Source organism: Ictidomys tridecemlineatus, unplaced genomic scaffold (genome assembly GCF_052094955.1).
Source record: "Ictidomys tridecemlineatus isolate mIctTri1 unplaced genomic scaffold, mIctTri1.hap1 Scaffold_93, whole genome shotgun sequence".
Lineage (NCBI taxonomy): Eukaryota > Metazoa > Chordata > Mammalia > Rodentia > Sciuridae > Ictidomys > Ictidomys tridecemlineatus.
This window is the reverse complement of record NW_027526152.1, coordinates 142,066-286,244: the sequence shown is the minus strand read 5'-3', so window position 1 is coordinate 286,244 and position 144,179 is coordinate 142,066. Positions and strand designations below refer to the sequence as shown.

The window sequence follows — 144,179 nt, the reverse complement described above, 5'->3', positions numbered from 1 at the left end:
CAATATTTAGAGATGAGCTGTACTAGAAGCTGGAGTGGAGGTGGATCCAGGGTGGGGCTGCAAAATTTCTCCCAAGTTTTTCTGCACTTGTGTATTTCCCTCATTTTACAAGGGCATGGGCCAAGGTTTGCAACTGTGTCTTCTGCATCTCGGTGGCATGATTCTGCACTTCAGTGGCTTGAGGGTGTTTCCCTTAAGATTCCATATTTCTCTCTCTTTATCCTAAATCCCTAATACACATTGTTGATTAGGTTTCAACATATAAATTTGAGGACAACTCAAATATTCAGGCTATAATAATTCTTCTGCTGAATTGTCTCACCAAATAGATGAAGAAACTTGAATAAGGCACATAGCCCTTGTATTTGTCACTTGAATATTATCAGAGTAAAAACCAAAGGCCTAGGTATCTCTATAGTCAGGCCAACCATTCCCTACTCTGTCCCCTGCTCACTTAGTCCCTACCCCAGTGCTTACTCGCTGGTCTTCAGCATATTGCAGAATTCTCTAGCCTAAGAGCCTTTGCACTGCCATCCTTTCAGACTGGACTGTTATTCCCTGAGGAATCTACTTGTGTCATTCTCACATCTAGTTCTCAGGTGACACACCCTTCCATGCCTCCCCCTTTTGAATCCTTTATTCATTTATTCTTTATTTAATTTTTAAAATTGTCATATAATATATATATATATATATATATATATATATATATATATTTCCCCCTTTAACCATTTTGTTTGTAAAGGTATCTATTTAAAATTGTAATACCTCCACCTGCTGGAACAGTCCTGAACCTTCTCAACCTGAGTTTTTCCCCTCCCCTCATTCTGTGACCTATTTAAACACACTGTGCCAGATTTTGATTGCTACTGTAATAAATTACATATATATATTCTTTCATTGTTCTGAAGATGTAAACACCAAACTCTCACAGGGTTATAATCAATAATCATTTCTTTGTAAGGCTGTATTCCTTCAGAAAACTCTAAGAAAGAATATATTTCCTGGCCTTTTCCTGATTCTATTCTTTAAGTCTATTGATGTGATGAATTCCAAAATCCTAAATGGAACACTGGACATCTTTTTTGTTTTAAGTTTAGTTTTAATTTACACTTCTCTAATTGCTAGAGATGTTGTCATATAGTTTTTGACCATTTGGATTTCTTCTTCTGTGAAGTGCCTGTTCATTTCCTTTGCCCATTTATAGATTTTGTTTTTTAAGTTTTTTGAGTTCTTTGTATATCCTGGAATATGATCCTCTGAGGTACAAGTTGCAAATATTTTCTCCCATTCTATAAACTCTCTCTTCATGTTCTTAATTGTTGCCTTTGCTGAGAAAAGGCTTTTTAGTTTAATGCCATCCCATTTATTGATTCTTGATTTTATTTCTTGTGCTTTAGGAGTCTTCTTGAAGAATTTGGTTCCTAAGCTGACATGATGAGAGATGGGCCTATATTTTTTTCTACTAGGCACAGAGTCTCTGCTCTACTATCAAGGTCCTTGATCCACTTTGAGTTGCGTTTTGTGCAAAGTGAGAGATAGGGGGTCAATTTCATTCTGCTATGTATGGATTTCTAGTTTTCCCAGCACCATTTGTTGAAGAGGCTGTCTTTTCTCTAATTTATGTTCATGATGCCTCTATCTTGTATGAGATAACTGTATATATGTGGGTTTGTCTCTTCTATTTGTTTGTCTCTTCTATTCTGTTCTATATATTCCCTTCATACTGGACTGTTCTTCATAAATGTTTTTATGCCAATACCATGCTGTTTTCATTACTACAGCTTTGTAGTACAATACAAGGTCTGGTATTGTGATGCCTCCTGCTTCACTTTTCTCACTAAGGATTGCTTTGGCTATTCTGGGCCTCTTATTTTTCCAACTGAACTTCATGACTGCTTCTTCTATATCTATGAAGAATGTCATTGGAATTTTAATAGGACTTGCATTAAATCTGTATAGGACTTTTGGTAGCATGGCTGTTTTGATAATATTAATTCTGCCTATCCAAGAACATGGAAGATTTTTTTTTCCATTTTCTAAGGTCGTCTTCAGTTTCTTTCTTTAGTATTCTATGGTTTTCATTGTGGAGGACTTTTACTTCTTTGTTAGATTGATTCCCAAGTTTTTGTTTGTTCTTTTTTTTAGGTTATTGTGAATGGAATAGTTTTCCTAAATTCTCTTTCAGCTGATTCATCATTGGTGTGTAGGAATGCAATTGATTTATGGGTGTTAATGTTAAACCCTCTTACTTTGCTGATTTCATTTATGACTTTTAGATGCTTTTTGGTGGAGTTTTGGGTCTTCTAAATGGAGAATCATGTCTTGGCAAATAGGAATAGTTTGAGCTCTTCTTTTCCTATTTATGTTCCTTTAATTTCTTTCTTTTGTCTAATTGCTTTGGCTAGGGTTTTAAGAACTATGTTAAATAGGAGTAAGAAAAAGAGGGCATCCCTGTATTGTTTCAGTTTTTAGAGTGAATGCTTTCATTTTTTCCCCATTTAGAATGATGTTGGCTTGGGTTTAGCATGGATAGTTTTTACAATGGTAAGCTATGTTCCGATTATCCCTATTTTTATCCTGTTTTGAGCACAAATGGATGCTGATTTTTGTCAAATGCTTTTTCTGCATGTACTCACAGAATCATATGATTCTAGTCTTTAGGTCTATTGAATTACATTTATTGATTTCCATCTGTTGAAAAAAACCTTGCAGCACTAGAATTAACCACATTTGATCATGATGCAGTATCTTTTTAATATGTTTTGATATGCTACTTGCAATTATTTTATTAAGAATTTTTGCATCTATGTTCATCAGGTATATTGATCTGAAATTTTCTTCCCTTGAAGTGTCTTTGTCTGGTTTTGGTATCAAGATGATATTAGATTCATAGAATGAGTTTGGAAGGTCCCTCTTCTTTCTTACTTCATGAAATAATTTGGTGTAAGTTCTTCTTTGAAGTTCTGGTATATTTTGGCTGAGAGCCTATCTGGTCCTAGGCTTTTCTTTGTTGATAGCATTTTGATGGTGTCTTCAATATCATTGTTTGAAATTGGTACATTCAAATTTTTTATGCCCTCCTGATTCAATTTAGTAGATCATATGTATCTAGAGATTTAAGACAGAAACTTTTGACAAACTGGTAAACTGTTTTCTTAAAGAAACTTCCTCCAATACCAGAGATCTTGAATAGCCTCCAGATCAATCATCCAGAAATATCTCTCCACATAATTGAAGAACTTGGCTTCCATTTTGGGAAGAGAAGGACCCTTTTGTACTTTCTTTCATTTCTGTTTTTTTGCTTTGGCAGAAGTGGGTCTTTGGTTTTTCAGGAGTTTTTCCCTGTGTTCTGGAGGATTCTTGACCTCTTGATCTAGGTGTCAGTGGTTTTTCATCTTCCCTGTTCTTATGTGATTGTTGTGCATTTTTAGCTGGAGAGTCACAAAGAGGTTTCCTCACTAGTGCTTTTATTTAGTTTCTTCATCAACAAAATCATCATCTTTAGTAGCAACAAGTTTTACTACTTTCTGTTGAACCTTACTACTGCTTCTAGGGTCCAACTGCTTTTCACATTCACTAAAGAGCTTGACATCCTTCTATGCTTCTGACCTGGGATCTTCCTCCACAGTGTGCATAGACCAGGGACCACACTTCATATCAAGACCATACATGGTATAATTTTCAAGTCCCCAAGGGAAGTTATTTACTGCACAGACATTTTTCAAAACTGCCACCATTGCCTTACTGGGACTGCCTTCATAATCCATTGCCTTTGTTTCAGCAAGGTGCAGTTCATTCTTTGCACCACCCATCAAAAGACCATTCTTAAAAATTACTTGTGTTCATTTTCATCATTATCCACCTGAAAGTGATCATCTTTGTCAGCCTCTATTTCTCAACCAAAAAGGTAATTCTGGGGCTCTAGGGCTCGTGTCTGTATTGACTGAATCTCTCATTGTGGGGTATTGAATGCAAATGGATATCAGTCTTTAAGAAGACAGGTTTGAAAGGTTAGAGGTAATGGGACAGAGGAGAGTGAGGTTGGGAAAAAATACAGACATGGGAAGAAAGCAGATAGCAAAAGAGGCAGGGAAAAGAGAAGAAGCAGTATGTAGAAGGAAGAAACTCATATAACCTCCAGCAAGCTCTGCTTCCCCTACAGAGACTGGGTATTCACAGTGAATTTTGTTTTTTAACATCTGCATTTCTAATTTTTAGAATTCTATTAATAAGTAATTCTGTTTTGCATTACCTGCTAAACATGCCTTAAACAACCTTTTTCTTCATTGAGTTTCAATAGACTGGTCTTTAGTCCTCCAATGGTAGGTTTGGGGCATGCCCACACCCTAGAGGCTAATTTTGCGCATTTCTCTGAGACTTATTCTCAATAGAAAGTCTCCAGTATATTCCAGTAGCTATCTTCTTTTGCTACTTATGCTGCTAGTAGAATCTTGGAAGACTGTGAGTCATAAGTGTTAGCAAGAACTGGTTAGGGGTTGGGTTTGTAGCTCAATGGTAGAGCACCTGCCTTGCATGTGTGAGGTACTGGGTTTGATCCTCAGCACTACATAAATAAATAAAATAAAGGTTTCGTGTCCATCTAAACTAAAAATAAAATAAAAAATAAAAAAGAACTGGTTGGGAACAGAGAGAAGAGATTGGGGCTCCATGCTGGGCACAGATAAGTGGATACCTCTTCTAAAGAATGGGGAAAGGGTGTGGTTTGGCTAGAGAGGTTCCCTGGAATCTGATGATCAGCTCATAGGGCACCAGCCTAGGACACCAGACTAGGTTCTGTGCTCCTGTGTGGCAGCTCCCTTCTGCTGCCATGTTCCTGTATCTACTCCATGATGATCTGCCTGAACACCAAGACCATGATGAATTGACCTGTGATCCCTGATGCCTCCTTTTTCTCTCTATTGGAAATACTGACTGTTCAGCTAGGTTTTAAGTTTCAGGAGGACAGATACCATCTTGTATTTTTTGTAACCAAAAGTTAGTAGAGGTCACTGAAAGTGCTTTCAGATTTTCTCCTGGTAACACTGTGCCTGTGAGGGGTCCCTGATAGAACAAGAGCATCCTACAATCTCAGTTAAATGTGACACCAAAATAAGGATCTAGAAGATTAAGGGGGTCTAGGATAAAGAGTCCTCTATCTGCCAGCCTGGCCCTTCAGAGGGAGTCTGAGAGTCACAAAAGGATGGGAACTAATGGCCCTCTTCTCCCTGTCCTGAACCTCACATCCATATTTCTCTCACAGTTACCCACTCTCTTTGCCTCAACTTCACTGTCAAATCTCAGTCCAGACCTGGGGAGTGCTGGTGTGAAGTGCAGGGCTCAGTGGATAAGACTGCTTTCCTTCAGTATGACTGTGAGAGCAATAAGATCAAACCTTTGGGTCACCTGGGAAGGGAGGTGAATGCCACCAAAACATGGACACAATTGACCGAAATGCTGAGAGAACTGAGGCAAGATCTCAGGATGATCCTGCTTGACATGGACTTGGAAAAAAAATAAGACCATGGGTAAGTATGGAATGGGGTGAAGAGATAAAACAGGAGAGAGGAAGGGATGGAGTGTACATGTGGAGGAGGCTTTGGATGTATTTGTGTAAAAGAGATTAACATTGGCCCAGCCTTAGAGGGATGTGGGGCTTAATGGGCAAGAAAGGGCAAATCTGGAAGAAAAGAATAAAGGCCTCTAAATGTGCAGAGAAATGCTCAACTTATTGGGAGGTGATGAATCTATCAAGAGTGAAAGATGATAGTTTTGTTGTGTATTGCAGGTCATCTCACCCTGCAGGCCAAGATGTCTTGTCAGTTTGAAGGAAAAAATCACATTGGTTCATTCTGGAATTTCAGCATTGATGGACAGCCATCTCTCTACTTAAATGTGATGCACATGGAGTGGACAGTGATTAATCCTAGAGCCAGAGGGATCAAGGAGAAGTTGGAGAATGAGAAAGAACTGACAGAACGTTTAAGGAAGGTCTCCATGGGAGATTGCAATCAGTGGCTCGGGGAATTCTCAGAGCACTTGGAGGAAATGCCAGGTAGAGAGCTGAGTTACTATGAAACTCAGCAGGATGGGAAAGATGTGGGAATTCTCTTTAAAGGTCTGATGACTTCCCTGTGGGGTGTGAGCATGTGCATATAATGGAAAATTTGATGGGCTGAATGACTGACTTCTTCATCGGCTTCTTGACTGGACAATCAGTGATAGCCATGTGGATTTGTCACTAGCCTCCTTTATCATCTCACCTCCCAAGGTCTCTTCTTTACAGAAGCCCCCATTGTCCATTAATCAATGATGCAGTCATTAATGGTCGGCCAACTAGTTCCCAGGTATATATATATATATATATATATATATATATATATATATTCTGTAAACTTCCAGGCCTTCTCTTGTTACAACAAATTGGATGGACTTTTGCTGTCCCCTCCAGTTGTAATGTGAGCTGTATAAGGACATAGCACAACCTCTGTTCATCTCTGTACCCCCAGGACCTGGTAGAATAATTGTCCCATGATGAGTCAGTATATATGAGTTGAATGCACTGTATGGGGAAAACAGGTGCTAAACAATGGATATTTTTAATTTTGACAGGGATTTTGCTCTTTTGTTTGTTTTAGCACCAACATCAACAGTCCCAGTTACCAGTGGGTCTCCACGTACCTCATCTGTTTCAGTGACCAGCTTAGGGATCATCATTGTCTTAATTTTAGTCGTCAGTCATCATCATCTTCATGCCCATCAAGTTGTATAGGAAATCAACAGACACCATGAAAGGTGAGGAATAGTCTGTCCTCTGGCCTTTGGGTGGTGCTGTCTCAGTCTGGTAGGGCCTTAGGACAGGTGTCCCACCAGTTTCACCCAAGCCCCTGGCCACTGATATCTCTCCACAGAAGTAATGCCCTTCCTTAGCCTTGAGCACTGCCCATTCCACAGTAGTGCTGGAATGACTGCTGCTGAGTAGAGGAGGCCACTGTAGGTAGCACAGCAGTGCAGTGAGAGGAGGGACACATAGGAGTCTCCTCCTGAGTGGGGCAGTGCCTCAGATCTGGAGAATCTGGTGGGTGTTGGCTCCAGATCTTTGGTTGAGGAGTTATTTGCTCTCTGGGAAAATATAACACAGGTTAATAGTTTTCCTTAATGTGTAGAAGCTGTTCCATCATCTACTATGTCTTCTGTGGACCATGGGAAGGAAACATCATCAGACCACCCTTGGTGGCAAGAAGTGTCCTTAGATGACTGTCTCTACTCTGCCACTCTTTCCAACAAACTTTCCTCCATTTGAGTGGAATTGGAAAGCCTGTAGACATTTTCCTTATTTATAGAGGAAGATGATTTAAAAGGATATTTATCTTGGTTTAATGAGGTTTATCTATGTATTCACACTTATTTTTGTATATAATTAAGTTACTGATGGACAGAAACCACAAGTCAACTCTGCTAACTCACTAGATATTATGACACAAATGATTAAGGCCATAGAGTGAAGTGACATGTGGATATATTAACATCTTGTTGTGACACCTGGCACAAAAGCTCTTAGCAACCTTCATTGCAACCCAGAGGAACAAGGCATGTTCTGTCCAAGAAAGATTGGATCTGAAGCCCTGGAGGTGGGCAGGAGGCTCTTTCAGATATTCTTTCCTTAAGGGCTCTGCCGCAGCCTTGGGGATAAGGGCTGCTCCCCAGACACATCATCTATGAATCTTTAGAGCTGTTTCCCTCTCAATAGATAATCACTGTTAGAATTAATAATTCCTCATACTAAACATTGCCTCTATAAATTACTTTAGTTTTAGTTTCACAATTGGACCTAGAGTGACACCACTGCTCTCCAAATCATTATTCTGTATTATTTTGGCATGGCCAGTGAGTAACTCACCACACAAATGCCCCTTCCCAATGCATACTTCTCAGTCTTCTCTAAAACTACCAGTGAAGTTCCCAGTGACTGAATACGCTGAAGCAGAAGGATCACAAGTTCAAAACCAACCTCAGCAACTTTTTTTTTTAAATGGCATCTTTTTTTTCTTATAATATTTTTGTTTTGTTTTAGTTATTTATTTTTAGTATTTTTATTTGCTCTTTTTAATTATACATGATAGTAGAACGTATTTTGACATATCATACATACATGGAGTATAACTTCCCATTGTTGCGGTTTTTACATGATGTGGAGTTACACTGTTCATGTATTTATATATGAACATAGGAAAGTTATGTCTGATTCATACTGTTTTTCCTTCTCCCACCCCCCTCTGTTTCCCCATTTACCTGTGTCTAATCCCGAGAACCTCCCCTTATTGTGAGTCAGCCTGCAGCCTCAGTAGCTTAGTGAGGCTAAGCAAGTTCGAAAGACTGTATCAAAAATAAATAAATTTCAAAGCACTGGCAGTATAGCTCCGTGGTACTGTGCCTTTGGATTCAGTTTCCAATATCAAAAATTTCTATTTCTTAATAAAAAGTAAAATTGTATAAGTAAATATTACCTAATATTTTCAAAAGATTAGTCTACCATTCATGTCAGTATGAAACACATGAGATCATCTGAACAGGTAAATGTTGTTGCCCCTGTACACCCAACATAGGAAGCCTATTTAAGAGCTGGAGGAGCACACTTGTTTCCTCTTGGAGTTCTCACAATTTGTCTTGAAAACTGGTTCAAGAATCTTTTACAAAAAATTATATTTTCCAAGTCTCATAACAAGAAGACTTAGGTAGTCCTTCTAGAACTCTCCTCTAAACCAGCACTTCTCAACTACAGATGATTTTGTCCATCAGTGGAACATTTGGCACTTTCTGGAGGCAAATTAGGCTATTACAACTGGGTAGAGGGTGCGAACTATCTGGCCCAAATGGCAGTAATTATCAGGCTAAGAAATCTCTCAGAATTTGGACTGGCCTGTGCCCATTGCCCATAACACATTACCACACGTCGCTCACATCCTCCTTGGGTGAGGAAGTGGGTACCCATCAGAGGGATGGACTGCTGTGAAATAAAAGCAAAAGGCAAGAATTATATATTTTCAAAGCAATGTCATGACCTGTTTAGCTGACCAGAGGGGTCTGACTTCTAACAAAGAAAAAGCCCATGCTTGCTTATTTATAGTGGTACAGAACAAAGGGGATAGATAGAGATTTCCTTGGGGCAGGAAGGTGGACAGGATGAGAGTGGAGACAAACAGGTTGTTTATCCTTGGCAGGTTATGCCTATTTCCAGTGGCTGTGTTTGAACAAGAGCTTAGAGCCAGGTCAGGATCCCAGCATGATCTGGGATATCTCCAACTAGAGAATTCTACCCAGGAGTCCTGGAAGACTGACTTCCCTGCCTTAATGGCTCCAACATTGTACAGTTTGCATACAGTTCACACATGGCTCCTAACACATAACACAGTTCCAACAGTGGCCAATCTTATTGTCTGCACATTCATCAAAGCCCAGGAATGGAACTTATTTGCACAGGAAATTAGAATTTACTAGAATACTGAGGACTGTCATTATCCTGGCTCTCCCCAGGGGCACTCCTATTATCAGGTCTATTCTCTTCCTCTAAGTCCAAGATTCACTCCTTTTGGCTGAACTCTAGAATTATTGTTCAAACTGAAGTAAGGCAGAAAATCATTCAGTGCTTGAAGCTGACAAACATGAATGTCAATACAAAAGGAGCACCCAGTTTGAAGCAAGAGATGGTGATCAGAAAAAAATGGAAAGAACCAGACACTAAAGGGATGGTTTATAACTCATTATTGTAATTTCTGACTGCAAAATTGATTCATACTGATCACAGATTGTTTTAGTCAGCTTTTTCACTGCTATGACTAAAAGACCCAACCAGCACAACTGTAGAGGAGGAAAAGTTTATTTAAGGGCTCACAATTTCCAAGGTCTTATTTCACAGAAGGCCAGCTCCATTCCTCGAAGCTCATGGCACAAGAGTGTGACACAGGGAAGCAGCTCTCATGTTATCAGAAGCAGAGAGAAATATTTGCCAGAAACAAATATATACCCCATAGCCACACCCCACTGTCCTTCAGTAATCACTCAGTAATCCCATCAGGTATTAATTCGCTGGCTGGATTAAGGCTATAACCCAATCATTTCTCCTCCAAACCCTCTTGCATTGTCTTACACATGAGCTTTGGGGGGATACCACATCTAGACCATAACACAGACCATTTGAAAATTAGTAATATATAGCCAGGTGCAATGGCACCTGTAATCCCAGCAGCTCAAGAGTCAAGGCAGGAGGATTGCAAATTCAAAGCCAGCCTCAGCAATTTAGTGAGGCCCTAAGCAATTCAGTGAAACTCTGTGTCTAAAGGGCTGGGTATGTGGCTCAGTAGTTGAGTGCCCCTGGGTTCAATCCCCAGTACCCCAAACAAACAAACTTACATGTATGTTAACTACTCAAAGATAATTAGTATGGGTAGCATCAGGAAGATCGACAAATAGGAGTGCTTCAGCTTCATCCTGCCCCATTCATACAAATTCACCCAGCAAATTTCCAAAGACAAGAACATTACCCTGGGAGTGAGCCTAGACAACGTTTCTCAAGAAATGCAGGATTCAAAGGGTAAGTGAAACAGCTTTTCCCATGCTGTCCGTCCCCCAGCTGGAATGAAACCACACACATCCCCCTACACATAAGAGCTTTTACAGTGGAAAATGTGAGGTGGAGGTGGACATTCAGCTTCACTGATATTTTGGGGCTCTTCACAAGAGGCAGGCCCCTCTCTTGCCACCCCCCCAAAAAAAAATTGGGAGAACTTGCAGAACTGGATCAACTGTAGCAACTGTAAGCAAAAAAAAAAAGAGCCCACAGCAAAAGATGTGCATATCTTGGTGGTTGGCCTATGCTTTGGCCCAGGGAACACTATAAAATTCTAATATTTACCGGGCAGCTGTAGCAATCCTGGGCATACAGCGGCACTAGTGGTTCAACAGCTGCAGCAGAGAGACCAATCCAGATAGTCTGATGGGACTTTCTGAATTGGATGCCTCTTGGAAAAACTCACAGGACAAAGTTAACTAGGAAAACTGAAATAAATATACATACCTCAAGCATCATATTGTACATAAAAATACATACAATGTTATCCATTTTTTAAAAATTATAAAAATTAAAGGCTCAGCCAACTAAAAATAAAAAAGAAAGCTGGGTGTGATGATGCATGCGTGTAATCCCAGCAGCTCTGGAGTTGAGGCAGGAGGATTGTAAGTTCAAAGCCAGCCTCAGCAATTTAACAAGGTCCTAAGTAAACAACTTAGTGAGACTCTGTCTCTAAATAAAATATTAAAAGGGCTTGGGATGTGACTTAGTGGTTAAGCGACCCCTGGGTTCAATCCCTGCTACACACACACACACACACACACACACACACACACACACACATATATATATATATATATATATATATATATCACATCCTCACATTTCATGAGCAAACAATTAAAATATAACTTATAGTATGCATAAAGTGTCTCCCCCATGCAAGCCTGTATCCTCTGGTATTAGCCACACACTCAAGATAAAGTTTGATTAGATTTTTGTAATCCTCCCAGGAAGTCTTAGCACATGAGAATGTATCACCCCTCCCCCCGGAAGTTGATGAATAATGTCACTTTTCTGTTAAAAATCGTTGTACCAGTTAGCACTCCTAGCATAGTAACAGTTCCACTTCCCTTTCCAAAGCTGGGCCTTAACAATTACAAGTTTTTACAAAAAATTGCCCCGATGAAATGATGCAGTTTTAAGTTGGATCAATTTGCACAGCAATTTATTCTAAGAAATTGTATAGAGGTTCATACACATATGGTTATTCCAAAGTTTTGTTTTTTGTTTGGTTAAAATAACTAACAGGAGACTTTCTTTATCTTCATCAACAGACAGCTAGTTACATATAAATTGTCAGTCATTCCATTCATTGCCTTACAGAGTTAAAAAGAAAAGTACCTGTACAACGCGATGGTCTGGGACTATCTTGAATATGTATTATTTTAAGATATAAACTGAGAACAACTGAATGTATATGGGCTCATATTTGCTTTGAAAATAAGCATTAACCCAGCTCTCCTTTTCATAGTGAGAACATTGTTCCTATAACCTATTCCGAGTTTGCCTGTCTGATTGCAGAAAAATAAATGTACTAGTCGTCTACTGCTCTGATTCTGCAGTGCCCAACAGTCAATCAATCTTATTGTCAGATCAGAACAAAAACACAGTCCCAGCCCGGAAGCTTGAAGGAGTCTCTGCTTTGGTGGCAAACAGCTGGGAGTGTGCTGGACCTGACTAAGCAGGGCCGACTTCTCCGCCCCAGCTCGCCTGATCCAGCTTCCAGGCTCGAAATGAGCACTTTCTCCTCGTCCACCTCCCCCCAGTACAGCAGAGGTTACCCGACAAGACGTCACCACTACACACAAAACTCCTGTGCTTTTTTAAACACACGTTTAAAATGAAGGGGAAAAAAAGCAGCAAAACTCGATTGGAAAAAAGTTGCAAAACATGTTTTTGATAAAACCATTTTCTATGGAAAGAAAAGGGGGGAGACTTGAAACTCGGGTGTAGAAACCTAGGGAAAGCGGCCTCTGTCCGCTAAGTAAAAAGTCTGAAATTTATCACCAAACCTCTGCAGCAAAGGCAGGAGAAGCCTCGGGAAGCTCCGCTCCGCGACCTGCCCCGCCCTCAGCAGGTCTCCCAGACCTGCGACCGGCCCCGCACCCTGCTCCCGCCCCTGTCCGGCGCACCAAGGGTCTACGTGCCAGTCCCGCCTCACCTCACCCCGCCCTGTCAAGCTCCCCGTCCCGCGCGCGATCCTCGCGCCTCACCTCCGCCCGCCCTTGTCCCGGGCGCGGTCCCCGTGCCTCACCTTGCCCCGCCCCTGTCCCGTGCGCGGTCCTCGGGCCTCACCTCGGCCTGCCCCTCTCCCTCGCACAGAAGGATTACGCGCCCCGTTCCGCGCGTGGCCCGCACACCTCGGCACCCTCTTGCGCTCTGTCTAGTCCAGATATGGATGTGGGTACCCTCACCTGGCTCTTTTCTGTCAGCACCGGTGAGTTCCCACATTACAATTTAAGGGGTGTGGCAGAGGATCACTGGGACAGGGTTCCAGTCCAGACACCAGATCAGATCACGGGGACTGAGCCTGGGTCCCTCCCCAGGCCCCTCCACCGCCCCCGCGGGGTCAGTCCCACCTGGTGCAAGTGTCTGGCTCTTCTCCTGAGGCCCTCGAGAGGAGTGAGAAAGAAAAGAAATAGTAAGGGCAGGAGGTGGGAGAGACAATAGGGAAGGAGACCACAGGCTGGCAGTCTCTGGTGACATCTCGCAGCCAGGAATCGGAGCCAGAGCCACAACCCCCAGGACCAGGTGTGGTCGTGCACAGGGGCGTGATCCCCCCAGGGTCAGGACAACAGACACTCCCAGACCCAGCTCTGCTCTACAGACTTTCACCCACTGCAAACCCTCAGCATCCCAAGGCTGTTGACTCTTGAACTTCCCACCACACTTTGCCTGGGGATCTCAGCACATGCGCCCACAGAGCCTCACCAGCCAACAGCCACAATCACTTTTCTGTGATTCAGTGAGCCACCACCCAGCTCACCTCCCTTCACTCCTTTTCTCATCTAGCCACGCCCCATCCAGGGCCTCCCTAGTTCCCTTCCTCCTAGGGACCCTAACCTCCACCAGGACCACCTGGCACCATATGCCTCTGCCTGAGGACATACCCTGCAAACATCCCCCACCTCACCCAAGATCCTAAAGCAAGAGCAGGGGCCCCATTTCTCTAATGACCCTGGTGATGTTATACAGCTGGGGGTCTTCCTAAAAACTGAGGCAGCTGGAAGACCCCCATCTTCAAACCCTGATTCTTTTGATCAACTCAGAAAGGTTTCAGACATTGCTCAAAGTAGGAAAAGGGACATTCTCAAGGGAGAGAGTGGGTCCTCTCAGAGGGGAGAGACAAGGAGCACTCTCCTGTGCTCCAGTTCTTTCTTTGGGGGGTGGGGGCAGGAAAGTTTCCAGAGAGTCCCACCAGGCCCACCTCTTGGCTCTTGACTGACAGCAGGGTGACATCAGAATTTCAAGTCTGCTTTGCCATGACAACTCTGTCACCTTGGCCCATGCTGACTGGTTCTATCTGGATTCTTAATCATTTTTACAGGTTTTATGGTTAGCAGGAATTATCTTTATCTTCCAGAATCTGGTCTGTGAAGGGACACATAACTTGGGTTATTCTTGTCAATGTTACTTCCTGCCTGAATTTCCTTGTAGATAATAGTTTGCTGAAGAATAAGACATATTCTTTCCACTTTGGTTAGTCAGGGCTGCAGGTAAATTGGTTTTTGGCAAAGAAAGCATGTGGGGGTGAAGAAAGCATGTGGGAATCAGCACAGTGGGACATTTCATAGAATTATTCTCTAAACGTGTGTTCCCACCCTCCTCATCTGTCTGTCCCCTAACAGCAATGGTACATCTATACATTTCTGTAGTAGCATCTATAGACTTCTGACCTTGGATCCTAGCCTCATCTAACTCTTGAGGATCCAGCATCATATAAGGGTATAAAGTAGGCACAAGTTGTTTACTTTCTCCATAAAGGCAGATAGTAAGGGGTGGCAGGCCTCTGCAGGCCACACTATAACTGTCTCTATATGAAGTACTCATGAGAGCAACTGAAGACTACATGCCAATGAATGGGGCACTGGCATTTTTTTCTATGCCCTAGTTTTCTCACCCTAGATTAGGGTATCTCCTGTGTCTCCAGTGTTGGTGCCCATCCTTATGCTGTCTTTCCCAAGTGATTCTGCAGATGCATATTTTATGCTCCTGTGGCTTCAGATGGTCTGGTGTTTAGGAGGGGTTCCTGTAGATTGAGGCCTACTGTACCCCCACCCACACTCACACCCTTTGCTGCCCAGTGGATTCTTCGGTTCATGTGGATTATAGGGTACACTTTCTAAAGCCACAGGTGTGAGCTCAAGGTGAAGTGATACACTTAGTAGAGGACAAATGTGTGTTCTCCAGGATGGGATACTATTTTAAACATATTGGTCTGGGGAAAGTAGTGTCAGAAGATTGTACTTGACCCTCTCTACTAGGGTATCCCTGACTCCACAGGTGACTCACTAAGTCCATGGATGATTCATTTCAGTTACAAATTCAGAGAATTTGAAATAACCATTGAATGGATCTGTGGCCCCAGACATCTAGGAGAAGAACCTGTGACAGGTCCATTCCTGGCCCCATGTGAACCTTGTCAGAACCAGGGGGCCATCATGATGCTTCTTGAGACAGGGTCTCCCTATGTTGCTTAGGTAGATGAACTTCTAGTCCTCCTGACTCAGGCTTTTGGTACCTGGAATTACAGACACATGCTACCATAACAGGATCAACTTTTAAAAATTTTTGTTATATACATTTTTAATGGTTGATTTTTTTGCCCATTTCATTAAACTCTTATTACAATATGATCATTTCTGTGTTTTTGTTTCTGATATGAGTGAGACATGATCTTTTTGTTACCTGCTCCCCATTCTTGGTATCTATTCCATTGTTGTGTAAGTGATCAATATTTATTAATATTACTTATTAATATTGAGTTGATTTAACAGTTTAGTAACAATGATCATGCAGAAGTATAGAAAAGATGTTCTTATATTAAAAAATAAACAGTATTTCTTAGTGAGATAAGAAATATTAGGATTCTAGTCAACTAGATCAAGAAGGTCATGGAGAGAGTGAATGTCCATTTTAGATTTTCCCTTGCCATTTTGTATAAATTTATTTAGGCTGTAATTCTCTCATTAGCCTGTAAAGGAAGTAGCATTCTCATTTTAGAACTGGGAAGATTAAAGTATTTATGTAAATGTTGAAGTTATTGTTGTAATTGTAGGGCTAGGCTTTGATCTAAACCTTCTACTTTGATCTCCTGCTGCTTCCCCTTTGCTTGTCAGACTTAAGTTCCCACAGTCCTTTCTGTGCCTTGAATAAGACAAACTGTTTCCTACTTGGAATCTTTGTTGTTGCTCCAGCCTGTTCTCTAATACCTGGGAAGCCCTTATGCTAGAGCCACTTGTGGATGATTCCTCTCATCTCAGGTCTTGGCTCAAATGTCTTCTTACAGTATAGTTTTGAAAGGCACCCTGTCTACCTTAGCTACTCCACCAAGTTCTCTCTGCTTTTACACAGCATCCTGTTTGTATCCTTCATACCACTAATCACATCTTACATTATCTTGTTTATTTGTTGGCATATTTATTGTCTACTTTTCCTTAGTAAGGACTAAGGTCCAGATATGAGTTCTTGATAACTGTGTGTATCTTTAGCACCTAAAACAGTGATTGGAACATTGTGAGTACTCGGTATGCATTATTGAGATGAAGAAAGAGATAAAGGATGAGGAAGAGCTAAAGGGAGAGAGAATAAGAGTGAGTAATGAGAATCTAGATACAAGTTTCCAACTTTTTTCTCACTGGATGATTGACTCCTATTGGAATAAGTTATGTAATTACAACCTGTTCTTTTTTAATTTCCTTATTTAGGAATCCAATATGCCATACTCCTTTTAACTCAAATCTGCAAGACTCCAAAATTAAAGTCTGAGTAATTAGAGTAAAAACCATGGGTTGCACAATTAATAATGCTAAATATTCACCTTGAAATAATTGCAGGTAGTCACTAGGAACCCATAAATTGGGGAATGAAACAATAAATTTCATAAAATACTTTTCCAGATACAGATAGAATTGTAGAACATCTGTCTGTAGGCTTACATGCCAGAAAGTAATCAACCAGGACACAAGAGGTGATAGCATTATGTTGTTTGATGACTTCCCTGAAGAGAAAGTCTGCTGTGTGTGTGTGTGTATGTGTATGTGTGTGTACACACGTGTAAAAAAAAATATATATATATATATATGCATGTATATATGTATTTACACATATACAATAAATTTCATCATAAAAGGAATATTAGAATTATAACCTTGCTTCTACAAACCTTACCAGTGTGATAAGTATTGAGGAAAATCTACTGAGGATAAAGAATAAGATGTGATTATCTATTTCTCTTTAATTAGTCATCTTCAGTATCAATCTTTTAATTAAAATACTTCAGGAGAAGAGGTATTCTCTTTCACTGGTACCTCATATCACCTAGGACCTTGTACATTGGAGAACTATTTTATGGTTCATTTTCTATGAGGGCTCTGAGACTTTCCTTGGATATCTTACAGTACTCTGAAAATACTGGTACCTGCAGTCCACAATGGACATTTTTATTTTGCTATGACATTCAGTAGTCAATTGCAGAGTCTTGAAATGATAGTGAAGCTCGGAATTTAAAATACATATATTAATGTGTGGTTAATACACTATAAAATATGATTAAAAGTATCAATTTAAGATATAACATATAAGACTAACTAATATATAAGTCTAAGATTATGATATAAGTCTAATGTTGGTCTATGTATTTTTTTTTTTTTTTTTTTTTTTTTTTTTTTTTTAAGAGAGAGTGAGAGGAGAGAGGGAGAGAGAGAGAGAGAATTTTTAATATTTATTTTTTTTTAGTTCTCGGCGGACACAACATCTTTGTTGGTATGTGGTGCTGAGGATCGAACCCGGGCCGCACGCATGCGAGGCGAGCGCGCTACCGCTTGAGCCACATCCCCAGCCCCCTATGTATTTTTTTTAGTCCTAAAGAATATTCTCACATATAATAAAGAATTTCCATTTGATGTTCAGCCTGTCCCATTAAGGTAAATAAATAAGCATCCATATTTTATCTTCTGATTTTATTATCTATTTTATGCCTGTTTTTCAAATATTTCTGTATTTTTTCCCTATCAAATTTGGTATTGGTGATATGGCTGATACCATTGGTAGCAATGAGATGATTGACATTGACATTTATATCAACATTAACCTAATAATCAGCATCTTATCTGGGAAGTTAGTGGCTATGAGGGTTAGCTGGTGTATTAAGTGGAGTAGCTCACTAATTTTTCTGTCCTTTTTTATATAGGAGAATTTCAGCCCCTGGTGAGGAAGAGCATTTGGAATTTGAAGAAGATGAAGAAGAAGGTGGTGCTGGAGCAGGGTCTCCTGATTCTTTTCCTGCTAGAGTGCCTGGTGGGTACAAAAAATGTACATTATATAATTCAAGGTCAGGTGTTTGGAACTTACTTTTGTACTTGTTAGTGGCGGGTAAAACATCTCCAGGTTTGCCAATCTTAAGCAAATTATCATGGCCATTCTGATAGCGGTAGCTAATGATTTATTGTGAAAGTATCTTACTATTTGTGTCAGGGATCCTCAAAACATCCCGTGTTTAGTGATTGGCTAGGAAGACCCACAGGACTCAGCATATAGCTGTACTCACAGTTGTATTCTGAGTCATTACAACAAGAAAACACAAGAACAAAATCAGCAAAGGGTAAAAGCACACAGGCAAATTCCAGAGGAAACCAAACTTCTAAGAGTCCTCTCCCAGCAGAGTCAAATATGTACTTGATTCTCTCAACATTATTTCACACCTGTAAAATGAAAAATATTGTCTATTGGGGAAGCACTGTAGAGATTCAGTGCACAAGACACTTATTGGGGTTAGCATGAACCAAAACTACAGACTCCAGGAAGAAAGCAAGTGTTCAGCACAAAGCATATTGTTTGCATGGACGGTTTAGGCACAGTGATCTTCTTAACAGGGCATGATGGGAATCCTGATGAAATCCAGGTTCCCAGATGCTAGCCATGGACCAACATTGTAAGTAGGCTTTCTAGAGTAACTGTTTGCTATGTTAATTCTTTTCTTTATATATCTAGCTGTTCTTTAAATAATCATATATGATTGTGAAACCTGGACCTGGAGGAACAGATACTATACAGTTGCCCTTAACAGGGAAATAAAGAATACATAGCAAGTTCTTTTTATTTGTGGAAGATCTTGACAAGGTTGTAAAATACCCTAGTCAAGCACCCTGAGTGAATTTTTTGCCTCTTCCACTTCTATAATTTCTTCTGTTCTTATACAGTGCACAGTTTTTACTTCTGATGAACTAGTTCATTTTTTGGAAGTGTGGAAATAACACTGTACTATTGTGATGCATTTTTTATGCTTTATGGTATAATTAAATATAATATACATATCATCCAGAAAACTTCATAATTAAAGTCATATTCCAGTAATTTAAATACTCTTTGGTAGAAGACGTTTGAAATATAAACAGTATAGGCTTAGACAAACAAGATACCTGCGCTTTTGAGTCTAACATCTGCCAATCAGTAGTTAAGTGACTGTACTTTTTTCTTTATAAAAGGAGATGTTGACAATGCCTAATTCATAGGGTTACAATGAAAATTAAGGCACCACATACAAAGCATTTGGCATGATACTTTTCATTTGCTGGGGTAGTGGTGGCTACTGTATTTTCATTATCACTTCTAAATGGTGCTAACAGTCCTACACCAAAGGGTTATTGGAAAAATTACAGTCACTATAAAATGTTATTGTTAGTGTTTCTTTGATACAAGGTAATTATTTCCAATCTGTTTGTCCTTATGAAGAAAGAGCTATATTTTACTTGTCATATTTGTAGGAAATTTCAAGATTGCTGAGATGATGAGGTAAATAAATTTGCTAAAATTTTTCTGTATTTTTTATTTCCTTTTCAAACCACATGCTGTACTTGAAATAGATTCCAGTTCTATAAATTTCTGGTTTGATTATTTGTTCACTAGCTATACTTCTGTAGCAAACAAGATCCTTGAAGCAGATGATGTAAGTCATGAAATGGACAGATTAAGGTCTTTATGGGTTTCAGGTTGCTGAGTTGAAAAGAAACTCTGTAAATTAAGTCTATTTACTATGAAAGATTAAGCCCAAAGTAATTAGATTTTTGTATTCTGATATAGCATTTTGGTATTTTATTTCAGAGATACAGAAAGCTCACTAAACCTTTCTATTCCCTGAATTATTTTCCTCAAAGTAAGAAAGAGTACATATAGTTCAATTGGCTATATTTGATTTTCGATCATATTTTCCAGGGCCTGTGTCATTATAAAATTAAAAATGTCATTGAAGGACAATTTGACCTTTAACTTAATTGTAGAATGGGGAAAATTGTTATACTGTGGACATCCAAGATTTCATTCATGATAAGGCTGTTGTGTCTATATTATCATGGCAGGGTGCTCCTAAGAATTATAACATTTTTATTATCTTTATTTTATGTAATTTATATAATTGTAAGTTTGTTGTATTTTTTTTTTTTTTTTTTTTTTTGGTACTGAGGATTTAACACAGGGGTACTTTACCAGTGAGCCACATCCTCAGCCCTTTTTATTTTTCATTTTGAGACAGGATTTCACTTAGTTGCTGAGGGCCTCACTGAGTTGCTGAGATTAGTCTTAAACTTGGGATCCTCCTGCCTCAGCCTCCCAAGTCACCTGGATTACAGGCTTGTACCACAGCATCTAGCTTATTATGATCTTTTGAAAAAATATTTATTAAGGTGTCCCTTACATATATAAAAGGCATCTTTTTTTAGTGTGCAGCTTTATGAGTTTTGACAAACACACATGCTAAACACTACTACTGTTAAGCTAATGAGATGAAGTATAATATATGACTATGGTATGACCAAGAGTAGTTTATTCCCATTTAAAATTAAAAATGAATTTTTATCCAACCTTTCTTGAAAAGAATAAAAAATTGTTAAACCTTTCTTTGACATTAATATCATTTTCAAAGCCTTCAATTCTCATAAGACAAACAGTAACTTTTGTGTACTGCTTTAAACACTAACTGGCTTCAGTACAAATAGTAGTTTAATTTTCTTAAGGTAATCTCAGTAGATTTCATTTAAATAGAGGATATAAATTTATAACCTATTATTTATTACCTGAAAACTTATTTATCATGTTGAATATTAAAGCTTCTAAATGATAAACCAAAGTAATACAAATAAAAAAATAGCTGATCAGGATTATATGCTTATAATCCTAGCTACTTAAGAAATTGAGGCAGGAGGATTGCAAGTTTGAGGCCAGTGGGGGCAACTTAGAGAGACTTTGTCTCAAAATAGAAAGAACTAGGGATGTAGCTCAGTGGTAGGGTGCTTGCCTCACCTGTGTGAAGCCCTACATTTGTTTCCTAGTACCACATGCACAAATAGCCATGACACAATTTTAGACAAAATTAAAAAAAAAAAAAACATTTCTGAGTGACCTAAACATAAGCCTAGCAATCTCAACATTATTCTAGATTTGTATTGGTTATTCATCTTTTATATAGTCTTAGATATGTACAAAAACTGTTTTTTGAAACTCAAAATGAAGAGTGAATCTTACTTCTTTAATATCAAGCCTGTACTTGTTTCTTTCCTGCATAAATATTCAATTCTGAGTTGAACTTGAGAGTTAAGCAAATATGGATTTCATTTTCAGCTAAAGTGCAGTGTTTTTCTTACTCATGCATATAGGAAGTTGAAAACTGCAACAAAATATTCATTGCTGTTCCATGAATATTAGGGCATCCTTATTTCACAGAATTTCAGAATATATTTAGGGTTAAGCAGTAAATACCACCAAAGTGTGCAGTTAAACTCTGGCTCTCCGTGCACTTCCTTTCTCTCAAAGTCTCAAATTCTCAGACTGAGCCGAACAGTCAGAGCCAGAGTCCCTCATCCAGTCATGTACTTATATTGAAAGAAAAGGAAAATACCATTCAATGTTATCTGGAAGTTCTCCTGGCTATTTTTCAATAGTTTTAAGGCTTGTTAATATTCTATTACTCTCAAGCAGTTTTGGAAACATTTTAAGATTTCTTTTTTATAATTTGTCTTGTTTGTTTGTAGTACTGGGGATTGAAGTCTGGGGTGCTCTACCACATAGCTACATCCCCAGCTCTTTGACTTATTTTTTTTATTTTGAAACAGGGTTTTGCTAAGTTGCCCAGGCTGGCCTCTCCTGCCTTAACTTGCCAAGTTCCTGGGATTACAGGCATGCACCACTAAGTCTGGCTAAGTTTTTTTTTAATCCATGAATCTTGTCACTTGAAGTCAAAAGGTTTTCTCCAGAGCTTTGCAGAAATTGGTTTATAGGAAATGTCTATTGAGTATGCTCTTCATCAAGGCTCTAAGCAACATCTGGCCTGCTTTGTCTTGAAAGTCCTCTGGCCACTCAAATTTTTAACCCAACACCTGTAGTAACTCTTCCTTGCATGCTAAATGGCATCTGTGTATGAAGCATATACCCACTGATTCATCTTAGGTTTTGTGAGAGTATTTATTATTTTTTTCCAGATATGATGGTTACACTTAAGAATTCAGCCATTATCCAAATCACATATTTCTGAACACAGAAAAATACATATTTCTAGTACCAGTCAATAAAGAAAATAAAAACAAAAATATATTCATATAACTTATATACAAACAACTTTAATCAGGTATAATTTTTCACAGACCTAGAAATATTATTATTTGAATGCTAATGACCCCTAAGATTTTTATCAAACTTTTAATATAATTTCAAAGTGAACAAACTTCTTATGATTTTACTCTTTATCTTGAAAGGTTGGACCAGTTTCTCAACTACTAATCAGTTACCAACCAAAAGAAATTGTGCATGTGTTTTCATATTTTCACACAATTTGTATGTGTGTACAAATTGCAGATGTGCAGTACAAATTGCAAAATTTTTCTCTTGCTAGATTTTTAAGACCCATTTCATGTTTTGTGCCATTTACAAAATGTTATGACCAAATAATGATTTGATAATACCATTATTTTAAATTATGTTAAAATTATCCCAAAATAATAGAAAATATTATTTTATATATATCATTTTTATTGGATTTTAAAATTACAAAGAAATGTGCACTTAAAAAATGTGTGTGACAGACTTTGAATTGGTAGTATCAAACATCTGAATTTAATTACAAGTATGATAAATCTAAAACAAAGAAGACATAAATATATAATCACACACATATGATAATGCTTAGTTTACATTTTAGATATCAGGTTTATCTCTGTCCTAAAAGTATGGACAACAAATTTTGTACTCCTTGTTCATGACATTTAATTTACCAAGCACCAAGGCAAAATGAAGACTGACTCACCTCTTATTGAAGTAAATGCCTGTGACAAACATTTGTACAATATCATGTAAAAAGCAAATTCAAATCAGTGTTTTAAAAAATATAATCTTTGGTAATTTTCCTCTTTTAATGTTCTGACCTAGACAATGATGTACTATTTTGGAACAAAGACTGTCATGCCATTTCCAATTTTGGACTAGAAATTGTCCTTATAGTATGATATGAGATATAAACAATAGAAATTTTTAAAAAGCAAAAATAAAAAAGTTGAAAGAAAAGAATGACTTCCTCTTCTGCATGTGAGGACAGGGTCTTAAGGATCCCATTGACCTTCATATCCATGTCACTCCAGACTCATCCTCAGGCTGGTGGTCCTTTCATTGTCTGATTCTCCATGATCTCTATGGCCATCCTACTTGATACTTAGACCTTCATTTTTCTCAGCATCCTCTTGGAACAAAGAAGTTATGGGCAGGGGGTGGGAGGCTTCAGATGTTCTCCCATTGTTTTTCTGTACCTGTTGCAGGTAGAGTGGTGCTTCATTGCTTGGTCTGTGTCAGTGCTGTGGGGTGCCCAGCAGAGGCAGAGGCCTTACTTGCACAATTCCCTTTCCTCTCCACAGTGGCAGTGGCTGTAACATTCTTGGCTAGGTCAGACGCTTTTACACAGTTTTTAAAACATTCTTGAGGGAACTTGTCTATGTTTAACAAACAGCCATTTGGGGGATCCATAGCTACCTTCACAAATTGTTTTCCACAGATGAAGCACAATGAAATAGAACAACTTGAGTTTTTACCCAAGTACCACCTGTTAATAAACAGTTTCCATCAACAAGATGGACTTTTTGGTATCCCCTATTACAGTAGTGTGGTAAAATGGTTCCAAACCTTCTAATTCATTGTCATTACTTTATCAGAGTTGTCTTTAGGTTTAGGCTTAGAATCTTCCTCTCGCAGAAAATCACACTGAATTGAGTAATTCCTTCCAACTTTTTTTGACACCAGTGAGAGCATGCTTGCTCTGGTTGGTGCATAAGAGGTGGTTGGGGGCAGATAAGTCATAAAAAGACATGCTTTCTGTGTTCAGTACAACTTGGGGCTCACCAGCTACCAATGGCTTCCTTTGTCTTGCAGTAAAAACTGAAAGTGGAATTAACCAAATGAACACAGTCCTGCTGCTCACTGCTATATGAGTGTTAAAGACCTATCATATTGCTATCTGGGCTGCTCAGTCTCTGTCCATTCCTGTGAATGTGCATTGCCCAGTGTACAAAGTTCAAATGTTACTCTTTTTTAATCACTCCCTTACTTGGAGTTCTTAGTGACAGCTCAATAACATCCATGGGATGTTATTGAAAACTTGGTTTGGACAGCTGTAGCCATTTAGAGTTTTCCATATTTAAAAGTATGAGGCATAAATAGTGGCCTCACAAAAATGTCTATATTCTAATCCTGGGAACCTGTGACTGTTATGTTTACATGGCAAAAGGAACTTTGCAGAAGCTTGAGATGGGGAGGTTCTCCTGCAGTTCCTTTTAAGGCTTTAGGGACAATTAAAATAAAGATGTTAAAATGAGACATGATGGTTAAAAGCATGGACTCTGTAGCCAAACTTCTGTGTGATTATGGATAATTTGTTTTTCTATGCCTCACTTTTCACCTCTGAAAAATAGAACTAAACTATTGTTGTGAGGATTAGATGAGAGGATTAGGATAGTATGTGGCACATCACAAATACTCACAAGTGTTAGCTATTTCTTATTTACATAGCAATTCCATGTGGAAGAACATTTCTTCTGATCTTTGCTCTAGATCTGAGAGCAGATGATCTAGCTGGAATAGCACAGTTTACACTGGATTGTGTGTAGTGATTTCTTTCTTATCCTTGTTAGTCTTCGAATTTTATGAATGTAGTTGACTTGTTCTCATATTACACTATGTAATTGGATATGTTAATTCTTCACTTAGAAATCTTCCTTTTAATGCATTGGCTCAATTTACAACTATCATGGTTTTATCTTTGATGCAAAAACATGCATATAGATGGTATGGTATTATTTTAGCATTTGATCTTCTTTTATGTTTATTATTTCTTCACTCATTGATATAGATTCTCTAGCCATTTGTTTACTAGAGCATGATAACCTCTAGAACTGGAAATTCAGTCATTCATTCAATAAAATATTTCTTCAACAAAGATCTGTTTATTCCTTGTGCATACTACAAAAGGAACAGTTCCCACACCTTTCAGGATGCTTATTGTGTAGTCAGCAAGACAGAGCCAAAAGCACATGATTATGATTAGAGATGTGCACCAATGTCATAGGTTGGCAAAAAAGAAGGGCCGAGGGAGTTCAATAAATCTAGCTAGATTTAGGACTCACTGAGTATGTAGGAGTTGACCATGCAGAGAGAGAGAGCACATCATAGACCATTCTGAAACACCTTAAATAGGCACCTTTCTATGTAATCTATGATCTTAATTACACTCAGCTTCCTTCATCATGGAACACAATGTTTGACATTCTACCTTGAATTAAACAAGAAATTCAGACTTGAAATCACTGCCTCCATATTAAATTATTCGAAGCATAATGATTACATTAAACCTTACTGTGTAGTCTCAGGCAAAAAGATTGTTGGTAAGGAATGTAGCATCAGCCCTACCATTTCAACTGAAAGACCTAGATGATGACAGGTTATAAAATTGACTCACCCCAAAGTAACAACACATTTAATATCAACTTGGAAAAAAATAATCTTAACATCAAAAAGACTTTGAAAGTTGTAAAGCAATCATCTTTTGAATGTCAAAAAAGGTAGTAAAGAGGTAATACATAAAAGAAGTAACATTCTTGGGGGTTTTGGGGGGTGGGGTGGGGTGGGTTCTTTTTTTGTCTTTTTTAGAACTGGGGTTTGAATCCAGTATTTTGCAAATGCAAGGCAGACACTTTGCCACTGAGCTACATCCCAACCCAACATTCTTAATATATAAAGAAAAATTTTAATTGTAATAACCAAAGCAGAATACATGAGAGGAACAGACAATATGAGCGAGCGCACGAGCGTACACACACACACACACACACACACACACACACACACATACATTTAAAAAACATCCGTTAAACATAAAAAGATACTCAACTTTATTTTTAATAAAAAACAAAAATTAAAGCTAATGTTGGTGAGTCTTAGGGGAAATAGGTACTTATTAATCACTGGTGGGAACAGAAAAATGGTGAGGTTCCTTTGGAGGGGAATTGAGCATTCTCTAACAACATATAAGTACATAATTTTTCCTTAGCAATCCCATTCCTGAGAATTTACTCTGAAGATGCACCCCCAAAATACAGGAAAAAGAGGAGGAAACATTTGCATATACACAAGATTCTCTGTTTAGGTGTTTTTTATAATGATAAAAAGTTAGAAATAAAGTAACTGCCATATGAAGATTGACTGAATAAACATAGGATGCTGTAGAAAATAATTCAGAAAATCTCCATGAACTAATGAGTGATTTTTCAAATTATTGTTAGCAGAATTTATCAAGGTAGTTCACATTAGCAGATTAAGGGGAAAGATTTTATAAAGTTGTCAACAATGCAGAAAAAGTTTTCAGTTAAGTTTGAAATACAGCCTTGATTTTAAACAATTCTTGTCAAAGAACAGAAAAACATCCTTAACCTGATAAAACATGGCTACATGACATTTACAGCCCCAAATCGTTTAATGATGAATTTGAACAAAACCAGAGTGTCTATTACTTCTTTTCATCAGCATTGTTTTGGAAGCTCTAGCTACTGCACTAGGACAAGAAAATGAAATATAAAAGGGGGGATGTTCTTTATTTGCACATTTATGAATATATAGAGAATATATGCAAAAAACCTATTCATAACTCATTAATAAGATAATGTGGTTCCTGGATAGAAAATCTGTACAGACAAATCAATTTTATCTCAAACAAGTAATAGTTGCTTAGAAAATGAACTATTATAATATTTATAGTAGTATTAAATAATATCAAGGACCTTATTATAAATTCAACAAAAGAAATATAATAATACTATGTAGAAAATAAACATTTATTGAAAGAAATAAAAGAATATCAAAAGGAAAAGGAAACTGGAGCAATCTTGAAATTAGGGAAAAAGATAGAAGAGTGACTTAATAATTGTTATGGTTGGTGAGATGTTGAATTGTACATTCTCTTTTACTTTTTTCATTTCTCTCAATTGAATTGTTTATGAGAATGCATTTTATAAAAACAGTGAAGTCATTATTCTTTTTTTCATTTGTTCATAATAGTTATTCTTGACATTAGATTCATTTGGACTAATTATAAATGCATGGGATATAATTTGCTCCAATTCAGTCCCTTCACCCTCCCCATCCTCCCTCCCACTGTTCCCTTTCATCTACTTTACTGATCTATTTATTTACATTTTTTAAAATTAGTATGTTATAGATATTCAAAATGATGAGTTTTATTATAGTATATTCGCATATGTGCATTGAAAAGTTAATTTGGTTTCATTCCACAGTTTTTCCCTACCCACTCCCCATTCCCTTCTTTTAATTTTATTGATTTTATTTTTTTAAATACACGACAATGGAGTGTATTACAATTCTTATTACACATATAGAGCACATTTTTTTTTATCTTTGTATAAAGTATGTTCATGCCAATTCACGTTATACATATACTCGTTTTTTTTGCATTACAATTCTTATTACACATATATACCACAATTTTTCATATCTCTGTATATAAAGTAGGTTGACATCCAATATGTGTCTTCAGACATGTACTTTGGATAATGATGTCCATCACATTCATTCCACATTCATTAGGAGGCTAATCCCCTGCCTCCTCCCTTTCCCTCACTCCCCTCTTCCCTATCTAAAATCCATCTATTCATCCCATGTTCCTCCTCCCTACCCTATTATGAGTCAGCCTCCTTATATCAGAGAAAACATTTGGCATTTGTTTTTTGGGGATTGACTAACTTCACTTAGCATTATCTTCTCCAATGCCATCCATTTACCTGCAAATGCCATAATTTTATTCTCTTTAAAAAACGTTCATAGTGTATATATGCCACATTTTTAAAAATCCATTCATCCACTGAAGGGCATGTAGGTTGGCTCCACAGTTTAGCTATTGTGAATTGTGCTGCTATAAACATTGATGTGGCTGTGTCCCTGTAGTATGTTGTTTTTAAGTCCTTTGGGTATAGTCCAAGGAGAGGAATAGCTTGGTCAAATGGTGGTTCCATTCCCAGATTTCCAAGGAATCTCCATACTGCTTTCCAGATTGGCTGCACCAGTTTGCAGTCCCACCAGCAATGTATGAGTGTACCTTTTTCCCCACATCCTCTCCAATACTTATTGTTGTTTGTCTTCATAATAGCTGCCATTCTGACTGGAGTTGTATCTTAGTTTTGATTTGCATTTCTCTGATTGCTAGAGATGTTGAAATTTTTTTCATATATTTGTTGATTGATTGTATATTCTCTTCTGAGAAGTGTTTGTTCAAGTCCTTGGCCCATTTTTTGATTGGGTTACTTGTTTTTTCAGTGCTTAGCTTTTTGAGTTCTTTATATACCCTAGAGATTAGTGCTCTATCTGATGTGTGAGGGGTAAAAATTTTCTCCAAGATGTAGGCTCTCTGTTCACCTCACGGATTGTTTTCTTTTGCTGAGAAAAAAAACTTTTTAGTTTGAATCCATCCCATTTATTGATTCCTGGTTTTAATTCTTGTGCCATAGGAGTCTTATTAAGGAAGTTGGGGCCTAACCCACATGATGAAGATTAGGGCCTACTTTTTTCTTCTGTTAGACGAAGAGTCTCTGGCTTAATTCCTAGGTCCTTGATCCATTTTGAGTTAAGTTTTGTGCATGGTGAGATTTATGAGTTTAATTCCATTTTGTTGCATATGGATTTCCAGTTTTCCCAGCACCATTTGTTGAAAATGCTATCTTTTCTCCAGTGCATGTTTTTGGCACCTTTGTCTAAAATAAGATGATTGTAATTTTGTGGGTTAGTCTCTGTGTCCTCTATTCTGTACCATTGGTCTACCAGTCTGTTTTAGTGCCAAAACCAAGCTGTTTTTGTTACTATTGCTCTGTAGTATAGTTTAAGGTCTCATATAGCGATACTCCCTGCTTCACTCTTCCTGCTAAGGATTTCTTTAGCTATTCTTGGTCTCTTATTTTTCCAGATGAATTTCATGATTGCCTTTTCTATTTCTATGAGGAATGCCATTGAGATTTTGATTGGAATTGCATTAAATCTATATAGTGCTTTTGGTAGTATGGTCATTTTGATAATATTAATTCTGCCTATCCAAGAGCAAGGTAGATCTTTCCAGAAATAGTAAATGAATTCAGCAAAGGAGCAGGATATAAATCAACACCCATAAATCAAAGGCATTTCTGTATATCAGTGACAAAGCCTCTGAGAAGGAAATGAGGAAAACTACTCCATTCACAATAACCTCAAAAAAATGATACTTGAGAATCAATTAAAGAAGTCAAAGATCTATACAATAAAAACTACAGAACCCTAAAGAGAGAAATCAAAGAAGATCTTAAAAGATGGAAAGATCTACACATTTCCTTCTTAAAAGGAGAAAGGGAGGAGGAGGGAGGGAGAGGGGGAAGTTGGGCAGGGTCAGATCAGAATATGATAACCCAAAGGGTGGGGTTTGGCCTGCTGAGAACTTCTAACTGAAGGAGATTGGAATCTCAAAAGCAAGCTCAGCAGCAAAGCCTTTGCTCTCCTCCTGCCCTCCTGTCCGTTCACCCTTCTCTCCCAAAGCCAGTCATAAAACCTAGAAAGTGCTCTCTCTCTCTCTCTCTCTCTCTCTCTCTCTCTCTCTCTCTCTCTCCCTCTCTCTCTCTCCCTCTCTCTTTCCTTCCTTCCCTGCTATTCCCTTCCTGTCCCCCTACCCTCCCTTCCCCCCTCTCTTAAAAACCCTCATTCCAGACAGGACCTGCCTTAGGTCCAGAAGGAAATAAGGCTATACAGAGAGGCCAAGAAGAATCTGACCAGACAGGGCTTGCTGGGACCCTGGCAGCCTTTTACCATTAGTTCACACCCCCTTTTCCAGTCATTTCTACATGGCCATCCATTCTTCATGGAACATAAACATAAAAACAGGAGTTTTCCCTGGATCTCTAGGTCTTTATTTCTGAAGGCTTTTAGGTCAAATAAAATTCTATTAAATAATTGTAATGATTTTTAAAATGTAAAGATATATACTAGTTCATAAATTAGAAGAAGCAGTTTATAAAGATAGACTCTTTCTGAAACTCATCTGAATTTTTATTGCAGCTATAGAATTAAGATACTGTATTAGTGGTAAGAGGATAAACAGTCCGGTAAGACAGAATAGAAAACTCAGAAAGTGATTGCCACATGATTTATGATTGAGGTGGGACTGCAGATCAGTGGTGGAAAATGTCAGTCTTTTTAATGAGTAGTGCTGAGACAATTGAGTATTTATGTGAAATTGAATGAAATTAAAGCCCCTACTATACACCGTAGTCAATAATTCTGTGTGACATATGGAATTAAGTGTGAATGGCAAAACAATAAAATGCTTTCAAGATAATACCTTTATGATTTTGGAGTGGGGTAAGTTGTCTTAAATATGACATAAAAAGCACTGATAGTAAAGGAAGATATTAAGAAATTTGATATTACTAGCAGTAAGTATTTATCATAATCAGAAGACACCATGGCAGAGAAAAGTCATTCTTAACATTCAAAACTAATACTTGGTGTTAGAAGTTAGCAATGGTTGCTATCTTTTGGAAGAGTGAATTGGATATGGTGGGGGGAAGGACACTCCCAGGAGGCTGATCATATCTTTCCTAGATCTGATACTAGTTATACAGGTGTATTCACTTTGTGGAAGTTCAGCAAACTGTACTAACAATTTGTACATTTTAAAATGTATATGCTCTACTTCAACAAAAAGTCTTTATAAAGGAAAAGTACTAAGAAGCTATTTGTAAAACATTTGTCCAGCAAAATAATAGAGACCTCCTACAGCTCAATAAGATAGATATCTCAATAAAAAATTGAGCAAAATAATTGAACACACTTCAGAAAAGAGGAAATCATATATTTGATTTATTCTAAAAGGTGCTCAACCTTATTAATCTTCAGAGGAATGCAAATTAAAATGATTGATCTCTTTATACCAAAATTGGCTAACATGAAGAATCTGAGAAAACAGTACCTAGTAAGGATGTGGAGCAATGGGAACACTACTGCACTTGGGCTAGGAATAAAAATTGGCACAACCACCTTGGGAAATGGATTGTCATTACATAGTAGGTATGGAGGTAACATGCCAGGTGACTTAGTGATTCCTCTGTTTCAGAAATGGGTGCTTATGGGAACCAGAAGATGTTTAGAAGAGTTTTTATTATAGCCTTGTTAACTATATCCAAACACTTGAAGTAATTCAAATGTCTATCAACACAAGAATGTGTACATAAACTGTAGCATATTTATACAGCCATGTACTACATAATAGAATGAACTTTTCTGCAGAAAAATTCATATATGATATACATACATGTGAATATGTATGTATATAAATATAAATGTATACATATTCACATTTTTTCATAAAATTTCAGAGGTGTTTCTTAACTCTCTGAAGTTCATCCCAGATGTCCAGGTACAAGCCCCTCTTCTAAAAGTACCCTCATTTGTCAATCAAAGAAGATGCATAAAAGGTATTATGTATATATTTAATGATATCAGCCTGAGCCCATTTAGGTTTGTTAATGCAACAGTGGAATGCAGCCTCCAGGCCTTCCCATTATTTCATTTGTCTGTATTGTCTTCATATTTGTTTAAATTAGAAAGTAATACATTTTTAACAGCACTGTTGAGGTATAATTTGCATTTCATAACATTTCCCTTCTGTAAGTATAAAATTCATCGATTTTTGACACCTCTATAGAGTTTTGCATCTGTCATCACTATACAAGTTCAGAACATTCCCATCACCTCCCAGAATTTTCTCAAGCCACATTTGCCATCAATCAAATGTGTATTTTCAAATGTAGTGTGTTTATTGCTTCATGTATTTCAAATAACTCATCATTAAAAATAGCATAACACATTGTTGAATAGAAACTTGAAAAACATCAACCAAAATCTTTTGTTAAGTGTATTTTGAGGTTCTGTATACATACTTGATTAAAATCAGCTTATTTGCATCTGTTCTCTATTGCTAGTTTCAAAAAAGGGAACATACTGAACAGTTGATTTCTTCCTTCATATGTCCTTGGTGGGTGAATGTTGTCATGTTGTTCTGGGTGGGTTTTTAGTTTTAAAAATTTTAGTTGGTTTTGGGGAAAATGTTCAGTTATACAAATGGCCATTTTATATGGCAGTCTGTATAGTACTAATTTCTGAGAGAATAACTCATACAAAATAGAATGAAGAATAGAAGTTAGACTATATAGTTAAATTAAAACATAAATATCAAATTGTAAATTATTTTCTTTATTAGGAGTAACTAAAGAGAAGAATGTATTGATCAACTCTGATATTAAATGTCTCAGACTTTAGAACAGTATAACAAGTATTTTAAAAGCTTTTCTTGTCTTTGTTCTACCACTTCATATTAAGATGCTGAGTATAATATAGAATTACATATGGAATATAAATATTATGTGAGCATATTATACAATTATGTATAATTGGGCTTCCTCAAGTAATCTTTTTAACATACTTTTATTATACATACTATATACTATTATTATAGAAATGATTATTTCTGCTTAAAGGTGATTTATGGTTGGGAAATGCAGATATATTATGTGTAAAATTAAATATTTTTCTAAAAAAGTATAACATCAGATGTTCATGAATTTTGGAAATAAAAATACATAATGCCTAGCTAGTTCCTAAGAGGTAGGCTATATCTTCTGTTTGTCAAAGTATTTACTCTGAATTGTTGGTGGAGCTAACTTTTACTGAGGTTTCTCTGTTGCCAGGTACTTTATTACCAAGGTTGCCATCAGAACCGGGAATGACATTACTCACTATCAGGATTGAGAAAATTGGTCTGAAAGACACTGGACAGTGCATCGATCCCTATATTACAGTTAGTATAAAGGGTAAATAACTGGCAAATTGCATTATGTTTTTTTCTCATATGGGACAAAGTTTTTGACAGGGGATGGTCTTGTATATGTGACAACTTACTTTAATGCATTCTATAATGAAGCAAAATCCTAGAAGAGATCATAACAGAACATAGTTCGAAAGGCTTACAAAAAATATTTCCTACTTATACACTCACTTTTGCTTTTGAGTTTGTATAGATTTTTGCTCTTCAGATTCCATCTAATGTGCAGACTAAACATACACATTGTCCTTAACAGCAGCTACAGTCTTCAGGATGTAGATTAACAATAGCACCCCTCACCTTCTCCTATCCAGTCTATATTCATTTCTCTCCACAAAGCCCCATGTCCTATTTTCCCATCTCTCCTGCTTCAGCCCCTTCTTCTTCCTGTGCTACTGAGGTATCTACTTAGGTGAATCCTACAGAGGCAGATGAAAATCAGGGGACAGGGAAGTAGGGTGCATCCATAACATCCATGCCCTGAAAGCAATCCCATGGGATGATGATGTGATTAAGGAATAAATTATACCATTTTACAGAAATAACTATAGTTAGTACAAACGGCTTATTTTAATCTGTAGTTTTGCACCAAAGGAACAGATCGGTGCTGAAATTAAATGGAGGAACTATTATCAATTGCAGAAATAAAGTCAGATCCATGGGTTCATTAGTGCTAATTAAAAGAAAAATATGACCACAAAGAAAAACATTTATTTAAAGAACATAATCCACAGCACTAATACTGGTACACTTTTAAATTCTGAGGTTACCAGTTATCAAATATATAGTGTACCGGAAAATATTTACATTGTTTGATAGGCCATTTATAAAACTGCATACTCATTGAGAAAGTATACTTAAAACACAAAAATATTTAATGATTTTGTAAATGTTAAATTACCTTTGCATATGTTATACTGAAATATTTTTATGTAAATATTTTTTTAATTATTAAATGTACTAAATTGTTTTTTGAGCTTTTTGAGACACATAAATGAATAACACATAAACACTGAGGAGTCCATGTTGAATTTGACTAAACTGAGATTTTTAAACCCGAAAATTAAAACTATATATAACGTGCCATCTGGTTGTTGTAAATTCAGGGTATGTTGTAAACAGTATAACCAGAATTTAGATAATATATATGAAAAATTATTCATTAACCAAAGGGTTTTTGTTGGCTGTTCTCATCCATTTTTGGTTCTTAACAGGGAAATTATGATAAGGTTAGGTTTAAAGGCTTTTCTAAATAAGTCATATACTTGATCAAAGTTAGAAATTGGTGGCAGAGCTCCATTGTGGCAAATTATATACTCCAGATTTTTTTTTTTGGCATAGAAATATATAGTGGGCTATTCCCTAAGAAAAAAAACATGTTTGTTCTTTTTACCACTTCACTATGAAGATCAAGTTTTGTCCACTTGGCCATGTAAAGGCTTCCTACCACTTCACTATGAAGATCAAGTTTTGTCCACTTGGCCATGTAAAGGCTTCCTTGTCCCCTTCATGAGGTCTCCTATCCAGTCTATATTCATTTCTCTCCACATACCCCATGAACTTCAACAACTCTCACATACTTGCTCACACCAAATAGGAATCTCTTAGCCTGAGAATCTCCTCTCAGCTCTTCCCATGCCTCTTTAGGAACTGTAACCTTTGCAGTTTCTATATTTTCCGTCTGTATATGTGAATGCTCATAAGCAGAAACTTAATTGTTTCTCCAGATCTGAATGACATAGATTTAACTCCTGTGCAAGATACTCCTGTGGCTTCAAGAAAAGAAGATACATATGTTCATTTTAATGTGGACATTGAGCTCCAGAAGCATATTGAAAAATTAACCAAAGGTTTGTAATTATCAGTTACTGACTTCTTAAGGACACAGTACTTATCTGGGTTTGTGTTCATAGTATACTTAACACAAGATCTTATGTCACATAGTTATGAATATTGACTTAAAGTCAAATCAAAAATTTTTTTAAAATATGCGAATTAGCAGTTGCATTATCTAGTTGTGTAATAATGTGGTTAAATATTATTTGATAGGGAAGTTTTTCTCATAATACAGAGTTAAGGAAGCAGGTTCCCTAATAATTACCTTAAGTCCTTTTAGGAACCTAATGATTACTTTCTAACAGTTAAAGAATTATTTTTTTTCTTTCAATAAGATGCATTGGGTAAAAAGATACTATAACTGGCAGTTAGTTTGTAAGAATATGGAAAGGACAATCTGGGCGTGGTTTCAGGAGGGAGAGAAATGATATAAGGTAGAATTTTTTTTTTAAAGGAACTCTTAAATTTCTATTCTATCTAATACAGGTGCTTATTGAAACCATTTCTATAGGTACTGCTGATACTTAAGTAACTTCTGTTTTTCTTGTGGTATTTAATATTTTATATTCTTTGGTAGTTTATGATTCTACCTGTGTACATAACTTACATTCTTGCTATACATTTTTGTTGTACTTTGTAGAATTAAATGATATGGAGAAATGTCACTCAGACATGCTAGTACCAGAGCTTGGAGTGACAGCCACAGTGAGTTATCAACAGTTGTGTCATCAGACTGTTTGACACATGTTACTTTGTAAAATCATAGGCTTCTGGTGACACATAAGAAATGTGTGGTCTCTGGCTTATGTTGTTTGTTTTAATTCCTTAGGTGCAGCTATCTTCTTTGAATTCAAACACTACAAGCCTAAAAAAGGTTTACCAGCATCAAGTGTTTTGCTTTCATGGAGATGGATGAGATTAAACCTGGGCCAATTTTAGTAGAACTGTAAGTGATATACATATAGGATTCATACTGTTCTAATGGTTACTAGTTCATGTTTATTCTTAGTCCCTCTTATCAAGAATGTAACATTGGAGTAGATCAATCATCAAAGTATTTTAAACAATGATCTTTCTATTGTGGTTACAGATACAAGAAACCCACTGACTTTAAAAGAAAGAAATTGCAGTTATTGACCAAGAAACCACTTTATCTTCATCTACATCAAACTTTGCACAAGGAATGATTCTGACATGAGTAATGTGGAATTTCTGTGAATTTTACCACTCAGTAGAAACCATCATAGCTCTGTGTAGCATATTCATCCTTCAGGAGGCAGGAAGTGAACCGTATCTATAGGCCAGTGAGTCCATTGCAAAGCTGTACCACAGAACTAAAGTCCAGCACCTCATTGTTATGACTCCTTTGGATACAGATTTATTGTAGATTTTGAAACTTGTTTTTACTTTTCTATTAATTGTGCAATTAATAGTCTGTTTCCTAATTTACCACTGTTCCTACCCTGCTTCCTGGAACAATATTGCTGTGGTAGGTATGCTCATCTTCAAACTTAATACAGCAATAAGAATGTGCTAGAGTTTACACATTTGCTCACTTTTGCTCCAATATGGTCTTTTGATTTGAATTAACTTCAAACCTTTGAATTGAAGTGGGTAGGATAGTACCAGATTGCTTTGAAAGGAAATTGGATCAGTTATGGTCTGTCTTTTAGGCTGTTCCTTAGAGCTGGCCTAAATTCACCCTCATCTGATAGTTCTACTTAGAAATAGTGTGCCTTGATCAGATCAATATCTTATATGGGAGTGTTCCCCAGATTGTAGCTGTGATTTTTTTCCAGATGACCAGATTGTTTTTCTAAAAATTAAGCATATTTTTAGTCATGTTGATTAGTTGTTCTATATTACATTGCTATTGTTTCTATGGTTAACATTAAATGATTCTAGGGTTAACATTAAAACCATCTCTCTCAGAATAATTACAAATTTTTGAGTGGGTTTACATCGTCTAAATCATGTCATCTAAAAATAATTGAGTCAGATGCTAATGAGATACTGCAGGAACAACTGCTGTTTTTCTGACAACTGATTGTGAAACCTTAAAACCTGCATACCTTGTCTTTATAAAGTGATGAGTATGCAAAATCTGGAAAGATATTCTATTTTTTTAATATAGGTAGATACGACTGCCATTTATTTCCTATTTAGATATATTGACATTCATATGAAAATATGCAGGTTATTAGCCTATTATAATTTCACCATTTACATTACTTTTAACTTGATGAGACATAAATAAAACTGTCATAGTACACAAGGTGGATATTTGATACACAGAAAATAAAGATTTGTGAGGAGCTTTTTTGTGGGTTACATGTAGAACCCATGTATTTTAATATTCACTATTTTAAATGAACAATGCATGAAGGGAATGCAATACTTGGCCTATTTTTAAACTAGTGTAAACCCTAATCATACCATCAATTTGCTTTTTAAAACGAATAACAGTTATTTTAGCCCTTGCACTTCAAGAGATCTAGTCTTTAATTTTTCAGTTGTCTGTTAGGTCAGTTTTGTTTACTAGATGAATGTTAATAAAACTATATGAGCCTGAAAGAATTCTCAACCAAATTTAGTCTTTTCTTTCATCTGGATTGGGTTAATTTCACAAGTGCAAAAATAGTTCAGTATACAGTAGTTCTAGGAAATGAAGAATTTGCCTTAATAAAATGTTCACTCAACCGAAACTCTGAGTAGTCAAAATTTCCAGACTGTAAACTTCTCAAGAGAAGGGCCTCATCTTCTCCATGTCATGTAAACTTTCCAAGGTGCTTGGCAGCACTCTACTCTGTACCCTGTGGAGTGCTCAGTACCTTTTTGTTTGATGTTACTGATGTTTGATGTTGCTCCCTTAAAATCTACTATTAAAATGTAGCAAAACTGATACATTGTTCTTTCTGTTTTCTCATACTATAAAATATGTATATCAAAGTGATAATTTAAAAAAAAAACAAACTTTTTTTGGTTGTAGATGGACACAGTACCTTTATATTTATATGTTGTGCTGAGGATCAAACCCAGTGCCTCACATGCAACCCCAGCCCCTCAAAGTGATAATTTATATGAAGAAACATTTAGCATCCTTCACATAAGAATGCTTTTTTTTAACCTTGATTTATTTATGTGGTGCTGAGGATTAAACCCAAGGCCTTGCCTGTGCTAGGCAAGTACTCTACCACTGAGCCACAACCCCAGCTGCCACCAAAGAATGGGGTTATATGGAAAAAAAAAGAGGATGCTTTATATGAATGTCTTTCATCAGCATTAAACAAACTTAAATTGAACATTGTCGTCAGCTTAGCTTTAATTCAGACCTGATTGACCAACCCCCCCCCCAAAAAGGTGATTTTATCTTGAAGCAGTTAACACAAAGCAATCTGTATCTCACAAATTAGTTGTTTAAATTTACTTTCTAGTGTGGGAGGGGATGAGTCACTGGACAATAATTACAACTATAGCAGTAATACTTTCAGGTTGAAACACTACTGCTTCACAAATGAAATGATTTTAGTAACTAAACTGAAACACAATTTGCTGGAGAGGACTTCTAAAACTTTTGAGATACAAAAGTATAATTGAATCAGGGGACAGTATTCTCTACACAACCTGTATATTGGCAGATACCTTGGGCTTTGCTACAGAAGTAGTACAATCAGATGGATGTAAGGAGAGGCAACTATGGATGGGTTCAGAACTGCTCAGATAAACTACGTAGAATGCATTATAACTTACTAATAGAATAAATACAAAAAAGGCTTTAGAGGGAAAACTACTGTTGCTTTGAATAAAATAATAAATCTGCCTTTCCTTGAAAATCTATCTTCCTAGCTGACATCACCTTTATTTAAATGCTATTTTAAAATTAGAAGTTTTAGTAACTTCAGCATTGCCTTGTGTCCTGTAGAGGTTGAAAGATACATTCAAAATTGGTGTTTGTGACTTAAATTTTATTTTACATGGTTAAAAATGGCATCAGCTATTATATGGTTTTCCTCTTACACACACAGCTGCTGCTTCTAATATTAAATGGAGGTTATGTAGATTGAATTCTTCCTAAAGGACTCAAATTCTTTTTATTCTGAGTTATCTTCAATAGTTTAGAGATTTTGTTTCACACTGAAGCTTTTGCCCCTATTTTGAGAATACTTAGGGGACATAAAAAGAACAATGATATGTTATGTTCTAGGTTTCAACAATCCTATTACTTTCTAGAATTTAAAAGAATGGAAGAATATGGTCTAGCAGTAAAAAAAAGTACTAGGCTTTTATAATTTTATTTAAATCTTAAACCTCTTAAAATGTACTGTTAAAATTGCCATAATTAATATTACAGTTCTGGAGAGCTAGTTCTTAGAAACATTGTTTTAAAGACAGTAGTTACAGATTCAGGATTTGCTTTAATTGATTTTTAAATAAAATATATTTGAGTATCTATCAAAAAAAGAATTTAATTCAGCCCATATTTGCTGATTATAGACATTATAAGTTTATGAGTTTCATTCATTCTTAGAGGATTATACTTTTCTAATTTTTTTATCATATTCCTTGAAAATCAGTGGCAAGGTATGGGAAAGAGAAGAGTGTGTTGTGTACATTTTTAATAAGAAATTTCCTTATTTTATAGACACAGCATACCACCTTATATTTTACTGTTATAATGCAATAATGGCAAAAGCAGTAGAACTTCAGGTCAAACAACTCTTGCTACTAATGTAAACTCATTCTCAGAAAACCATTCTCACATAGACAGTGGTTAGAAAAAAGTACATGAATGTGCTACAAAAATAGAGCCACAAGACTTCTCACAAGTAAAAGAAATCCTCTGTAGAAGTCCACAGTTGACCAAGGTCCAGCATCCTTAACAGTGAGCAACAGGGAATATGCTGCCAAGTCACCATCTTCAGTTCTGAGAGTGAGTTTACATGCTTCCCCAATGGCACAAAGTCTCATGACGATCCAATGAATCAACAGACACTTGGGAAATATTAAAAAACAATTTTTTATGAACTATTACAACAAAGAACTTCAGCAAGAAGGAAAATGAAGTTTATGATCTTTGAGTAAACATTTTTAGCGTAACAGTCTCTGCGACCAGATATTGAAAGAGAAAAAAATCAAGCTTATAAAACACCATTTCTCTGTTATCAACTGGAATACACTAAAAATAGGATAATGGAAATACATGTTCTTAAAGCATTTCCACAAGAAATGTCCATAATTATGACATTCTAAATCATTTAGCAATTGTATATGCTACATTAACTAAAACAAAGATATTCCTTATTGCACATTTTAAAATTGGAAGAATACTCTAGCTTAAGTGGGGATATTTAGGGGGAAAATATTTTGGCTCAAAATGTATACTGCACCAAGGCAGCTTTATTCTAAAAACATAAACCTTTTAAAATAAACTTTTATATTTTGAAGCCAATAATCCTTTAACTCGATGAATAGTTCATAGTCCATTTTCTGACTAAGTGTCAGAGGTTAATTTTACAGGCCCTGTTTTAAGGCCTGTGAACATCCCTCACTACTCTGAGAATCAGGTGTAGGTGGAGCTTCATCTTTAAAGCCTGAAGGCATTAAGTCTTTTGCAGCAGGTGGTGGCCCATAGTCTTGGGGACCATGAGTTGGAGGTGGTAATGGGGCACCAGAAATGAAGTACTCTCTTGGGCCAAATGAGCCTAAAGGTCTAAATGGTGCTGGTGCAGGTCCTGGAAAAAAATCACGAGGGTCAAAAGGCAAATCCCGTTTTCCAGGTGAAACACCTGGTGCATATTCTCTGAAGCCTATTGGTGAACGAATACCAGGACCTGGAAAATAAAAAGGAAGTTATGTAAATACCCAGATATTTCTGAACTAGGGTGATTTCAAGTATGTTAATATTATAGTCTTTAATTTCTCTCAAGCCTAGAACATCAACTGGTGAACATCCTGACTTGCCAGATGAGGCAAACTGAAATGGAACAAGTTTAGGTTATAGACTTTGGCCAACCAGCCATGAAGCAACATATTAAGGATTTAAATATGGCTCTACCTAGCTCCAGGCTTGTCGTTTTTTTTCCCTACTATATAATTGCAGAATTATTTCTATCTCACAAGAGCTCCATTTATATTTGGAAGTACTATATTACCATGAAAAGATGATAGATTATGAAATAAGAACTTTACTACATCAAAGAAATTTTGATAAAAGGAAATCCCACTATTTATTACTCTATCCATTAAAAATTCATGAAGTATTTCAGCATGGACTTTACACATGCCATCAGAATCAAGGTGCAGGCCCTCCAGGAAAAGGCCTTCCACAGCCACCTAATTAAATCAGCAACATTTATTAGGTCACTGTTAAATCCTCCTCTTTAACACTTCCCTCTGACTTTTCTCAAGGTAAGGAGGGTTTGACTTTTCCTTTTCTATATTCTATAACCTACTGCTTATGCTTCCATTATGGGTGATTACAAACTTTATGTTGTAGGATTTTCATATCTGTGACAAAATTTTAAGTTATGGCATGCGTCTCATCCACCTTTCCATCTATTGCAGTGCATATCAACAGATTTTCAACAAACATCTGCAGAAGTAATATTTCTGGCTTTTCTGTATATAGCCCCTTATCCTTGTCTATGAGAGATAGCTATTGCCCAACTCAGTATAAGATTATGTAGTGTCCCATATGTCCCAGAAAACTGGAGGAAAAGTTAAAATGTACTCAGCTTTATCCTTTCATTGTTAAGACCTGAGATAGCAACCAACTGTTTTAGCAAGCAATAGAAGTGGAAGATGAATGTGATTTATAAGTCAATCACTACTATTCAGATCATCATACCAAATGGTGGAGGAATTGGCCGAGGCCCAAAAGGCCCACCGAGCTGAAGTGGCGGTCCATACCGAATGGGAGGTGGTGGAGGCCGTCCCATTGGGAGTCCCATGGGGGGGCCCATGAAGGGTACCCCTGAGAAAGGAGGGGGCCCTTTCATAGCCATATGAACCTGCAATTTAAGATTTGAAAGAAGTTAAAAGTTTTAAAATTCCTATGTATTAAGACAAAGTACCAACACCGATAAAAGCTAAAACCCAAAACAGGCACCTGTCCAGAGAACACCATCAGTGCAACAAAACTCTACCCACCCCTCCTGTGTATTCCCACTGACAGCTTACAGAAGTTGGAAGGATGCCACAAGAGGGACCAGTTTGTTACTGATTATATCTGCACAGGAAAGGGAAAGGCAAGAGGACTGGCAGAGGTTGTTAACAGAGGTGATTTCTGACCAGTATGTCATGCTGTATTCACTACAATCTATTTCAAAGGGACTCCCCCCTCCCCATCACAATAGCCCATTACTTCCATATTAAGAATGAACAGAATAAAATGAAAAATCCATTCTCTACCCATGTAATAATAGCTACTATTCAGAGTATCTTCGGTAAGTCTTTCATATATTATTCAACCTCTGAGATCTTTAAGTAGACTGTCTTGTTTTAAATAAGAGGGAACAAAAGCAAATGGAATATCATAATTTGTTGAAGGCCACACTGCATATTAAAGAAACTCAATCCCAGGTTTGGCTCCAAGCCATGTTTTCCCACCTCTACTCCTCTCTAACAATGGGTCTTTGCTCTCTTTTAAATCTTCTACTACAAAGGGGTTTGGGGTCTTATCTAAGCTGCCCTTAGATTTCCCCAGAGATGTATATTCCTAGAATATATATACACTGGAACTTGAGAAGTATTTTCCATCACAGTGCTATATACACAAATTAGGAAGAAAAGGCTTTAATATTTACTTTCATTTACTGTACACCATTTGAGATATTGATTTATCATTTCCTATGAGTAGTGGGTTTGAAACTAAACAATTAAAAATTTATTTTATTATAGAGCTGCAGAAGACCTACCAGATATAATAGCAACACAGTTACAAGAGAATACACTTATGTGAACAAATGAGACCATTGCTTGGGACTGGCTCAAGAGGTCATTTCAGATTATCATTGTTTCACTGAAACAGTATTTCACTTTCAGAAAATCTGATACCAATCTAATTCAAATCACTCAAAATAGGGTTTGCACAAATGGAGGAATTCTTAAATAACATTCTTCCAAACAAAAATAAAAATGATGAATTATATAATTTATAATGAATTTACTTTGCCTTAGAAGATTCAACACAAAACACCATATAAAGTTAGAGTGATAACTTTTTACATTCTGTAGTTCATTATAGTTGTACACACTTAAGCAACATTCCCAAGTTAAGGAGAAAAGTAAGCTCAATATTGCATGCAGTTTAAAGCAAACAAGATCAGTGTCATGCTCTGAATATCCTTCCCAGAAATGCACAGAATAAAACCCAATTCAGTTCTCAACCTCTAAGTACTTACTCCAACTGGATGCTCAGTCAAAGAAGTAATGGTGGAGACTGAGGGGGTCTCAGGTTCTTGGGGAACAGTTTGCTTTTTAAAAAACAAATGGGATAGTACAAATAGAACACAAAGAAGGATAAAGCAAAGAGAAAGTACTGTAGGAAAGCTACATGTTCCTGCATGACCACATGATTCACAGTAACTACAGAACTTACCTTGCCCTCATTCGTCACCTTAGCTGGAGAAGAACTTCTGGAGCTGCTGTTCATGTGAGCTGGACCACATCCTGGGTCTGTTAGAGATCAAAGAATGGATTCAGACTTATTCTAACATGAAAAGAATAAAAATCCTCCATCCACAGTTACAGATTCTTTGAAATTACTTGGTCCTTTACCAGAGGCAATGGGTTTCCCAGATGCCTCAGAAGACCAGTACGAGGTAAAGGTCCATCCATTGACCCTTGGGAAAGAAAGATCAGAGCCCTTGTATGTATTTTTCAGAAGAAATAAACCACTGGTGGACAGGTCAGGGTTCAACAATAACTGGAAAGCAACATTAAAAATGGGTTGCCCAGGGGTTGGGGTCATAGCTCAGTTGTAGAGTGTTTGCCTAGCATGTGTGAGGCACTGGGTTTGATTCTCAGCACACATTTAAAAAATAAATAAAGATATCATGTCCATCTACAATTAAAAATATTTTTTTAAAAAAATGGGTTGCCCAATACGTAAATCACAATTTATGAAGAGACTTAAGTAAAATAAAGAACTGCCTTGGGTTGATAGAACAGCAGATTAATAAGTACTGGTCCTAAACTTTAAGCTATAGACTTGAAGTATGTGTAGGCTGTTTTTTCTTTAGTCTGTATAACCTGACTTCCAATCTTACCAAGACTACAGTCCTATTTAGAATTGGAAATAAGACTCAGTATTTCATGTTGGAAATATGTATGCTACATAAAGTTTAAGGCTACTTTTATAATATTTTTGAAAGGAACACCATAGAGATTTAATTTAAAGATAAAGGTTTACACTTCACAGTGTAAAATTTAAAAGAAAAAAACAATACAGGGACCTCCAGGAAAAAAAAAATGTTTTCTATTCTAGAACAGATTTTACAGAAAACATTCACTAAGATAAAGTAAGAAATTATCTTCTATGTATTGTACAGGCCCAAATTCTATGTTTTTATTAGAATATTCAAAAGGGAAAAAAAAACCAAAACCTTGAAGCAGTTTACTATAAAGCAACATGTGAATGCTCACCAAATCCGTTTCTGGGCATATCTTTTCGATTAAGAGTAGCAGAAGGAGGTCTTCCAGCTGGCTCTGCTGTCAGTGGAGGGGAACATTCTCCACCACTCACGGGGGATGGACCAAAAGAGCCATTATGGTTCAGTGGACCTAAAGACAACAATGCCGTGTTACTACTTTAAGGTAGCCTTCTCCCTGACACCAACCCTCACCTCCTGCTTTAGCAAATCATTCAGATTATTTCATAACCATTACACACAGAAATAAAAAGTAATTTACATACATTCTGCACCAAGAAATAAAATAGCTCCTTTTACAAAGTGTCCCCTACCTCTCAGAGGAGGATTTTGTAAATTTGGTCTTCCCGGCATAGGTTTTACAATCATGGGTTCATCTTGCTGCATTGCCATCTTTTGGGTCATTTCCAATAGTCTTGAATATTGAGAAAGAATGGGCTGAATTATGAAACAGCAATCTATTCCTTCATAGATAATATCTAGCATAACCTTAAAACACTATAAAACATATAGTAAGATACCAAAATCACATACTTCTGTCTCAAATTAGCAGCTTCCCTTTTCTCTTCAGCTATAGCTCTTTCTGCAGAACGAGCTTTGAGCTATTAAAGAGAAAATATTCAAATTCAGTTGTGGTAGGCTATGCACAAAATAAAAAAAAGGGGGAAAAATCTTACCCAATTATCATGAGCTTTCTTCTCCTGCACAGCAATCTGAAAAAGACAACACATTAAAAAAATATGTTTTTAGGGACTCATTATAATAGCCTATAATTGTCTGTATTAGATACAAAGAATTCTGCAACTACAGGACAGTATTAATTACTACCTGGTTTTTAAATGAGCGCTCGGTTTTCTGTAGTTCTTCTTCCAGTTCTTCAATTCTCCGCCTAAGAATTAGAACAATTGAATAACATTTGAAACATTCTGACCATTTTCCCTTTATTCCATCAGCTATACTTTTAAAGACTTTATCATACATAAGAAAAACATTTCTATAGTTATATGAATCCAGTGTGATCAAAACTAATACTACAGACCAGGTGCAATGCCACATGCCAGTAATCCCAATGATTGGGAAGCTGAGGCAGGAGGATCACAAGTTCGAGGTCAGTCTCAGCAATTAAGTGGGAACCTATGCAACTGAGACCCTGTCTCAAGGGAAAAAAAAGGTCTAAGGATGTAGCTTAGTAGTAAAGCACCAAAAATAAATAAATAAATAAAATAAAAACCTAATACTAATAACTTCTTTATCATTTAATTGCTAAAGATTCTGAATGATAAATTATAATTTCTGTAACTGTTCATCAGTGTGTTCTCAAGTAATTCTGCTAGAAATATCTTCCTCCTTAAAACATTTTTTATTTTTTCAAATTATATCCATAGAAGATTTCCAAGGTCTATCAAATGCCACACTTTTGTGGGTCTTGATACATCACACAGCAAACTGATTTCTTAAAGAATTACTACAACAATCAAAACCCCCAGAACTGTTTGCATTGACCAAGTTCCCTATGGTCTTTCCCATTGGGTGTAAGTAAATTTTTTGTTAACATTTTTCATTTGTAAAGTTGAAATTTATTTTTTCTCCTGTGTGAATTGAATGTATTCATATAATCTCGTTATTTATACTTCCATGCTATTTTCTTCTATCTACATAATGTAAAAAAAGATTAAAAAAGAAAGCTAACACTAGATCATTAGACATTGACACCCTCTTTTAGAAACTGAACTCACTTGTAATTTTTAACTTCCTGTACAGCGGAAACCACCGTTTCATCTGCAGCTGACAGCCGCTGCTCTTTTTCTAGTCTCTCATATTCTTCGTGGCTTAGTTTCCTAAAATAAAGCCAGTTATCAAATCAAAAGTTTCTCTTTGTAAATATCATTTCCCACAATTCTATAAAATGCTTAGGCACATAAAATAGAAATTCAAACCTGCAATTTCGTAAATCAAACTCTGGCAAATCACTTACATTTTCTAACTTCTCCTCTTAATTCTCTACTTACCAGTAAATAAAATAAATGTGAAAACAACATGTGCCCCAAGGGCAAGTATCCTGTGTGTAAGATAATAAAAACTCAATTTACTTTACTTCAATGTGGAAGATCAGGACTGATCAACCTAACATAATTAAACATATTAGGATAAAGCAGGGGATAATTTTTTTCTCGTTTCTGCCATGGGTAGGACACTAAGTATATCTTTTGTCATGGAGGAACTCTTTTCTCAATCCAAGACTGGTACCATAATAAAGATATAGTCAGTCAAAGAAAAAATCTTCTAGAATATGTCTTTTTAGCTATGCAATTAACGACAGAACATTTTTCACACTTTAGATATCTATTTCAAAAGAATTGCAATTAAGCAAAAAGACAAATCTGAGTTTTGATAATGTCTGAAAAGAAGCCAAACTGACCCACGATCAGAGTATTACCTACTGACAAGTTTTAACTCTGATCATGAAACTCAAGATGTTCATCTACTGAGACAAAGGTAGCCACATTTAATGATTTAAAAAATACTATTTTCTGCTATCCTTGTATTACTTTAGCCATAGTTCCAATTCAAAAGATAATTAAATTGAAACTTAATTTTCCATAAATCAGAAGAACTATAGTAAAAAAGGATTATTGATACCAAATAGAAAAAGGGGATTATATATTCTTATTTAGCTTCTCATTTAATTCTTCAGCAAGTATTTTATGAGTGGCTATAATATACTAGTTACCTTGTAAGATGCTAAAGAATAAAAGAGCTCACTGTTTCAGGTATAAATGACGCCTAAAGGAATATAATAATTTTCCCCACTGGCTTAAGAAGGAATATGGAGAAAACTGAATCTTGAAGGACAGAGAGAATTTTGTTTCCAATTATCAAAGAGTTAGTCTGAGAGCACTAAGAACAATCAAAACATCTTTATAAGAATATAAAATTGTGTTTGAAAGGATCCAAGCTAAAAAGGCAGTGAAGATATATGTATGTGGCCAAGATCCATTAGAAAAAAGAATCTCAGAATTACAAGTAAGGCTGGCACTTTAAGGTACTTTTCTCCTAGGTTTACCCACATATTGAAGATAACACAAAGATATAATGAGTCTGAACTAAGCTTTCATCAAATTCCTGGGCTTAGAGGAAAAAACAAGTGTTTGGGGCTACAAATAAAGGGACCCTTAATAAAAGCCCTAGCCTTTGAGTTTAGATTAGAAAGTACTGCACACTTAAGTGATGAACAGGCAAAAAATCCAAAAGGAACAATACTGAAACATTGAAAAGACAAGTCATTTTTGAATTATCTTAATTGCTAAGTTTAAAGTGACAGACAATCTTACTCAAGTAACCTCAACACTTTTCTATCAAAAGATAACTTCATCTTAGTCCTCAAATTTCATCTATAATTATCACAACAATGTTAGCCAATCAAAACTGATCAGGCACTCCATAAGACAAAATTCTGTGAGAAAAAAATCCCACAGAAAAGGAAACCACCTAATGGGGTTATCCGCACATGTTTTAAAATCACTGTGCTTTATATACTCAAAAAAGTAAAGTCAAGATTATGAATTTCAGGTTTGGGAATATAGTTTAGTTGTTAGAGTGCTGCCTTGCATGCACAAGGCTCTGAGTTCAAACCCCAGCACCACAAAAGAGGAAAAAAAAAGATTATGAATTTTGTCAAAGGATTAGAAACTATAAAACCAAGAAATAGTTGAGTGTGGTGACCTACCTACAATCGAAGATACTCAGGAGGCAGAGGCAGAATGATGAGATTAAAGATAGCTTGGAAAGCAGTAAGACACTAGTCCCTTATGAGAAAGAGCAAGGAGTCTGGGGAGGTAGCTCAATAGTAGAGCACATGGCTCAAGGTCCTGGGTTTGAGCTGTAGTACTGAAATAGGACTGGGGTTGTGGCTCAGTGGTGAAGCACATGCCCCACATGTGTGGGGCACTGGGATCAGTCCTCAACACCACATAAAATAAATAAAATATTGTGTCGGGCTGGGGATGTGGCTCAAGCAATAGTGCGCTCGCCTGGCATGTATGCAGCCCGGGTTCAATCCTCAGGACCACATACAAACAAAGATGTTGTGTCCGCTAAAAACTAAAAAATAAATATTAAAATTCTCTCTTTCTCTCTCTCTTAAAAAAATTCTATAAAAAATAAAATAAAATATTATGTCCATCTACAACTAAAATAATATTTTAAACCCTGAACTTTTTAAAATCCTAAACTCAATGAATGATTTTAGCAGCAGATTTGGGAAGTAAAATAAATCCTAGCACTTTTAAGACAGGTCAGAAGAAAATATCCAGAAGAAGTAAATCCAGAATGTAGGAGGCAGGGGAAATCAAATTCTAATATGCATTATTATAATCGAGAGAATGAGGTAAAATCAACATTTAAAAAAAGACTCAAGAAATATTTAATGGTCCCAAACAACATAACTGCAAGAGGAAAAAGTGGGTGGGGTGGGGAAAACTACACCTAGGCACTTCCCAATAAAACTGTTAAAAAACCAGAGAAATGACTACAGGAACTAGGGGAGGGATAAGACCAAACAACAATGATAATGGACTCCTTAAAGAAAAAATTTAGAACAGATGGTAATTAATTGGATATTTTTAAATTGGTAAAACTAAGTAACAGTCAAAATTCAGTAGCCAAAAGAGAGATCCTTTAAAAATGGAAACTGGTTTTAACTCTAATCATGAAGTTCATGTCAACCTAATACAGATTATAAAGGTAGCAATATTTAGTGGATAAAATACTATTCTGTTTATCCTTGTACTACTTTGATACACTAATCAAATCTATCATTAAAGGACAATGTTCAAATAGAATGAAAATAATTTCAAATATGAAACCAACAGTGTAGAATGCAGAACTACAGAAACTTTAAATATGTGTATAAATTGAATGAATGTCTTACGAAGTTCACAGTATATGAAGTACTAACATACAATGCCACAACAGTTATCTGATTCGGGAGCTACTTAAAGCCCATAAAAAAAAATAATAAACCTATTAATCTATGTCAGGTTTTTATTAAATCCAGAATATATACCATGGCCTTTAAATTATGAGAAGATGAATAAAATTATAATTATATAATTACAATTATATAATTATAATTCCATTATAATTTATGATTACATCAAGCTTATACAGGGGATGAGGAAAATAATTAAAAATATTTAAACTATTAAAAAGATACAAGGAAGAAAAAAAGAACAGGTCATCAAATAGAAAGCAAATTCTTCATAAACCACAGGCACATATTGACATGGACAGACATATTTTAGAAAGTCCACTCAAGCAGCTATAGAGAAAATTACTAAGAATTTGAAATAAATTATATAAAAATATAAATAATGGAGAATGAAGACAGATGACCTAGGTTAGAAACAGAAAAGATGACACAGGCATGAACTAACATAGTACCTGGGGATGAGTAAAAAGAGTACAAACCACAGATGATGACTGAATGAATTTTGGAGGAGTTGAGAAAAATATTGCTATAATTTAACTGCATTACAAAGAAAATTAATTGCCATTTAGGTCATTCATATTACTAGTAGGGACAGAGAAAACAAGTGTTCTCAAATAAAAAGTGATAAAATGAGAAATGTTTCTTTGAAACAGGCCAGGCATTTAGAACTGGCCTGAACAAAAATTTGAGATTCTAAAAAGGTCGCTTGGAGATCACAGAATTTTAGAAAAGTTAATGGAAAGGTTTTAATATTTAATGCATTAATTAGGCAACAGAAGTCAAAATACCTAAAAATAGTTAGGTCTATAAGAAGGTCTGTCTTTGCTTTAACAAGATATATATATATATATGCCGAAGAGTAAAATCAGGTGCAAACAAACAAAATCTGACACAAAAAACCTATTTTTAGAGAATTCAAGTATTTTTGTGGATTAAAAACTTCAAATGAACTTTCAAAAAATAACTAGCTCCACACTGAGAAGATTAATATATAAATATATACTACAAACAAGTACTTCTGTAATCATAACTCCTAAGGTCCTTGCCACAGTTCAATTTTTAGTGTGAACATCTGAGATATTCAAGTCCAAAACTTGTACCATCAATAAGTAAATATTATTCCTTTTTGAAGTTTTTATTCTACTAAAACATGTCATTCCAAATCACTCAGTATTTTTAAAGGTCCAGAGTTAGAGATAAAAGTTCAAAACATTAGAATTACATAACTGATCACAATGAAAGGTAATTAAAATAAATAGTGGGATCATAGAAAGGGCCTAGATCTTTTGAGAGGTATTTCCACATCAGTGACTGTTAATACCAGTTTACCACTTCCTGCCTTCATATGAATTTGACAATTGATTACGATGTCCTCACAGCCTTAGTTTATGGTTCCAACTACCTCAGGACTCTTAAGACTGATGATGGAAAGAAAAATGCAACTTATAGGAAACAAAACACAAAGGAGAAAAGACAAATCTCTACTTATTACAACTAGAAAAAATTGTAAATAATCTTAAGAAAAGATAAAATTATCTGTTAGTTCACACAGTGATAACAATAACAAACAATGAAAATCTTACTTTTGGAGTGCCATCTCATTTTGCTGGTAGAGTTCATTTAAAATCTCCACTTTCTGCCTAAGAGTTTTGCATTCCTCTTCCAGTTCAGCTTTAGAAGACCGTAGTGAATTGCAGTCACTTTCTAATTTCTTTATTTGGTCTGTAAAGGATAAAACAGCTTATCTCTATATGTGTACAAGGACTTAAGAACTTGTTTGAGGGAGTAGTGCCAAGAAAAGTAAGAAGCATGAAAGCAAGAAGCCATTCTTTATCTTTCCAATAAAATTTTAAGTCTTTTCAACATGGCAATTTCTTCTCAAGAAGAACCCACCTTCTAGATTACATATTGTGGACATCAAGGTGCTTTGCTTAAGTTGTAAAAGTTTTAGATCCTCTTCAACTACTGATATTGTAGTTTGTGTCTAAAAATTGCAGAAAAGAGAGGTATTCTTAAAAGTGAGGCACAGGAAGAATTCACAGGCACTATGGGACTCTTACAAAGAACTATACCCGAGAGACATCCATCATCTGCTTAATTTGATCTTTGATCTTCTCGTTCCGATCACCTAAAAAACAAAAGACTTTTAGCTTTTCCTTTCCTTACTTTTAACTCTATATTCTCCTAACTTCCCCAAACTAAAAAATGATTGTGTTCAAACACCGGAAGAAAAAAAAATCAATTAAATAATTAAACTGATTAGACTAATGACTTTTAAGAGAATTGCAAGCTTAGATTTAAAAAAAAAAAAAGAAAGAGGTGAATTTCAGACTGGGGTTGTGGCTCAGTGGTAGAGTGCTCACCTAGCATGTGTGAGGCACTGAGTTTGATCCTCAGCATAAAAATAAATAAAAGTACTGTGTCTGTTTTTTAAAAAAAAAAGGTGAATTTCTAGTTTGCACAACTAAAATGTTATCTATGTTATTCTTGTAAGATAAAAGCTTTTCTTCTCTCTCAGATCTATCTTCACCTGGGCAAGTAAGTGTCTTGTTTAGAAAGATTCAATCCTCTATTTTCTCCCTGAATCTACTACCAGGTGTGGTTTGAAATACTTGCTATGTAAGCAATATCCAACTTGGGAGAAAACATCTGGAAATATTTTCCTCATCAGTAAACACTGTTACACTCCCTCTCTAGCTTTCTGATAGTCTCTAGCCTCTGTTCTCACAGCCTTAGTTTATGGTTCCAACTACCTCCGGACTCTTAAGACTGACTGTGGACTTAAAACCACAGAGCCATAGAGATTATGAGTATCAAAATCAAGTATCATCTGCATAAGTTAAGAAATAAATTTCTCTTACTGTACAATGTTCAATACTTAGAGGTTTAGGATGTGACTATTGTAGCTGCAGTGTACTTACTAGTTTTCAATGGAATAGAAAAAGTCAAGTGTTCTTCACATGCCTATTGCTACATTATACCCCAGCAACCCACCTCTGCCAATGCAACAGACATATCTATAGATCCAGTGATATGTGTCTACAACCCTGAAGCTTAAGAAGAAATTCAGCCAGCTGAAAAGTGGCATCTGTATACTTAATTAAAGACAGGAAAGCAAAAAAGGATTCAACCTCCCTGAGACTGATCTTACCTGCTAACTCTCCATTGGTTAATTCATCTGACTCATCTCGACTTTGATCCTCAGATTCAGATTCACATTGTAACCGATTCAACTGTGTGATGTAATTAGTTAGAGCCTAGAAAAGAAGCAAAAGGTTGGAAGACTCTCAATTTTAATTCAAAGATTTCAGGAGAATTCATGAGATGAAACATGTATTTGGAGTATAAACTTACATTAATAGTATCATCTTTAAGACTAAGCGTTACTTGTAAATCTTTCTGTGACTTCTCAAATGATTTCATTTGTTCACTGAGCTCAGCGTGTGATGTACTCCAGTCTTTCACTTCCTGCTGCAACTGAAAAGTCAAAACAAATGAATTCCTATGGGTTAGGGAGGGGTTTCTGCACTGGATACATCAGGACTACAAGACTTAGACAAAGAAATACAGAGCCATACTCCTCGGTGGCCTCCCTCAATCGAGGAGGTTGAGACCTTGGTTAAGGAAGAGGGCAGAGTGGCCTCAACTCTCACAGCTGCAGTAAGAACATCAGAGCTATCAGGAAGTTGACCCTGTTTATTGCATTCCCCAGAAAATTGCTGCCAATTCAAATAATTTACCTCCAGCAGGAATGGCTGGGCACATATGACTGTCTCCTAAATTTAGATTCCTTGTCATGTAATCTTCCCTTGGCCGGTGAATCAGTAACTACTCAAAAGAGGATCATAAAATACTTAATTTTCTGGTTTAAAAAGTTTCTTTGAGGCTATGCAAGTTAATAACTGATTGACATTTGATAAGAAAAGCAATAATCCAAAAATCCAAAACAGATAAAGACCATATATATGCACTCAATTTGGGGAGCATTGTTTAAACTTTGCATATCTAGAAAAGGTCCTACATGAATATTCCTTACCTCAGAAACAGATCCAAAAAAGATACAAGATAATGATATTCACTTCTCTAGTTTACATTATGTATGACATCAAATTTTATTTACCTGCTCTTTCTTCTTCTTAAGCATGGTATTTTCTTTCTGAAGCTGACAGCATTCCAACTTCACCTTCTCTTCACGAAGCTTAGCTTCATTAAGGACAATGTGAAGCTAATGCAAAACACTACAGTTAGTGAATTAATTCCAAAGAAAAAACAAAGTTATACTTTCCCAAACCACACATCATACAGTTCTCATTTTTTGCACATTTTAGCACACCTCAAATTTTTGGTCTGCAACAAAACTAAGATATAGTATTAATATCCGTTAGCAAGAGTTGGCAGCTTTACCTCTGAAAGTTCAGAAGTATTCACTGAAATGACATCTTTAAGCTTCTCTATAGTTTTCTTATTTTCCATTATCTGCCAGGTGAAAACAGAACACAAAATATGCATTAGGATTTCAGTAGAAATACTGATATATATATGTGTGTGTGTGTACACACACATATATATACTAAAAAGATAAACACAACAAAATTTTTGTCAAGCCATCCCATTACATTTCAGGTAAATGCAGGGGATCCAGCTTTGGACTAAGCAAAAAATCAAGAACTGAAAGAGATGAGGGAAAATGAAGTCATAAATATTTCATGGCATCCACAACCTTACTGTTTATGAGATAACCAGAAAAAAAAGGTCAAAGTATAGAAAATCATAATGCAATAAGTAAATAAAATGTTTTAAAGCATAGAAAATTAACTAATTAATTACTGTTTCAAGTAAACCAGTTCAAATTAGTAATTTTTTTCTAGTGATAGAGAAAAAAATTTCCCAAGATCATTTTTAAAATTTTCTTATCTGAAGTAAAAAATGATAAAATTTAAGGAAGAATAGACTAATCTCACATACAGAAGAAATCCAAAAAATTTATAAATATACCCGCTCCTTAAGGAAGTGGATATAACTCTGCAATCTTTGTTTGCAATGCCTGGGATTGAATCCTGGGCCTCATGTATGCTAGGCAAGTGCTCTACCATGAGCTGCATCCTGAGCTTGTAACTCTTCATACTTTAACTGTGGGCTGTGCATGGTAACTTCCAAAGAATACAATATGAAAAGGATTGGAAAGAATTTTTACAGTGGAGAAATCTGATAAATACTACCTCAGCTAGGTGATCAAGCTTACTTGGGGGTAGGATATTTTAGAACACACTCTCTACTATCTTTTGCAACTTTTATGTAATTATAGAAACTTATAAAAATTGAAAATGAAACATGAATTGAAAATGAAATAAATTTTTTTAAGTACAGAAAATTGATTAATTCATTACTCTTTCAAGTAAAAAGTAAACAAATACTGTTCAACTGGACAATAGTTTTTTAGTTGTTCTGCATGTTTCCAAGGGCAGAGCAAAGCAATATGAAAATTATCCAAGGTTGAGAATAAAAATATTTCCTAGGCCCATAAAAATAATTTGTTGTATCAGTACTTAAAAGTTCCACAAAATGGGCAGAAGTGGGTTCAACTTCCTTGGCTCCTAATCTTACTTTAGTTAACAGCTAGACTAAGTTTAACTTAACCAATTTTACAAAATATTCCAAAAGCCAAATTGCAGTAACACTTAGCAGCAAAACTCTTACCAAGTCCTGATTCTTAGCTTTCTGTTCTTTCTCAGATTCTAACATAACATGAAGACTTTTAGCTCTCTCATCCAGAAGTTCATTAGCTTTTTCAAGAAGCTTCATTTTATCCTGGAAAAAATAGGTGTCAAGATTACTCACTCATTACATTTACTTTTGAGTTTAGAATGTAATTCCCCCCCAAAAAAGGGATTTTTACCTTGTAATTAGTTGTTTCATCAGAAAGAATCATTTTTTGTTTCATGGTTTCTTGAACCTGTTTCTTTGATTCCTTCACCTATGCAAATAAAGCATTCAGAATTAAGATACACAAATTATAGTGCTACTATACAAGTTACTTCCAGAAAAGTGACCCTTTCCAGAAGAAAGCAGTACTTAATACATGACTGCTTAGAATTTGGATGATTTGTAGGAAATAATGAAAAAAATTTTAAAATACGATTTTTAAATTAAAACAGGTAGAAATGATTCAAGCTAGAACCAAGGGAGAAAGAAACAAAAAAATAATTATACCTTCTGTTCATAATTTGACAATTTCTGCATTAGTTCTTCATTTTCTTTTATGAAATTGTTCACCTTTTTGGAAATTTGCTGTTCATTGACTAAAAGGGGGAAATATACAAGATTATTACAATCACTAAATGAAATTCAATTATTCAATCTACTAAAAGCAAAGACATGTTATATGGTACTATGAGGAAATACTTCTTAGCATAGCTATTATGCTTTTAAAAAGAAATCTATGCTTATTAGCAATAAGAGTATAAAAATTATTAAAATTTAAGAAAAATATAAGAACAATGATATTTTGCTGGGCGCAATGGTACACACCTGTAATCCCAGTGGCTCAGGAGGCTGAGCTAGAAGGATCCCAAGTTCAAAGCCAGCCTCAGCAAGAGCGAGACACTAAGCAACTAAGTGAGACTTGGTCTCTAAATATAGGAGGTTGGGGATGTGGCTCAGTAGCGTGCCCCAAAGTTCAATCCCAGGTACCCCTCCCATCCAAAATGATATTTCAATTTAAGCTTATTTCACAGATGGGAAATACAGTAAAGTGTTGTAGCTTGATATTCCTCCCTTCTCAAAACACTTTCTTTTCAGAAAATGGAATCATTTAATTCTTTGCAAAGAAAAACAGAAATGAAAACATACTGATTCACATTACCATTCTTTAAATTATCTACTCAATTACATTATGCATGATTAAATCATTAGCATAGAAATACTCTTCAAATGTAATACATCTGCATTATATCAATATTCAAAGTCAATCTGCCCCAAATTAAAACTTATCATCTCCCTATCCACAATTTGTTCCTCCTCTTTATCTCCTATCTCAGAGTTGGAACCATCATCATCTACTCTATTATCCATGCTAGCAACCTAGGAACAGTAAAATTTTCAGGAGGTAAAAAAGATAATAGACATTAAAAGTCACTGTATCTACTTCTAACATACATAAAACACACATCAAACACCAATACAAAGGGTTATTACAAGTTTAAGAGACCTAAAAATTTACCTTGATATACTCTATCTTTTACCTAGAAGAGAGAAAAAAGATTAAATTTGATATCAAACATCTGCTCAATAGAAACAGCATTCCTAAAACAACAATCAGAATCATAACCAAGTGAGAATTTAATAACATTCTGGTTCAGGATAATAATTTATAGGATTAAAAATAAGTAAAGGTTAACAAGCCTTTTAAATTTAATTGGTAGTGATATTTCATAAATAGCCTCTGACATAAAAACACTAAGATATGCACCTTATTTCACAGTAAATATGTGTGTGTGTATGTGTGTGTGTGTGTGTGTGTGTGTGTGTGTGTACTCAAAATCATTTACTTGACAATTCTAAATAACCAGGATAAAGTCTAGAAACAATGACTATTCAAAAGGAATCTGAGGAAACAATATTAAAGGCATAATCTTTGTACTAAGATATGCCACTTTCACTCACCAGAAAACATCTTAGAACTCCAATTTAAATTTGGCTATTGGCTGAATTTAGAAACTAAGAGGCTACATCATCTTATTTCTGCAAACCACTAAATGTATAGCAAGAATTCTGAAAGGGAAGACTGCTAGAAGAAAATGCACAAGCAACAAGAGAAATGACAATTAACATATTCTGGAAAGGACAAAAACAATCATTTCCAAAAGACAGCAATAAACTACCTGATAATAAAACGTAAGCAGAATTTTTTTTAAAACATCACTAAATTTCTTTATAACTTAGCATATTACTTGTCCTTTCAAATGTTATAAATGGTGATGGGATACTCAGATGTGTCCATGGATCATCCATGGGATCTTCGTAATAGGAAATTGCATTCAGAAAACTCCAACACAGAAAGAAATGAACATTTCTTTAATGTCATAGCCTTGCTAACCTTTTACTCAAAATGACAACAGAGGAAAATGGGAAGTAGCATAAAAGCAGTCATCTAAGGTAAGGACTAAAGTTCCAAAGTCAAATGCTGAAACTGAGGAGCAACAAGCTAGGAACCAGATCCCACATAACCTAGTGAAAAGGGAAACAGGTACCAGGGTTTTTGAAATGAAAGAAACAAGAGAGAGAAATATAAAATGTTGTCGTGTTTTTCCCTTCTCTTTATCCTTCTATTTCCTTTTTCCTTTTAGCTGAGAAAAAGTTCAATGAGATTAGAAAATTCCTCACAGGAATCCAGGCAAACGATTCTTCTATTTAAGAAGGGAATACTTTCTAGGAGATTTTACACTCAATTGTACAAGGAGAGGAAACTTATCTTAACAATGATATGTCTGATATAATTAAGAAATCAGAAAAAGAACAATCAGATTTGAAAAGATTTGTATCCAATGCTTTTGACCTCTTTAACTGTTAGGCTTTTCATATGCAAAGTCCATTTACCTAAAATAATTTTCTTCCAATTATGTTAAATAACTATGAAACAGAATGACCTACAGTACAAACATAAGTATGTATAAGCATATATATATATATATATATATATATATATATATATATACACACACACACACACACACACACACACTTATACATATATGTACACATATACACAGAGATAGACTAATTCTGCTCAGGAAAAAAAAAGACTTAATGAACAAAACATTTAATGGATTTTTGGACAACACATAATCTATACTTCCAAATAAAAAGGTATTTTCTGAACATATGATCAAATCATAAAATCTGGGAAAAATTTATATAAAAGACTGGAAAAATTATCTCATCTCCTTTTTCTCATTTTACTGTATTTCTTTGCAGCATTTCCCCCTGTTTATATGTGTTTATATTAACATACAGTTCATCAACATTTAAATCTTAGTTTCTGCTTTTTTTCCCCACTTCACATTTAATTGTGAGCATTTTCTGTACCTCAAAGCTTTGAAATAAATACATCTGCCTACTATTCCATTAATTGAACATACAATAACCCCTAAATGAATTATGTTGTGCTAAGTCTTCAATCTAATACACTGTTCCATTGAAAAACATTACCAAAATCTTCAAAGCATAGTTATTTCTTTAAGATAGATTACTAGACATATATGCTACATAAAAGGATATTTATCTAACCTATCCCATCTTTTATCCCACTTTTAAGACTTCTGATACATATGAAACTACTGGTCAGGATGGCTGTAAGAATTACCAGTTCTACCAACTGCACCCACACTAAATTATTTTATAAGGTTAGTTTGACTTAAACCACTAATTTGTGTTTTAGCAACTGAAAAAGAAAAAAAGGGGGGGGCAGTGACTATATAAAATAATCCTTGTGCTTATGTGCTGAGGTATAAGTAAGTTAATTTACTCACAACAAGAACAGTTCTCCAAAAGAAAATGACAAAGGATACAATCCCAAAGAAAACAGTGAAAACTACAGGCTTCCATGGTAGTCCATAAAAATCAGGCCCAGGTTGAGTATCATCAGGCAATGTAGTAAACAGCTGAAACAGACAAATTAGAAGAAATGGGAAACCTTAAATTTATAACAAAACAGTCACAAAGAATCATGGCAATTCTAAACCAACCTCCTCATCAGAAATCAACCTCCTCAATATTTTCCAATAGCTTCTTCAAGAGAGAGGATACTGGCAGTCTCACATTTTTTGTTGGCTTGCAGTGTTTTCAAGTATAATGAATCTAAATACTTTTTTAAAAAATATTTATTTATGTATCTTTAGTTTTAGGGTGGACACATTGTTTTGTTTTTATATGGTGCAGAGGATCCAACCCAGTGCCTCATGTATGCTAGGCAAGCGCTCTACCACTGAACCACAACCCCAGCCCGAATCTAAACACTTTAAATTGAGCATACATTTCCAGTTTGTAACAGGCCCTATATCATCACATTGTCTAACACCTGGCTAGAATCCCTCTGGATCATTCTTTTCTCTTAGATAACCTGGTTTTTATAATTTAAAAAATTCATTTAAGACAAAAACTTAAATATATGAAAGAACTAATTAATTTTATGGCAACAAATAAAAACAATGATGATATAAGATTTTAAATCTTACTTCCATTCCACTCTTATATAAACAGATAAGTGACATGTAATTTCAGACAACTCTTGAAAACTGGCTTAAACTTCTCTGAATTTAACATCCTTCTATAAAATTCAAAGCCTAATTTTAAATGGTTGCTCAAAGGCAGTGCAGTAAACACCTGCCTACTCTTCCCTGTTTTCACCGCCCTCTACACGTAATAGGAGATAACTGTCATTTGGGCCCAATTCCCCAGCAGTCTCCGTAGGGAAAACACCTGTAGTAACCTTAGCTGTTTGGATTGTTGGCTGCATTTCGGAACATACCATGAGGTTGTCACCTCTATTCCGTCAAAAAAAAAAAAGTGCAAGTGGGGAAAGCACAAGTACACTCTCACCGGCCTCGCTTAACAATACACTCAAGTCCTGCCTGCCTTGGGCCCGACACACTCCATTTCTCCGTTGCCACGACAGTCAGTGCACCCACTCCGCCAGAACTCAGCCACCCGCCTGCCAGAGCTGGGGTCCCTCCCTGGGAATGGGACCGTCACCTCCAGTAGCTTGGCAATGAGGGCTGCGTAGAGCACCGACAGGGGTCCCAGGAGCTCCGGGTCCCCCGGGAAAGCAGTGACAGAAGGCACAGTGGCAGGTACTGAGTCCATGGTGTAGGGACAGCTGAGCGGAAGCAACGCTTCCATGCAGAACAGCACAGGACCCTCTTTCACCGTTTCCTACTTCGGTAGGACCCAGCGCAGGGGGCGGGTACTGGGAGTGAACTTTGCCTTCCTCCACCGCAGGCGCTTTCCGCCCAACGCAAGTAAAACGCGTCATCAGAGGAAGCCCCTGGGCCCACAGCAGTGAGAGGACAGAGGATGCAGAGGGGCGGGCAGGGAGCGGAAAGAACCAACTGCGGAGCCCAGCGGGGGACAGCGCAAGGAGAGCCCAGCAGAAGAGTCCAAATGAAAGGACTCCAGAAGGAAAGAGGCTCACCTGTCCCCGGAACTGGGAGAGGACCAGCGATTTAGAAGGCCCTGGAGGAAGCCAGGGAACTAGCAAAAGGGGATTATAGGCAGAGACTAGGAAAAAGGAGAAAGTCAGGCCTCCCAGCTCCTCCCAGAGCAAAACCCTTTTGTCAACGTGTTGAGACACCAGGTACCTACCTGCCCCAAAAGTGCAGACAGAAGAGGAGAAGCTTCTCCTGCTCCCTTATAAAGGACTACTGCTTGGACTGGGCTTTCCTTCCCTGCTCAATCCAGTCCTGTTACTTTCTCCAATTGTGGATGACACTCTTTTTAAAAAGCCTTACCCTAAGGAATCATGTCATTATCACCCCACTCCGGTGGCTTCATTTCTGGATGCCACATTTTAAGGTTGCATGACTTGTGGAAAAGAACAGAATCATGAATAGCCCCCGAAAAGCACGTGCTAAAAATTGAAGAAACTGGGGACGTTTAACTTGGGGAGGGAATGAACATATGTGGATCTTTAAAAATCTGTCATCAAGTTGATTATAGTCAATTCAAAAGAACAAGAATAAGCAGGAAAGCACTGAAAAAGAAGAGCAATGAAGGGTACAGGGAGGGCAGACTATATAATTAATTCATGTACCCTCGTCCAAGCCCAAGAATACATAGAGATTGTGGGACAGAATAGAGAATCCAGAAACAGAACCAACTGGACACTTGGGGTACAATAAAAGTTAGTTTGGGGAAAATAGACTTTCTAATAAGTAGCGTTACCACATGGAAAATTATAAAATTGGATTTTTCTCTACTTATTCAAAAGATAAACTACAAATGGATAAGAAACATGAATGTAAAAATAGAAAATAAACAAGTACTAGAAAATATTGGGTGAAATTTTCTATGTATTATGAGTGGGCAAAACCTGCCTCATTGAAAAAATCTTTCCTGGCTGTATCTAAACCTGCTACACACACACACACACACACACACACACACACACACACACACACACACACAGTTTGACAATGACAACCTGAGAAAAAATATTTGCAACCTATTATTGTCCAAAGAATCATGTTCCTGAAATATAAAGAACATTATAAATAAAATGGCCAGCAAACCTATACAAAAATGGGCTGAAGAAATAAACAGATCTCAGGAAAAGAAATGCAAATAGCTATAACATATGGAAACATGCTCTGCTTAGCTCATAATGAACAAAATACAAATTAAACCACACCAAGATACCATTTCTCACTTGCATTGGCAAGATCCAAACGTTTGACCACATACTCAGTAGGTGAGAGAATGTGGGGGAATACAAATTCTCAGATAAGTATACAAAATGATACAACCCTTATGAATGAGATTTGGCAACATCTCCCAAAACTGCTTATATATTTACCTATTAACTCAACAATCGCACTTTTTTTTTTTTAACTTTTTCAGTGCTGGGGAAGGGTATCTAGGGCAAGTGCTCTACTGCTGAGCTATAGTCCCCCAGCCCTAACTTCTAAAGATACTGGGAATACAACAACAAATGTTTAAAACTTGTATTTACAAAACTATGTTATTCAAGCATTAATTATAATAATACAAGATGGTCACAAAAGGCTGAAACAACCGTCATCAATGAAAGTTGTTGAATAAACCAAAGAAGAAAGAAAATAATTTTAAATACTGCTAAGAGCTGGTTTCCAGAATATATATTTTTAAAATGAAGTAGAGAAAAATATTTGTAGAATACTAATTGTATCTTAGAAAGTGAAAAAAGATGAGTATATTATTTCTTATAGCTTTGAGGTAAAATTGACATGCAATAAATTACATGTATTTAAAGTGTGCAATTTGATAAATTTTAACATGAAATTATGAAATCACCATTATAATCAAGATAATATACACATCCTTTACTTCCAAAAATATTCTCATTCTCTAGGTAATTCTGCCCTTTGTCACCCTTCCTTCTTGCCCCCCACTTTCCCATTCCTCCAGCAAAATGTCTATCTTAATAGATTGCTTTGTATTCCTCAAGTTTTATGTGTATGGGATAATGTATTTTCTATGGCTTCTCTTATTCAGCATAATTTGAGATTCATCTACATCAGTTTATCTATCATCTATTTTTATTGCTGAGTAGCATTTCATTATATGTACATACCACAATTTGTCTATCATCTATTGATAGACATTTGGATTTTTTTCCAGTTTGGGGCTTTTACAAATATAAAATTCCTCCTATTGCTATATAACTTATCTTTTCTTTGGAAAAGAATGGTTGGATATGACTGGTATATGTTTACCTTTTTAAGAAGGTGATTCTACCACTTTATATCCCCACCAGCTGTGTACCCATCCAGTTCCTCCATCTCCAACGACTCAGCACAATTGTCTTTAATATTAGATATTTAATAAGTGTGTAGTGGTAACTCTTATGCTTTAAAATTGCATTTCCCTGATAATTATGTCAAGCATTTTTAATGTCTTTATTTACTATCTGTTTATCTTCTTTGATGAAGTGTTATTTTACAGGACTATATTTATTCTAATGAGTTCTAAGAGTTCTTCATATATTCTTGATGCAAGTCTTGATAAATGCTTTACAGTAATTTCCTCCCAGCCTGTGTTTTGTCTATTTCATTCACTTCAAAGTGTATTTTGAATTACAGAGGTTTTAGTTTGATGAATCCCACATTGTCAAATCCTTTTTAATGCTTTTGTTGTCAAATTTAAGAAATCTTTGCCAAACCTAAGTTCAACAAAAATTTTTCTCTTATTTTTTTCCTAGAGGTTTTGTAGTTTTGAGTTTAATATTTAAGTCTGTGAGTTAATTCAGGTGTCTAATGCAAGGCATGGATCAATATTTTGCATATAAATATGCAGTAATTTCAGTACCATTTGCTGAAAAAACTTTCCATTCTCTACTTGTCTTTCCATCTTTGTCAATGACTGTTGCCATATATATTGTGTATCTATCTCTGAATTCTTGGCTCTGTTCCAATGTTTTGTCTGCAATCCTGATTACTGTAGCTTTAGAATATTTTTTTTCTTTTTTTCCTATTCGTATGGTACTAGGGATTGAACACAGGACCTTGCATATGCTAGGAAAGTCCTCTACCACTGAGCTACATCCCCAGCCCTAGATTAAGTCTTGAAGCCACGTATTCTAGGTCTGTTGCAATCAGCTTGTCATTTTCTACAAAACTCTGCAGGAATTTTGATTGGAATAATGTTGACTCTGGTGATTAAACTGGGATGAATGGACACCTTAGTCTTCTGACTCATAAATTAGGTATATCTCTTCATTTAGGTTCTCTTTAATTTCTATCAGCAATATTTTATAGTTTTTAATATATACATTTTAGTTTTTGCCACGTTTATGTTTAAATACTTCATATTTTTATTCTATTGTACATGGAAATCTTTAAAATTTCAATTTCTAATTATTCATTGTTAATATATAGAAAATATAATTGCTTTTAGATGTAAATTTTATCTGTCAACCTTACAATAGCTTTTTTCTAGCTCATACCAGATTGTATCTATATATATTCATGTTATCTGAAAATAAAGAGAATTTTATTTCTTCCTTTCCAATCTGAGTGCATTTTATTTCTTTTTCTTGCCTTAGTATACTAGCTATTTCCTTACTGCACCCCAGTACAATGCTAAATAGATGTAATGAGAGTGGACATCTCTGTTTGGTTTCTGATCTTGGGGAAAAGTATTCAATTATCAACCATTTAGTATGAGGTTAGCTGCATTTTTTCAGAGGATATTTTAAGCTCCCTTCTATTCCTAGTTTGTTGTTTGTTTTTCTACATCAATAATCAATGCTGAGGGGCTGGGGTTGATACTCAGTGGTAGAGCACTTGCCTAGCATGTGTGAGGCAATGGGTTCGATTCTCAGCACCGCATATAAATAAGTGAGTAAAATAAAAGTCAATCAACATCTAAAAAATTATTTTAAATAATAATCAGGGCTGATTTTTTTTTTTACATGTCGATGGGATTTATTGTCACCTACTTGTACATGCACACAAAATAACAATATAATTTGGCCAATATTACTCCCCAACATTTCCCCCCCTCTGCTATATTTTTTAAATGCTTGTTTTGTATCTCTTGAGCTAAACACAAAGATTGTGCTTTTAGGTACATCAATGTGGTAAATTTCATTGATTTTCAAATGTTAAATAAATTTTGGTTTCTTGACATAAATCCCCATCATCAGTCTAGTTTTTGTCTATGATGTATTTTCCTTTTACATATTGTTGTATTTGACTTAAATTTTTGTTTAGAATTTCTGTACAGATTCATTGGAGATCTCTTGAGAGGTATGTGATTTTCTTTTCTTGTTATATCTTTGTCTTGGTTTGGTGTAGTGATAACACTGGCTTCATAGGAAAAATATTTCCTTGCTTTAATATTCTACAAGGGTTTAGTATTACTAATACTATTAGGAATTAGTATCATTTCTTCCTTACAGGAATTGGATCACCAATAAAGCTATCTGGGTCTTATATTTTTTTCTTTGTAGAAAGGTTTTTACCTATACCTTCAATTTCTTTAATAGTCAACAAGGTTTATGAAGTTGTCTGTTTTTCTTGAGTGAACTTTTGCAATTTGTGGCTTAAATAGCATTTTTTCATTTCATCTAAATTGTCAAGTTAATTAACATAAACTGTTCATAATATCCCCATTATCAGTCTAGTATCTGTGAAATCTGTAGTTATATCCCTTCTCTGATTGCGGATATTGGTAATCTGTGTCTCCTTTTTTATTTCCCTCACTAGATGTTGATCAATTTTATTCATCTTAAAGAACTAGCTTTGGGTTTCATTGATTTTCTCTTATTTTCCTTTTTTAAAATTTTACTGACATATAGTCTTTATTATATCTTTTTTTCTTGCTTACTTGGAGATTAACTTATTTTTCCTTTTCTAGTTTCTCATAGTAGGAACTAAAGTCAATGACTGGAGACTTCTTTTTTAATAAAGCTATCTTGGGCCTGGTAGTGCTATAAATTTTCCAATAACGCTTTAGTGACATTGCACAAATGGATATGTTGTTTTCAGTTTTATTGAACTCAAAATATGAATTTCTTCTCTGATTTATTTGACTCAAAAATTATTTAGCAGTGGGGGCTAAGGTTGTAGCTCAGTGGTAAAGTGCTTGCCTCACATGTGTGAGGCACTGGGTTCGATCCCCAGCACCTCATAAAAATAAATGTACTGTGTTGTTCATTTATACATACATATATATATATATATTTAGCAGTCTGGCACTAAAGTTTTCAAATATTTGAGAAATTTCCAGATTTTTCCATTATTGATTTCTCATTTTATTGTGTTCAGAGAACAAGCTTTGCCTGACTTTGAATACTTTTATATTTACTGATAATTTTTTTAAGATCCAGAATACAGTTTATCTTGGTAAATGTTCCATGTGCACTAAGCTCCTTGGGAGTTTTCTATAAACGTCAATTAATTTCAAATGGATGGATTGATTATGTCATTCACACTTTCTACAATCTTACTTTTATTTTTCATTTTCTGCCAATTGCTGAGGAGAGGATATTGAAATCTCTAAATGTAATCTATAGGATTCATCATTTTCCTCATAATTCTATCAATTTTGATACTTCATGTATTTTGAAGGTCTAATATTAAAAGTACAAGTATTTAAGTTTATTATATAATCTTGACTGATTCCTTTATCATTAGGAAATAACTTTCTTGAGTCCCGATGATATATTTTGCCCCACAACCTCTTTTGGTTTAATGTAGCTACTCCAGATTTCCTTTCACTAGTGTTTAACATGAGATACCTTTTTCAATCATTCTAATTTTGACTTCTTTGTGTCTATTTACAGTGTTACTCCCTTAGACATCTATTTGGGTCTTGTTTCTTTAGGCAATATGACAATCTCTGTTTTTAACTGATGTATTTAGATACTTTCCACTTAATAGGATTACTGCTGTGCATAGGTGTAAGCTTAATATAATCTTCTATTTGTTCCTTCTGTTCTTTGTTCTTTTTCTTTTCTTTCTTTCTTCTTTTGCAGAAATACCACTATCGGTATTTTTAGTGATTCCTCTATTGGCTTATTAAGCTATAACTCTGTTTTCTAATCTTAGTGCTTCAGGGTTTAGAATGTACATCTTTAATTTGTCACAATCTACCTTCAGATGATACTGTATTACTTCACATATTCAATAAGAACGTTACAATAATTACTACCCTTCTGAGATTTATACTGTTGTCATGTATTTTACTTTACATGTTTTCTAAATCCCATACTACACTGATATTTGTCTTTAAACAGTCAATGACTTTTTAAAATGTTCAAATAAGAAAAATTATTTTAAATATTTATGCACACAGTCACCATTTTCAGTGTTCTTTACTCCTTTATTCCATTATTTCCATCTGCTGTCTTGATGCAAGTGTAGGGTGAATTCTTTCAGCTTGTATGTCAGTACAAGTCTTCATTTTAGAAAGATATTTCACTGGGCATGATATTATCGGCCAACATTATTACTCTTCAAATATATTAAAGGTATCACTCCACTATATTCTCTTATGCCTAATTTCTGACAAGAAATCTGATGTCATCCTTAGTTCTTCTCTACATAAATGTTTTCTCTAACTGCTAAGATTGCCCTTTATCACTGGTTTTGAGCAATTTATTTATGATATAATATACCTTGATATAGCTTTATTCATGCTTTTTGTACTCTAGTTCCTTTTAATATCTTGGATCTGCAGATGTACAGTTTTCACAAATTTTTGAAAATTTTTGGCCATCATTTCTTAAAATATTTTTCTGAATACCTCTCAATGCTCAACTTGAAACTGTCCCACAGCTCACTGATGCTCTGGTTCACTTTTCTTTAACAGAAGAAATTTTCCCTGTGTTTCATTTGGGGTACTTCTCCTGTTATGTCCTCAGGTTCACTAACAATTTCATCACAATGCTTATTCTGACATTAATCCCATCCACTGTGTTTATCATATATTTTCAACTCTAGAAGTCTGATTTTCTTAAAATATATCTTCTATATCTCTTTTTACCTTTTTAACACACGAAATATAGTAGTAATAACTTTTTAAAAAATGCCATTACCTCATTCTAACATCTCCGGCAGTTCTCGGTTGGCTTTGATTGGATGATTCTTCTCCTCATCATTGTGGATTGTATTTTTCTTGCTTCTTTGCATGCCTGGTAAGCTTTGATTCGATGCCATACATTACGAATTACTATTCTTAATATTTTGTATACAATTAAATTACTGGAAACAATTTGATTCTCTTGGGTCTGAATATTTGCTAGGTATGACATAAATTATAATAGTCCGTCCGAGGTAACGCCCTTCTGATTATTCTACCCAACTTCCTTAGATAGTTTTTTCCAGGTGCTATTCTGGTCCCTGTGTTAGGACCTGTTCCTTCTAATCACTTAAGATTGTTTCTCTGACTTGCTAAGCAGTTTCATCACACTTATGTGCAGATCAATACCCTGCTGAACACTCAGAGAGCCTTTCACTAATTTCCAGAATTGTCTCTCAATGTAGCAACCTTCTTTTGGTACTCCACCCTGTGAATTCTAGTCACTTCGGTTTTCCTGGAATCTCAGCACCATCTCTCAATTCATGGTATCCTCTGGTTCTGCCTGACTTCCCCTTCTTTGTCATGGCTTGGGAATCTCTTAACATAGTAAAAGCTGGGACAACTAAAGAGCTCACAGCATTTGTTCCTTATGTTTCCAGAATCATTCTTTGTTGCTTGATCTTCAATGTTGCTGGATCTTCAAATTTTATCTGTTTGTGGGTTTGTTTTTTTCATATTTATTTTAGTTGTTTCAGTTGGGAAGGTGAAGCCAGTACCTATATAAAGCTATCATAGCTAGATGTAAAAATCATTTGCTTTTCTTTTTCTTTTTATGGTGCTGGGGATTGAACACATGGCCTCATGTATGGTAGGCAAGTGCTCTACCACTGAGCTACATATCCCTTTTCTCATTTGCTTATTTTTTTAATAGCAGAATACATAATGAAATAAATTTTAAAAGTTAACTATAAAAGAGAGTAACATCAGGGTAGACAGAACTGGGACAAAAGCTAGAATTCTTTCAAAATCAGGCAGGAGAATCACAAGTTCAAAGCTAGCCTCAGCAACTTAGCAAGTCCCTACGCAATTTAGTGAGAACTATCTCTAAATAAAAAATAAAGAGGCTAGGTATGTGGCTCAGTGGATAGGAGCCCTGGGTTCAATCACCAGTACTAGAAAACAGAAACAACTTATTTTTACAAATTAACTTTGGCTCTTCTAAGTATTTAAATAATTGTAAAATAAATAAAAAAAATCTTTAAAAAGTAATACCTAAATATTGAAAGCAAAAATGAAACAACCTGTGACATCAAGTTGGTGACAAACCACAGAAATGAATTAGTTCAAACATACCTTAGTGGGATATAGCTTAAAGACAAGAGAATTACATTTCAGGAATACATTCCTGAAAATATTTTAAATAACATAAATATAGTCTTGTGTTGCTTAATGATGGGAATAAATTCTGAGAAACACATCTTAGGCAATTTCAGCATGTAAACATCATTGAGCATACTTATACAAACCTAGAAAATATAGCCATTTCCACACGTAGGTATTCATATATGGTATATCATTGCTTTGGGGATAAAAACCTATAAGATATTATTATACTGAATTCTGTAGACAATTGTAACGTTGTAAATGTTTATATATCTAAACATATCAAAACACAAAAAAGATATTAAAAATACTAGGTGACAAGAATTTTTTAGCTCCATTATTATGCACTAATGACCAAAACGTCATTAAGTGGCACAAGACTGTAAACAATTATACTGATGTCATTGAAAACTGGAACTCCAACATCAGAGAAAGAAAACACAAATCTAAGATAGATGAAGTGAAGTAAAATCTCTCCTGAATTTTCATGGGAATTATCTAAATGACATGATGAAAAATTCCCACATATTTCTGAGCTTTGTTCACTAAAAAGGCCTACAAATGACAGTCAATTTGAGCAATAAGCAATCCTAGTACTTGGAATGTAGCCTCTAAATATCATTTCCTATTGAAAGGAACCAAAGTTCTTTTAGAGAAATAGTTCCTTCAAGGTCTGGACAGGGAATGTTTAAGATGAACTTGGAATATCTCATAGTTCAAAAGCAAGGGAAATAGGTAACAATGACCACTAGGTGGTGGCAAAGGGTCCCAGGAGCCAAGATAAAGAGGCTTCTACAAGGCAAAAGGGGGAGAAATTGAGCATCAGGTAAGAACAATTACTATTCCTAACTGGATTAAACACACCAAATATTTTTAAATGCATGACATCATATTGACTCTTAAATAAAAGTTAAAAAGATTTCAAAAGCCCCTTTGGGTATCATTTGATAATGCTAGAATACCACCTTACTATTCTGAAAAGTAATGAAGAAAAGGAATCAAATGTTTATCTCCTGCCTTAACTATACAAACCAAATATCTGTGTAAAGAATAATTAATCATAGCCAGGTGCCGTGGCACACACTTGTAATCCCAGTAGTTCGGGAGGCTGAGGAGGGAAGATAGCAAGTTCAAAGTCAGCCTCAGCAAAAGCGAATTGCTAAGCAACTCAGTGAGACCCTGTATATAAATAAAATACAAAATAAGGCTGGGGATATGGCTCACTAGCCAAGTGCCCCTGAGTTTAATCCCCAGTACAAAAAAAAAAAAAAGAAAGAAAGAATAATCAATCATAAATTTTTATTTGTATAGGCATCCCAGCCTTTAAATGAAGAAAAAAAAATCCCAGCAACTCAGACCATTGCTATTTTGCAACCTGTAATATATTAGCAAATCTCACCAAGGTCACTGTTGACTAGTAGTCAACATCAAAGGAGAGGACATGCAGATGTCAATGCAATATTTTATTAAGTTTTCATAAGAAACAGAATTGAACCTAAACCTGACTACCAATTTCCAAGAAATATAAAGCAACAGAGAAAGGCTGAGGTTGTTAGCTCAGCACTTGCCTAGAATGCATGGAGCCCGAGGCTCAATCCCCAACACCACCAAACAAACAAACAAACAAAAGGCAATAGAGAAAACAGGTTAAATTGTTGTACCAGGGGGATGTCATTTATTCACCAAAACTACAATATATCCTAGAAGTCCCACAAACATATTTTTTTTCAATTATCGCAAAAAGTTACAACAAAAGGATAAATCAATAGAGAGTAACTTATATGAGACTTGTTCTCCCACTGAAAGCAACCAGAAAGTTGGAATATATATATATATATATATATAAAATTTTTTTTTTGGTACCAGGGATTAAACTCAGAAGCACTTGATCACTGAGCCACATCCCCAGTCTCAGCCCCATTTTGTATTTTATTTAGAGACAGGGTCTCACTGAGTTACTTAGCACCTCACTTTTGGCTTTGAACTCATGATCCTCCTGTCTCAGCCTCCAGAGCCACTAGGATTAAGGCATGTGCCACCATGCCCAGTCAAAATATATTTTTAAAGAGCTATTTTTCAGATAGAAAGCCACAAGGGACATGCAACTGTCACCCCTAAGAGCAGGAGAACAAATAGATGAGCATTCTACCTGGAGGCACCCTCTAGACCTCAGTTTGGGAAGGGGAACCCAAATAGGGCATAACAGTCTCACTGAGGAGAGAGAGACCAGAGTTCCAGGAGATTAAGCAGCCAAAAATATGTAGAGAAAACTACCAGAAAGATGGGAGCCACAAAGAAAGAGAGTTCCAGAAATCTGCATGGAGGTGGTCTTCAGTTTGGGGCTACATTCTAAGCAGTACCTGCGAGGGCCAAGAACAACTATAAGCTAACCAATCCCACAGTTGGCACTGAGCTGGGAGAAGTCTGGATTCCAGCTAGCCAGAGAGAGAGAGTTGACATATAAAAACAGTATGGTCAACAAGCTCATGAAGAAGTATTTGATCCAGGCATCATGGCACATGTCTGTAATCCCAGCAACTCAGAAGGTTGAGGCAGGAGGATCCCAAGTTTGAGGCTGGCAACTTATCAAGGGCCTAAGCAAGTTAGTGAGACCCTATCTCAAAAGAAAAAAAAAAAGTTCACTCAATATCATTAATTATCAGGAAATAAACTCACAAAGACATACCCACTAGAATGGCCCAAGTGCTAGTGAAGATGAAGTCAAGTGGAAGTCTCCTAAATTGCTGGTGGAAGTATAAAATGATTGTGGTCATTTTTTAGCATGGCTTGACAGTATCACATAAGATAAAAACATACATTAAACGTAGGAGGCAATTGCACTCCTAGATATGAGTCCATTTATAGTGGCATATATATGAAACAGTACTGTAGGAAAAATGAATCTATAGTTTAAAAAAAAAAGTTATCAGTGGTTGCCTGGAACAGGTGGTGAAGGAACTCACTGGGAAGGATCCCAAGGAAACCCCTTTTCTAGTGAAAAAAACTGTTCTATATCTTGATTATGATAGTTTTTACATGGGTATCTACATTTGTTAAAACTCAGAGTGTGCTTGCTTTGGCAGCACATATACTAAAATTGGAACAATACAGAAAAAATTAGCATGGTCCCTGAGCAAGTATGACACCCACATTTGTGAAGCATTCCATAGTTTTGTGGAACCAACCCTTCAACAGATGAATGGATAAAGAAACTGTGGTACATATATGAAATGGAATATTACTTATAGCCTTAAAAGATAAAAAAATTATGGCATCTGCGGGTGAATGGGAATATCAGGTTAAGGGAAGTAAGCCAATCCCAAAAACCAAAAGCTGTATGTTCTCTCTGAAAGTGGATGCTGACCCATAATGGGGGTAAGGTGGGTGGTAAGAGGCATGGAAAGAATGGAGGAACTTTGACTGGGCAAAGGGGAGGTAGGACAGGTGAGGGGGCATAGGGATAGAAAAGATGGTGGAATGAGATGAACCTTATTACCCGAGGTACATGTAGGAACACAAATGTGTTGTGTACAACTAGGAAAAGTTTTGTTCCATTTATATACAATGAATCGAAATGCATTCTGCTATCATGTATAACCAATTAGAACAAATTTAAAAAAAACTCACTGATATTGGCTATCAAGGAATTACTGTTAAGTTGGGTGATGGCCCGTGGGTTCATTATACTATTCTCTGTGCTTTTCTTTAAAGCTTTTCTAATTAAATTTATTTTTTAACTAGTACATAGAAACAAACATAATTATTGAAGTAGGTAACATGACATTTTGATGCATGATTACACTATGTAACGTTTAAATCAGTTAAATATATCTACCTCCTCAAACATCATTTCTCTATGGTAAAACTTTCACAACCTTTTCTTCTAGTATTCTAAAATGTACAGTATGTTATGGTTACCTATAGTCCCCTACTATTCTCTCTGCTCTTATTTGAAAGTTTCCATGATAAAAATACTAAAAATAATTTTTAAATTAAGATATAACTTCAAATATTTAAAGGATTTCTATGTAGAAAAGAATTCAGTTTTATAGAGGAAATCATGTGGAGGAAAATTTGGAGTCAATACAAGGATGAACTAGACAACAGAAGAACATATAGCCTTGTAAGAGAGTGACTCATGCTAGGAAATACTGGTGTACAGGCCTCATAACTACTCGTCAAGGCCACAGTAAAGAAAATAACAGCAATGAGTGAGAAACTAGACTAACAGCCTTCCAAGGTTTCTTCTAACACTAAGATTCTACTAAGATTCCATTGATCAATGAACCTGATTGGTGCACATCTCCCAAACACATCAGAGCCTATTACTCTCCAGTCCTATCAGATATCATACTACTTGTTTAAGATTTTACATTGATTTGTTCATAATTTTTGCATATATTTGTTAAGTCCTTTTCTTAAGGCTTTCAAAAATCACAATCATGCCTTACACCTGTTAGACTCTTTTAGTCCTCACACAATGTCCTGTACATACTGGGCCATCAAAATGCCTTTTTGAAATCTCCTTTCAAATCAGTCTTTTAACATTGTGCCTCTTCTTTGCCACTCACGTCTATGTCTTACCTATCACCGTACAATCACTGACACACCTGCACCACATTCGTGTCCCCCGACCTAGACCTAGAGGAGGGCTCTGTGCATACCTAAAAATATGAATAAAGAAATCCTTTCCATATCGTGAGGCTGTTAACTTTCCAAGTGATGCTGATTCATTCTGATAATAATCAAATTATGACTGTGGAAGACTGCTTTAATCACTGGAAATATCATTATTCTAACTGCCTGGCTTGTACATACCCCTTACCCAGGTGGCTGCCACCATCATGAACAAACATGGAGCCAACTGAAAAATGATTTGTTTCTCCCCACCACATCTTTTCCACCCTGGTGGTCTTTCCTCCCCAGGTATTCATTGATTTATACCACCTTCTGACTGCCTACATGAGAATTAGGGGGTGCGTAGGGGTAAAACCCTTCAAAATGCCAGACACCTCACCAGACATTTTACCTTGTCAAATCATTTAATTCTTATGATTGGAGTAAGCATTATCGACATTTTTCAGATGAGGAAAACTTTTTTCAAAAGTTTAGTTATTTGCCCAAACTTCTAAATGATAACCTTGGGATTTGAAACCACATCTACCTGGCTTCAAAATCTATACATTTTACAAGGAAAACAACAACATCATCTTTCTTACACAAGCCTTGAAATAACACAATCTACAGGAAACAACTTCAGTTGAGGAGGATTACTGTCACAAAGGCCCTAGGACCTCCAACCTCTAAAAGCTTTCTCATTCCTATAATTAAATTCTAAAAGTCCAATATCAACAAATACCAATAGGGGGGAGGTAAGTCCTAAAATGCTTAGATAAGCTTCTAGACAGATTAAATGTCTTGTTTGGATCATGATTTTCTTTAGAAAGATCAGCCTTAAGTGACTCTTTCTAAGAAACAGATCTAACCTAATTCCTTTTCATTCTTAAAACTTTCTAAGGATCCCCACTATTAATGGTCTAATGCTACTTTGGCTCATGACTTCAGTTAAGATTTGCTGGCCTCTCCAACAGGCCCATCCCCCTCCAACTTCACACTTTACAACACCAACTATTCACATTCTCCTGCCCTCCCCAAATATCCTTTCTTCATGTTTCCATTTCTCTGAACACATTTCTTCTGACTGCCAGCTTCCCCCACCACCCCAGCCTGTCTAATCAACAACAAACCACATGTCAGACTCCTGTTTGCCCTTTGCCTGTGCTTCAAACACATCTCAACCACTTTCTGACCTTATTGATCACCCTTCCAACCATAATAAATGCATTTATGGACAATAATGTTCTACCATCGAATAAATACCTCTCTTTCTGCCATTATCTTACTGTGTTTCAAGTGAATGCTGTTATCTCCCTGCCAGAATGAAAGGTTCTGAGGGGAAGAACCAAGTTTTTATAGGTGTGCAAATGTCCAGCCTTGGTAGACAGCAAATCTTCCTCATGTGCTAAACCAAGTAGCCATTAAAGCCACACCCCTATGGCTTTTGTTTCAGAAGCTATCTACTCAAAGGATCAGGAGTAATTTTCATAAAGACATTTTAAGTTCTTCACTTCATGACCAGAAGCCACTTAAAAACTAATAAATAATCAACATTCTAATTGAAGAAACTATGTCAAACTTACCATCTTAGACAAATAAAGCAAGAATGAATGTAACAAGAAAAGTATGGTGGTGGCATCTTCTGGCTCTTCCACCTTTATCTCTAGTTGGTTTTCTGTATCAGCAGCATCAACAGGAGTACCTTCTGTTATAAGTAGCTCTAAAATTGAAAGGGGAAATGGCTATTTTATTTTATGCTATAGAATAAGAATTGTCTCTCTTCAGTTTCAATATTCATCGAGTGTTTCACTAAATATATGAGTCACAGTGCCTGGAATATTTGGCTCTCCTAAAGACAATTAACACAGAGAAGAAAACTTCAAAATCCTAATTAGAGCTATTAGATCCTTCAATTATAAAATGAACAATCTCCAGTCTACTCTCCACTACTTCCATGGCCATACAACTGCTACCAGAACAATATTTACTCAAGGGAAAATTTAAAACCAGAGATATATAGACCAGGGTCACATTCAACAAACATGGATTTAGTGCTGGTGAAACCTTGTGTTTAAAATTTTAGGAAAGCTGAAAGAGAGGGAGTCTTGGTTTGCAGATTTGCAGGTGGAATGAGCCAAGGCTTAACACAGTATCTGGCACCTGGCAGAGATACTCAACAATTATTTATTGAATGGACAGATGACAGCTATTTAAAAAGAACACAGTAATATCAAGAGAGACTAAAGGGAATTGGATACAGACCTGCATTGAGGCTCTGTGAATGAGGTAGAATTCCAGTAAGAACTGAGAGCTTGTAGGGGTGGAATTTCAGTATGAGTTACAGCCTGGGGTACGTTTGATTAAACAGCAGGAGTCCAACATGCAGTTATTAAGAAGTTGGATCAGTTGCTTCTAAGGTCTTTCTCAACCCTGAGATTCCCATTCACTACTATTTTTTTAAGCTTTTGCCTAATTTTTTTTAGTTTAGTTTTTGATGGACCTTTATTTTATTTATTTGTATGCAGTGCTGAGAATCAAACCCAGTGCCTCACATGTTAGACAAGCGCTCTACCACTGAGCTACAACCGCAGGCCCTCCATTCACTATTGGTCTATGAATTTGACTGCTGGTGAAGTCTGCACCATTGGCTCAGCATCTCAGCAACCTGAGCGGGCTGGCTGAGGCGCCGGCAGAGCCAGAGGGGACTCACGCAGGGTCCTGAGGCTCTGTCACTCCTGCGCCCCACCCGTCATCCTACGACCCCCTAGCCCAGCCCTCGGGGCAGGGGACCGGGGGATCGGAGCCCCATGCAGCCCCAAAGAACCACCACGGAGACCCTGGGCTGCCCGCCCGCCTGCGCACTCACTGCTGCATTCGTCGTCTGCACAGAGTTTGTGCTTCCACAAGGGCCAGCCGGTGGTCGGGTCCAGTTGGCCCGGCACTCGCCAGGTCAGCCACAGCACGAACAGCAAGAAGAGCAGCACTGGCGCTGCAGCCATGTTGTGGTCACCTTGGGGAGTCGGTGACGGGGTGGAGTAGGCTGTGGCGGGCGTCAGGGGGCGGAGGCGGGGCTCAGGGGGGCGGGTGGGGTGGGTAGCAAAGCACAGAGGGGTGGCGCCCGGGAAGGCTTAAGCCTTTCCCGGGTGACACCTCAGCAGGGATATCTGGGGGTCAATCCACAGACTCTACTGGAGAACACACGGAGCTGGAGCTCCGTCCTTCTCTAGTCAAGACCTTCTCATGGACTGAAGACCTTCTCCTCTAGTCGCTGCCTTGGCAACTAGGACTCTCCTTCTCGTCCAATCACCTGCCTTTGCTTCTGTGCCCTCACAAGCGACCCTCCACATGATTCTAGTCATCACCCACCCATCCCCCCCCACTCCGCCAACGGGTCCTTTCTGGCTTTCCTTAATGTCTCATTTCTGGTCCACCCTAAACTAGCCCACTCCACTTCACCATCACTCCCATCCCCCATTCCTGGTCTGGTACCTCCTTTTCTGAACTACCAAATCCCACCCATGACTTGTCACAGCTAGTCTATGGTTCCAGGCTCCCTCCCCTTCAATCTCCTTGAGGTTCCTTGAAGCCTCACCCCAAGATCCCTCTGATTAGGAAAGGGGAAGGTGAATGGAACTGTGAGTGAGAGTGTAAACTGGAGACAGTGGCCTGCTTTTTTTTTAAGGCGGGGACAGGTGGGGGCAGAGAGATGGACATTAGTCTTCAGGCTAAGATCTTGAGATTCTTATCTTTATCCGTAAGGGAAGAAATTATTTAATTCAAAAGCATATTTTTAATTCTCATTTTGTGCTACCAAAGCCCTAGCATGGTGTGGGAGTGGATGAAAATCAAAAGACAAGATATCTGGTCCTGGTCGGAAAAAGTCCACAACTTAGTGGGAACCAACTGACAAAACCGATTGTCAGAGAAGAAAGCTAGTAGCTAACATTTCTTGAAAGCTTTATGTCCAGTTGTTATTCTGAAGGAAATTTTATTTTATTTTTTCTGACCTCTAAGAGGGATCTTACATTTTTCTACTTCCCTTTCCAAGACTATTTCCTCTTTTGCACTGTGTAATCTTGAATTTAAATCTGAATTAGTTGCATTGATTTTCCCTTGTGTTAATAGTCAAATTATGATACAATTTGAATTATTGAAATGCATATAGAGGGGTTTCTTTTCTTATTTTTAATGAAAACTCACGTTTTTTAAAATTAGCACCTAGGGGACTATAGGTGGAGACTTAATATGTAGAGTCATCAGCATGATAATTGTGATTAAATAAACACAAATCAGTTCATGACAGATGATTTCACTTACTATTATAATCAGCTTTCTCCTCTATAAAACAGCACAATTAGTCCTAAATTGACATTCACTAATTGTATATTAGAGTTTCAAGGAAAACAATGAAGAGTTGGTGACTAGCATAATGATTGAGATGTGTTTTGACATCAGTAATTATTATTATTTTTAAGATGGGGGTCTTGCTATGTTGCCTAACCTGATCTCTAACACCTGGACTCAAGCAATCCTCCTGGCTTGGCCTTCTGAGTAGTTAGGACTACAAGTCACCAAACCAGCCCAGTAATTATTGTTTAGTAGATCTCTTTTTGGACACTAAAATCACTACTAATATGATTGTATATGTTTGAAATTGGTTTTAGAAGCAACATACAGATTTGATGCAATTCCCATCAAAATACCCATGAATTGGTGTGAATATACTTAGTATACAATGAGAGATATGAAAAATTGTGCTCTATATATGTAATATGAATTGTAAAGCATTCTGTTGTCATATATAAATTTAAAATAATAATAATAATAATAATAATTGTCATTTTTCCAGAACTAGAACAAACAGTCCTGAAATCCATTTGGAAGAATAAAATATTCAGAATAGCCAAAACAATTCTAAGTCAATAAAGCAAGCTGGAGGCATCATCACAATACCTGACTTCAAATTGTACTACAAAGCTATGGAAATAACCACTGCATGGCTCTGTCATAAAACCAGATACATAGACCAATGGGAAAGAAGAGAAGACACAGAAAAAGATCCAACACAGTTAACACTCATCTGATTCTTGACAAAGATGCCAAAAACATATTGGGAGAAAAGACAGGCTTTAAACAAGTGGTGCCAGGAAAATTGGTTATCCATATGTAGACAAATAAGATTAGACCCTGTACAAACTTGAAAGAGATCAAAAGCCCAGGAATTAGACCAGAAACTATGCAAATCCTTGGAAGAAAATATACATTTGAGACTCCAGCATATAGGTACAGGCAATGACTTTCTTATTAGAACTCCTAAAGCTCAGAAAATAATGACAAAAGTTAATAAACAGAATGGCATCAAATTAAAAAGCTTCTGCACAGCAAAGGAAACAATTAGTAACATGAAGAAAGAACCTAAGGAATTGGAGAAAATATATTTGCTAACTACTCTTTTTTTTAAGAGAGTGAGAGAGAATTTTTTAATATTTATTTTTTAGTTTTTGGCGGACACAACATCTTTGTTTGTATGTGATGCTGAGGATCGAACCTGGACTGCATGCATGCCAGGCGAGCGTGCTACCGCTTGAGCCACATCCCCAGCCCTGCTAACTACTCTTTGACACAGGATTAATATCCAAACTATATAAGAAACTTTTAAAAACTTAACACCAAAACCTCAAATAACCTAGCTTAATTGGGCAAATGAATTAAACAGATACTTCTCAAAAGAAGAAATAAAAATGGACAACAAATCTATAAAAATGTTCAACATCATTAGCAATTAGGGAAATGCAAATCAAAACTACAGTGAGCTTTCATCTCACTTTAGTCAGAATAGCAGCCATCAAGAATATGAACGATATGGGACTGGGGTTGTGGCTCAACAGCACATTGCTTGTCTAGCACGTGCAAGGCCCTGGGTTCGATCCTCAGCACCACATTAAAAATAAATAAATAAAAATAAAGGTATTGTGTCCAACTACTTAAAAAAAAGAATATGCACAATAATAAATGCTAGAGAGAATGTGGAGAAGAAGGGACACTTTTTTTCTCTGTTGATAGGATTATAAATGAATATAACCACTATTGAAATCAGTATGGAGGTTCCTCAAAAGACTAGGCAGGAAACCACCATATAACCCAGCTATACAACTACTCAATGTTTATCCTAATGAATTAAAGTCATAATACTAGAGTAGTACATGCATACCCATGTTTATAGCAGCACAATTCACAGTTGCCAAACTATGGAACCAAACTAGGTGCTTATCAAGGATGAATAAATAAAGAAAATGTGGCATATACACACAATGGAGCTTTATTCAGCCATAAAGGTGAATTATGTCATTTGCTGGAAAATGGATGAAACTTGAGAACATTCTGTTACACAAAATAAGCGAAACTCATAAGATCAAGGGAGCCTATGTTTTCTCTCGGATGTGGAAGCAAGAGAGGAAAAAGGAAAAAAAAAAGTGAAAATCAAATGGAGATCAGTAGAGTGTAGGAAAGAGACCAGGAGAGGGAGGAGTGAAGGGAAAATACTGGGGAATGATATTGGCCAAACTGTAGTGTTATATTGTGCATGTGGAAATATGTAACGACAAATACTGCCATGATTTACGACTATAATGTATCAACAAAAAAATGGAAAAAATAAAAGAAAGCAAACATAAGAACAAAATTGCTTTCATGTATATATGTATGTATGTATGTATACAGCCTAGCCAAACATCTATTGTGAGCATAACATTAATACTCTGGAACAGTGTTGAGCAAATCATAGCTGTAAGCCTGACACTGTTTTTTTTTTTTTTTTTTTTTTTTTTTCTTTTTTTTTTATTGGTTGTTCAAAACATTACAAAGCTATTGACATATCATGTTTCATACATTAGATTCAAGTTGGTTATGAACTCCCATTTTTACCCCAAATACAGATTGCAGAATCACATCGGTTAGACATCCACCTGACACTGTTTTTTTAAATTGTTCCCTTTATTCCTTTTTTCTCTTTCTTTCTTTCTTTCTTTCTTTCATTCATTCCTCTCTCTCTCTCCCTTCCGTCCTTCCCTTCCTCCCTCCCTCTCCCCCCCCCCTCTCTCTCTCTCTCTCTCTCTCTCTCTTTCTTTCTTTCTTATTTCCCAGGCTGGCCTGAACTCCTAGGCTCAAGTAATCTTCCTGCCTCAGCTTTCTGAGTAGTTGTGACTGTTGGAGCACACCACGGTGTCCAACAATGACACTTGCTTTTGTAAACAAAGTTTTATTAGAACACAGAAGCTTATATTATTTACCCATAGTCTAGGCTGTTTTTGTGCTACACTGGCATTTGAGTGGCAATTAAGACTTGCCTACAAAGTCTAATATGTTTATTATCAGTCTCTTTTCAGAAAAAGTTTGTTGATCCATGATTAGATTATAGACTAAAGTCAGCAGAATGAATACATAAACATTTCTTTTCTTACGACAAAAATTGGCTGTATGAAATGAGATAAATGATCTATTAATTGCCAAGATATATGTCTCTTCCCTATAGAAAGTGTGTATTCAGGACTAGAAATCTTGGCACTGTGTCATGTCAAATGTAGGAAAAAACCTGGCAGTTCATTTTGATGAGACTTAAGAAATTTCTTTTCCAGGGCATTTTGAGGTGTATCTAAAATTTGTACATAATACAGGGAAGAACATTTTAATCTGCAAATAGATTATGTTCATTATTAGTTTGTAATCATTTCACAACTATCATATAATATTAAAGCATCATAAGAGACTGCCTATCATAATAGAAACTTTTATGACTCTAGCCATTAACTTGTATTTTTCTACTTATTGTAGACCCATACTTTTAAGCTAGTGCTATTGGTAAAATATATGATTATTTAACTCTGATTGCCTTACTAATTTTGACCAGTTTATTTTTCAGATATCCATTTTGGGGTTTACTCTTTCAATTAATTTTGGGTTCCATGGGCAATGAAATTGTTGTTGAGTATGTAAGATGTTACAGTTTCTATGTAAGTTCACCTAAGTGCTTCTACCACTATTGATGGGCAAGGATATAACTAATTTAGTACTTTTACTTGAAACTGTTATAGTTCTACTGTACGGGATTTGTTTTCCTGACACAAAAGAGTATAAAACTAGAAAAACTAAACATTTTCAGGTATTAATTTCAGAGAGATGAAGCTCAAGTAAGATGGTGGTCATACTGAGTTAAGGAGAAAATTATCAAAGTGCAAGATTATCATAGTGGTTGGAATTTTGTGGACAAGAATGTCTGAGCTATTTATGGTGGGTGCAATGTGATTATGTGTGTGTGTTAGAGAGAGAGAATACTAAAAGCCTGGAGGAAATTTATTTTTGATATGAATGTACCAGATGAGACTCTTTAAGGCTTAGCAGAGTTTGACTGCTATAAAGGAGACTGAAGATGATGCTAAATGGCAATGTTGGAAGAAATTAGGTTTTCAGCAGAGTCAGGTTGCAGCAGCTTCACTAATATATCAGGTACTTAATTAAGAGTTCATAAATAAGCCTTAGCAAAAAGAACCACACAAAAAAGAGTAAAGGGAAAATGGTAGACCTAAATTTGAAACCAAAATTGATTCATGCTGAAAATGTATGAGGCAGCCAGAAAGGAAAAAGGAAAAGAAAGGTGTGTGTGTGTGTGAAAGGAATCTGAGGGCAATCAAAGGGAGATCAGTAGAATAGAGGAAAGGGATCAGGGGAGAGAGGAAAGCAGGTAAAAGAGAAATACTCAAGAATGATATTGGCTAAGTTTTATCACTATATTGTACATATGTATGAAAACATAACAACAAATCCCACCATTATGTACAAGTATAATGCACCATGAAATATGGAAATAAAGAAAAATACCAAACCTAGTGAGGCACGGAATATGCTTATAATCCCAGTGACTCAGGTGGATGAAGCAAGAGGATCACGAGCTCAAAGCCAGCCTTAGTAAATAGAGGTGCTAAAGCAGCTCAGCAAGACCCTGTCTCTCAATAAAATACAAAATAGGTCTGGGGATGTGGCTCAGTAATTGAGTACCCTGAGTTCAATCTCTGGAACCAAATAATAATAATAATAATAATAATAATAATAATAATAATAATACCAAATCTAATATGATCAAAACAATTCACCAGTAATTAGCCTGCATGACACATAAAACAGAATATCCTTTAAAGGAAGAAAACATAATCCAGACTTCCTATGATGTATCATCTATAAATGACCAGAAAATAATTAAAAAAATTTTTTTGGTACCAGGGATTGAACCCAGGGGTGCTTAACCATTGAGCCACAACCTCAGCCCTTTTTTGCATTTTATTTAGATACAGGGTCTCATTGAGTTGCTAAGTGCATCCCTTAGTTGCGGAGGCTAACTTTGAACTCTTGATCCTCCTGCCTTAGCCTCCTGAGTCGCTAGGATTATAGGCATGTAGAATATCATTAAATTTTGCCAGAATGCAAAGAAGATAGAAAAATGAGAACCACAAGAGAAAATATCACATATAAAAAAAGTTCCGTGAGCTGACCCAGATGTTAGGATTAGCAGAAAAAATTTAAATAGTTTTTATAACTAATTTCAAGGAGTTAAAGAAAAGCTTAATCATAATGAATACGTAGATATGGGTGTCAACATATAAATGAAAAATTTCTTTTAAAAGAAATAAAAAGTACAGTATTGGAAACGAAAAATTCATGAAACAAATCTATCATCAGATTGTATAGTGCAAAAACAGCAAAAAGTTAACTTGGAGATAGACCAATAAAAATTATCTGGTCTAAAAATCAGAAAGAAAAAAATAGAGACTTGGTTACTATCAGTACAAAGTGACCTAACATACATATAATTACATTTCTAGAAGAATAGAGGCATAAATTGTACAGAAAAAAAATATTTAAGACAATGATGACTAAAATTATCCCAAATTAACAAAAAAGATGTCAAGAGATTTAGGAAACTCAGTGAATACTAAGGTTAGTTACAGAGCAAATCACATCTAGATGCATCAGAGTCAACTGTAAATGATCAATTAGAAGGAAAAAGGTCTTGAAGGCAATTAGAAAAAAGTGGTGTGTTATGCATTGGTAAAAATGACTAAAATGATAGCTGACTTCTTATCAGAAATGAGAGGTTAAAGTTAATGGAAAGGTTTAAGGTGCTAGAAGACAAAAACTGCTAATCCAGGATAAATCTCTTCAAAACTGAAAGCAGAATAGACATTTTAAAATAAATAAAAAGTAAGAAAATTCAATACCAATAGATCTCTACTATTAACAATGCTAAAAGAACCTCTTCAGGATAAAAGGAGATGATCCATCAGGTAGAAACAGATGCACTGTGTGTTTTAGTTAACTGTGTAATAAACTTAATGGTTTAAAATAAAAATTCTTTGTTATTTTTTCCTTATTCTATGATTTGGCTTTACATAACCTGATGAGTCCTTTGCTCTAGGTATTTATTACTGCTTATGTGGTTTCCTTTCGCAGGGATTGTTTAACCAAAGGTAGAACTGACAAACTCCTCCTACCTCAGCCTCCTGAGCCACTGGAATTACAGGTGTGCACCACCACTCCCGTCGGAAAGCGAAGCAAAATCCAAAGGACCACCAGGTAAAGTGACATCTTACTCCCCTAGTCCAGCCGCCGTCCCCTCTCCACAATCTCTATTTGCAATGGAAATCTTACACCTTCTGGATGGGACAGAATGATGCAAATCTCTGGCCAAACAAATGGGAAGGCAGCAGCCTATAGTCAGTTCTTGGTTCACTTCCGTTAGCCGGTACCGGCTCAAGGGGCGGGCAACTTCGTTCCAACCTTCAAAGGAGGAGTTGGGGCGGGGCTAGGTTTTGCGCATGCTCCCAAGGCAGGTTTTGGGGCATGCTCAGAGCAAGCGCACGCTCACAATTTCCGGTGAGAGCTTTCTTCTGGAGTCGAGGCGGTTTCCTGCGGAGCTCCGGCGGTAGGTGGGTGAGTGCTGCGAGTATAATTGCGAGCTTACTTGTTTAGGAGAAGACAAAAAGGGTGTGCTTGGATTTACCCGTGTTTTCCTTCCGAGTTTTTTCCCCTTATGCTCTAAAACCTTGGGTTCTGGGAAATGAGAGCCAGCTGGAGAAGCTTTGGTTACTGTGGCAACCATGTGTTACTGATTCTGGTTTTTGAGGATTTGAAAAGAGAATTTGTGTTATAACTCCTCAAAGTACATGCTGGGTCGCATTCAGAGTCACATATTATTTCAAACTCAGGTTTTTAACCACGGAAATTGACTTTAAAAGATTTAATTCTGGTAGTAATGTGGAAAAGCAGTATTTTAGGCAGGGTAACTAGTTAGAAAGCTAATGCAGTGATTAACACAAGTGAAACAATAGGCATTTTTTCTTCATTAGGTATATTACATTGCAGTTTGGTAACAAAATCAACTTGGAAGTATTTGAAAGCAGTCTGGTTTGGTAATGGTCCTTGTGTTCAATTTCTGATGCAGAGGATGCTGTCTATCTGGACAATGAGAATGAAAGAGAACAATATGTCCTGAATGACATCGGGGTCATTTTTTACGGAGACTTCAATGACATCAAGAGTAGAAGCTGGAGCTATGGTCAGGTGAGCTGCTTAAAATTTGTCATTGTCAAGGCGTTTTTAGTTAATATATTTTTTTTGTCACATACATTACTGCAGGGTGCCATACGTTGATATTAGACAGGTACAATTTCCTACTTTTCAGGATCTAAGACTCCAAGACAGAAGGCATTAGAGTAGAGACTTATAAAGGCAACTGCATAATTTATCAGCTGAAACCACATATCTTCCTCTGATGACAAATGTTACAGAGATCAGAGATTCTGTGGATGTCATGGCTCCAATTGAGAAATACTTTGGCATCTTAGTATAATGAAATCTCATTAAGTCAACCTAGAATGGATTGAAAACCTCATTTTATTTTTTTTAAAGGTTTTTTGATAGCAATGCAAAGAACACTGCAAGGTGTGTGTCTGACTAAAAGAAAAACTTTAAAATATTATTAGTCTGAGATGCCACTAATTAAAAAAGACTATTAGCATTTTTATCAAGGAAGGGCCACTGGACTTTTACATAGACACATGTTATCAGCTGCAACCTCAAGTTACTGTCTAGATATAAAATAGCAAATGGTATTTCCTTAAGATATTCAAGAATTCAAACTTTCAATTTGGTGTCTTTAACAATGGTGCAGATGAATAATATTTTGCCACATTTCCATACATGAATGCCCGGTCTATGATTCAAAATGCTTTTTTTTTTTTGTTAGCACTACAAGAAAAGGTGAATGTATAATTTCTCAGCGATTCCTGGCTGAGATGACTGTAACTGTGCATTATTTTTCTGAGTATCCAGAAAACCTTGGAATCTCAGAAATTCCACAGAACCTGACTAGAACAAGTCACATGATACATTCATAACTTCTGGTGTCTTGCTTTGACCTCCATATGGGATTTCCATATGTCTTTCACCCTCAGCCCCAGGCTGACCATTGGGACTCATGTCATGAACTCTTATTGCCACCAGCCAGCTTTGTGACAAGCTTCACCCTAACTTCTGAGAATGCTCTATCTAGTGTCCAGGCTTGCCCACCTATGTTTCTGATATCCTGCCAAGCTAAGATTTATGTTTGCTTGCCTTGTTTTTAGATTCTTTCCTGGCTCCCCAGATAAAAGCCCTCTCCTTTCTCAGAGACATCACCTTTGACTACTGTCTGTTGTCCAGTGCCTTTATGTTAGATCCCCATTTTCTAGCCGTAATGTGATGTCTTAGTCTGTTTTCTGTTGCTATAACAGAATTCCTGAGGCTGAGACTTTATAAAGGAAAAAAATCTATTTAGCTCATGGTTTTGGAAGCTCAGAGTCCCAGGTTGGAAAGCCCCGTCTGTTCAGCCTCTGGAAGGTCCCCCTAGGCTGTATCACAAGATGATGGAGAAACAAAAAGAACTAGCCATGTACATGGCGTGGGCTTGCTTTATAACCTGTTCTCACAAAAACTAACTCACTTGTGAGACCCTTTATGGCCCTAACTTGACTCTCTTCAGATAGTTAATGGGGGAAAAGTTATCAAGGTAAGTAGAAAGGAAAATAAGGAGTCAGGGTCAGGGTGCTCCGAGCCAGCATGCCTTCAGGTAGGCACCCTTGATCTCAGGCCCTATGGCTACCATCATTCAAAAGAGACCATTAGTTTATGTCTTTCAGCCAAAATAATCAGCCATACCCGTTGCTTGCAGAGATACAGGGAATAGTGAACTTTGTAAATTTCTTTAACTCAAGAGCTGCTAGCATGTTCACAAACACAACGGAGATGTGTGGCTTATGGGAACCAGAATAATGAGTTCTTTATTTATCTTATAGCTGGAAAACTGGTGGAAATACAGATTACTGCACCCAGTGCATCAGTTTGAGGTACCCCCAAGAGTTGATACTCTAACCAGATTTAGTACAGAAGGAGTTGGTAATGAGCCAGAAAGATGGTGGTCTCTGTCACCAGTACTCAGGTCGGTGACATGCAAGGTTCCTGTATTTAAAGTTGTCTCCTCTCGCTGTGTCCTACAGTGTAGGCAGAGACTCCCCATCTGGCCAGCTTATTATTATTTGGCCTTTATTCCTCTCAAAGACAATGCTGGTGTCCCTGTGGCCAGCATTCCTTCTAAGGAAGCTGAATTGGCTCGTGGGCTCTGCCCACGATAATGCTGTCTACCTGCTCTGAGCCTAAGATATTATCTAAGTGAAACTCCCTTGGCCCTGAGGTCATCAAAGGGGTACCGTAGAGGACAGTTGCTATGTGCAGCCTCCTTCTATTGGGGGTGCAAGCTAAGTGGGCCTGAGGACCTTTCTGTGACACACCTTAGAGCCACTTATTTTCTTTTTCTTTTTTTTTTTTTTTTAGAGAGAGTGAGAGAGGGGAGAGAGAGAGAGAGAGAGAGAGAATTTCCAATATTTATTTTTCAGTTCTCGGCAGACACAACATCTTTGTTGGTATGTGGTGCTGAGGATCGAACCCGGGTCGCACGCGTGCCAGGCGAGCATGCTACCGCTTGAGCCACATCCCCAGCCCGCCACTTATTTTCAAGACACATAAGAACTCGTGTTACTTCCAAGGTCAAAAGACTTCTGAGTGACTCTGTCAATCAGTCCTTCCTTCACCTGCAGTCATATCTTGGATAGCTCTTTTAAATTAACTTGTACAATTTTTCAAAGAATTTTGAGTCAGCTCACGACCCTTGGACACATCTGCTCTCTAGTAGTTCTTTTGTATTTCTAGTGTCCTTTGATGTTCCTCTGTACGTCACTGAAAAATTTTTTTATAAAGAACTTATTTCTTCCACTTTAGCAGTTCATACTAAACATTCTGGGAGATCACTGTGTAGAAAATACACATTTTTTTTTTTAGGCACTAAGTTGTGATTTTATTTATTTTTATTTTCTGTAGAGACTTTTTTTTTTTTATATCAGAGATTGAACCTGGGGGTGCTTAACCACTGAGTCACATTCATTTCTAGCCCTTTTTTATTTTTTTATTTTTAAGACAAGGTCTTGCTAAGTTACTTAGAGCCTCACTACATACGTAGCTGAGGCTGGCCTCAAACTTGCAATCCTCCTGCCTTAGCCTCCGGAGTCTCCAGAATACAGAAACTATCTTGTTTTAAGAGTGGTTATTAAGTAGCTTCTCATTTTTCCCCCCAAAATAGTTTGAAGATGGCATCCTTGATGCTTGTTTGTACGTGATGGACAGAGCACAAATGGACTTCTCTGGTAGAGGGAATCCCATCAAAGTCAGCCGGGTTGGATCTGCAATGGTAAGCAACTTCTATTGATGGCTGAAAACTACCACGTGCACCACTTGCCTCAGCATAGATGTTGGTTCATTAAAAACTGTTGAAATAGCAACTCACACTTAATAGACTTTTATTTGTGACACTCTGACTTATGACACCCTGCATAGCTATTGACTTCTCTGAGCTTGTCATGTGCTGTAAAACAAAAATTTTATCTCAATACTGTATGTTTCTTGGGCTTCAGTCAAATGCTGATGGATATCATCCTACTGCACAGTTATCCTTAAGAACCTCTTGCCTGGCAACTAAGAACTGACTTTAAAAAAATACATCAATGACTAATCAAAGGGTCGATCAATCAAACATCAAGGAGCACAAAGATGTACAAGACCCAGATTTTTTCCACATTTACACTGGTGTTAAGAGTAAACAATAAATAGCTCTATAGAATTCTAGTCTCTATAGCTGTGATATCTCACCAGAGAGCTTTATTGCTTATGAAGTGGATATCAATTCTGCCCAGTCATCTAATAAGGTAGGTGCAATAGGTATTCCCATGCCATTTTAAGGAAGCAGGGTGATGTCAGTTTTTAACTCCAAAGCTAGACAGGTTCTACATTTCATGCTACTCTTTGTAGGCTATCGTGAAATGTCTTTGAGGATACAGAGATCCTGCAGTGGGATGGCTGAAAAGGATAAAGAATACCCATGAGTGGGAAGCTTGGAGCCATGGTTAGAAGCAGATTAAATGGGACCCTGGGTACTCATACACCAGCATACAGCTCTTGGTGGAAAAAACATATGTATCACATTTGGTTCAGGAGCATAATATTCCTGAAAAAAAAATCTTAAAACAGGCTCTATTTCATACAAAGACTGAGAATTTGATTTTAGCAATGTCCTTAAGTTTTATAAAACATTCTCCCTGAAGAATTTTATCTTTGAGTTGAGTTTATATATTCTTTTTTTGAGGGAGAGGGGGTTACTGGCGATTGAACTCAGGGGCACTCAACCACTGAGCCACATCCCCAGTCTTATTTTTATTTTATTTAGACACAGGGTCTCACTGAGTTGCTTAGAGCCTCGCTTTTGCTGAAGCTGGCTTTGAACTTGCAATCATTCTGCCTCAGCCTCCCCTGAGCCACTGGGATTAGAAGCATGTGCCCCCGTACCCAGCTATATATTCTTTTGACTTAAACAAAATCAGTATTGCTGACATACAAATATTAGTCCAAGGATGATATGGCATGTAATTTCTTATGGTGGTTTCTATTTTTTCAGAACTAAGTTACTTGTAAATTTAGGACATGTGAGGACGTAAAAAGTGGAGGTGGTTTTAGGATGAGGGTGCAGCTCAGTGGTAGAGTGTGTGTGTTTTAACATGGGTCAGGCCCCAAGTTCAATTCCAGCACTGAAATAAATTAAAAAGTGACTTTGTTTTCTGTTGTTAGTTATACTACATAATGAAAATACAATGATTTCTAAAGATTTTGGAAATACTATACTAACCATGGATAGCAATATATATTAGACCTGCAATATATATTAGATAACTATTTTTCCTACTTAAAAAAATTTTTTTCACTTTTTTTCTCTTCTTAGAAGTTACCACAACAAGTTTTCAGTGGGAAGGGAAGAGCTAGGAGTTATTAAATACAAATTAATTCCTTCCTAAGCAATATTTAATGGCATGGCTCTCATCCTAAGCTTACTCACACATTGGGTGTATTTTTACAAATCCAGAAATCCCTGAAACACAAGTCAACACAGGAGGAAAGCGGAAAGGGAACATCTGACATAATTCTGTCTCTAGTGGCCTCTGGCCAAGCAGAAGTTGTTAGGTATGGAATTAAGTCCAAAATGCTATTGCAAATTGCCTTGAAATATTTTTTTTAATTACAAACAGCCTATGAAGTTCTAATTTGGAAAATGTATATCCCCAGTTACAAGGTTTGGAATTAGAGAGTCTGGGCAATGGTTTGGCTCTGGTTGGATTTGGCTTTTGGAAGGGGAGACCATGTATGTTAAGGAGTAGAGCATCTCTACTCTTACCTGACCAATTTTAAGCCACATCTGTAGTTCCTTATCCTTGTTCACAACACAGAGAAATTGTGATGGTTTACAAAACCCTTTCACATCTGTGATCTCCTTTAATCCTTGCAACAGCTCTGTGAGTCGTTCCAACATCTATTCGGTTGTGGTGATCTTTAAAAACTAAAATATTGAGCCTCCAAAAAGAGAAAACAACCCTAAGAAAAAAGTCTCAACTGGTTTTTAATCCTTAGGGCCGTTGGGCTCCTGTTCGCAAATCCTTGAAATTCAAAATTTCGGAAGTGAAATTTCATGAAATTTGATATTTCTTAAAATCATTAAAATTCTGAGTGCAGTTAAACAAAGATCTTGGGGAGGGGAAAAATCCTTCAAATTTCTCAAAGGTTTGCCTTAAAGTATGAAAAGTTGTATTTAGAAAACCCAGCAAGAGCTCTGAGTTAGAGTCTAGCAGGAATCCAGATTCACAGGAGGACAGGCCTCTGTATGCACTCCAGGAATGAGGCCCAGGCTTCAGGAGCAACAGAGCTTGATGTACCAGGTGTTTGTTTTTATCCTGAGTCCCTCTCAAATGCCTCACAGCCTGTTGCAGAGTCTGGAATTCCTCTCATAGAAAAACCAACTCTCAGAAAGAGATGCATGTGACACACCAATCCTCCCGAAGGTGGGACACAGTAACTTCAGTGCATGCCAAGACCAGGGCAATGGCAGGCAGACTTTCCTAAGAGTAGCCAATGCCAGGAAGGAATGGGCACAAACAGCCCTGCCCTAGTTGGGTACCTGAAGAAAATGGAGCTGAGTAGGGGCAAGAAGCACATGCATGACCTGGGACCCTCAGACAAATTGACTTACTGTGGTTATGGCTGATTCTGGCATCCGTGAAGTTTATCATGAAGTTTTCTTTAAAAGCAAAGTAACAGTAACCCAAAATACAGAGGCAAGGAAACACTGTGCATGGTGCTAAAAAAGCACAGAGAATGACTGAAACTGAGCAGACTTTCTAATAACAATCATATGCACTTGGATTTTAGGTGCACAGTCCCCAGCTAAAAACCTTTATGGTCCAGTGTACATGACCTTGACTAATCGTTGTGAGGCCTCAGATGTCAGTAGCTCCTTCTCCCATCCACACCAGTTGTGACATCCCAAGATGTCCTTGGATATTGTAAAATGCTCCCTTGGGGTAAAAGGTCATTCCTAGTGAGAACCACAGCATTTAGCCCCTCTTCATCTCAGTTTTCCTGGCTGTGAAACAGAAATAACATTTTCTCCTGGCCTTCATAGAGGATTAATTTGTTCAAAACCTGCTGGTTTTATTCTGCCAAGGAATAGACAGTGGAGACAGCATTGCATACAAAGGACCAGGTCCCATGTCAGGAGATAGGACCTTGGATCTGTTTCTCCTGCTAACATAATATGTGAGCTGGGGCCAATAACTCAACTACAGGGTTCACTTCTTCTTGAAATTCAAACTCTGTCTCTGTACTCAAATCACATTTGTAATTTCCATTGACAGCAAGAATTTTGTGTTTTTTCTTTTTAATTCTTCAAAACAAAGTTCTCCTTTCTTCCGTTTTTCTCCCTTATACATTCAGTATACCCGTCTTATTGTGGGTTGCTGTTACTTTTCTTTCAAATAGAAGTAAGAAAACTTCATGATAATCTGGACACCCTTGGACTACTGGACTTTCCCAAGAGAAAAGAAAAATCCTGTAATCCCCTTGTCTGGGGATTGGGCCTGAGATTTTTATAGCCTCACCTAAGCCAATTTTATTTAGGCTTTTCTAAATACCGATTTGTGCATTTTATAAAATCTATACTAAAGATTTGTTTAAGAGAGAAAAGTTGAAAAAAAGAGGAAATTAGAAAAAAAAAAAAGACGACGTTTGTCCAATGTTGTGCTTCTTCTCTTAAATTGCACCCCTTGATTGCTGTTTCCTTTCCACCTCATTTCTGATGTGACAGTCTCCACCAAGAAAATTGCCAGGAAATGTGCCAGGAGAAGTTAAGGAGGATGCTTTGTGCCATCTGAAAATCCACTTCACTCACATGCCATTAGTAAAGCATGCCAGCCCTAAATTGCTATGAAGCCACCAGACGTGGATTCTGAGCTCCCCGTCATAGTATCAAAACGCTTATGCCCTGACAGGTGACAAGAACAGTCTGGTCCTGGGGAGAGGGGGTGGCAGTGATAATACCCCATCATTACTGCTGCTGGTTAACTGTCCGTGCCGGCTTTGCCCCGTGACTAATTGGATTTGGCAGGAACGGTAGGCAGAGCTCTTTCCCCAGAGAGATGCAGTTGCTGCTGCAGAGGCCTCTGCTACTGCAGAGAAGGGCTTGCTTAGTCACCGTGAACCCTCTGAGCCTCTCACCTTCATGCCCACTTGTTCCTCTGTGTGGTGAGATTTTACCCATAAAAGAAGATCTGTGTTGAAAGTAGCACATGAGATCTGGAAGATTCTCCAGGGGACTTTTTGATGAGGAAAGGAGAGGCCTTGGGAAGGGATGTCATTCACTCAAGGTCACACCACTAAAAAAAATGGCTGAGCTAGAACTAGATATTGCCCTTGCTCTCAGGTCGTATCGCTTTAGAAGGCTCCTACCAACACATTATGACAAATAACACAGCTCTCTATCGAATTGAGCAGCTGTCTCATAGAAAAGAAAAAGCCCCCAAGCAATTGATCTCAGAACAGGTAGGTGAATTTCAATAAACAGGAATAAACGAGTAAAGGTGTAAATCAGAAGATTCCAGATAGAAGAAGTCAATGGGTGCCTTGGAAAGAGGTCCCGAAAGGATTAGGTACCACATGTGGTATAATGGTGCTGGTGATGAAGATAGCAGTGGTGGTGGTGGTGGTGGTGGTGATGATAGTAGGTGATGGATGGTAGGTTTTTTCTTTCCATCACCATGGTGGTGACGATATGGTTATGATGGTGGCAAGCGTGGTGGTAATGGTAAGGATTAATGGTGGTGGTGGTGGCAATGGTAATGGTGGTGGTAACAATAGTGGGGTGATGGTAATAATGATGATAGTGGTGGTGGTGATGTTGGTAGTGGTGGCAATGATTGTGATTGTAGGAAAACACTCACCCACTCAGTCATTCATTCAACAAGTATTTATTGAGCCTCAGCACTACCAATCTGGGCACAAGAGCCCAGTCATGAACAAAACATTGTTTCTACGTCGACAGAGCTTATAGTTTAATAGAATAGACAGACTAGTAAATAGAAAACTTCAACATGATATAGCAAATTCTCTTGTGGAATTAAACATACGATTGTTTAGGAAAACAAATCTTCAAATTTAGCTCAAAGTTTCCCCAGGACTAAACCCTGAGTGTTGAGATATTGAATCAAAAGATAGAGGAATGGCTAACAAAGACCCATAGCAATAATGAGCCACACTATTATTCAGAGAAGCCCTCTCTCCACAGTGGAAATTATATCCACATTGTCAGTCACTAAAGCATAGTAAGGGGATATATTGATTTGCTCCTCTTGGGACTTGTGCGTTTTGCAATTCAGGAAACACAAGGTTGCCACAACTCAAGTTTGTCCCATGGGGTCCCAATACCCACACTTGCTTGATTCCTTGAAACTCTATTTTGATTCAATTATAGTGATTTTAAAAAAAAGATGATATTAATGGGGGGAAATTTGAAGGTGGTAGGGAAGAAAATGTCAATATAATTACATATTTTAAAATTCCAGGGCTTTCCACTGTTGCCAGACAGGACTTTCCAGCTTCTCTTGAGGTGTGCACGTTTATTTTTAACCCTAGTCTTTTGCTAATATCGAACCATGGTGCCATCATTAATCCCCATTAATACCTTGTTCTGACTGTGCCTTTGGGGAATTAACTCAAGATTGAACTTTTTTAACCAATTGATGTTCTGCATACTCTTTAGTGTAACTAAAAAGAACTTGGACTCCAGCTAGTAAATCTAACAACTGGAGGCAGATCCTGAGTTCTTCCAGAGCCCAGCACAAGATGCATAGCTATACACCTTTGAGACCAAATGGGTTTCATGGCTTCTGATTCTCAAGCACCAGTGATCCCACAGATAAACTGAAAGTAAGGCTATTTTTTTTTGTCCATCTTTTCAACCTTTTCCCCTGAACCAGTATTTAGAAAGGGTTTTTTTTTTCTTTCCACACATGAAAAAGACAGTCATGCCCACACTGCTTTGAGTTGTTGCCATGCAACTACACATGGAATTTACTACAAAACCATGTTTTGAACAGTTTTTCCTCTAGTTGTTTACTTGCCCATCTTGAATGGAAAGCTGAACATTCAGAAGACTTCTTCATGCAACAAACCTTCATTTAAAATATTCAGATTGCATTTAAAATTTTGCTTGAGTTAGAAATTCCACATCCTGAGTCATTCTGAATGAACTTCCGAGTCAGAAATAAATACATAAACTCTCTGATCATACAATTCACCGCAGTATGATTCCCTAACAGTTTTCATTTTAAAAATACTTTTAAATGTATGAAGCAATGTCTAACTGCTCCTTTGGTTCAGAAGACAACCAACCCCTGCCTCCTTTCTTGGAATGAACTGTCAAAGAAATCTGAGGACTCAGGTGGTCGGTGGCCATTGTCTCCAACCTTTTACCACCAAGGAGCTTTTTCCCCATATCACGGAATGAATCTTGTGTCTATCAAGAAAAGCATGATTACGTAATAGTAATTTGTTTTCCCATTTCATTCTGTGCCTGGTTTATATAATTGCCAACCAGAACTTCCAGTGGTAATGGCGATGGTAATGATCAGTGCCACCTCATCAGTGCAACCACACTGATGTAATTCAGTGCCACCTTTGGGAGAATAAACATACAACCTCTGCTTGGTGTTTTGTAAGAGTGATACGACTTACTAACTTGCTGGATCCTAGAAACCAAAATTCCCAAGTTGATGGCCATTGTCAGATGGAGGCTCCATGGTAGAGTCAAGGCTCCTGCCCAGAGTTTCTGTGTCTCAGATCTATTGACTTTTATTTGAGGTTATTATCGTCTGTCTCCATGATTCATGCCTGGGTATCAGGGAAGACATTCCTCAGTTTGGAATGGCAGAAAAAGGAGAGGCCTCTGGTGGTGTTTGTAACCATTCAAATGGCAACACAACTCAATCTGTAGGAGCTCCCATGGTGGCCACCTTTGGAGAATCTTCTGATTAGTAGAAAGGTATGGCAGTCCAATATAGTAAAATACTAAATTACCACTTATGAAATGATTTTGTTTTTTAAATCCTAACTTAGAGTCAAAGTACTCCTAAAAATCGAAGGTATTTCTGTAATTCCTGAATGACCATGGAAATCCAATGATGAAGGGGAAGTCAGAACAACTCTCCTACATTTTTTATTAAATTGAACCCATAGGTGCTTTACCACTGAGCTACATCCCCAGCCCTTTTTAGTTTTTTTTTTTTGTTTGTTTGTTTTTTAATTTGGAGACAAGATCTTGCTAAGTTTCTCAGGGCCTCCCCAAACTGCGGATGCTGGTCTCAAAATTGTGACCCTCTTGCCTCAGCCTCCTGAGTTGTTGGGATTACAGGCATGAGTCACACTACACCCTGCATCTAATACATTTCTAACAAAACATGATACCATGAGGTCACCGTATTCACCAGGGATTCTCATTTCTGTTTATTAAAGATTTTCAACAATTTCATTGGAAGCCAATGGAAAAAGAGAATTTCCCTAACAGAAATTATCTTTACAGACACTATTGAGAAATCACATCCGTCCATAAATAACCACTGTGCAGATGAAGAGACTGAGGTATCAGGAAGTTGAGTAACTTTATCCAAGATCACAGGTGGCACTGGAGATGATATCTGGCTGCCTGATCCCTCTGTTCTACCCTCAATGTTACATTTCCCCTGGATTTGCCCTATTCCTGTCCTTTCTCCATATCACATGAGCTCCTTGGCTACAAATATAATGCCTTTTATGTACTCTGTCTGGTTCAATCACGCTCCTTGAGGTGGGGGGAAATGAGGGACAATGAGCCGTTTAGACCTCATTTTTTTCCTCTCTGGTAAAAGCCAGAAATGTAATGAAGTTTCCATTTGTGGGCAAACAGCTTGGTTTCTCAATTATTAAGGTTACATTTCTTATGCCTGTTCTTCCCATATTTTTTGGAGAAAAACAGACATTTATTACAAGCCATCTCTCGAATGTGATAATCATAGTCAATCTAAATTACTTGCTTTCCCTGAATTGCTTCCTGGAATGAGGTTTCAATGCAGCATCTATTTTGTAATCACACAGGCTATTTCTGAAACACGGGGGTGCTTGCTTTTCAGCACTCCCTCCAAGCTGTGCAGCCGAAGCTGCGCTGGTCTCCTGGGACAAATGTCCCCAGGATAGATGGAGAGTTGGCAGTAAAGCCAGAGAGGTCCAGAGGATATGCCCTTCATGCACTTGGGGTTTCTGTCTCATCCTTCTCTTTCCTACCTTCACCTCCTTCCTCTCTTGCTCTATATTTTCCCCTCTCCCTTCCACCCACACCTGTCATTCAAATATCATTGGAGACCGGTCTTGGACCAACCAGCCTTACACCATGCGGCAGTGATATGGCAACGAAAGAAACTAGACAGCACTTGGAGAGCTTGTCAACTCTCAGTTTCTCTCTTGGCCCACTTTTGGCTATTTCTGTCATGATTGTCAACTAGTAAAATATACTGAGGCCAAATGAGAATCCTCAGTTACTGAGAGAGACACAAGTTAATCGTCTCTTGTGGCAATGATTATCATGAAAAAAATGAATGATTCATGGACATGTACCAAAGGATAGTTGATAGGAGTGGTTATATGTATCACAATGCAGACTAAGGTTAGTTCACATTGTTTTTCATTTGTTGGAAAAAAAATTATTTGCGCCACTGAATTGCTTTGGTGACTTTGTTGAAAATCAGATAACAAATATAAGTGTGACTGTTCTTCTGGACTCTCCTGTTCCCTTTGGTTTTTGTTGATTCTTATACCATTTCAACCTAGTGTATCGATTATTGGGTTGTTATAGTAAATCTCCAAATCAGGTAGTTTTTCAATTTTGTTCTTTTTCAGTATTGCTTTGGTTACTCTAGGTTCTATACAATTTCAAGAACTTGCCAATTTCAGCATGTCAGTTGGCATCCAAACTAACCCACTGAGGTGACCTCGTAAAGAAATATTAAAAGATGACCTCTACCCATCCTCCCGTGATATCATGTTCATTCATTCAGTAGAATTTATTGAGTGCTATTACTGGGAATACAAAGACAAAAGAGCATGGGAACTTCCTTCCTTCCTTCTCTCCTTTCAGGAATATACGATCTGGTAATGGAAACAAAGAGGACCACACCAATGACATAAGATGACCCTCCTCCTTCCACACCCTAATTGCCTACAGTAACAGCCATTTAATCCATATCAGTGGATTGATCCACTGACTAGGATCTAATCCACCTCTCAGAATCTCATCATTTCGCCTCTGAAAATCCTTGCGTTGTCTCACATGTGCGCTTTTGGGGAACATCTCATATCGAAACCATAACTAGTGCCATATGAGCACAGAGTCAGGACATCAAAGAAATAGAAATTTCCAGAGTGAAACCAGCCAAGTGTTAAACAGTCAATAGGCTCTTGACCAGGAGAAGAAGGGGTTTGCGGGTGGAAGGGCATTCATTCAGGAGAGAGCATGACGTTTCTAATAATACCAAGGGGAGAGCAGCTTGCTGAACCCACCACTATGAAAAGTGCAGGAGCAGGTGGATGGCTTTCTTTTTCTTGGGATCATGTGTGTGACCCTGTCTATTTTTAAGTGTCATGAAAGCCCTGAAAGAATCAGGGTTGAGGAGCCAGGCAAGGGAGAAAATAGGATGACTGCCTCCCTATTTCTTTTCTCTTATGTGAATTTGCTGGGATGCCTGTCCATGGAGTTACCCAATAGAGCGCCTCATCTGCAGGCCTCTCCCCTCCTATCCCTGCTGCAGGACTTGGTCCATTGCAGGGCAGCACAAGAAACAGACAGCTGCATCCCAAGACTAATGGGTTTCCAAATTTTGTTTTCTAGAATTATTTTCTAAAATATCAATTGAACCCAAGTGCACAAAAGAGAAAGGTTGGAGCAGCTTTTCTTGTAGCAAAGTGGTGACTACAGCTTCCCCCACCAAACTCAGTCCTCTCCTGCTTCACCCTCCAACATGGTAACCACCGAGGTTCATTACAAAATCCCAGAGTGTCATGGAGCACAATTGAACATCCCCTCTCCCACTTCCACCTGCAATTAAGACTGATCCCCACCAGACTGTAGCTGGGGACTTGTGGTTCACAGAACCATGGAAGGATTTTTACAAGTAATAATTCTCATTTCCAAACCTAAGTTTATGCTTTAGAAGCTAATGCATGCTACCCCAAATTTATATCCAGTAGTCTTTGAGAAACTATTACAGATAAGATTAGGTATAAAAATGTTTTCTTATAGAATTTTTTCTTATAGAGAAATCCTAGTCTTTATGAGAAAATCACATTAAAATTTAACAAGATATAATAGATTTATAACAGAGAAAAGTCATTTCATCACAGCCATGTAAAATGGCACACAGAAGAAAAAAGTACATTTACATATTTAAAAATCACTGTACAAAATGTAAGTGTCTGTACTACAGGAAATTAGAAAAAATAAGAAATGCCACTTTTTTATTTGCCAGTATCAACTTAAAATCTACTTAAGCCCCCATGACCAAAACTGGAGAGAAGTCCACTGTGGGTCATGCTTTAGGGTTCTTCCTATTCCTTTAGATTTTACTGAAATCCATGTCTTATTCTTACTCTAGGGTGGAGGTCTACCCAGCATGAATGCAGAACCAGCTCATAAGTTCAGGGCAGGCCAAGCATGACCAGTTCTCCTAACTTCATCCCATTTACCAAGGGCCTCGTACCCACAAGGCACTGTGTTTCTACATTTCCCACATTTCCCCAGTGCCTGATGGTCCACCTCCTCCATTACTGAGCCTCCCTTTTTAACCCTCAAGCCATTGTCTCTGCCTCTCCCCATATTTGAACAAGCCCAATTTCATCCCTCCAGGTAGACCTAAGCCTGGAAAGCAAACCAGCAGCCCACACCACTGGGCACTTTTTTTCTGATGCAGAAAGTATATTTGGGGGGTCTGGCTTATTTCACTTAGCACAATGTTCTCCAATTCCATCCATGTACCAGCAGATGTCATGATTTCATTCATTTAGTGTGCCAGAGTAAAACTCCCTGTGTCTAGGTACTACATTTCCGTTATCTAGATGGACACCTGGGCTGGTTCCATGACTTGGCTATGGTGAATTGCACTGCTACAAACATGCACGTAACACTATGGTGTACTGATTTCAGTCCTTTTGGAGTGGGACACCTGGGTCATATGGTGGCTCTAGTCCTAGTCTTTTGAGGAATCTTCATACTGATTTTGAGTGTGGTTGTACTAATTTGCAATTTTACCAACAATGAAAGTGCACTTTTTCCCCTACATCCTTGCCGGCATGTTATTATTATTTGCATTCTTGATGATTTCCATTGACTCGAAGAAGACAAAAATCTCAATGTGGCTTCAATTTGTATTATTTAATTGCTAGAGATGTTGAATTTTGTTTCATCTATTTGTTGACCATTTGTATTTTTTCTTTTGCGAATGTCTATAAATGTATGTTTGTTTAGTTCTTTGAAATTTATTTATTGTGTTATTTGGTTGTTTATTTTTTCCTTGGTTTTTTATTTTGTGTGTTGTGTGTGTGTGTGTGTGTGTGTGTGTGTGTGTTCAGTTTTTGCATTCTTTATATATTCTAGATATTAATGCCTGGTCAGAGGAATAGCTGGCAAATATTTCGCTCCCATTCTGTATGCTTTCTCTTCATGCTCTTATTTCCTTTGCTGTGCAGAGGTTTTTAAATTGACATCACTCCACTATGGATTCTTGGTTTTATTCCTTGAGCTTTAGGGTTCTTGTTAAGGAAGTCAGTGCCTATACTGATATATTGAAGTGTTGATCCTATGTGTTTTTTTCTAGCAGTTTCTTATATGAAATGAAATCTCAGGGTAAAATGGAGTTTGTCTGATCAAGGCACATATAGTTTGGCTCATAACACTATAATAATTATATTTTAAATATTTTGAGGAACCTTCATACTACTTTCCAAAATGGCTATACTAATTTACACCCCCAACAAAGGTGTGCAAGAGCTCTCTTTTCTCTACATCTTTGCCAACACTTTTTGTTCATCTTTTAGATTTCAGACATTCTAACTGGTATAAGATTACATCTTGTTGTGTTTATAATTTGCATTACCCTGATGATTAGAGCTAACAAGCATTGTTTAATATATCTGTTGGTCATTCTTCTTTTGAGAAATGTCTGATCACTTCATTACTCACTTATTAATAGGGTTTGTTTTCTCTATATAGATTTCTTTATTCATTTTGGATATTGGTCCATTTTCAGATGTATGGTTTGCAAATGTTCACCCAGTGCATGGGTGATAATTAAAAATAATATTAATTACCTCTTTACTCTGATGATTGTTTCCTTTGCTGTGCAGAAGCTTTTTAGGTGAACACATCCATTTGTCCATCTTTGTTCTTGTTGCCTGTGCTATGGGGGAGTCCTAAAATCCAAGAAAGATAACATTGCCCCAAGAGATGCTGTGAAGCCTTCTCCTTATGTTTTCTTCTCCTAGTAGTTTTATACTTTTAGGTCTTATGTTTAAGTCTTTTACTCATTTTGAGTTGATTTTTATATGTTGTGTGACACAAAAAGGATATTATGATAAATAAACCAGGCTCAGAAAGACAACTGCTGTATGATCTTATTTACATAACGAATCTAGAAAAGTCAGTCTTATAGAGACAGGGTAGGGAAAAAAAAGATCATTACAAAAGACTAGGGAGGGAGTTGGGAAATGGGGAAAGGGAAGATATTGATAAAATGATGCAATCTTTATAGAATGATCAATTACATTGCACAGTGACCACAGTTATTGGTCCCCATGTCTGGTATATTTCAAAATTACTAAGTGAATACATTTTTAACATTCTCACTATAAAAAAAGATCAGTTATTGAGGTGATGGATGTATTAATGAGATTGATGAAATCTTTGCATAATGCATACATAAATCAACACTTCATATTGTACTCATTAACATACACAATTATTATTTGTCAGCTAAAAATAAGTGAAAAGAAAAAAATTCCTCAAAAGAATCAGCCCAAATTTTGTCAGCAAGAAGAAGCCATTGCTAATATTTTATTGACTCATTCCAACTAAATATATAGATACGTAAACAGATAAATATAGCTTTTAAATCATATAAAAGTATAAAAGCTTAAAGAGTCCTAAGTGTTTCCACATCCTTCCCAGTACTTGATATAATCAATCTTTTTCATTTTAGATTTTCTAATTAGTGTGTATTGTTATTGTTGTGGGGGTTTAATTTGCATTTTCCTAATGACTAATGGTGTAAAAGACATTTTGTTATATTTAATTGTCACCTAAATATCTTCTTTAATGTACTTACTTATTCAAATATTTTGATTTTGTGTTAAAATTGTATTTGCTTTCTTATTATTATTGAGTTTTAAAGGCTCTTTACAGATTCTCGTTGATGACCTTTATCAGATATATGATTTATAATTTTTTTTCCATTCTTTTCACTTTCTTCGAGGTGCCTTCCAAAGAGCAAATTCCACCTGTCCCCCCCCCATCTGCCCCCAGTAACTTGAACCCAGGGCACTTAACCACAGAGCCACATCCTCAGCCTTTTACAATTTTTTTTTTTATTTTGAGACAGAATCTCTCTAAATTGCTTAGGATCTTGCTAATTGCTGAGGCTGGTTTTGAACGTGTGATCCTCCTGCCTCAGCTTCATGAGCTGCTGAGATTACAGGCATGCACCACCGCACCAAGCCAAAGGGCAAATGTTCAAATATTCTTAATTCTTTAAAATTATCTGTTTATTCTAATTGGTTATACATGATGGCAGAATGCAATTCATTTCACATTATAGTATAGAGCACAATTTTTCAAGTCACTGATTGTACACAAATATTCTTAATTTTGATTAAGTCTAGGATATGTGCTTTGTTTATTAATCATGTTTTTACTTTTATATCTAAGAAATCTTTGCCCATACCCCAGGACACATACATATTTCCTGTTTTCTTCTAGAAGCTTTATAGCTTTAGGTTTCATATTTAGATCTATGATCTATTTTTGAGATAATTTTTATATTTGGTACAAGGTATGAGTCAAAACTCATTTTTTTTAATCATGTGACTCTCCAATTACTCCAGTCCCTTTTGTTTAAAAGAGTATCCTTTGTCTGTGAGATTCTCTTGCAACTTTGTCAAAACGTAGTTGATTGTACTTGTGTGGCTTTTTTTCTGGGTTCTCTATTGTGTTCCATTGATCTCTTTGTTTTTATTTATGTCAAATGGTGTCATGTTAATTAATTTAAAAGTATTACATTTAATTATACTCCAATTCTATTTAACCTTATTAAATTTTACTTTTAATAGAAGAAAAAAATTGAGTTGCAACAGAAGAAATTGTTAAACTTCAAATAAACATTTCTTTGCTACAGGAGACGTTATTTCCTAGCAGATCCTCCTAAAGTTATTTACAAATTAAGAAAACCATTAAAAGAATAGAGTAATCATGTATTTGAAAATTACATTTTAATTTTAGATGGTGCAAATTAACTATGAGCGACCAACACATTAAAACATTAGCATTTTAATTCTTCTTCTCTTCTTCCCTCCCTGGTGTCTAATTTTTCCTATGGTGATTAATGTTTTTACATTATCAAGATTTCAAATTCATTCTGCAACTGTAATTGCCAGAGATGTTTAACTTTATGTGGAGTTTTCTCACCACCCAATCTTCTGTCACAGTGTCTTTCTTTAATCCAATCCTTAATTGCGTCAATGTTACATTTCAAGCACTTTATGAGAGCTATCCTCTTCCCCATGATCCTGCGTGTTTGACAGTGTGTGCTGGTCATCTTCACCCACCCACGGTATCTGAGCTGTGCCAGGTGTCCTTGGGTTAACCGTTCTTTCTCTTAGGATAATGGAAGTACTAATTGTTAGGATTTTGTCGCTGGGTGGTACTGTGGAGGAGTCTGCAGGCAGGAGGATTGCTTCACTTGTTGCTCATTTCCTCTTTTGTCTAGGTAACTGAATGACTTATTTTGTCCTAAAGTCCAAATTGATTCACATTTCTAGGTAGTGAGCAAAAATAACTATGGAGCACAATATTGCACTAAAATGTATATATTCAGTTGTCCCCTCTATCAAGTGAAATGTTCTCCTATTATGAAAATCCCTTCTGTTTTATCTGTTGTATGTTTTAAGAACACAAATCCTTATGTCACATCATCTCTGTCTTCAATAACTGTTAGCTTCTCTCTAGCATCATCTGCTTGCATTTTTCATTAGAATTTTTTTAATTATGTCAAATTTGTCTTTTCTGTCATTAGTTTTATTTTTATTGGTGCTTTTATTCCTGTTTCTTGTAGTTAATTACGTATTATTAGCCTTCCAATGATACGATTTGATCCTTAATTTGTTCCTTTAGAGCTGTGACCTCTTAAGAGATTGTGAGAAAATTCTTTGTGTCTCTTAATTGCTTTCCCTTTCTGTGTATAATTTTTTTTCATTCTGTCTCTGTCTCTTCTCTACTTTACCCTTACCCCCTTACTGTATTTTTTCCTTTGGTTTGTGTTAATATTTGCCTAAATCTTCTCCAGAGATCCTATTTGCTCTGAGAGATGGAATCTTTTGTTGTTGTTGTTGTTTACTTGTTTGTTTTGATACTACTATGCATCTTTATTTTTTATTAATTTTTTATTTATATATGACAGCAGAATGCATTACAATTCTTATTCACACATAGAGCCCAATTTTTCATATCTCTGGTTGTATACGTAGTATATTCACACCAATTCATGTCTTTATACATGTATTTTGGATAATAATGTTCATCACACTCCACCATCATTTCTAACCCCATGTCCCCTCCCTTCCCCTCCCACCCTGCCCTACCTAGATGACATTTGCAGGTAAATGGATGGAGTTAGAGAAGATAATGCTAAGTGAAGTTAACCAATCCCCAAAAAACAAATGCCAAATGTTTTCTCTGATATAAGGAGGCTGATTCATAGTGGGGTAGGGAGGGGGAGCATGGGAGGAATAGAAGAACTCTAGATAAGAGATGAAATCTTGACTCTCTTTTCAATCTGAGGTTGGTTGGATTTCTCCTCTGAACTAGTTTGAGGCCAGTGTGCTACATTCTCCCTACTCTTTAACACCCACAGAGAGATTGGAGAGAGAGAAAGAGAGATTATCTGAGAGGAAGGCAATCTTCATTAGAATTCTTGGACTCTGCTCTTTCTTTTAAGATTCTGTTGAATCCTCTCTCCAGAACTCACCCCCCTCAGTGGAGGTGGAGCCATTGCCATAGGGGATTCTCTTGGGCTTCTTATCATTTTCCCATCATAGCCCCAGAGTTTCCACCTCTTTTGAGGTGCAAACCCGTTTCCTATTCTCAACAAGCATTATTTCCACGATTCTGGTTGGAACAAGAAAAGGATTGGAATTTTTTAATTCAGCTTGTTTCTTTCCAGATTTTGAAAGATAAATTTTAAGCCTCAAGATTCTGTTGACTCACCAGTAAGGAATTGATGGATCTGAGCTCTGCTGCCTGTCTGCTTCACTCCAAAATTATTATTTTCTCTTGGCTCCAGGTTTTAAAGTTGATTGCATTGTTATGCCACTGAGGTTCCTGGTAGTAATGGGGAGGAGGCTGTTTTTTCAAATTTCGAATTCTGTAGGCACGATGTGGGGGTCAATACCAGTGCAACCTTAATGAAATTAAATAATGCTTCTTCACATGTTCTGCTTGACCACTGGTAACCCAAGACCAAGACATTTCATTCTGCCATTGGTCAAAGGCTGATATGACAATATAATATCACAGCAGCCAACTGTGACATATCCTTGAAGTACCAGCATGCTCTTGAAGTGTCCCTCACATATATTCTGTTGTTTGGGGAAGGAGAGATTACTTTAACCCTTTCCATCTGTCACTTAAGATTTATCTCTTTCAGTATCTGAGCTCGTTAGAAATCAATGTTCTAATTAGAAAACAGTAGCTAATCTGGGCAAATGCTAATAAATGAGAGTTGTGATTTGTCTAGCAACAGGAGAAGCACTCAGCATTAACAATTAAAATATCTATAGAGAAGTGAGCTTTTTTTTTTCTTACTCTTCCCCTTAGCTGATCGAGTTCAGCCTTATGCTATAAATAGCTCTTATAATTTATGGCTATCTATTTGAAAACCAGTCCACAGTTTAGGAACTTTTACCTCTGGAATGCATAGATCCTATTCTGTTTCTCAATGATAAGGGAAAAGTATTGTGAGTTCAAATCTGGAGCTGCCTGCCCACAAAGACCAGACCACATTATAGTCTACCAACACTCTCCTGGGCTTCACTATCATACATACAGATATTTTAGTAATTGGTTTGTCTGCAAGAAGAATTACTGTTGGTGAATAAAGACAAAATGATGGCCTCAAAACCCTTCTAAACCTCAGTCATTTCAGGGATCCACAGGCTAATGTCAAAGTTCACATCAAAGGCATGAGTTTAGAACTGGCTGAACAGGTCTTTCAAAAACCATGAAAGTATATTTTTTCTACATTGAATACATTAACTGAGTAGTTACCAAAACACTTGTTCACCCAACTGACGTCTGACCTGTCTGGATGGAGGGGAAAATAGTATGTTTAGATGGAATTGAATAGGTTTTTTCTAGATTGCACTCTGCAAAAGGACCCTTCTTGGGAAAAGTCACTTGGTGCTAGAGTAAACCTCACATTTTAATGGAGGGTGTGTTCCTCACAGAAGAAGATGCTTGAACATCTAAGTGTTTTCTGTTAGTGTTTTCTATGCCATCCTATATTGTTTACTTACAAGTACCCATAAGGGGTCCCTGAATCTGACATATGGTTTTAGGATTCCAAGTGCTATTTGAACTCTTTCCACTATGTTATGTGGATGGCCTTTTCTGATCAGCTAACAATATCATCTCCTCTACTAAACCCCTAACATCCTCACCCTTCCAACCAACTGATTACTCCTCGCTTTGGGTTCCACTCTACCTATATGTTTTCCAATCTAAATACCGTAATCTTTACTTCCCTTCTTTTGGGTGGAGTGAGGAGGTAGCCAGAGATTGAACTCAGAGGCACTTGACCACTGAGCCACATCCCCAGCCCTATTTTGTATATTACTTAGAGATACGGTCTCACTGAGTTGCTTAGCACCTCTCTTTTGCTGAGGTTGGTTTTGAACTCATGATCCTCCTGTTTCAACCTTCCAAGCCACTGGGATTACAGGTGGGCACCATTGCACCCAGCAGTAATCTTTACTTTCATTTGATTGGTTTCTTGTGCATCTCTTCCAGGGACCTGGTTTTATTATTTTCAATGTACAATGCCTATATGCTTGTTGAATATACAAGAGATTACTGAACTATTTTGAAGCACCAATTCTTTGCTAATATTTGTTGGAATTCAGAAGGATGTAGATTTTGTCTTTGTTCTCCGTAAACTCAGGAGCCAGTGAGGAAGACAGATTCCTCTCCCACTAAATGCATCAAGCCAAGGAGAAAGGTCTGGGTAGGTGCTGAGGCTGTGCTCTTAGTTGGTGAGGCAGCAAATACATAAAAACTCACCATATTTCAACATTTCATGTATGACTTTCATAATCCAAATGCACAATATTCAAATCATATTTTGCATTGTTTGCTAAAATATTTTCAGCATAATCCAGACCTATGCTTCTCAAACTGCTGTACACACAAACCCCCAGTGGATCCTGTTAAAATACAGATTCTTTCTTGTTCAATAGGTTTGTTCAGGGAGAATTTACGGATTCTATTGACTCCAATAGAATGCCCAAACTGCTGGTCCGCAGACCACACTTTGAGTAGCCAGGCTTTAAACAACATCATGTCAATTATAAAAAATATTGTCAATTATAAAAATTGTTGAAGTAGCACTCATTTTTAGAAAAAAATTTCTCTGTTCCACCTAGACTCTTCTGACTATAATCAAATGTGATGAAAGTTACATCAAAAGAGGTAGATTCAGCAGAGCTCAGAGATACTGGCAGGTTGTCTCACAACTGATACTTCCTGGCTTTCTTTAGTTTTATTGGATAAACACAAAAGGTCTTTGCTCATGCACTTGAGGTCTGCTGTTCCTAAAGGATTACAGTCTGTGTGGCAGAATTTTCTGTAATTTTCCATCTTGCCACTCTCTGCCTAAATGTCCTCCATATCAAAAATATAGCATCCCAGAAATTCCTTTTAACAAAACTATAAAGCTTAAACCACTTTAAATAATCATTAGGAAAATGTTTTTTTTTATAAATAAAAAATCTCTATAAGTCACTCATGGGAATCTATTTTCCTATTAACCCACCATGGTTCTTATGGTAACATCTGTTAGCTTGTTCAATTCTTTACTGCCCATTAGAACACTGATTTCTCCTTCATCAGTTTTGAGTTCTTCTTCCACCAACACAATATCCCTTTGAGTATTTTTCTTTTGCAGTTCTTCTTCTGGTCAATCTCAGCACTATTCTAGAACAAATCACGTTCCCTAGGTATAAATTCTCCAAATCATAGGTAGAGAACTCTTCCTACCTGCCCTTCAGCCTTACTCTGCTTTAATATTGTGCCATTTAAGAGAGACTCTTGGTTATTTGGCCTCCTCTTTGCATACTTAGTTTTCTCTGGCAACATAATGGTGAATTGAAGAAAAGTGGAACTGTTTGCATCACGCAGGACACACGGAAGGCGCCAGAAACTTTAGATTGCCCAGTGCCGTAGCGTGGAGGGGACTCATCAAAATGACCTTTCTTTCTTTTTGTCTCTCCTTGCCTCATTTAGATTAATGCCAAAGATGATGAAGGTGTCCTCGTTGGATCATGGGACAATATCTATGCCTATAGAGTCCCCCCATCAGCCTGAACTGGAAGCGTTGACATTCTATTGGAATACAGGAGCTCTGTGAACCCAGTCCGGTATGGCCAATGCTGGGTTTTTGCTGGTGTTTTTAACACATGTAAGTATCCAGCTGAGTAATATTTTTTAATGCAAAGGAAATTTTACTTCAAAACATTTTATCTATAACCTGGCAAAGGGACTGAGCAGTCCCCGTTGGCGCTATAGAATTAATGGGTGACTATTCTGGGATGTAGTCAATGCATAATTAAATCGTACTGGGCTAAATATGCTCATAGCTCTCTGACTGCAGAATCTTTATGGAAAGAATGATGGACTGTATCCTGCATAATCCATCATAACACCCAAGGCCGTGGAGTGTCACAGGGGCCAAGTGAGGCTGTAGGGGGAAGTAGGAGCCATTTTCTTCCCAGAAACCATACCTTTAAAAGGCTAAAAAAATTTTAAAAAACTAATTATGATATACATGCACATATGTATATTACTTATTTGTTATTGAGAAGTTGTGTAAATCTGTTTATTTGCTTGCTTGCATATCATTGAGAAGTTTGAAAGTCTATTCACTTAATTTTAATCCCAATTATGAAAAGGATTGTGGCAGGTGGTCTCATCTTCATCTTTACACGTAAGTCTCAGGGCCCCTGAGCAATTAGATATCAGAAAGTAATGAACAATCTTTACCTTCTCGGTTGCCTCTCCAGTGTTTAATCCACCCAACATCCAATCTGTAGAGCCAAATAGATAGAAGCAGAATTATCCTCTTTAGTCTTGTGAATCATTTTTCAAGATGGCATTTGCCTCCCTTGGCCCAGAAAATGTTATAGTTAATTCAGTGAATATTTTAAAAAATACATTTATTTCAGTATGTTTTCATCATTGGTAATGATTTTTATTCGCATGCCTCTTCTACAGCCTTGGAGAAACATTATGCTCTTTACGTACTTTTCATTTTTAAATGAAATAAAAGAGAAGCTGGCGGCCAAGGCAAGGCCATTTTTTAAAATGATTGTTAAAATCCACCTATCTTAGTTCAAAGTTGTAACAGTCTGGCACTCACTTGGTCAATGATCTAAGACTGTTAAGTTTTGTTTTGTCCGTTCTGTTTCTGGGTGGCATCGACTGAATAAAAATATTTTCTTAACCTTTTGATGATAGCTAAGGGCTAAAGGAATATGTATTTCTTGGGAGCAATAATAGACAAAAGTCAGTCTCTTAGAAGTGTTGGTCTTTCAAATTTTAGATAGAAACTTGAACTTCATGATGGTCTGAAGATTGGAAGGAGACCCTCCCTCTCCTACAACTTGCAGGCCAAGATGATGAGAGGGTGCCCAACACAGGCAGCCACTCTTGTGAAATGATTCTTGAAAAAATAAAATGGACGCAATTCCTCCCTATGCCTACTATCACTATACTAGTTCGATTTGGGGGAGCTTAGAGCCAGATAAAATAGTGAGCATTTCACCATATCCACTCATGCCTCCTGTATACAAAGGCTGTCCCATTGTGCAGAAAACAGGCCTTGGTCTTCTATGAAGAAGATGCAGAAACATACAGTAGAAATAAAGTCATAGAAGGAGTAGACTTGAAGAGGGAAATTGCAGGGAAGGGGGTAGCAGGCTTTCTAGAACAAGCCTCGGCCTGTGATAATACGAATTAGCGGCCAGCAACTCACATTAGAATCCACCAGAAATAGAATGAGAGGAAGGATCATTTCATTGGTAAGACCTTGGGTGCACAAGGACTGCCAATCAATCAAGGCAGGTGGGTGTCAAAAGCCAGGGGTGAGTGCCATTGACGTTGTTTGGGGTGTTAAGATGAAGTCTTTTAAGGAAGGGGACCCTTGAGTCTCTACCAGGCTCAGGTTTGGATTCCCAAGGTTGTTCTGTTGAAGGAGGCACATAGCCTTTGTTTAAAAATGCTAAACTATTCTGAAGGAAGAGAAAAAAAAACAAGTCATTAATCTTAAAATTGTCAGCTGAATTATTTTCAATGAGTCCTGATGTCTGGCGTCCTGGGAACCAGGGAGGGCATTTGGATTAAGTTTAATCAATAGGTACATATGACAAGAGCTGCATCCAGGCAATTTATTATCCAACAATTAAAATGAATCTGTGGTGTCACCCTCCAATGAGTGTCACTAGAGTGAACTCCAGCCAGGAAGAGAAACCCCACTGAAGAATCGTTTTGTAAATTCCCAACTTCCTATTGGCTGTGGTTTTCTTAAATTATTATATTATTTCCAGAAACAAGGAACCATTAACTAAGTAAATATGAACTATTAGAACCTTGTTGTTGGAATTGCATGCTAGTGGGCTTCATTTAATAACCCACTAAAATTCTAAAGCATCACACAGTGAGATGTCTCTCTGGGGTCCCCAGGAGGGTTGGACACATCACTTTTCTTCAGTGTGGAACATTTGAGAACATGTCCAAAGAAGTTTTATTTTGAGAAAGTCTCATGTGCAGAAGGACCTTCTACTATGTATTCTTTAAATACTGGTGATATGTCTGTCTACGGCTCTTTCCTTGTAGTTTTGCGATGTCTTGGAATTCCAGCAAGAGTCATCACCAACTATTTCTCAGCCCACGATAATGATGCCAATTTGCAGATGGACATCTTCCTGGAAGAAGACGGGAGCATCAGTAACAAACTCACCAAGGATTCAGTGTGGTGAGTTCGATTTACAAGGACCTTGTCTGTTATCAATTTAGAGTGACATTACACGCTTACCACAAGACAGACTCTAACGTTTCTTTCTCTTCTATTTTAAGAATTATTCAATACCCTAGGCAGAAATGTCTGATTGTCGAATTTATTTTTAAGCTTATAAATTAGAAAAGTGACTGAACAGGCAGTTAAGCATGTGTACACAGAGTTAGATTTGCCAAAAGTAAATCCTTGTGGCATTTCCCTGAGCCATCCCCGAGCACAAAATATTGCACAATGCAAGATGCACCCACAGCTGTGCAGGAAGCCCCCTCTGCCCTGCTCATGGCCAGCCTGGGAGCTGAGCCACTGGCTTGGCCCCGGTTGGTCAAGTCCAGCCCCACCAGGAGATGTCACTTCTCTTCCACCTCACCCCATGCCTGCAAGTTCCTGATCCTACTATAAAACTCTCCGATCCTCAACACAGATAACGTTCTCAGTCACAACTGAAACTGGAAAGGAAATATCGTGTCACCAATTCAATGTCATAATGAGCAAACAAAAAATTTTTCTCCAGCTCTGGTCATTTGAAAAGAAATATCTTCAATGAAAGTCTTTACTTGAGATCTGAAGATCTGAAGTGCAAAGCATATTTATCTTATTTCGGGCTATCCTTGTCAAGGAGACTTGAATTTAAATAAGGACACCCTGGAGCCTATTAATCTGATGTGATGGGGTACAGAGAAAGCCTGGGTATCCAAACACCCAAGATTGTAGAGGAGGCAGGACGATGTCCACTCGGGATTGCAAATGGCTTACTGCTGTTTTCCCCTGGATCCCTCTGTGTGCTGGGTTACTCTTTGCTGTCCTGGAAGGAGGCTAGCACACACATTATTTAACATGCACAACTTCCCTCCAGCTTCAGAGCAGAGATAGAGTAGCTCTCAGGCGGCAACCAGCCTCCTGCTCCTGCTAAGGGATCCACACTGACCCCTATCCCACCTGCACCTCTCTCCTGGCCCAACAGACCCTGCCTTGCTTCCTACACCTGCCCAGCGGAACACTCCTGGCTCATCCTCTTGCACTCTTGGAATCTGAGCCTCTTTATTCCCACAGCTTCCCTCCCAGTTCTCCCCTCCACAAGAGGTCTTTCCTCATCTAAATAATCAAAGCTGTCTTCTTGCATTGTGTCATGTGCTGGCCGCCACCCCTTCTTTCCACGTCCTTCACCATCCATAAGGACCCCAAGTGACTTCCTCCGTGTTCAATCTGGTGCCACAAGTATATGCACAAGTGCCTCTTGGGTCACAACTCCTGGATTTTCCACTGGCAGGCAACGTCCAGTGTGTCCACCATTGAGCTGGCCACCCACCCTAGCCCACCACCCCCAGCACAAACCTTCTGCTCTTCCTTCTTTGTTCAGAATCTTAGTCTGACAAAGCCTTCGCACTCCCTGGAGCCCTGCCAGTATTCAGATGGCTCTCTCCCTCTCCATGGTGACAGCCATCCCTGTACTGAAAGTTTTGGTCCATGGCAGACCACTGCAGCACTTCAGAGTGGGAGGGCCTTGGGTGGAACGAGTCAGCTCTGTCTCCGCTCTGGCCTCTCCATCCACTTCCACAAGCACAGATTTGCAAAGTTCACTCTCCTTCTTGAATGATTCCAATGGCTTCTTATTACCTAAATCTAAAGCACAACTATTAACTTGACGGAAGAGTATCTCACAATCATATCCTCACCTACTGGATTACTCAGAGATTGAGAGAATAGACCCGGCAGCTCTACTATTAACTTGCTGCGTGACCTAAGACAAGGTTCTTAACCTCTCTGTGCTTCAGCTTCTTTTCCTGGTAAACTGGGGGTAATTATAATAGAACTCATATGGTGCAGGGACCATGGGATATGCTAATATACACAAAGGTTTTGGAGCTGCGCCTGGAACATAGGATTGTTGGGTGTACTACTTGCGGGGACTGCCTGCCCACCCTAATTATGGTCACTTTTTTTGTGCCACCCCACAGCACACTCCAACCACCAGCACACAGTTCCCCACACACACCACAGTTGCAATTTCATGCTTCCACGACTTTGCTTTACTCCCTGTGCCCATCTACTCCATTCCCCTTTAGGTTCTGGGACTCAGACAATTCTCACTTTGGAAGGTCTTCCCTAAGGCCCCAAGACAGTCCCTGCCTGAAACCAGTGGCACCCCAAGTGAGTGTCCTTTTTGGCAAGCGTCACTTCAACAATTGTTTCTTTTTTTTTAAATTTGAGTTACCCTCCCTAGGGCACGGGTCACCCCCATCTCTGCTCTAACTACATAGATACTCTCCTCTACACCTCTCGGCAGACCTACAACGCGCTGCCAAGTGGGGTGCACTTTTGTCATTCCTCCATTCTTTATGGGTAGGAATTTATGTCATGATCATCTCAGACTCTCCAGCACCTAGCAAGCTGCTCAGTGCATAGTGGGTGCAGAGTTAAATTAGTATCTCTTAATTGAGTCGATCAGAAATGAGCTACACTTGCCAAGTGCAGTGGCACACCCCTCTAATCCCAGCAGTTCAGGAGGCTGAGGCAGGAGGATTGCAGGTTCAAGTCAGCCTCAGCAATTTAGCGAGGCTTTAAGCAACTTAGTGAGACCGTGTCTCAAAATAAAAACTGAAAATGGAGGGGTATGTGGCTCAGTGGTTTAAGCACCCTTGTGTTCAGTTCCTGGTTCCAAAAAAAGAAAGAACTGAGCTACACTCTCAGGAGAGATGGGACCATGTGCAAGGACAGTTAGGGACAGAATGGTGGCTGTTGGATCTGAAATTCATCAGTGCCATAAACAAAGACGGCTGTAAGTCCCTCTCGCCATCATTAAATCGTTATTACTATATGAACATTTTCCATAGTGCTCAGAGGTTAATGTGCTCTCATTTGATTCTGAGCGATCATATAATTTCAAATCTTTCCAAAGACATAATAATACAATTCACAATGACATTTTATTCCATGTTCTTGCTTCAAGGGTCATATGCAAAGTTCTGTGGAATTTTGCCTGGCCCTTACCTCCTGGGTTGCCCACCTTTGATAAAGGGTAGAGACATTCACCCTGACAACCTGTTCTTCCCGTTGAGCACCAGATGGGAATGGCCACAAATGGTCGAGAATTAGCATCAGGAGCTGATGTTATAGTTTCTATGGCAATGACCTAAGACTGTAAATACAAGTATGTATTGCTTATTAATTGCTACAAAGGAATATGCTTTTTATAGTTGAAGCTATGTACAAGAAATTCAAATGATAAGTGTTTCTGTTTCAGTCAGTATCCCCTTTTCCTAGAGCATAGAGCAAGAACTGTTCCATTAGGCAGAAGAAAATGGTTGAGATCAAAACTGTTAAACACACTGATTGAAATATCTCTGGGTGACCTTGAAGCTGGTCTTAGTGGAGGGAGAGCCATAGCCAGCCCTGGAAGTCCCTGCATGGGGTGCCAACAGGAGCAGATCTGCCCAGCAAACTCGAGCCTGGGGTCCAGACTATTTCCAGGAATCCCCAGATTTAACGTAGTCCATTCCAATTATGTGAAGCCGGCAAATGTGTGGGGTCACGTTGGGATTATTATTATTATTATTTGCAGGAAGAGGTGGGTGGGGGAGTAGATTTCGGGAATTGAACTCAGGGGCACTCCACCACTGAGCCACACCCCATCACTATTTTTTATTTTATTTAGAGACAAAGTTTCACTGAGTTGCTTAGCACCTCGCTTTTGCTGAGGCTGGCTCTGAACTCGAGATCCTCCTGCCTCAGCCTCTTGAGCAGCTGGGATTATAGCATGTGCCACCACACCTAGGGCTTTTGGATTTCTTGAAGCACTAAACCTGGTGTGAAGTTTAACCTCTTCTGATTGTGTTTTCTAAGGAACTACCACTGCTGGAACGAAGCGTGGATGACCAGGCCTGATCTTCCTGTGGGATTTGGAGCCTGGCAAGCTGTGGACAGCACCCCTCAGGAAAACAGCGACGGTAAGGCTGCATCATCCTTGGGGAAACGTTCCCCTGATGACATTTATTTCCATTTTTACGTTGGCATGGCATCTGGGGTCTGGGCAGCAGCCACCAGCTGCAGCTCCTGATTAGCCCCCATCAGGGAGAAATAAAACCAACCCCAAAAGGCCGTGATGCTCAGCTGAGGCGCTTGACAGGTCAGGTGTAGTAAATCCATTTTCAACTTTGGATCTCTCCAACTTACAATGCACTTATTGGGGCACAACCCTATCATAAGTCAAAGGACATCTGTGTAGCCCTAGTAATAGGAGCAGAGCAACATGGGGTTGCGTGGGAGAGATTATTAGTACTTATTTAGGCAAAGGTGTTAGAAAGAGGAAGGAAGGAATTTTAGAAAGAGGGGGATGACTGGAGCATCCTAATGCCACGTAGGACAAATCAAACGTTCTGCAGACCAGGGTACCAGTGAGGCACCAGGCTGTCCAAGGCTGTCACACCATGAAGACTGAAGGAAGTCCACTTGGGAAGCCTGATGTCCTGAGAGATTTGTCCTTCATCTTGGAAGCCAGGGAGAGACCTCACTGAGGAGGAGTGGGAACCAGGGCACTGGTGGCCTTGTGGCACATGGATGGGATGGAACTGTCATTGGAGGTAGGGGACCAGCCAAGGGGCGGAGTTACCCCCTCCCTGCCAGAGATGACAAGACACAGGACAAGAGCAGGGGAAGGAGGAGGCGGCATGGAGCATGGAGAATGAAGCAGGTGGTAAAATAAGTGTCCAATATTCAGACAGCAAAATCGCGGATCTGAAATCCATGAAAGGAGCTGCTTTCCCGGCACTGTACCTGCCGCCATTGCAGCTTCTAGAAGTCTCCGGAGACCGGGCTGACTGTACTTGGAATATTATCTGTTTGATTTCACTTTGGGATTTGAAGATTTGTACAAACCTCCCCAGCTGCCATCCGATAGTTTACAATGCTCTGAGAAGCTCTTAATGGGAAATCTCTCTAAAATCCACAAAACCCTCTTTTGATATTTTTTTATTATGCTTTATGGCTGCGACGAAGGAGAGAGGGGAAGGCCCTTCCTGCACAGGCGAACAGACTAATGGCTGCTAATGCAAGCACTTTGGGCTGTTATTAAATATAAATCAGGGTGTTAGGAATGTCATAGGGATTTGCAGGTTATAATCACTTCCCTCTCACCCACCATGGAGTTGTGCTTTGGCAGTGGGAGGGGGAAGCTCTGGGGCTGAAGTGGGGGCTGAACAGAGTTGGAGGACCGCACGCAGGGCAGGGCGCAGGGCAGGGTGCAGGGTGTGCCTCACATCGGTGGCGCTGGCTCCTGCCTCCCCCTCCTCCTTGCTACATCACCCTCCTCTTGCTGTCCCAGGATTTGCCTGTTCTTTCCTCTCATGGTGACCACGGTCTCCATCATCCCTCCCTCATTCCTGAACCAGGTCAAGCATCATGTTCACTGACTTATCTTAGAGAAATGCTCATGGAGAGAATCCTCTCTTCTTTTGTTCCGTGGAGGAAAGTGATCCTTCTAGATTTCTAGATTTCTGCCAGCCCTTGAAGCCTGGTTTCTGACCCCTGCCCTCTTCACCATGGTGAGTCCCTCCAGCTCTGAAGGTCCTCCTGCCTCTTCTCTCCCCAACCCAGGGTGGCCCAGGGCTTCTAAAGAGATGAGAGCAGAGGGCCTCTGTCACTGGGGTCATCCGAGTCCCCAGGCTCAGCAGACACTTGGGTTCTTAGCGAAGAATTCGCTACTCCTGTTAGCAAGACATTTTGCAGATTGTCTTTGAAGATGTTGCTCTTCCATCTTGACTTCTGATTGGCTCGCTGCCTGCTTTTCGCATCTCATTCCAGACCCACACACGCATGTGTACATGCACGTGGGAACACTCTGGCCCGCACTCTGGGCTCTGAGACGACTTTTGCAGCAGCCCTGATGGCCCCTCAGGTCCTTGTTAACCACTCCCACAGCTCTGGAGGCTGTTCCTTCCCTACTTCTGGGCCAGTCTCTGTGGCAACTTGTGCAGCTGATTCTTAGTAGATTACTTTGCTCTCAATTCAAACTTGTCAATGTTTGAAAACTTGCAGCTCATCTTCTAAACATCTTCCATTCAGATCTAAAATAATTCATCCATTCATTCAACTAAGAGATAAAACTTAAGAATCTTTTTTTTAAAGTTTTCTTCTTATCCTTCATGCATCTTGTTGGAAATACCTTTAAAAATAGCCCAGATCCAACCATTTCCCTGATCACCGTCCTTACCCTCTGATCTCTACACACTGCACTGAGCTCTCTGAAGTTGCCTCCTAATTCACCTCCCTAACCCTGCTCTTATTCTTCTCCTATCTATTCTCCAAAAAAAAAAAAAAACAGTCAGAATTATCCTTTAAAATGTAAATTCAAAGTTGCCCCTCTCCTGCCCTGAATCTTCCAGGGGAAGATTCCTAGCAGCCTTACAATTAAATTAACTACAAAGCTTCCAGAGTTTCTGAGTGACGCAGTCCTTTGCTTTCGGGACACCCCACCGCTTGCTGATTTCCCTCCAGCCCTCTTGATCTTCTTTCTCTTCTGGAAGCATCCAGACATGCTCTTGAGTTTGTACCCACACTTTCCTTTTGCCTATGAGAGGGACACTCTCTGTTTGTCCTCTCCTCCTATGAGGGTGGAGGACAAATTTGCATGTCCTGTTCCCTCACTGCATTCAGGTCTCTGCTTCGGTCACCTCTTCAAAGAGGTCTTCAGTCTCCCCAGTCCTACTTGAAAGATTGCTACCTGCCCTGATTTTTTCCACCTGCCCTGCCTTGGTGTTTATTTTCACCTTTCTAAAATAGAAGCATCAGGAAGGTAGAATCTGTTGTATTCTCACTGCTGAGAGCATATTCGGTATCTACCAAATTGTTGTTCTTTCATTGTTGAATGATACGATCAAGCAAACGAGCTGCTAGAATCGCATTGAAGAGAAGTGCTAGCAGTTCTGCTGGGCGAAAAGGCATGTGTACAAAACACAAGAGAGCACACTCGGAGGCCTGGGACAGTACAGTCCCCAGCCGAGGACAGGGCCAGCACAGGGATGTTTAACTGGTGATTGTGCCAGGAAGGTCTCCTGGCCCAGCTGGGCACCCACTGCCTCCAAATGCTCCTGACAAAGCAGCATGCTCTCCTCAGATATTTCAGTGAGGTTATCTCCACTTGGGAAAAAAATGGACAAACCAAAGTCAACTCTGTCCTGGGTCCTGAAACTAAAAAAGCAAGTCCACCCTCAGCAGAGGTCTCAGCTTCTCCCAGCTGTGCAGATGCGTTTATATTCTGTGGGTGGAAGTTTGCAGAGAGAACTCTCGAGCTTCTGAGGCCTCAGCCCACCTTTGCTGAGCTCCTGGGCCTCTGAGAAATGACAGAAGCTACATGGGAAGTGCTTGTGTCTGACAGAGAGGCGAGGGTGTTGCATCAGGAAAGAATATCAGATTTCGTGTCAAGATGCTCAATTTGACATGAGCATTACCCCTTCCATCTGAAGAGGTAGAACTACATGATCACTAAGACCCTTCTCCATTTAAAACAGGGAGAATAAATAACCCTGAAACCTGAAGAGTTTCCATAAGTAACTCTACCAACCAGCGCTGTGAAGAAAGTATTATGTAAACTAGGTTCAGAGAGACTGAGTAACTCAACCAAAGTCACACAGCTCAAGTGCAATATTCCTTGCAGTACACCCTTGAGCTTAACAATGGTCCTACTATATAGAGTCATTTGGTCTTGGTGGACCCTATCATTGGTTTTTGTTTGTTTCTTTGTTTGTTGTTCTTTCTTAAAAGCCCCTCAGTGATTCTTCTATAAAGAACCATTAAACTAGTGGCCAAAACTGAAAAGAAATCTTGCCAATGTCACTTGGAAAGAGGACTTTCCCTCCACCTCCCACCTCCAATATATATATATATATACACACACACACACACACACACACACACACACACACACACACACACACAAAATCCATCCCATCTATGTGTTTCCCATTTTCTCTCTACAAGGGACAGGGTTGTTGGGCTGGACTGGGATTTTAGCCTCAATTAACTTCTTAACCCCTGCTCAAGGGGAGCCCAGGATTTGCCACCTTGATATTTAACCTTGTCTCTCTAGAAAGCCATGAGCTGCTGTGAGGGCTGTTATTAAAAAGGCTATTTGTTTCGACAGCAGCAGGTGGAGGAGGAGTGCCCTGGGCATTCATGGCCCCCTCCAGAGGGAATGCCAAAGTTCTCAGGCAACTCACTTAAAGTTTCCTTAACTTATTTCTGAAAATGACAAATATTCCTTAGATAGGTTCTCTGTCCCTTCCTGTCCTGATGCTTGATTGCATATTTGAGACTTTTATTTCATGTGGCTAGCACCATTGAGTTCTGCTGAGGACTGGGGTCACCATCAATTACACTCAGAAATCTGAGTTTCAAGTGTGGAAACACCAAAGCCCCAAGCCTGGTAGTATTCATGGCTCTATGGGGTCATATGGAGGAGGAAGTCGACTATGAAGCCCAGGTACATCGACCATGGGCCAGCCCCAGGTGAAGCCCAAGGGGATGGACCACGGGCCAGCCTGGGATAAAGGTCAAGAGGACAAACTAGGAGTTGGCTGAGGACTTAATACTTCTCCACTCACTCTAAGCCACAATCACTTTTCCTGAGCCTTCTGAGTTTTGGCAATCTCACGTCTAAAGTACGGATAATGATGTAGACCTCACAGAATTGTTGTGTTTCAAGATATCCTTGAAACATTGTGGATATTCAGGAAATGTTAGCTACCTCCTTCCCTAATAGAGACCAGACTTCATGAAAATTCACAACATTTTGTGGGAACATGGAGAAAATTTGATCTCTGTAACCTCAATTTTAAAAGTTAGGAATACAACATCTTGTTTCCCCGGTACCTAATAATGGCCATTCCATTTTTACTCAATTTTGAGATTTTTCAAGTCATATTCACATAGATCTGATCTCAGTCTGGCCTCAGAGCTTCTATAAGGTTGGTAGAACAAGTGTAGTTAATTTTCGTGTTATAGAAGCAGGAACTGAAGTTCATAGCGGTTAATATGACCTTCTCAAATGAATGCACTCAGGATCAGAGCGTCTGGTAGCTAACCCAGTGTCTCTCTCAAGACCTTCCTCCCAGGTACTGCACCTGCCAATCCCTCTGACTATCTCAGTCATCCTTCCCTCCATTCTTTACTAGTCAAACTCCTAAGCATCCTACATGTTTCAACTTGGTTGCTACTTTCTAGCCAATCCCCTTTCTCTGCCACCATCCCAGGTACTCCCAAGTATCTTATCTTCCTAAGGTACTTATTATACTGAAATGCAGGATTTCATTAAAATTGACCAATACATCTTTTAAAAATATAATAGACTTAGAGTTCCACCCAAGACCTTAACAACACATTTCCTATTTTTTTTTTAAAGTTATCCAGGGGATCTTCATGCATGAAATCTCCCTTACTACTGTGTAAGCCTTATTTGGAGGGACCAAATCTATTCTGTTCATTATGAGAATTCTGGCACTTTGAACAACATCTGAGAATACTATTAAATAATGCATACTTATCAATAACATGTGCTGAGTGTGAGCTCTATGTCAGGCACCATGATAAATAGTTTGCATGCATTTATTTCAGTTAATACTGCTGGCCATCAAGAAGGAACTATTATTACCCTACTTAAAGAGAAGGGAAATGAGGCTGAGAAAGGGACTTGGAAAATATATAGAAAATACATCATGAATATGTATTTTCATTTTCCTACCTGCTACTATGCTAATCAAGGAAACACCCAAGAAAAGTATTATAAAAAATGCAATAACAGTCTCTGGGAGAATCAATTTTCAAGCACAGATTTAGAACCTTGGAGGAGTTTGGGGATCATGTATTATGGTCCCACGATACTATTTCCAAGTAGCACATTTTGCTTGCTGAACCACCAAAAAAATTCCTTGAACTTCTCTTGGATGATCTAGTCTTATCCTTCTACTAAAATACTTTTGGCTGCAAGTTACAAAATTAATATGGCCCACACAGTTGGAGATTTGCTTTTCTCATTTAAGAGACCCTGCATCAGGCAGTTCCAAGGGTGGTTTAGCCACTGAATGGCATCACCAATCCCGCAGACCCTCTCCTCGTTCTATTCTGCAAGCTTCTGATTGGCAGTGGTGTTTCTCTTTACTGTCCTGAGGTGGTTGTGGCAGCTTCAAACATCACTTTGCATGGAAATATCTGAAAGCAGGAAGAGAAAGACAGACTCTCCCACGTACCTCTCCCTCCTTTTGCAAAGCAGGAATTCTTTCTGGGAAGACACCTGGCAGACCTCTTGTCCTAGAAGGAGGTCACACCCTCTACCAGCTTAAAAGAGGTGCAAGAAGGTGAGAAATGGACATAAAATCCTTCTGGCTGTCTCAAAAGTGGCTGCATTTACCAGTATGAAAATGGGAAAAGGAGATGGTTGCTGCTGATAGCCCCAGCCCCAGATAGCCTTCATTTAAATTACTCATGAGTACTCAGATGCATATTCTTACTTCAAAATGATCTTACAATGAGCGTGGTCCTAGAAATCCAGTGCTGTTGAAGAAAGGGATGATGCAACTCTAGGGATCTCTAGATGTCCACCCCCATGGAAAGTTAAAGATTTTGGTGACAAGAACCTTTTGATTTTGCCTTTAAAAAATACAGACATAATATTTGTACATCTTTATGTATACATGTGGTAATTTGATACATGTATACAACGTGTAATAAATCAGGGTCATAATTTCCATCTCTTCAACCATTAATTATTTTTGTGTTGAGAATGTTTTACTCTTCTAGTCATCTTAAAATATATTCTAAATTGTTTTAATCAATAATTACCAGACTGTGATAGACAGATGGACAGAGAGAACAAATTCCTCATCTCTTTTATTTTGGTGTTCTGTATTGAAATACTTTCCATTCTTTCCCAATCTTTAGTAACCACTCTTTCATTCCTTTCTTCCACAAGATTGACTTTTTAGTTTCCACAAAGGATAACATGTAGGATTTGTCTTTCTGCGTCTGGTTTATTTCAACTAAAATAATGACCTCCAGTCCCATCTGTGTTGCTGCAAATGATAGGTTTTTGATTGTTGCAATGTCTGAATACTATGTCATTGTCTATACACTACATTTTCTTTATCCATTCATCTACTCATGGGCACCTAGGTTGATTCCATATTTCAGCTATTGTGAATTGTGAGTAGCGCTTTGATTGGCAACAAGGTCCTGTGATGATGACGAATGTTCTCCTCTCCTGTTTCCAGGTCAACAGTGATCTTATTTACATCACAGCTAAAAAAGACGGCACTCACATGGTAGAAACCTTGGATACCACCCACATTGGAAAACTAATTGTAACCCAAAACTTGAAGGAGACGGCATACATGATATTACTGATACTTACAAATTCCAAGAAGGTAATTTACCTCAATTGAATTATTTTTTTAAAGTTTTGCTCCAGTTCATACAGCATACAGTCACTGTCACCCTGAAATGTGTTTTAGAAAACACACTGGCATTTGAAGCATTTGGTAGTCAAAATTCTCATGAGTGAAAGACACATCACAGCTTCAGTTCTCCATTGTAGTTTTATTTGGTTGCTTGCTTTGGGCAGAATTCTCTTTCCCTTGGCTTGTGAAATGAGTTGGTTCAAAGTTGTATGTATTTAAACAGAATATAGAATATGTTCTTGTTGACAAGGACTTTCATTTTAAATAATCCTTTTAGAACACATGGTATAACTAATATAATCTTATCTTTAGTCCAATAATAGAAATTTAAATAACTGCTTCACATTTGTTTAGTACTTTACAAATTATTTTTAATACATTGTTCCACTGAATTGTCATAGAAACCCCATGATGGAGGTAATGTAATATTAATAGGTTAGTAATGTCTCACTAATTCAGGTCAATTACGTTGAAGGCCAGTTTCAATTATAAAATAATGTTATAGTGGGGTTTTTTTTGTTAACTTTTATTGTACAGAATACTCCAAATGACACTATTGAGTTCAATTTCATCTCAATAAATACTGAGTGTCTCCACAATTGGTTTGGTGTGAGGCCTTCTAGCAGAGAGCAGGACATAGTTTCTGTCCCCAGGCAAGAGATAGGATTATTATTCAGAGAACAAAGAAGATGGCTACTTGATCCAACCAAAGGATGCAGAAAGTGAAGCTCAGGAAGAGAGGTCACAGACCTCAGCTAAAGAAAGCTGGACAGAGCTTCCAGGCAATAGGAACATAGTCCACTATGTTTGGGGTCCTGCAGGCCTTAACAATGCATCATGTTCAGACGCCCAGTGACCAAAGACAAAGCTTCCCAAGGTCAATCAGGGACAGGAGGTGAGGATGTTGGGTGTCTTAATGGGAAACGTGGAATATATTTTGCAAATGATTCACCTCCAGATATTCTAGAGTTCGGCATTTATTTTGGTGAATGGATAAAAATGATAAGTAATTAGCATATACCTAAATATTTATTGGTATTCCTGAAGTGCTAAAGAGTGCAGGAATTGTTTAAAATATTTTAGACAGTCTCCTTGCTCTTATTTACAAAAGCAATTTGCACTATAAAGAAAAAGCTTGCTGAATTAAAAATGAGGGTGCCTCATGTTGGAAATTCAGAAATTTTGTCATTTGAACTAGTGAATTTTTACTGCATTTCTGAAAAGGTTGCTTCTCTCCTTCATTTGGTTATTATCATCCATGGCATGACATAGATAAAAAGGGTTCTCTTTCCTTTTCCCTGAAAGAAACGTTTAAAAAAAGCACAATAAAAGAAAACAAACAAGCAATGCCCTCTTATTATAGAATTACAAACAAAAAGATTTAGAAAGGAAAAAAAAAAAAGAAATTCCGTAGAAAATGTGAAAGAAACTAGCTGCAATGTTCTCTCATTAGATGTTCCTGCATTTATCTGTTCAACAGCTTGCACTTAACCATCTGCTACATTGCAAGTACTGTCTGGGGTGGGGGCTTGCAGGGACCTGCCTTCCTCTCCAGCTGCAGAAAAAAAACAGAATCAAGCACTGGCCAGGCTGGTTGAGAATTGCTCGGCACAGGGCAGACAGATGCTGTCCCCAACCCAGACTCGGTTCAGGGAGGGCCTTGTGGTCCTCAGCATACATATTACTTCTGCTGTACTTACAGGGGCTGTCATCGTTTTCCAAGTAGATTTGAAGGAGCAATTCACTTATTCCCATCTTGGGGCTTGACTGACCCCCAGAAGGGGTGCTGTGGTTTATCCACCTGTTTAATCACACTGAATCAGCACCTCCTGTGTGCCAGCGCACTGGGCACAGAGCAGTGATGCTGAAGAATAGATTGGAAATGGCAGGGAGCACTGGGGTGCAAGTTCTCCAGGAAAAGTCAGGAAGACAGAGAAAACAGTGTGGACTTTCTTATTCTGGAAGAATGAAAGGTGAGCTCCTGAGCTCAGAGCAGTCAGCAAGCCACAAAACTAGATGTCTTCTCCAAAACAGGCAGCAGAACGCAACTGCCATTAACTGTCAGGCTCATCGGTGACAGGTGACAGTGAAGCCCAAATCAGGAAGGGGACAGCATCCGATGCCAGGAGAGGAAAGATCAAAAGTATTCCATGAAAGAGAATTTGGGGGATTGGTTAGACAAAGACTAAAATAAATAAAATGCACCAAATGTTTGTAGGGAAGACTTCTGAAGTCCTGGCTTCTAGAATTGGGCAAGAAAACCAGGATCAGGGCGAGGTCAGTGTGTGTTCTGATCCAACTGGAAGACCTCCTACATCCACATACATAGTTGTAAGAGACCACCTCCCCCCATGCTGCTTCTGAGCTGGAGTTTGATTCCAGGTGAATAATTATTCTCTTAATGAAGGCTGGCATCTACATTTCAAACTCTAATTTTAGAAAGGATGGCGTGGAGTGCTATTTGGAGAAGGATGCTGAGAATCCCTCTGAACGGTGAGGAGGGTGATGGATTGTTGATGTCTACCACGGGCAGACAGTAAAGGGCTGGCTGTGTGCGCGCCACTCTGATCTTCATAGTGAATCCCTCATATAATTTCTCTGCATCCATAAGCACTGAGTGTGGATACTGAAGCATGGAGTTGAGTAAAAACATAGAAAAGAACTTCTGACCAGACTTGGGGATCAATCATTTTAATTAATTAAATTGCAAGAAGATCATTTTTTCCACTTTGACAAATGAAAGCTTAATATCAATTTTATGACTTTGTTGTTTTTTTTCAAAATATAAGATTCAGCAACTATAAAGCATTGAAAAACCAGAATTCGGAAAGCTTACACTGTAGTGATCTGTCTTCTTTTATAATCGTGTCTCAACCCCAGTCCTTCTTTAATACATTAATTATGACCCCTCTGTCACATATTTTCATCTCCCCTGCTCTTTCAATTAGCATTGCAGTATTTCCTACGTTAAACAAACAAACAAAAAATTTAGCAGGGCATGATGGCGCACACCTGTAATCCCAGTGGCTTGGGAGGCTGAGGCAGGAGGATTGCAAATTCAAAGCCAGCCTCAGCAATTTAGTGACGCCCTAAGAAACTTAGTGAGACCCTGTCTCTAAATATTAAAAAATAGCTGGGGATGTGGCTCAGTGGTTAAGTGGCCCTGGGTTCAATCCCTGGTACCAAAAAAAAAAAAATCACAAAATCCTTTTCAAGTGTATTCCACACCAAACGTGCCTCGTTGTGTCTTTGCAATGTGTTTTCATCTTGAAAGAGCTGCCTGAATGTAAATCCTTTCTTTCTTTTCCTTTCCTTCTTTTCCCATTTCCTTCTTTTCCCATTTGCACTCTGATTTCTGCTCCCAGCATATCCTGGAAGCTCTTTTTCCCATGTTTGGGTGATTATAATTTCTTCCAAGAAAAATAACAACTCTAACTTCCCCACCTCATCCTCTCCTTCCCTCAGTCTAACCCCTGCCTTGCTGCTCAAGGATATTACCTGACATTTTAGCCAGAGCCTGTTATAGCACTGCTCAAAAGCCCTCGTTGTCTTCCCGTTGCACTCAGAGCTTTGCAATCACAAGGTCTCTTTTTGGTTGATTCTTTGACACTCCCCCCTCACTACACCTCTTGGCAATGCCCCACAGACATCAGACACAGCACCAGGCACACTGCTGCCAGTTCCTCCAGCAACCCAAGCTCCTGCTCACCCCTATGCCTCTGCTTACTGTGTTGAAAAACCCCCCTCTCCCAAAATGCTCCCTGCCCCCAGGCAGGTCGAGGGTCTCCTTCATATCCCCAGACACTCCACCAACATCTGCCCCAGCATCTGGGATGTGCGTGTCTACACTGCGATTGTTCTCCACTTGTCCCTTTGGTGCCCATGAGGGCTGTGTTTCCATCATGCCTCGCACTTTGCCTGAGACATCATGGAGGTTATCACAGCACCAAATGACCACCTGAATGGTCACCAAAACAGCACTTTACAGATGGGATTAATTGCATGTAAAATGATTTAAACTGGACTATTTAAACTTATCATGAAGATGGAAGCCTTCATAATAATTTTAAATAGTCCAGTTTAAATCTCTGGCTGAAAGCAGCTTGTGTCTGCAAACCCAGATCCTTCAGCCAGGAGGCCCCAGGTCCCTAGGACTCAGAGGCACATAAGACAGACCCTGTCCCTGGAGCTAGGACTCAGCAGGGGAGGTGATGTCATGCAGAGGCAAGTGCTCTGATGAGGAAAAGGAAAAAATACATGTGTTTTAGAGAGAGATGAGAGGACTAGGGTTTGGGCACACATTGCACAGAGCAGGGAGGGGCTCAAGCAGCTGACATTGGAGCTAAGATCAGGACATGAGAAGAGGCTTCATCCAACATAAAAAGATGGGATTACTTCCTCATTAACAGGGAGATATTTTGACCTTGCTCCTGAAGGCTACAGAGGAATCTCAGAAAATACAATCTCTCTTTAAATCACCTCTCGTATCACTACAGGATTGCCCGTGGCCCTGAATTTTTTAAGATACCAGAGCACAGAGGATAACTGCCGAGAAACAGGAATTACTCTGTCAGGCTCTGGGAAACCTCAAAATTCTCTCCTGCTGGGCCCATCCTTCCTGTAATAGCCCAGTCGGCCTCTGCCTGGCAGTGCCCTGCTCTCAGGGCAGATGCTTCCCCAGAAGGAGGCCCAAGGGTCCACCAGCCAGGACATCTCTCTGGTTGCTCCCAGCTCCACACAAGCTTTTTCTCCTCACCTTCTCCTCCCACAGCCAGCTCAGCTTCTGTACCCAAAGGCAGCACCTCTCTCCTCTCCTTCCCGCTGCTGGAATTTGCCTCCTGCCTTTTACCTAAATGCATATTTGGCCCCCATCCATAGTGCTGATCATTACTGCCCTCTCGCTCACGGACCCATCTGCCAGAGGATGTCCGCTAAATTATCTCACAGCACTTTCTGCTGCCCTGGCTCCACTGCCTGTTTCCCTTCATTATCTTCCTCCTATTGATCCATCAACATGTGCTGTAGCCAGTGCTTGTCCTAGACCAACTGTTTCTGGCACATTCTTGCAGTCTTGACAATCGGGGAAATTGTTCACACATAGACACACACATCCACGTTTGCACACAACACCTGCTGGCATTTCCTCTGTCCTTCCAGAGGGTCTTCCATTCATTATGCATCTACTCCCTGTGATCCACCTAACCACTCCACGATGAAGCTGTCCTGATTTTGCAGATGTGGCAATGGATGACATCACAGTGCCTCGCTGGTGGAGTTGTTGGATGAGGTGGTGCAAGGCATCTATCCCAACACCCGACACATAATTAGCACTTATTAGGAGTCATGATTAATTGGCTTCTTCACCATCACTGCATTCAATTATTCACTAAAGTAGAAGATAATATCTTAACATAATTATAAAAACCAGCATTCTTTATTTAAAGTGTCTTTTTTTTTTCTACTAGCCATTGTGGTGACTGGTTTTTACAAGTCCAGGAATTTGCCTTCATCTCTTCATCTCTGTCCTCCATGATGCTCGAGGATATCAGAAGCACCAAGCTCATTTCTGAAGCCAAATATTTCATGTAAAACTCTGTAGGGACAGTTAGCCTGGAGTCAGGCTAACAGGAATTTTCCTCTTCCAAAGAAAACCCTTTCTGCATCTCCCCCTGCCCTCATCTCCAACACAATCACTTCAATAACTCTGCAAGACAGTTCCTCAAAACAGCATCCGCATCTCAAACTGCACAAGAACTTTGGTGCATTCCCACAAAACAATGGACAGCCCTTTAAACACAGCTCAGGATCAAGAGTATCTGAGATATTTGTGTTCAGGAAAATTGAACAGGTCTCCTTTCTGGAGTGTTTTTCTTAATTTTTTTCATTTTTTAATTGGTGCATTATAGTTGTACACAGTGGTGGGGTTTGATGTTACATATTTGGACATGCACACAATATAGCATTATGATTTGGCCAATATCATTCCCCATTATTTCTTCTTTCCCTCCCCTCCTCCTCCCTCCTGGTCCCTTTTCTCTACCGATCTCCCTTTGTTGTTTATGTGATCTCCTCACCCTTTCTTTTCCTGTTTCCTCTCTAATTTGTCCTTCTGAATTTGGCTTATTTCACTTAACATAGTGGTCTCTAGGTTCATCCATTTTTCTGCAAATGACACAATTTCATTTTTCTTTATGGCTGAGTAAAACTCCACTGTGTGTGTATCTACCACACTTTCTGTATCCATTCATCTGTTGGACACCTAGGCTGATTCCAGTTTGGCTATTGTGCATGGTGCTGCTGTAAACATTGGGTGTGCATGGGGATTCGAGCAGTGGCATTACTGCTTCTCAGCAAGGGGGGTGAGACAGGACTTCTCTAGGACTTTTTATCTCATGCTGAGGGCCATTACCAAGTAGGAATGACGCATCGAAATTTCCTTGCCAAGCGTACCCCATGCTGCTTAGAGGACATTTGATGGGACATTGCATGCATGCTTTAATAAGGTGACCTTGCTCAAGGACCAAGGCGGATCCGGGTTTAGAGCTGATCAGGTTTGAGGAAGTAACCGGCTCCTTGAGTTTAAGGCGTTGCCAGTTTAAGATAATGGGTTTTAGGGAAGTTAGAGGTTGAAGATTATCGCTGGGATTAGGGTGTTCCTGCTGCTTGTTCCCGTTGAGTTCTCATGAGATTGAAATGGGATTTGGAGATAGCCTCGTGGAGTAGGTGAATTGTGCGGGAAGACAGCAGAATGCGATTTCCCCTGGACCTGTATGGAGGCGGTGTGAGAGCGGGAATAAAGATTTGCTGTTTGAACCTACGAAGCTGTGTGGTGGCTCGTGATTCTGGTGCCAAGCCGAGACATTGGCTTTGGCAATCTCAGAGCCTCTGATAGGCCTCAGAAGGCTGTGAAACTTTAGCTATCTCTAGACGACTCAGGGATATTCCACAGGATCTAACCCAGAAACAGGGAAGACTAGTTAGCATCTTGCCAGATCCCTATGTCCTGGGGTGGCCATGATTTGGGAAAACTTTCTGCACTCTGCCAACAGCCAACTGACCACCTTGGAAGGTAGAGAAGGGTGGGGCAGCAGCCCTCCAGAGTCAACACAGAAAGGAACAATTGAAAAAGGCCAGATTGGGAAGAGAAGGAAGAGGGGCTTGTATTTGGGAGAAGGAACATCCAGGAGCCAGAGAAAGCTTATATTGCAGGAGGCGGGACAGAAAGAGACAACTATTTCCAAAATTCTTGCTTAGTGGACTCCAGGTTCCAGCTCTATGGTTACGACTCAGGGCAGGAAAGAAATTGACACCATAATTTGAGACAAGTTTGATTTTTTAAATTTTACCTGCTGCACCCTGCACTAGTGGCCCTGGAGAAACAACCTAAAGAACAACACGTTTAGTAACCTTCTTTCCAGACAGACCTTGGCATGGCCACCTACTCAACCAGCAGCCCGGGCAGGTCACCGCCTCTCCAAGAACCTCATTTTGCAGTATTTATAACAAAAATAATCACCAAGGAAGTGGTGGACCTTCCCAGGCAGCCAACCAGGGCAGTGTGGTGTGTTTATGCAGATAACCTTCTTTTTGGTGGATTGTATTTTTCCCCCCATCATTATCTCTGGGTCTTTTCTAGGTCAAGAGGAAGGGCAGCTGGCCCTCGAGACAGTGCTCATGTATGGAGCTAAGAAGGCCCTCAACACAGAGGGCGTGGTCAAATCGAGATCAGACGTGGACATGGACTTTGAGGTGGAAAATGCTGTGCTGGGAAAGGACTTCAAGATCACCATCACCTTCCCGAACAACAGCTCCAACCGTTACAGCATCTCTGCCTATCTCTCGGACAACATCACCTTCTACACTGGGGTCTCCAAGAGGGAATTCAAGAAGGAGACATTCGACGTGGCACTGGAGCCCTTATCTTGTAAGCAAACCAGGGTGTGCTTCTCTCAGAACCTGGTATCTGGCTCTCTGTCCCAATGACTGACAATGCCCACTCAGAGCTGTCTGTCAAATTCAAGTTCTCCCCAGAGCTCAGGAACGTGAATCACACAGGCAGAATTCTCCTATCCTAAAAATCCTCAGTTTTCATCTTTTCTATTTCACACATAGAAGTGAACACTGAAATGTTCAAAGCCAAGAACCCCGTGAGTCATGAGAATTAAAAGTCACCTCACTTCTGGCTACCCAAAGTGTGGTCCCCACACCAGCAGACCAGCCGTGTCAGTATGCCCAGGAGCCCCTTAGCCATGCAGAATCTCAGGACCCACCCAGGACTCCTGAATCAGAATTTGCATTATACTAAGATCCCATTTCAAGGGGATTGCACTGTACAAGAAACTGGGAAATGTGTCCAAATGACCCATCTCTGAAAATAGGCCACTTATTGGTATCTCTCTCCTGAGATAGGAAAGACTTTTGGTGTGTTTTGCTTTACTTACCAAGAAGGTAGAAAGAGATAAACTCTGCATAGAGGCTGTTTCTTAAAATTGATTAGCGAGACGTCTAGGGAGAGACCCCATCCAGAGAGGACGCTGGAGGCAGAACGTGCCATCCAGGAGCCGTGCAGGGCTTCCGGCTCTCTGCTGTCTCTCATGGGGCTTCCTACTCAGCCTTTGCAGCCTCCCTTGCACACACATTTTTATCACTATAAATATTTAGAATATTTTAAGCAGAGTGAGATCAACATGCTTTAGCTTGCATCCGGGATTACAGTTATGGCTGCTCTCATTTTTCCTGGGGTTGCTGGTATCAGTGGCCACACAACTGGCAAAATGACTCAGCCCAAAAGGAACTGGTCTCTGGGCAGAGCACGTGAAGTTGGGGGAGACTGGGAAGGACTCCAGATTTCAGTTGACCTGACACGTGGCATTGAAGGAAAAATGAAAAAAGGGAATAAAAGGTATGCACACAAGTTTTATAAAGCAGAGGCGAGCAAGATTGATGTGCACCCCCCGGCTGAAACACATGTCTTAATTGTTCTCAAAGTTTCTAGATCTGATGACTCTCCCAGCCCACCGTATCTCTCAGAAAAATGCGGAAGTATCTCTAAAGATTCTAATTCCAAGAAACCTCCAAGAACATGAAGGAAGTGAATAGGCCTAGACTCGGTAATGTGGCTAACGGTTAAGAAGCACCAGGGTATTTTCTTTGAAAACTAGAAGATTTAAGACTTTTATTATTATGATGATGATAATAATAATAATAAAGTGGCCCACCCCTGTAATTCCAGTGACATTAGAGACCAAGGCAAAAGGATTGCAGTTTCGAGGCCAGCCTCAGCAACTGAGCAAGACCCTAAGCAAGTTAGTGACACTGAGTCTCAAAACTAAAGGAGGGGGGCAGTGCTGGGGATGTGACTCTGGGTTCAATCCCCAGTACCTATGTACCTCTGGGTTCAATCCCCAGTACCTATGTCTATATCTGTATTTAAATATCCATATATCTATATCTGGATATCTAGATAAATAGACTGAGGAGGAGACCAGTCCTTGTAATTGTTTAGAACGGGAGTCCACTCCACAAACTTGGCCTCTTCTGCACACAGCCAGTTCTCTTTTTGTTTATCCACCATGGTATGACATAGCTAGCATGCCAACACCACACCACTTGGATCCTCTAGTCATTGGAATTGTGAGCCAAATAAACTCTTTTCTTTATAAAGTACCCAAGCTCAAGTATTTTGTTAGAGCAATGGAAAATAGATTAAATCAGGAGTAAAAAAATGGTGGATACAGGACATATAAGAACTCTTTATAAGAACTCTGTTTCCAGTGAGCTGAGGAGCCAGTGGAGGGTTTCTGACAGGTTTTAAAAGCTCGTTGTGTTGAGAGACTACATGGGGAGCAGGGCCCAGGCCTAGAGACCAGTTAGGATGCTGTTGCAATTTTTCACCTGAGAGATGGGGCTACAGTAACAGAGTAGTGAGAACTAGTCAGATCTGGGCATGTCCTGAAGGTAGAGGTCACCTGATTGGCCCATGCATTGGCCATGTGGTGTGAGACAAGGAGATTGTGGAGGAAACTGCATGTGGCAATACCTTGGTGGGATCTCAGTAAAGATGAACTTCCAACATTGTGGGAAACTGAGCTGGGAGGATGAGTTGATGTGTTCAAGACCCCAAAGAGCAGCCAGAGGCAAAGGAGGTGACAGAGTCCAGGTCCCATCAAGCAATAATGGGAGCCCAAGGCTGCAAACTTGGCCAGTTCCTTTGCTGATGTCCCTATTCCCTATAGTCCAGCACATATCCCTGGACAGGAAAACAAACAGCTGCCTTTTTCCCCTTCACAAGGGTTCTGTCTGTCAATGCCCTTCGTGGTTCTCCAATTAAAGAATGAGCTTACTTGAGTTATGGACTAGAAGGCACAATAATTATTTTTATAATAATAAAAATGATCCCTCTGAGTCACAGATGTAGAGACAGCTCACCAAACCTAAGCCTGAGTCAATATTGACATAGCCACGCCCACTCAGCCCATCCCAGGGCTGATCTTCAATAAGCAGAAGGGAGTCGGCAACTCTTCTTTTACTTCACAGATAGGTGGCACGAAATTACCTGCAATAAACTGCATATTGCCATCTGAAATAAACTGCCATCCACGGCAAAAAGCCATGTCCTTGTAGACCTCACTCAAGCACTCTGAGGTGCCTCTGTTGCAAAGAAAGTTTTCCAAGTGGGATGGGAGACATACTGTCCAGCCTGATGATTAAAGGGTGTGTGTGGGCCAGAATCAGCTTAGGAGATCTGAATAACTTAAACCTCCCAGTACCTTCAAAGGTGTTATCATTTCCACTTGGCTATATTTAGTTTTCTTTGCTTTTTGGAAAAGAGTGGAGGCTGCTCCAGTCTGTGTCTCCCTTGGTTTTCCCCAGACACTGTAAATGATATTGGCCTCATCCCAGCTCTGCAGCTCACAGAGTGAAAATCTATTCCTCCTTCTCTTGCCACGTTTAACAAACTTTATCTAGAACAATTTCTTGTGCAGTGGCAAAACACAGCGCTTACATAACAGACTATTTCAGGAGCACTGTTCTCTTGGGCTCCGAAACACAGCATGATTTCTTTAGTGCTGTGTGATTCAGGGAATGTGCTCCCTCTGAGAAGAAAGGAGTCCTGAAGCCGAGATTATAAGGGTAGCAAGAGCGTGTCCCACTAGCCTAAGAAACCTTGTGGTCAAACACAGCCCCTGTAGAAATATGCAGGGGGGAGTTCATTTTTTATCACACTTACTGAGGCAGCTGTAGGCAAAGCACAGTGTCCTCTTAGACCTGACGCTTTTCCACTCTGTGCATCCAGACCTGGGGATGATGAACAGGTCATAAGCTCATTCTGGGTCATACTTAATGGAGAGAGGGCTGGAGTCTTACTCACTGGAAGGCAGGAGGACGTGGGGTTCAGACTCATGTGCAGTGATGACTGCATGAGTGGGTCATTCGAGAAGCAGGATTCAGGGATCAAAGTCAAGGTAAGAGCCTAACTTCAAAGAATAGGCTCTGAATAGAATAGCACTCTCCTGAACCAAGCCAACCCAGCCAGTTGTTGAGTCCTCATCTCCAGTGGACTAATATATTCCAGCCATCTCCAGAGCTGAGGGCAGGATTGCTCAGCCCTGCTTCTATTGACATCTGGATACCTCTCTCGCGGGGCTGTCCTGTGCCTTGTAGGATGTTTAGCAGCATCTTAGACCTCTACCCACCAGGTGCCAACAGCAACCCACCCCCAGCCTTTTTGGGACAACCCAAAAAGTCTCTGGACATGGCTATATGTCTCCTGGAGGGGACAATACAGCCTGCCATTGACAACCCCCAGTCTGAGATGGCCCATCTTTTTGGTTTTCCAGGAATCCATGCTTGATGTACTTTGGATGCAGAACTTTCCATTTTATAATCCAAACTGTCCTAAATTTGCCCTAATCCTGCCAAATCTCCACCCCTTCTCGTGTCTGATCCTCCTGTCCTGAGAGCTTCTGGCTTACACAGGCATCGCCTGACGTCTGATTCAAATTCTGACTCAGACGCGTGACGGAGTCAGAAAAATGGCTCTCGGTGATGGGGCTGCTGCTGGTGGGCTGCCACATCTGGAGTGGCAAGAGCCTGGGTGAGAAGGCTGTTCCCTTCCTTGCAGCCAAGGCTTTCCACGGGGCTGGTCCTTCAGGGCTGCCCCTGGCGGTTGGAGCCATGCTGCCCAACGCAGGCTGCACATCAGAGTCAGCTGAAGAACTTGAAAAGAAATGACTGATGCCCAGCTCCCAATCTCCAACACTCTGACTCCATTGGTCTGTGTTGGGATCCGGAATGGCAGGTTTTTTGAAGACTCCAGGTAGTCGTGATAAGGAACCAAGACTAAGAACTCTTTTGATCAGAAGCTAGAGCAGTCACAGCTCCTACACATCTGTAAAGAGACTTACAGGGTGGACACTGCCTATGGCAGAGGCCTTTCCTGGACTCTTGGTGATCTTCAGGCCAGGGCTGGCTGCCACAGGTCCACTCCAGGTGTGAGAGTCCCACCAGGCATGATGACCTTGGCTGATGTGTCCACCCCTGAGAGGGCAGCAGTGAGGCAGGCACCCTCCCTGGGCCCTGGTGCTTCCTCGGCTACAGGCAGCATTCAGCCTCCTTAGGGGACTTCTTCTGTGGAGTTGGGTGGGCTAAAACGAGCTGCTCTCAACACTTAAACCACCAGTCATGGGAACTGTTCCCTCAACAACTTCTTCAGAAAGAACACATTTTGGGCCAGACCTTGGGCAGGAAGGTAGTGGATATGTTCAGTCTGTGACTGTTTATGGAGTGTGTGGCCTGTAGGGGGGTGGGGATGGAGGCATGAGTCACCCATTCACCTGCTGGGTCTGCCAGCTGATGTGGGGCACAGACACCTGGCTATGGCCAGGTGGCAGCAGATGCCAATGTGCTCTGGGCCTCCAGAAGAACTGCCCTTTGCTGTCTAGCATCCTGGGCTGTGGGAAATGAGAGGGAGGGCCAGAGTCACAAGACAGAACTCACCATAGGAGGACGATCAGAGGGGAGCCAAGACCACCCCCATCTTCTTGGTGTCACCCTTTGTGGCTTGTCTCCAGTTTCTAAAAACTAACAGCAGTGACTTGAGGAAATAAGCATTTGGTCTTCTACATGACAAGTAGGGGAGGGAGGGAGAGAGAGTCCTAGAGTGGGAACCGGGTACACCAACTTCCGTCTCTTAAATAGAAAAATCATGAAATCAGATTGGTACAGAAAAAGCTGGAGAGAAAATATAAAGTGCTATAAGGACAAGGTTTTGGTAGTTGACAGTTTTGCCCAAGGGTGGTCGATGCCCTGCAGGAGATGTTGCTTATTCTACAAGGGGATGGTTCTTGGAACTAGGACTTTGGACTTCACTGTTCCCCATCCACTATCTTGGATTGACCCTACCCAAATCAAAACAGCCAATTAAAACACTCCTTGATCCTCCATTTTAGACATCTTTGTTATTGCTTTCCATTTTACAACAACAAAAAAAGCCATGTTTGGAGAGCTTGACACATTTTCTCTAGTAAGATTTCACTGAATATGAAATTTTCCAACATATTCTTTCTTCACCCAAGAGACAGGAGGGCTTGTCCTGGATTGACTCTTTGTTCCATTTACCCCCAACCTTGGCTACATTCCTGGTGACTTATGTGCTAATGTGGGAAGGATGAGAGACCAAGGGGAAAAGTAAAGCAGATCTTGTCTCAGGTCTTGCTGACAGCCTGTTTGTTTTTCTTCCCGTCAGTCAAAAAAGAGGCAATATGTCAATCAATGGAAGGGTAACTGATGTGATACAGCAATCTGTATACGGGGTAAATTTGGGAGTTCATAACCCGCTTGAATCAAACTGTGAAATATGATGTATTAAGAACTATGTAATGTTTTGAACTACCAACAATAAAAAAAATTAAAAATTAAAAAAAAAGAGGAGGTGCTGGTCAGAGCTAGGGAGTACATGAGCCAGCTACTGGAACAAGGATTCCTGCACTTCTTCGTCACGGCTCGCATCAATGAGACCAAAGACGTTCTGGCCAAGCAGAAGTCCACTGTGCAGACCATCCCCAAGGTCATCATCAAGGTCAGTTTTAGCATCTCAGGGAAGAGAAAAAGGCAAGGTTGTTCATTAGATATGTGTGTGTGTGTGTCCTGCTTGAAAAAAAATAATAGAGTTAGGATCCTCCTGTTCTTTGAAAGAACTAATCTGCCCTATATATAGTCACGCACATATAACACTCCTCATCTCTCCAGATTTAAATATATAGATGTGACTGCAGATATAAATATAACCTGTGGATATAAACACACTTGTGGAGGAAGATCAAGATGCGTAATGCATCACAGAGACTCAGAACTTTTCGTGTCTCTGGACTAAAGTGGGTCAGGCATGCCATATGATATGTGAGCCTCCTGTGTCACCTCTGCGTCCTGGACAGTGGGATTGTTCACAGAGGTATAATTTTATACAGTAGGATCATAAGCTGAAATGTACAGTTCTGTGACAATGACTTTCGCAATCAGTAGCAGATTGGAAGCAGGAAGTTCCTTTCTGCTTTTCCCTCTCAGTAACCCCCTCGCCAATACCAAGAGGGCCACTTCCCCAACTTCCATCACTGCGGGTTTGTTTTGTCCACTTAGGTGATGGTTGCAATGGTGCCTCACCAGGTACCACCAGACATTTCTGTGAAAAGCCCTCAGAGCCATGGCAGGGGAGAGCTGAGGGTGGGCGGGAAACAGGGAGCCTACTTCTCCTGCTTCCCAGGGGCACCACTGCAGCTTTCGACGTTGTCTGTCATCAGCTACCCCCTTGAGACCCCTTTGCACCCTCAAATCAGGAATCTGAGCAGCTGGCAGGGAGCTAGGGGGAGTGACACTCCCTGCCACTTACCCATGGCTGAGAGCCCTTCCCTAGGATCTAGAGAACATTCTTCTTGAAGTGGTTACATGATAAGCAGGGATCCCAAGCAGCTGCATTCCCCTAAAGTGGTGATGAATTAAAGCTCCATAATAAGCCTATGATATCTTAATGGCCCTCCAGGTGGGGGGCAGTGGGCCCAAGTGGGGAGTAGGCCTTCTTTCCTGTGAATCATTAGTGAAGCTGGTAACCATTGTGTGGCATTCAAAGTGGTGGCTTCCTTTGGGGACTTTTTTTTTCCTTTCAGTGACTGGGTTCTGAATGCCATTATCAAAGATTCACATGTATCAATGGGAGGTAGGAAGTAGCACATTTCCACTCCACCCACGAGAAAACTGAAGGTCAGATAGGCTGTATAACTTGTCCAAGGTCACACAGCCAGCAAGTAGGAGAGCTGGGCCTCCAAACCTCGCAGTCTGGCTTATAGAGGCAGGGCTGGGAACTGGCTCCCTCCGCCTCTTTTCTTGGTTTGTTCCTGTGTGGAAGGCATCTGAGCCACCCTAAGGTGAGATCCACCTGAACCTGAATACAATGGTACTGCCCACTGAGGAACGTGGACTACTCCAAGCCCCTTTTAGCTCTTTCACCCCAGTTACCACCTGTAGACCCACCATGGACCTAAAAGGCCTTAAGAGCCTGGATTAAAATGAGGATGTGAAGGTTGCAGGCAAAATCAGAAACACATGCAAAACAGGAGTGCGTCCTGGGGCCGCCCCAGGGGTGCTTCATGCGGGGAGAACTGGAATTCAACAGCTTGAGGCACAGAGGGCCACATCAGGGAGGTCTGCCCTGCTCCCTGCCCAGGAAGGCTGCCGCTTTATGGCTGACTGTCCTTGGAGAAGGGTGCCAGGCCCACCCCAGCTGCACAGTGGAGACATCTTTGGCTGTTTTCTTGGGGACGTTGAATAGGGCCTGTCTATGGATCCTTTCCCATCAGGGGCGAGGCCTGCATACTCACCTAATTACAAAGCAGTGGCTCATCCCCAAGAGTGTCTCAAGAGAAAGCTTTTCACGCTATGGAGGCGCACATCGCAGCACAACATAGAATCTAATTGCACCACTGATAATAATCTGGATGTATGAAGGAAACGGATACCTTTGATCTTTTAGGCATTATTAATTTGACGGAGTATTTGTTCTCTTCTGGGTTTACGGAAAGGGTAGTTTCATTCCCCAGGAGCAGAATCAGAAATACCTTACTCCACCAGTGAGCGGACCTAGGCCAGGAGGGTATACTTTACTAAGAGTTGTTTCCGTTTGGTTTGGTTTCCACCAAGGAATCAGGAAGGCTGTGCTCAGTGGAAACTAATTTAGAGGCAGGACATTTGACTTAGACTGGAGTGTGAGGGAGATTTGAAATCTGGCTTTTGTCATGTTTGTTCAGGAAAGAGGTGAGGGTGTGGCAGCACACATGAGCTGTAACCACCAACCTCCTGAATCCCAAGGGTAAACCAAATCCGAATAGGGCAGGAGTGTTCCTAGGAAGTGTCTCACACCCTCAAAAACTGCAGAGGCATCTCCAACCTGTGAGAGGTCCTTCCTCATTCTGGAAACTCTGTCTACAAGCTGGGGCGCCTGGGACCCAGCTTAGTGGACTGGTGATAGGAAATCCAGGGCCATGGTCTGCTTATGACAGTACTTACACTGCAAGAGATGGGGGCAGGGAAAGAAGACTCGAGGAAGACCAGGGAGGAGAGGGAAGAGAACAGTAGGAAAACATGGAATTGAATTGTCGCACAGGAGACCTCAGTGAGATGAGTTAGATGCAGATGCGTGGTATAAAACAGGAGCTGGAGAGGGAGTTAAATGCAAGCCAGAGTGCAAAATCTACAATGGCTTGGAGTCCAGCATTATCTAGGGCATATGTACTCAAATGCTAGGAAAATGCTAGAATCCTTCCTCTTTCTTTTTGAGCCTGAATTGGACTCCCCACTGACTGAATCTCCCAAGGTCACCATGGATCAAAGTGCCAGGCATGGGGTGAAAAAACAGGAGAGATGATAAGTTACGGGGACATGGCCCTCGGATCCATAGCTCATGGACAAGAGGAGGGATAAGGCCAGCACACGGTGCTAACAGTGATAGCACCTGTGATCTATTAAGCACAAAATTACTAGACACCTCTCTCTTGTATTATCTTTTGGAATCCTCCGTGTCACCCTACAAGGTAGGGAGGTATTAGTAGAATCTTCATTTTGCAAATGTCCAGAGAAGATAGTACCTTGCAGCATAGGTCTCTGGGGCCAATTATAAGAGTTCAAAACCTGTTTTCTCAACATAATACCTGTGTAACTCTGCACATATCATTGCACCTCTCTTAGATTCTGTTTTCTCGGGTGTGTCATAAAGGTGATAACAATGCTGGCTTCCTGGGGTTCTTGTGAGTTTTAATGAGCCAGTGGATGTCTGCTGCCTGAGTCATAATAAACACCTGGTATATGTTGGTTGCTGCTATTATTGCAATTTCATCTGTTTGCAAGTGACTTGCCCATGATGGCGCACCTGGTGAGGGAAGGCGAGGAGCTTCTAATCTGGGTCCTTCTGATTCAGAAGGATATGTAGGTAACCACTGGGCTGCCTTGCTCTCACCCTGGGACTCTCCCAGGAAGCAGGGTTGAGGACTGCTTTGACTAAGAGGTCTAGGTGTTTTGAGAGAGGAGATATCACTCAAAGTTGAATGCTCATGACTTAAGACTCTAGAAGGGTAGCTGATCCTCAATAAATGGATGGCATTTAACCAGTACAGATGGATGGAGAGAGCATTCTAGATACTAGAAGAAAACATGAGCAAGGGCAGGCAGGAGGCAGATGGCAAGTGTGGAGAGCAGCAAAGAGCCAGCCTTGGTTGGGGTGGAGGTTGGAAGCCAGGCCTGAGTAGTGATGACCCAAGAAAGGCAGCTTAGGGCCATTTGGAGGTGAGTGTCACATTTATGGATGAGAGCTTTGCAATTGACTCTGTGGACAAGAGGCTTCCATCCCCAGAGCATGGCTAGAACCTGGTCATCAACTCTGTCCTCCCCAGAGCCCTCCTTTCTTTCTCTTCGAGGTCTTGGACAAAGCATTTTCTGGTAACTTCAAGCTCAGCTGATACTAGAGTCACCTGGCAGCTAGACTCCAGCTGCTCTTACCCAGCTTCCTTTTTAGAAGTTCCTGGAAGGTATTGGGCCTCACCTACCTGCATCTAAGTCATTATCAACCAAATCCATTAGACCAATGGCCACACATTCTTAAATCCCAATAGATTCCATCTTGGATTTGATTGGTCCTTTTGGCAATAAAGTTTGGGTTTAGGTTAAATTTGTTTCTAATTAATGATTCCCAGCACCCACCATGTGTGAGTCATGGTGTGTGATCCTCATATGGAAAATGGCAGGGAGAGACAGTCATTAAACTTCAATGAGCACACGTATCTTTCCTCATGCTATCAAAATATTTTGATGAGAAAGTGTATTTTATTAAAAGCAGACATAGAATTTTTCTCTGCCTTCCCATGTGCTGATTGTTGTAAGCTGATTTAAGTTAGGAAAAAGCTCTTCAGTATTTTAATTCATGATGAACAGCTGGGTTTTTGAAGAGGCTGGGCCACAGCGGGGAATCCAGCTGGTGTCCAGGCTACAGAGTTGCTTGTCTGGGGCCTGTAGCCCATAACATGGGAACAGCAACCAGTGCCTTTCTCCCATTCTGAGGGCAGGTTTTACGGTTTTCAGTCCTCATGGAAATCAGCTGCAACAAGACAACCAGGAGGGTCAGCAGCAACCTCTGATGTAGAGAAAGAGAATCGCAGTGGCTAAGACATGGGCCGGGGGTCAGACTTCCTGGTTCATAATCCTATCTGGGCTGTTTGGGGCTAATATCCACTTCATATGTAAATCGGTGACGATAATAATAGGTCTTACAAGAAGTGTCTCTTTCAATACCCCCAAAGAGTGTTCAGGGACTTCTTCTGGGCAGGCTTCTCTTAAGGGCAACACCTGGACAGACTGTGTCCATATGGGATGAGAGGGAAACGGGGGACCAAGTCCAACCCACGCATCATTTTCTAAGCCCGACAGCCTCGTGGAGAGCTGCATTCACCATAAGAAAGGGTTCCCTACTCAGGCACCATGGTGTTCCTCTGCAATCCCAGCAATTCAAGAGGCTGAGGCAGGAGGATTGCAAGTTCAAGGCCAGCCATGGCAACTCAGCAAGACACTGTCTCAAATCACGATTATTTTTTAACATTTATTTTTTAGTTGGACATAATAGCTTTATTTTATTTATTTATTTTTAGGTGCTGAGGATCGAACCCAGGCTTTGCATGGGTTAGGCAAAGCACTCTACCGCTGAGCCACAGCCCCAGCCCTCAAAATTTTTAAAAAGGGAAAGGGGATGTTGCTCAGTGATAGACAGCCTCTGGGTTAAATCTCCAGGACCAAGAAAAAAAATTAAAAAGAAAGAAAAGAAGGGCTTCCCCCCCCTACCTGGCCCAGGGGCACTGCAGCTCAGCCTCGCATCCACATCTCTTCTGACTGCCGACACTAGTAGGGTTGGCCTCAGCCAGAGTCCTGACATTTTGTTCCAGCTGGAGCCTTTCATTAAATGTCCACAATTCTTATTGACATTAACCTTGGAATCCTCAGATTCCCTGCTGCCCATATCCTTGAGTGAGGCAGGCGGGCTGCTGAGATGAGTGCTGGCGTCCTGTTCCTTCAGCATCACAATTCATACACCTTCATCCCAAGGACAAATTAAACTTGGGGGAACCACCGAGAGTCCTAGTGTACTTGACAGCCACTAGGTGAGATGAGAGCTTCATATTTTTTCTCAGTCAGAACACAAATATCAATGTCATCACACCATAATAAGGAAACAGAGCCTGTGTTCTGATCATCCTGGGCCCTGATCATTTTCCTCTGTGTGTCAGTCACCTCGCTGTGATAAACACCTAAGGTAAAGCAACTTAAAGGAGAAAAGGTTTATTTTGACCCAGGGTTTCAGAGGTGTCAGTCCGTGGTGCCTGGACCCTATTGTTTTGGGCCTGCGGTGGCTCAGTGCTCATGGCAGGAGTGTGTGGCAGAGGAGGCTGCTCACCTCCTAGCAGCCAGGAAGTAAGAAGAGCAAGGAGAAGGGGCTGGAGGACAAGGATACCTTCAAGGACACGCCCCCTAATGACCTGACTTCCTCCCATGGGGCCCCACCTCTTAAAGGTCCCACCACCTCCCAGTGGCACCACAGGCTGATGATCAAACCTTTAACACATGGGCCTTTGAGGCCTGTTCCAGATTCAGGCCATAATACTCTCTGTGCCTCTGACCAAGCCCATTCTCTCTCCAGCTTTCCTGTGCTCTCAGAGACTCCCTCCCCTTCTCTAGAACTCAGCCTACCCCACCCTTGAAGAGGGAAGTCAGGGGCGAGGAGCCAGGAGCCAGCAGGGAAGTGGATTAATCCATTTCTCTATGGTTCTCCTCTCTGTGCCTCATCCTTCCCCTAGGGGGATGTACCGGTGGAAACTGCCTCACCATCAATGAGGAAATTTTTTTTTCTCCCTTAAAAGCTCAGATTTCATACATGCTAGTATGTCTCAGATGCTGTGCCATCTGAATATTACATTGAATTGTTCCAGTAACTGCATTAAAAAAAACTAAAGACCAGAGATTTCAAGTGACCTGCCCAAAGGACACACAGTGGCAACCCCTGAAGACCTTGAGTTCAACTAACTTTCTCCTTAGCCTCCCTTGGAAGATCATCATACACACACACACACACACTCACACACACACACATACACACCTACGCTCTTCCCAGACACACTGCCCCAGGCCATCTGTGGAGGAAACAAAACACATTTCTCTGTGAGTTCCTGCCCTCGGGGACTCTGAGCAGATGAAGCCTATTTACCCCAGGGCACCCCAGATGAGACACCTCCAGCCACACCTTTAACAAGCTTAGGAAGCTGACTACCCATTCCTGGCTGTTGGTCATGGAGAATGATGGCCACAGAATCAGACAGATGTGAGCTAGGCATGTGCTGGCTCCATCCTGGGTGAGTCCTGCCACTCCCAAGTGTGATTGCCATCCCATCCCCCAGCACTGCTCTGCATTTGAGATAGAAAATGAGACATTACTGTCTGCCACAACACCTAAATCATATTGCAGTCTATGCATT

General features: G+C 38.8%; 1 protein-coding gene, 1 long non-coding RNA gene, 1 other non-coding gene and 2 pseudogenes across 7 annotated transcripts; 4 read left to right on the top strand and 1 right to left on the bottom strand.

Moving 5' to 3' along the window:
- Positions 1-5,117: 5,117 nt before the first annotated feature.
- LOC144374896 (uncharacterized) lies at positions 5,118-8,327 on the top strand. The gene is made up of 3 exons (XR_013434150.1): positions 5,118-5,528; positions 5,789-6,055; positions 6,639-8,327. It is a non-coding gene; the product is annotated as an uncharacterized LOC144374896 (long non-coding RNA).
- A 4,036-nt stretch (positions 8,328-12,363) lies between these two features.
- On the top strand, positions 12,364-36,070 carry LOC144374901 (axin interactor, dorsalization-associated protein-like; annotated as a pseudogene).
- A 4,048-nt stretch (positions 36,071-40,118) lies between these two features.
- Positions 40,119-84,841, bottom strand: LOC144374899 (transport and Golgi organization protein 1 homolog). Of its 4 annotated transcripts, XM_078037641.1 has the most exons (23): positions 84,578-84,841; positions 75,620-75,756; positions 59,288-59,419; positions 56,980-57,001; positions 55,971-56,059; positions 55,657-55,734; positions 55,458-55,568; positions 54,165-54,236; positions 53,881-53,985; positions 53,115-53,237; positions 52,912-53,017; positions 51,833-51,888; positions 51,654-51,744; positions 51,344-51,482; positions 46,507-46,608; positions 45,599-45,659; positions 45,448-45,483; positions 45,305-45,372; positions 45,085-45,185; positions 44,766-44,903; positions 43,720-43,796; positions 41,968-42,130; positions 40,119-40,951 (listed from the first exon to the last, which is right to left on the bottom strand). In XM_078037641.1, exons 2-23 carry the CDS (start codon positions 75,620-75,622, stop codon positions 40,632-40,634), a joined length of 2,193 nt encoding a protein of 730 aa, XP_077893767.1. In that variant the 5' UTR covers positions 75,623-75,756; positions 84,578-84,841; the 3' UTR covers positions 40,119-40,631. The 4 variants fall into 4 exon arrangements, with proteins under 4 accessions (XP_077893767.1, XP_077893768.1, XP_077893766.1 ...); XM_078037642.1 differs by lacking the exon at positions 75,620-75,756 and having other exon boundaries at positions 84,578-84,839; XM_078037640.1 differs by lacking the exons at positions 75,620-75,756; positions 84,578-84,841 and adding an exon at positions 60,510-60,807.
- Positions 72,487-72,593, top strand: LOC144374903 (U6 spliceosomal RNA). The gene has a single exon (XR_013434153.1). It is a non-coding gene; the product is annotated as a U6 spliceosomal RNA (small nuclear RNA).
- Positions 76,844-136,833, top strand: LOC144374900 (coagulation factor XIII A chain-like; annotated as a pseudogene). The gene is made up of 9 exons (XR_013434152.1): positions 76,844-76,985; positions 84,965-85,012; positions 85,528-85,646; positions 88,756-88,863; positions 108,892-109,066; positions 111,499-111,637; positions 115,520-115,700; positions 122,935-123,087; positions 130,757-136,833. The product of XR_013434152.1 is annotated as a coagulation factor XIII A chain-like (transcript).
- Positions 136,834-144,179: the final 7,346 nt, after the last annotated feature.

Coding starts and splice junctions, on each gene's coding strand:
- LOC144374899 (XM_078037640.1), bottom strand. CDS start 60,656: ATGGAAGCGTTGCTTCCGCTCAGCTGTCCCTACACCATGGACTCAGTA. Junction 54,237..55,457: donor AAGCTAAGAATCAGGACTTG/GTAAGAGTTTTG, acceptor TTCACCTGGCAG/ATAATGGAAAATAAGAAAAC. Junction 45,660..46,506: donor CAGGAAGTTAAAAATTACAA/GTGAGTTCAGTT, acceptor TCTAATTCTTAG/GCGGAGAATTGAAGAACTGG.